Raw genomic sequence first — 144,179 nt, forward strand, 5'->3', positions numbered from 1 at the left:
TCGCACTACATCCATGCGCATCACACAGTACATGTGTTCATTGTGTGCTAACCCCCCTGCCTCCATCCTGCGTTCTGGCCGGTCTCATTGCCAGGGCTATCGCTGCTTTGTTGAGCTGTTTGTGTCCCCATCACCCGTCTTTCTCTCGCCTCACTCCATATCCTTCCCTGTAATAGATGCTGAGACCTATCGATTTTTATCCTTGCTGCTTTTCACTGGCTGTCTCTTATGCTGTGAGCAGCGCAACAAAATCCAGGTCAGTGAAGGATGATCAATTACACTGCCTATTGGATTTTAATTTCAAAAATGTTAATTTAGGAGGTGACATTGAAGCTCTTGCGCAGGTTGGTTGTTTTGTGAGGTGTAATATTAGCACCCCTGCTGAGGCACTTCAAGGACTAGCTCCCCACTCAACGATAGCATAGTTTGAAAATAACAGACCGTGTTGTCCCTAAAGCACCTCATAAAACGCCCCTAATGTTGTTTTTCCCCCATTAATCCAAAAGTAGTTTTAAATCACCACAAATTGACACCCTTGAGCGGAAAGGTCCTAGTTGCTCTTTACAAGACGACGCCTCGCCTCCTTTACTCGCTGCATGTGGTAATGAGGGGGAATTGGGTGAAATGTGGTTTTAATTAAAAACAATAAACAGCCATATTGCATAGCTAAAATGCACTCTGAGATCAACCAAGGTGATGGAGAGTGGGCAAGTCAACAAAGTCATAGATAAAGCAGGAAACAAAGAAAGTGGTGTGCCCAGACATTAATCAGGCTGTCGAACGGCCGTCCAGATAATAATCTGAGACGACGCGCATCGTGCCAGCGGGTAGCATCTAATTACTTGACAATCTTTCAAGTCCGGGACCCTGAGAGGCAAAGTGGATGAGCAGCACGCAACAGCCGCCCCGCTGTCTGACGCCTCTGGGCTCTACGTTTGAACAGTATGATCTTTGTGGTGTGCTGCAGCTCAGTGATCATTACTCAGAATGGGAACAGATACTGTAGGATGGCCATGGACTATTGACAAGCATTATTTTGACTGTGCAGTGGGCTTGGGGGAGAGGACAATGATTAAAATGCATGTAGAATTCTAAAAGGCTTTTCTTGTTTCCCTCTGCCCGGCACACACAGTGGGTCAGAGGCTGTTTTATGGCCTGTCTAATTCACCAAGTTACTCAGAGAAACATTTGCACTGCAAAAGCCAATTAGTTCAACGGCGAACAACAGCTTACTGATGGAGTATCTAACACTTGAACATTGGGTTAATATATTTTGATAAAGATTACAAAACATAATTAAATAAAAAACATGTTTTACAGTTTGCATTGTCCATGGAAAATAACATGCTAATTAAAGGATATCACTGTGATGTAATATTAACAGTCTGTGCACCAAAGCATACCCATTCCTTTTGTAAAATAAATTCTACTGTTGTTTTTTTCCTCTCAGATAAGGAGGAGATAACCATAACCTGAGTGGTAGTGTGTTGCCAAACAAAGTGAAATTCAGTTTCAGGATATATGAAGTAAGAGCACTAATATACTCCCTGGTTTCCTCATTTCTTCTTCCTTCCAGCTACAATATAAATGGGATGATTACAGTATGGAATGCATCGAATGATTTACTGCGATCCGAAGTTGCAGAAATTGGGAGCTGTGTCCTCTGGCAAAACACTTTGCCTATAAGTGATGATCTTCACATTTATAATTCCAAATATAAGTGAAGGTCAGTAACTCGTTGGAGCAGGACCAACTTTACAATTTGAATTTCTGTGGCATTTAAAGTGAGAAAACTATCCAAGAAATAAATATATAATGGAAGAGTTATATCCACTATAAACAACAGTTATCTTTACCACCAGTTGTTCTCAATAAAATGCAGTGTGAGTCCTTTAGGGCTAACAGGTGTGCTGAGTGGATACTCTTTATAACAGTTAGCAAAACCATTGTGTTGGGAAACCATCATTGCTTAGTTCTAGTATGTTTACATGAATTGGGTCGTGGTACTTGTCTTCCTCAACTATTGTTGTTAAACTACTGTGTTTTCTTGGCGTCTAAACACCATTCAAAGTCTTCAAACCCGTAAACCACCAAGTGTGTATAGCCAGTCCTAATGGACAAAGAGTCAAAGCTGGCGGTTATAGGGGGAGTGGAGATACAGTAATCGTGTAAATATGGACATAAAGGCACACATTTGACTCTTTATTCAAACCTTCTATTCCAACCATGCAAAGATGGAGATGGAGGTGGTTTCCACAGGCGTCCGATCACTATACCAGCCATGACATATGGGTCAAGAATAAAAACTTTGATTAGAAGACAGGACTAAATAACTTCTTAAAACAGGTGGTTCCATGTGGGACGTGCTATGTTTAGCAAACACACTACGCTAGATGAGTTCACAGTTATAAAAACAGCAGAAAGTTCAATAACCCGCAAGCAACCGGTGTTTAGGATTTAGAGGGTTTTAATGGCAGTTATAAAATATAATGGTCTTTATTATGTTTTCAGGAGTCACCTAAAACTATGTTGCACCACAGTCTTCCTACTGACTCAAAGGGAGGGCTTTCTTTTTCCTCAAACCTGATGGCCACAGTAGTTCTCCAATATGCTTTGAAGGGAGGGGTATTCAGTTGGATGCAATCTGCAACTTCAACACTAGATGGCCATAAATCCAAAACACTGCTCATTTAAACTACACATATCATCAATCTTTCCGAGTCGAACATTTTACACCAGTGAACCCGCTCAAGACCAAAGTCATAAAACATATTCCTGTCTGCTCTCTGTTTATATTTTGTGAGGATACACAAGGACACAAGCACACACACATACCCTTCTTGTTATCAAGATATACTACAGCTGTACGGAGAATGAGTGATGTGTGTGTGTGTGTGTGTGTGTGTGTGTGTGTGTGTGTGTGTGTGTGTGTGTGTGTGTTTGTGTGTATGTGTGCTTTTTAGCTCCATGTCTCTTGCTCAGGCAGTTGGCCAGAGCAATTTTGCAGGAGTGAACAGTGACCTTTGACTCCATTACAGCTGATTGGATTGGTTCTCCCCCCGCCGCTGGCTGGCTGCCCAGCACTACACCCTGCAGTGACGCAGTCAGGGCCACACAGCGCTTTCAGTCCCTTATGCTCCCCTCCCTCAATCACTGTATCCATCTACCTTACCTGTCCTACTGTAGCTCCTTGCTGCTCCCATTCATCCATCTCTACCTGTGTCCTTTTCCTCCCCAGCTACTCTGTCATACCTCCTTACAAATCATACTGGACGACTCTAACATTTACTCTTTGTCTCTCCATCCATCTATCTATATCTTAACCCGCCCTCCTTTCCCACCTTTAGTACGCTCTGTTCCTGCCTTTCACTACTTTTCTACTTTTTTAGACACACTTCTAAACAGCCCTCTGTGAAGGTTTTCCACAATATATTTGCCACTTGGATGCAGAGAGTTGTCCACAACACCATTAGTGAGGTTGAACACTGATGTCGGGCGATAAGACCTGGCTTGCTGTCCCTTTTTCCAATTCATTCCAGAGGGGTCTGATGGGGTTGAGATCAGGGCTCTGTGCAGGCTATAAATCGGTAGTTAGAGCGAGTGGAAGGATTTGTAGTTTGATCTCTGGCTCCTTATGTTGAATGTCTTCAAGAAGATTAGTTAATCATAAAGTGTGTATTTTGTCATTTAAAAAGGGAAATCAAAGGGATGTGGATATACACACATGAAACAGCAGATCTTGCCAACAATTTTCACACAACTTTGCACTGATTTGCTTAAGTTGAACTGCCAATCAGTGTGGTTTCACTGATGCGGAGTTACATCACAAAAACCACAGATGCTCACTGACGGTCCGACATTGGCCGACAGCCGACCATTGGCTGTGTATCAGGGCGTTTAATGGGAACTATAAGGTTGAACCCCAATCATGAACAAACAGATGTGTCCATACTTTCAAGCCTATTACCCTCTTGCCTTCCTTCCTGTTACCATCATCCCTTACTTTTCCTCTTTCCTCCCACTATTTCTCTTTATCCTTCTCCACTTCCCGTCTTCCCCTTTCCATCTCTGTCTTTATCTCTCTGTTCCTGCTTGTAGCCCAGAGCTTTGCTTCCTGGTTAAGGTCACTGTCAGCTTACATTAGCTGCGGTTCAGTAAATCCATCACTCGATCCGTGTCCACGTATTTCATGTCCATGTGCTCTCTTCAGGTGTGTTGTGTAACAGTCTGTGTCCAAAATGCCAACATTTCAGGTTATCAGATACAAATCATCTTGGATGCCAATTCCTCTTTTCCTCTCTCTCTTCCATACATCTCCCCTCCTCACCCATCCATCTTTATCTGTTTCTAATTGTATCAAACAGAAATAGGACAACATGAATGTCATGTCAGAATGAATGGAGTGAAGGGTACACATTGGCACAATGAAAGGCAAGGTCACGTGGGCCAAACAACCACAGCAACATGATGTGGATGTTGTATACAGTGGCGACTCTTCATTAAGATCATGTTAAGTCGGCTCTACATCGTTGCTTCGGACTACGTTCTTCTGATTAGTGTCCACAGTGTGCCTATTGAGCCGCGCTGAGCGATGTGGGGCAATCTCCGGGCTGCCCCTTCCTCACTTTGAAAATGAATGTGTGCTGTGAAAACTACACTGCGCATGCTCAGAGTAGTTTTCTAATCAATGTGTGCGGAAAAAATAAATCACAAGTGGGGCAAGGCGCCCGCAGCCCCACTAAAACGTCATCTCATAAGTAAGAGCTGGTTGGCTGTAAGTCTGTGTGCTGCGAAAAGTGTAGTTATGAAGAGGAGACGAGCTTAGATTAAAAACAGAAAATGAAAGAAGTTGACCCTCTACTGGAGCTTTGGTGAGCACAAGTCAAAAAAACTAAAGATGCACAGTCGGAGGACACCTTACGTCTAGTGGAAAAACAGATTCAGCAGATGGCGGACAACATGGCGCTGGACATTGACAAACAGCTTGCAGCCAAGACCAAGGAGCTGATAGGCTGACTGTGAAAATTAAAAGGTCTTATTTTGGTCAAACTGTATAGTTTATGTTGATGTCTAGCCTTCAGGCTATCCATCTGCTGGATCGATTGCTTTTGTAACCACTACAGTCTGGTGTTTTCATACTGAGGTATTACGGTTGTTGTTATTGTTAAGTTTTGCTCTGTGATAGCGCTCTTTAGTCCAGTGAATTAAGGTACAAAAGCCTATATATAAATATCTAAGTTGTTCGTGCCCCGCCAGTTTCTTACATATAAAAACACCAGTGGTTGTATAGTACTGTAAATGCTGCAATAGAGACATACAGGTTATTCAATCAAAGTCAAAACATCTGAAAATATAGCTATTTAAATCAGACTTAGAAACTTGATTACCTAAATTCTTTTTGACTAACTTGCCTCTCAGGGCTTCCGTAGCAACACCCTCCAAAGGCGAGTTATGAAGTTATTATTTGTCAGATGCTTCTCCGAAAATGTGGAGTTCACCTGTTTGTTAAAGCACTCGTTTTATTTCCAAATTCCACACCAACATTTCCTTCATTTAATTACTGAAGCCTTTAAAATATTTGATTAGTTTAGCTTGTGTGGACCCATGTATAAATGCAGGGGTTGAGTTCACTTCACATTTAATAACGTCAGTTTGAGTATTTTCTCCAATGTAAGCCTAAAAGGAAATGGAAATCTTTCTTAAGAAATTGTAGTTTAACACTCTCTAAATAAATTATGGAGACGGCTCTGTGATTATTGTGTGGAATGCATTTTAAGTTTGGTTGACCCTGACCGTATTAAAAAATAAAAACAAACACACACACAGAAAACACACTATCGCATAAAATTTGCCGGATTAATTCAACCCTGCACACACGGGTTGGTGACTTTCAGCGGCATGTTTGTGGCGGTTTAGAGGCTGTGTGAAAATGTGATTGAAAGCTTACAGCATAGTAAACCGTGTTGGCCTTAGTTCCGGGGTTCGCTTTGTTTTCAGTGTGTGCAGGTTACAGTATAAAATAAGGCTGTACAGAATTTAATGTTTGTTTTTATTGGCTGGACAGGCATTGAGGCTGAAATTGCAATGTGCGTCGTTATGACCTTAAACCAAGTTTCTGATGTTTGATTCTACTCTGGGTGCCTCTACATGTGTGTGTGTGAATTCTGATGAAGTTTTTCATAATATGTACACACATGCATGCTTGTGTGTCCTTGCATGAATATGTGTTGTTGTTATTTCATCAATCCTTTAGCTTGGCCCCCGAGGGTGCTGTTATTGAACAAAGAACTTTGCAGCTATTACTGAAATTAAAAACTTGTTGTGATTTACATTGTAATGAAGCTGTCATCTTGTCTTTGAAATAGCCTCACATGTAGAGAAAGCAAACACCATCTAGGCACTTTAAAATATTCTGTTTTATTTTCTGTGTTGGGAAGGAAGAGGCTTTTCCCACGCAGACATTACAAACATTTTTGTGGGAATGAATTGCAATAATTACAAATCCCTCGTACAAAAACTAATGCATTTGCAGATAGCCGTCTAGTAAATTTGTGGGGTTTTTTTTACTGAGGATATTCACTGGTGAAGTTATGTGGCCATAAGAAGCCCTCACAGTAAAGAAAATGTAAAGAAGTAACCTCTAGGGTCCTCTTAAACCAAGACAACATGATACTGGACCCTAGGGTACCCTACTTATGGAGAAAGCATTTCCTTACCTTACATTTGAAACAAACACAATGACGTGCCATATACCCTATCCCCAATGCAACTGGTTATTATATATCTCATTATTTTCCGCCCTGACTCTCAGACTGCCTAAGTCTACCAGCGTGTTTGCATGCATTTAAAAGAAGAACTAATTCATCAGTGCAATCCTATATCATTCAACCAGAGATATCACCTTTTTTATTCAAAGCTTTCTTCTTCCTTTGACAAAACTGCTTCCTCCTTCCAACTCAACACCCTTAGATTTGTTCATTATCAAACTTAAAGTCTTCAGACCCAACAGATGTGAGCTCATCAGATGTTTGAGCAGCACTCTCTGGAGTCACAAAAGGCTTATTAAAACTACTTTTTTCCAAATACGCAGCAGTACTCCCCATGTCCTATAAACAGACTTTGATTTGTGAAATAGAGTTAACCTTTAAGTAACCAGAATACAAAGACCAGGTTGCTGGAGACTGGGTTAACATGCGCTATATAACCTGGTTACTGTAAGTATAGAAGCAGACAGTGGATCAGCAATACATTTTTCTCCGGAATTTCTTCCTCATTTCATTTCACATTCTTGTTGTTGTGTGAGGCTCTGTGTTTCGTTTTTAGCAGACACTTTTTTTCACAACAGAATGCCTTCAAACTCTTCTCTCTCCATCATCTAGACAATTTTCTGCTCACTCACTCTTAACCTGGGTATGTGTGTTTGCTGTAGCTGGTAACCCGTTTCTCTAATCTGTTTACAGGGATTACAAAAAGCAGGATTCTTGGTTCATTCAATGGCATGATGTTCAAGAAATCAGATTTCTCAAGGAAACTGCTGGTTCCTTAGGTGCTTCTAAGCACTGTGTCTGACACTCTTTTTTATCAAGATAGCAGCTCAATCTGAAGCAGATCATGACAGTAAAAGAAGGTGCTCTTCAGAGTATACCGTATAAGACTGTAAAAGCAGAAAGTAGCCAGAAGCCTTCGATTAGCCCTGAAAAACGACAATGTGTGGGGGTGTCCGATTGTTTTTAGTTGGGACCGACACAAACCCACTGAACTTTTGACACTTTTCTTTGAAAGCCTTTGTTTGTATTTTCACACAGTGTGCGCTCTCTGTCGAGTGCAGAGTGTTTGTGGAGGTTATCTCCAGCTTCCTTTGAGTTTGCCCTACAGTCTTTCACAATACCGTGACTGCACTTTGATCACTTTCCTTTCTCTCCCGTCTCTGTACACCCTGCCATCAGCTCTGTCTTTCTCCTTTTTCCACCCCCATCTACATCCTGCCTCCCCCCTTTCCCTCCCTTCAGGTCTATCAGCCCCTCCTGAACCTTTTTGCTACCTCGTGCTTCTTTGACTCTCTTTTTGAAACTTATTCTCCCCGGTGGATGAGCGAGACGGCGAGAGAAAGAGAGAGACATCTGTCTAGAAACCAGAAGGGTAGGGCGTTGCGTCTCCACATGAATTCCTACACACCTTGTAATTGCAGCCAGCGAGTCTTCAGACATCTCACTTAATTGCCTGCCATCCAATTTATGGCGAGATTGGGAGCACGATGGGAGTCTCTCAGCTAAAGAAAAGAGGAGAAATAGAGACCACTGAAAAAGAAAAAGAGGGCAGGGACGGTGGGAACCAAGTCCAAAAAGACATGCTTTTTTTTGCACTGAAAGAAAGAGGTGTGGGTCCGTTGTGTTCCCGTGCAGATGAACAGAAACAGTGAATCATGCTTTATAAAAAATAGTTTTTTATGTCAAAGTGCTCAGTTATTGGATTCCCCCCAGCACTCAGAAAGGAGAGTCTCAGTATGGACCCGCAATTAGACCCATTAGTGACTTGAGGTAATGATTTGATGTGGGAGGATTGCACAGAAGTTGTCATTGTTTCTCACAGACGCTCTGCTTCAGTGTACGCCTAATTGGTGTAAGTGCTGCCATCAATGCTACATTATTGAGCTAAATACAGTATACCGTGGCTTTGTGCAAGAGTGTTTCGAGAACCTTTTTTCCGCAACACATACAGATAATGCTATGTAGCAGAATAACACAAGGATGTATCTGTAGTTGGCACTGCAGTTGACTGCCAGGTCTTGTATTACATCTGCAGGTAACTCTAACTACAAGGCTTGAAATTCTACGGGTCAGATTAGAAGGAGGAAGTGAGATAGAGAGGGAGACCTTTGTACTGGTACTGATGTGCCTGTTGGAATGGAAGATAAATAAACCCAGCAGTGATCAAAAGCTGGTGCCAAACTCATATATCAGCCCACATAGAGGATCACGCCTGACAAATACACAGTGCAAATAAAAGAAATCATTACAAAAAAAATACTGAATTCTTCTCACAGTTCGAGGAATTCTCCTACTTAGCCGTGCGTTATTATTTATTAAAACATAAAAACATTTATTTTGATATTTGGTCTTTTTATTCTCTGCCTGTCAACACCAAGTTAACCTTTACATATTATTGTCCAGTGTCAATAGTCTAGAGAAGAGATAACTTTGCAATGCTTAAAAGTTTAAATCCAGACTGCTAGCAGCAACAGTGAGATGAAAGCAGCAAAAGTGATCCGGATGCACCCATGAGGGTATAGAATCTGTGAAGAAACAGGTAATTATTCTTTCTCGCAAGCTCCTTTTCGCCTGATTACTGGCATATTGTGCCTCCACACAAAGAGTGCAGTTTAAATATTTTCCATCCACAGAAACTGAAAAAATAAATACAGTAATTATATTACCTCTTAGAGTTAAATACTATAATATTCTCTGTTATACTCCTATTCCAATTTGCTATTTACGCAGTTTTTTGTTTGTGTTTACTACCTTAAAAAGAAACTCGGAGCGTAAGACTAGTGATGAGGATATATATCATTACCACAGTAGATGCATTTATTGGCTGGTGGGATGAAATTACATTCTAAACCTAAATACCTTAAAGGTGCCTTGTTTTTTTGCAATTTCCAGTTTGATATTTGTATTTTGTGCCTCTCCTGGGACATGTCTCCATGCTTTAATGTTCAGAAAGCTCTTTATTTTTCTCATACTGCCTGTGTTGCAGCACCTCTTTTCACCCTCTGTCTGAAACCAGAGCCCAGTCTGCTCTGATTGGTTAGCTGGCCGGCTCTGTTGTGATTGATCAACCACTTAGAGATGTCCCGCCCCTTAGCCTATCACGTACAATGTGTTGGTGCGCTAGCCATTACACACGTGAGTGCTACATAGCGATGTGTGGGAGAGAAACTCCCTCTGGAGGGAACTTTGGGATTTTAGCCTTTGCAGACCATTGACATGCACACACATCTATAAAACTCACTGGAAAGACAAAACCCCAAAATGCGTAATAGCGCCCCTTTAACGGTCTTCCTGCAGTAACAACCTTTAATACTAGTCCAGCAGTGGCTCAGTCAGTAGGGGCTTGGACTGGGAATCGTAGGGTCACCGGTTCAAGTCCCCAAACAGACTTGAAATATGGAAAGTGGACTGCTACTTGGAGAGGTCCCAGTTCACATCCTAGGCCCTTGAGCAAGGCACCGGACACCTCCAATCCCCCCTCCCCATTGCTCCCCGGGCGCTGCACAATAGCTGCCCACTGCTCCTAGTACTAGGATGGGTTAAATGCAGAGGACCAATTTCACTGTGTGCTCTGCTGTGTGCATGTAAAATGCACACAGCAAATAAAGAGGGTTTCATCCTCCGATTCTATCTATACTAGAATATATACAGCCTGTTATCTGAAGAAGCCCAGCTCTGCTCCCTCAAAGATATTTTTTGTATGTCGTTACCCTTGAACACCCGACAGGGTTCCTCATCTGGTCGTTAGACTCATTATCACAACTGCCATGAAGTCGTGTTTTAGGAGGTTGGCAGCTAATCAGGGTGAAAAATAATCATGTTAATCAGTGCAGTAAACTCTGCTCCTGGATTTAGTTGAATAATCAATGGAGTGCTGTGTTTGTATGCACAGCAACAATAGCAGAGGTTGTTTTGCCCTACAAAAGAATTGTGTGGAAATCAAACATTATGCACTTATAAATATTAAAGATCTACTGTAAAATGTATAACACTAAGATGAAATCATGTTATGTTGTTACCACTCGGCCTGAGCAGAGCTGCCATGCTGTTACACCTCATGTTTCTTTAACTTTGAGAGTTTTTTAAATCAAATATAGTATTATCAGACTGCACCATGTAATCTTTCTCTGTTGCTTTTGCAGCATTTTGTCTCTTTATGTGCTTGGGTAGCACTGCACTGCTGTTTCTCTCTGACAGATGAGCTTAATACATGACTTACAGTAAACAGATATGTAACCACAATCGACCCGCAGGCTCAGACATAGGAACAGAAACTGCACCGCGTGTACAAACATTTACACTTTGTTCCTATGCACACATATGGAACGTATAAACAAATACATCCTGACTGACAACAACATGCACACCCACACACTGCAGTGAATCACTCTTGTAATGCAAGTTTATCGCCAGAGGGAGAAAAACAAACCTAAACAAACCGAGTGTGGTTGCTGAAGAAGAAGTGGCCAATCCCCGCAGTCCACAAGATGAGTCTCCCCTCTGGCTGCATGTTTGATGAATATTCATGACTACGTCCCCAGTTTGAGGGTCGGGGTGGGGAGGGGGGTGTTTACTTCGGCGAGGAGTTCGAAGAGTGGGCTCTACTGTATCAGATGGCTGGATGTTGCGGAGGTGGTTGCCGTAGTGTGTTTGTCTTTCTTCCTGTGGGCAGTGTGAGAGGAGAGACTGATGAAGAGGTTGTGAGGACAGGTGAGATATAGATCCAGAATCTATGGGTCAGAGGTCACATATATAGAGTTTAAACATGACGGTGACGGTGTTTGTGTGTGATCTAGTAAATTTGACATGCTGTTGCTTGTGATACTCCTCAGGCTAACATCAATACCTGTCCAGGGGGGAAAAGCAGGAATCAATGTCACGCTGGTGTATATATTAAGGAGCAGATTTTTACAGCTGCACAAGGTGAGATAATCTTTATGGTGTGGTTCGACGTTTAAGAGTAGCGAGGGACAAGAAATGAATTGAAAAGGGTAAAGACACTATAAAGGCTCTGTGATGGACTTCAGTAGAGGAATAATGGTTTGTGTCTTAAAGGCATCACACACTGGGGGTGCTACGGTGTGTAACAACATCCCCATCTTTTATTTTCTATGTAGGTCCACACAAAAGCATGGTCAAAAACAGCTTTCTTCCTTTAATGACATCAAATTACACAACACAAGACTTATATCTGCAGAGACACCAGAACACTAACAGAAGGGGAAGTTCTGAAAAAATTCAACTAACACAATCAAAATGATGTGATGGAAACTCAGTGAGACACAGGGAGAGCTGGAACTTGATGGCAAACACTGGAGGTTTATTGTGAAGTTACGGCCGGGGAATTGAAAAGACACAGCGGTTTCCCTGACCAATTTTGCAGATCTCTTCCGTAGTCTGAGGTTTTAACCAGTTCAGAGTGTATACTCAACAAGACGAAACAAACAGGGCATTAAATCTAACTAAAACTGTTGCTAATGGCCGAAGAATTTACGCCAACGGGACCTACGCACCCAATTAGAAGGACTCCCAGAGGTACACAAACAATTAACTGTTTAATGAACTGGCAACAACAAGGAGCCAGAGCAGCTCCTCCTTAAGAGAGACAGCAGCAATACCCCAAGGCCGTAGACTTATGCCATGGGAAAGGAGACAGTGTCGGACTGGGTTAGATACCTAAGCAAAATATTCCCCAACAACTGACACATCCAAATATTCCCATAGTCACGCCTTATCAGCAGGGTGTGGGTGCAACAGTCTGTGAGTGAAGGCCTTTCACATGTTATGGTAACTTTACTCAATCAGGTAACACTTTGAAAACAGATTAAATGTCTTGGCGAGTAAAGACTTCAGAAATGTAGACCCTTGTTTGTGGCTTTTTTAATCTTTCTTTGCTGACTGAAGGGCTTGAACTTGTGTTATGACTATCAAGAATAAAAAACCATGAACATGAGAATGAAAATCCAGATGCTCTGTCTCGCATCGCTCAATTCTGTTCTTACACTTGCTGTTTTGAGTGCATAAGTGCGTTCAAATGCAATCACACGTAACGATCACCATCTTGGCAAAGTAACAGAAGTCGTAGCATTGCGGTTGCTCTAGTAAACAAGGCACCATTCGAATAATAGCTTTATTTTTTTCAATTATTTCAGGAGCGAACAAACCACTATTCTTTTTTTAAGAAAAGCCCTATTGTAATAGGTTTGAGAAGTTGGAAGATGTTTGGTACCGCAAACGATAACATTACCAGCTAGCAACAGCGGCAATTGTCACTCCCAGTGAGGGCGCAGCAGCTGCGTGTTTTTTGAGACATTACAACCTGCTGAAATTCACACAGTGCGCATTAGTTCAAAGTATAAACCACTGCGGTGTACTAAGGAAAGTATCCAAATTGAGAAACAGCATGCCAAGATTTAAATGTATGCTATTTTAAAGATTTATGATTGACTGCTCAAAAATATCTTTTATGATTGCCTCAATATATAACAAAGTTAGTTTAATGTAAACCCATCGCTGCTTTTAACTTCTACAACACTGGGAGGAAGGGAGAGCATAAATGGAGGCAGCTATAGGGATAGAAAGAAAGGAATGTGGGGGATGGATGGATGGAGAAGGTAGAGTTTGAACGGTGGATCAAAGAATAATGTTCTAGGCAAAACAAAGAACCACACCGTTGGGACAAAGACAGAGACTCCAAAAGACCTTCAAAACCTCAACACCAGGGAAACAAGTTTCTATGATATATTCAGCAGAACATTTATTAAACCACAGCAGGTGCAAGGCATTGTTAAAATAAACTTTAGTGCTAATAGTTAAAGTGTGTGTGGTTTTGGCAGGGGAAGGATGTTACTACAGAGGTTTGAATGCAGATGCTACCAGCTGCAGTGCGGGGATAGAAGCCTCTATCCCCAGAAAAGCAACGGAGAGAAAAGAAGCTTTAACGGATGGAGGGTAAAAATAGTAATGGCACTGTAACAGAGACGCTGTATCCACGCTGCCAATATCAGCATGTAGTCCTGCGGATGGAAACAGAAAACCAAGCTTGCTTAACTGCCAGCACTGCCTCGCGCCCCGTGAGTCAACATTACCGTAGCTTCACAATCAAGAGGGAAAGGTTATTCAATTTGTTTAGTCAATGCTTTAATTAAGTGTGCTGTTCAGAAGTGTGCCGGTGTACAGTTTCTCTAGTTGTTTATCTATCGATCCACCACTTAAGTCCAAATTGAGGAATATCTATCTCTAAATATCGATTGGTTTTACATTAAATTGTTGAACACATTTCTAAGAATTCCTGTACAGACTTTCACGAAGCCTGGGGTCTTGCGGGTTATGCTCTGACTTCTCCTTGAGGAGTTATTTTTGTTTTTTACTCAAACATCTCAGCTGTCTCATTATCTCCAATATCTGCCTCAGCTTCTTTTGCTCTTTCTGCCTCTCTGACTTCCCTGAAAGCCCCATTCCCACTGCGTTGTTATTCTCTACCTGTCCACCAGATGCTCTCAGACATGTTGAACTCTACCCTGACTCTCTTTTTCTACAACCTCACCACTCACACTCTCACACGAACCTGTACCAAATCGGTCTGATGTTGGTGATGTTCCAATACTTAAAAATGAATGACATTGCCGTCTACAATGTGCCATGGCTTTTGGGGATGCTCACTGTTTTAACTTGGGTTTGTGGGGGGGGGGGGGGGGGGTTGCAACAGTGATGCATTTCTTTGAACACTTCCCACTTAGCAGACAGCCAATTAGAGAGCGTCGAGCCAACGCTGATTTGAATCTAATCTGCCAGTGGAAGAATACGTTTAAAGTTGTGTGCTATGAACTAGACATAAAACTGTTTTTTTCTTATCTCCAAGTTACTCTTAGTTTTTAAAGTTGTAATCTCAAGCTTTGATGAGTCTGAGAGCACTAGCATACATGCTGCACTCTTTGAAGTGAATAAGGGATGATTACCCTCTTGCATGACTCATACATCAGTTAAAGTCTGCAGGTTGGTCCATGATAAAAAAAAAAAGATACAGAAAAATAGAAATACACTGCAAAAAAAGCCTTTATTAATATTTTACAGACCCCCAAAACTTCCCAGGCTCCCCTGTAGTGTGCACCCCGCCGTTAGCCCCAGCTGTGGTTTAATTGTGCTTTACAATAATTAGCTGCGTTTTGTCATGTTAATACGCTCAATTAAGACGATAACAGTGGGAAACATTCACAACAAAACTCATTTTCACACTGAACCCTACTTAAAAAGTATTGTAGTACTTGCACGTTATTATATGGTGTTCAAAAACTATTTTACATGGGATACAATCATGTGAAACATAGGTAAACAGAGGCAGAACAAGCTTCTTGACCGTGTGAAATATTATAATTCAGATATGACATTTAAGATTTCACATTACTGAACACGTTTTAACCTTTTCACAGAGAAAACGGTATTGCAACAGCTGATCACAGGTAATAAGGAATTTCATTCGAGTGGATTCTTTATCTTTACATGCTGCTGGTGACACGTCTCAAGACAGAGCTCAGCGTGAATGGAAAAGCTTGACCTACAAAGGACCCACCTGAAAAAATAAAGGTTACAGTGGTGGAATCAGAACTAACAGGATTAAAGACTCCCACTGGAAATCCCTCTTTGTTCTTGTAGCCTGATGTAAAACATAAAAGAGCCTGTCTTACACATTTTCTTCTTCTTTTTTCGAGAAGAGACAGCCAAGATGTTAAGGCTGTACACGGCATCATGACGAAGTGTGAATTTCTGCCTCTGGCTGAGAGTGCAGGGTGAGGTCAGGGCGTCGTTGTCATAGCTCTGACTTCTTAGTTTGATTACCATTGGCCTGAATGACTGGAGGGTGTATTGACTGAGAGTGTGAATGGACTATCTTAGATATTTATGACCACTCTTCGCTCATGCATCCCTGATGATGTGAGAAAGGCCAGAGACTGTTCAGTGAATTGTCTTCAGGTGAAAATGATTCTGGATGTGAATTACATTTTGAATGTGAAGGCAAGAGCGTTACTGTATGTTTGGGCGGTGTATTTCTGTATGGATGGATGTGATAGCTGCCTAGACTTGACTGAGTTCACTGGTAACACTTTTACCACACCAGGAAGCTCAATTTTGGTTGGTGGAAGTGAAAATGTTGGAGTTTTAAATCAGAAACACGGTCTTAAATTCTGCATTATAACTATATTCTACTTCAGGTCAGAATTTTCCAAAATCGTACAAAACCAACAATCTTTGCCTTTTACCAATTACTTTGATTTGCCCAAATTTGACCATACAACTCTGAACCCTGCTTGATGCCAGGAGCAGAAATTGCACAGCTAAAACTAAATAATGCTGTGTTAGTAACAGTAATCATTTCTAATAATAATAATAATCACATGAAACCACACTTCATATATTCCTGGGCTGGGGAGTTAAGTTCATACGAGGAAGCATTGATCAGTGTGAGTGTTAGCTAAATAAATTGGTGTATCAATAATAAGCATGTGGTCCCTATAAATATCCTGAGTAAAAAGAAAAAACATAATTACTACTATATTAGATATTTCAAATTGCTTTTATATGAAAGTCATTTTCATGGAGTTTTTCAGGCCTTGTGCTTATATTCATTATCTAAGGGTAAGTGGTTTGTCCCGGGGCATGATTCTTGTGTTAATATGTGTGTGTTGGCCTGGTTTGTGTGTATAGAATTATGTGTGTGTGTCTGAACAAGGAACCCCTGTTCGTGCTACATCCACTTTACCAGCCACTGCCATTCATAACTCAAAGTCATGTAGCGTGCCTTTGAAAATAGCTTTTGAAAACAGAGGGTGGAAACGCGTACCCCTGTTATTTTGTCACTGTCAGTTGTTTGGTGCGGTGACAAGGATAGGTTGGGTGAGTTGAGGGGGAGGAGGCGGCGGCGGGTGGGTAGTTAGACCTTGAATTGGAGCAAGCAAGAGACCGGACCCAGCCGAGCATCGTGCTGGAGAGGCAGGCAAAAATAAACAGCGCGTCTGAAGAATCAATTCAGTGTGCCTGTCAGAGGACTGTCAAACTCCCCTCCATGATGGACAGTCTGGATGTTCACAGTCTATTTGCCGCCAGGCTGTGGAGCGGTGAGTAAGTGAACCGTGCCGGGCCGAGCACAGACAATATGAAGAGGGAGTGCAGAGCAATATCTGCTTTTGCCATGCTATATCAGCATAAACGTCAAGGCCACTCTGGCATGGCCTCAGGGGTCTTCTGGGGAGAACTACATGTGTCTGTGTCTGTAGGTGGGTGTGTGTTTAGGGTGTCAGTCTGTGTTGTTGTGAGTGTAAACTGTTAACATAAATCAAGCTTGAAATCTTAATTAACTCGTTCTATTTCCCTCTGATTGAAGTGTGCATTTACGTACGTGAGCAGCTGCGATTCACTCAGTGAACATAGTGACATTGAAGTAAGTAATTAATTCTGTTGGTGTCTCTACGCAGAACAACCCCAAAACACACAGTATCGTCTCTAATTACTCCTACTTATCACCCATGTGGTAGCCTTGCTGTACCACCCACAACAACCCGTTTTTAAAAACTCTGTGTGCAGTTTCACGATGGACTTCATCCATGAGCTGCTGCCAGACGGATCATATCATGCCTCCAGTTCTGCATTACTGTTTTATCCACCAAGCTTGCCATCACTGCTCAGTGGTGAGGATTTCAATTTAAACAGATTATTAGCAAACTGGTTGAAGATGAAACCTATGTGTGTTCATCTTAGCTTTGTTCACTGCGTTTCCAAAATAAAAGGCTTCACAACGGCTAATTTATGCCAGCAACCTGCCAATGTTCCATCTTCATCCCATTATCAATATTGACTGCCGGATTTGTTAAATGATAATACCTGTTTGTATCTTTAATTATGCAAATTGAATGATAATTAAAGCAGTTATTCTCAGTCCAAGAAAATCTATGCACGCAAGCAACAACTTTGAATACAATTCACTTACTGCAGGATCTTCATCACTAAGAGCAGCTTCTCCTAAAATATAAAATACTGAGAAAAGTCTTGATGGTGTAACACTAGAATCCTAACATTATGAGCCTGTAAATCACTTTCTCCTATATGGGATATTGGAAACAAAACATCCCTTCCCAAAGACTGCTTAATATTTAAACTTAAATACCTACACAAAATGTTTCATGTGTAAAGTTGTCTGTTTTAGGGTGAACAATACTATGTATACAAAATAAAGCTCCATATGCATGAAATAGGGTTAAATAATTGCATAAAGTTTGTATTTTGCTAATAATTTAAGTTTTGAACAACTTCTCACACCATACAGTGTTGTACTTTTGATTTAGCTCCTCGCGTTTTTGCCTTCATGCAATAAGTACCACACTGTGACAAACTGTTTACTGAATAATGCTGCCAGTGTTTGGCAGGCAGATCACTGATCTGATCACACATAATCCACACTGTAGCTCTGCAGCGCTGCTAAAGTCTTATGTATTCCACTTAGATTTACTTAGGCTTGTACAAATACATCTGTGTCCTACAGACAGCCCAAAATAATCATAATGCTACAAAGGCTGATACTCAATTTTTAAGGCCAATCAAGAAATCAACATTTGCAAAGTTATTTATATTCAGTCAACATATTTAGTATTAGTATAGTATTGTTTCAGATTAAAGGTGCCTGTGAAGTTTCTTTTTTAAATTGTAAACAATGTTCTGTTTTCATTCAGCATGAGATACTACAGTAGGCTAATAATCAAAAACACCATATTTCTTTCAAAAGTACTACCTCACAAAGTGGAGTTCGGTCAGTTTCCAAAAAATGAAGGACGGTGGTTGCAATTCTAAAAATGTTCAGCTGTATTCAGCACGACAATACTGTCTGGGTGCAGTTTTAGAAAAGAAAAGGGGGCTTATTGTCCTAGCGGTCCCCTGTAGACCGTCTTCCATATTTGCTATACGGTGGCACTCTGTGCCCGAGTGTTCATGCTCCATTGCTCTGGTCTGATCGCTCTGCTTGCTTGGTGGTGTCTGGGTCCTGCAGCACAAGGCAGTAAATCCTCCTCCTGGTGGCTATTGATTAGGTATTCACATCCTGCCTCCTGCCCAGGAGAAAAGCAGCCCAGGCCTCCACTCCCTCTCCCTCATCATCCCCCTCTCCATATTCACAGTTGCACTCCTACCAGCGGGCCCTCGCACATATATGACAGCGTACAGTATATAATGCAGGAAACCGGCACAGCTTCTGCCTGTTTACCCAGCATTCCCTCAGCTCAAATACCTCGCCTCCGCCTTTGTTTATATAGCAGTATGACTCCCCTCGCTCCTCTCTCTGACACCGCGTCTCTCTCACTTCCTCTCGTCTGTCATTTTCTCTTTGTTGCACTGCCTCATTTCATCCCTCTCTCATTCTCTAAGCTGTCACTCCTGTCCGGTCTCTGTGGGACCTGACAAGCGCTGTGGCCGTAATGACCGCCCGCCGAGGGAGTGCGGAAGCACGCTCTGGTTGTGTGTCATCCCTGATCATGATAATGTATGCAGATCAGCCTGCGAATACAATTCATGTGTTTCCCCTCGGTGGAAAGCCTAAACTTAGCTGACCAGGCGTTCACCTCAATCGCTCAGTGATACAATTGCAAAATGCTGAGTGAGCAGCGAGGGCGTTAAAAACAAACAAACAGGTAACCCTCAGTGGAATCCGAGGGTAGGTGTGTAACACAAAAACACTCTGAATACTTCAAACACAGACAACAAAGGATCAGCTCGGGATGATTAGTGCATTCATGGAAAAACCGGTGCTCATTCTGCCCAGAATCTCACTTCCTCAAACACTTGAGCGCGTGGCAGTAAAGGTAATTTAGGGGGGAGAAATTGCAGCTTAGCTATTTATAACTTTGATGTGGGTAAACAGTACACAAGTGCAAGTTACAATCCAAACTTGAATAAATCATTTTTATTTGCTCAGTATATCTCCATGCTGCAGTTTATTGTGTATTTACAACCCCTCCCCCATGTCATATTTCAGCACGCAGCTTTTACCTAAAAATACGAGCGTAATATAGTTTCCCGGCGAAAGTAGATTCCTTTTTTTTTGCTGCATTGACTCAATCTCAGCAGGGTTTTGTGTTTGTGCCGGAATTGGAATGTGTGTGTGTGTGTGTGTGTGTGTGTGTGTGTGTGTGTGTGTGTGTGTGTGTGTGTGTGTGTGTGTGTGTGTGTGTGTGTGTGTGTGTGTGTGTGAGAGAGAGACAAGAAAAAAGTTTTGCGTTCATGAATTTGTGTAGTTGAGTATGAGACTTTCTGCCTGACTGTGAGTGAAAGTGAGCAGAACTGTGCAGGTGATTGTGTGTGTGTGTGTGTGTGTGTGTGTGTGTGTGTGTGTGTGTGTGTGTGTGTGTGTGTGTGTGTGTGTGTGTGTGTGTGTGTGTGTGTGTGTGTGTGTGTGTGTGTGTGTGTGTGTGTGTGATAGAGACGTGCTTTTAAGATTTTGTTCAGGGATTGTTGCCACTGCGGATGTCAGGGTGTGTGCATGTGTGATATAAAGGGGGATTACTGTATCTGTGTGGGTGTACGCTTCTCTCTGTATGTGATTGTAAGTGAGGGAGAAGAATAGCTATGCATTTCTAGTTTTTTATGTAGGTGTGTGTTTACTTGAGTGACACAGGAAGGTGTGTGTGTGTGTGTGTGTGTGTGTGTGTGTGTGTGTGTGTGTGTGTGTGTGTGTGTGTGTGTGTGTGTGTGTGTGTGTGTGTGTGTGTGTGTGTGTGTGTGTGTGTGTGAGACAAGAAAAAAGTTTTGCGTTCATGAATTTGTGTAGTTGAGTATGAGACTTTCTGCCTGACTGTGAGTGAAAGTGAGCAGAACTGTGCAGGTGATTGCCTGCATTCCGTGTGTGTGTGTGTGTGTGTGTGTGTGTGTGTGTGTGTGTGTGTGTGTGTGTGTGTGTGTGTGTGTGTGTGTGTGTGTGTGTGTGTGTGTGTGTGTGTGTGTGATTGAGACGTGCTTTTAAGATTTTGTTCAGGGATTGTTGCCACTGCGGATGTCAGGGTGTGTGCATTTGTGATATAAAGGGGGATTACTGTATCTGTGTGGGTGTACGCTTCTCTCTGTATGTGATTGTAAGTGAGGGAGAAGAATAGCTATGCATTTCTAGTTTTTTATGTAGGTGTCTGTTTACTTGAGTGACACGGGAAGGTGTGTGTGTGTGTGTGTGTGTGTGTGTGTGTGTGTGTGTGTGTGTGTGTGTGTGTGTGTGTGTGTGTGTGTGTGTGTGTGTGTGTGTGTGTGTGTGTGTGTGTGTGTGTGTGTGTGTGTGTGTGTGTGTGTGTGTGTGTGCATGTGCAATGGAGGATCCATAAACTGCCAGGCCCTGAGCTGGAGGGCTGCCCGGGAGTCTCTGCTCACCCTCTCTTAGGTGATTTAGGAAGCTATCGATTTCATAGCCCTGTTTTGTTTTTCCGCTTTCTCATAAATAGCAGATCAAACTCGCCTATCGCCCGTTGTTTGTTTTGTTCTCTTTCTCCTGCAGGCTATTTACTCTGACATTTCCAGCACTATCCTTGTTACATGGTGCAGGAAAATCATTTCATTTTTCTGCGCCTCTGCAGAGCCAATGCCGATGATAATGATGCCGATGATGGAGAGCCTCGAGGACACAATGAACAGCTTGTGATGAGCACAAAGTGATGATAATGATCAAGTTAATGGAAACAGGAACAATGTTGCTGACAACTTTAATGGAGGGTGATTTAATATTCTGTTCTTTTACTTGATAAAGGGTCAGTTCTCCCTGTAAAACATATTTTGTCGCTTACCTCTTGTCATGAAGATAATGTTGGTTTTATTTTCCCCAATTCTGACATATTGACTTCTTAGATTACTGCTTTCCTCTCAATGGAAGTGAATCGTATTTGTTTTGGTGCTCACTGCATTGAAATGTGTCCACTAATCATGTTGGAAAAACAGTGTCACTGTGACTCAACAGCAACCTAAGAGTGAGACGTCTTAAAACCTGGACAAATATCTGCATGGCAACAGAGTTACCACAACACATAAGTGTAAACAATATGTTTTTGAGTTTGTTGATATCTGGGCAAACTAACCCCTTTGAATTTGTTTGTATTATAGCATTTGGATGTATCCAATAAAGTATTCAGTCCAATAAATTGAATATAGATCTAATTTGATGATGATGATGATGATGAAGACTTTAACAAAGTACTGGTTAACGTCAGTAATTGCGACACAGCGTTAGTTCTAGCAGAGTTCCTGCATTAGCTAATTGCTTCATTCATGCTGACCAGTCTCGTCCAATCACATTCATGCATGTGTACAGCACAGCCATTTTTTACATGACACTCCCCACTATCACTCTGCAGATACGCTTATGCCAGCATGCCTCAGGGTCCCTCCATCACCACCCAGTTATGATGACGATGATAATGGTGATGATCTTTATGAGATCGATGAAGATGATGATGATGACATGCTGTCTTTGGTAATGATGACAAAAAAGTTGAAGAAGACAGAGGAAGGAGGTAATAAGGTTTTTGAAAATAACACATCATATTCAGTTATTTTAAGGGCTCAAATATTTGTCTTGCTCGTCCAAGTTTACACCTCTCCTGCACTCTTTCATATTTTGGGGACTTGACACGACTTCAGTGAAAGTATCCTGTTTTTATTTTGCTGTTTCTTTAAGTCTGAGCAATAATATTATATTGCTAAAAAAAACTATTTAATATATGGGCCTATTAAAATACCCTGACATTTCCAGTCACGACACATATCACAGCATGATACTGTTTTTTTGCGAGTGAATGAAAGTACTAATATCTCGCTTGTTTGAACTGTATTCCAATCTCCTGGCAGATTTCTGTGAAAGAGCCCTCTGGTGACGCCAACATTACAGCAAACTGAGCATCATTTAACTTGCACAGATGCTTGGCTTAATCATAGTTGGCAGTCCCCCCCGCTGTCAGATCCAGGGAACCAACTGTATGTGGACGTTGTTCAGTCATAAATAATACATGAGTCCAAAGTCGTTTTGGTTGTCAGGGGAAAAATATCAACCTGCCACTTTCCTCTCACTGCTACAGGAGGATTGTTCCAGTGCTGCCCAGTAATTAAGCTCCAGCCAGTATTACACAGCAGCACAAAGTTTAATAAAAAACGACTGACACGTTAGAGTTCTCCACCTCTCATCTGTGGTTAATGAAAAACTGGTTAGCTCTCTAGAGCCGAACTTATAGAATATAAACAGACTTGTTGTGATTTGGTTGGAAATGTAGTAGCAAATAAACTGTGAAATAAAATTGGAATTTAATAGTTTCAAAATAAAAAAGTACCTATATGAGGTTTATTTATGTGAAATGTGTTTAATAACTCAAAAGGTTATAAATCATTTAGCAGCATTGCAGCTCCAGATAGTAACCATTCTTAAACATTGTTTTGCAATAAAATATGGAACAAAGATTAGTTGTATATGCTTGCCAGCCCTTGATTGATATGAGGGATGAAGGGTGAATCATATAGTAATATAGATCCACCTCTTGACAACTTGTGTGCTTTTGTTATGTGCTATTTTTTTTAAAATAAACATCAATAATTACACCTAGGAATTGTTTATTCACGTGCAGTATTTGAGGGAGTTAGAGTGGCCCAAGGATGATCTGATAGGGTTGCATTTCTTATAAGCACTCTGTGTACCCTTGAAAGATAAAGTTAACCCTTGAAATGCAGTAGAGTCGCTATACAAGTTCACAAGTCAGATAAAACCAGTGGTGGAGGAAGAATTCCTATGTTTTGATTCTACAGTGATTCCATTTCCAGTAAACGCACTTCCTTGAGAATGGTGCAATTAAGTATGATTAAAAGATGTACTAAAAGTATGAGGAGTAAAAGCAATCGTAAAAAACTAAATTAGTCATATTTAAAAGGAAAAGCAGTCTTGACATTTGAAAAGCTGGAATTAAAAATGTTCTCAAGCCACTAATTGTTTTAAGAAGACATAAAAAAGGTTGAATAGTCTGACCTCAAGGGAAAAAATCCTCACTAGTTTTATGTGTTAAAATCTGAATCTATAAAATAAGTACTCACTAAAGTTTTAAAATAACTTTAAGTAGTGGAGTACAAAGTGGCACAGAAAGAAATTACTCAAGTAAAATCCAAGTACTTTAATTTTGTACTTGAGATAATATACTTTATTACTTTTCCCCACTGCAATAATGTTGACGGTCTATGTTTAACTAGTAGGGATTAGCTTTCAATATGGCTCCATGTTGGTTCTGTACTGTTTAACACCTTCACCCCGTGTCCTTTGCTAAATAGTTTTGACAGAAGGGCTGGAAAGTCTCATTTACAAATAAGTCCGTTATATCAGCACTGCGGACAGCGCCATGGATTAATCACTGCACAGCCCAGTTAGGTTACTGATTTTAGAGCCCTAGTTGGGCCATAGATTCCTGCACACACTTCAGTCAGATACAGGATTAATGAGCCAGACAGACTAAAATATTCAACTTAACAAACCCCTCTGCTCCTGCACTACCCTATGCTGCTGGGGGAGTCTATAAACAACACATTACTTAGGATTGTTTCTCAACATTTTCTATAAATATATCTTCTGAAATAACCCCATGAATTGGGATATCTGGCCCAAAATATTGTGATGAGTTTCATTACCCCTGCAAACTTTTCTGTATGATAATGATGAAAAATGTGCTTCTGCTTATTGGCTGACGTAATGGAGAACAGGATGATGATTCATTTGAAAATGACATAATGAATGAAACAATGAAGAGTACAAATACTGACAGTAATTATGTGTAAATCAAAGAGAACAGAGAAGCTAGTGACATGCTAAGACTAATGGAGGCCATTTTGTGTTTAAGTAATCCTTGCAAGACAACAGCTCATTTCCATGTCGGAGCAACAGCACATAAAGCCTCAGGATGAAACAAACAATATGGAAAGCTGCAAAGCAACCATAGCAACCATTTATCTCAGTATACTATAACTGATGGTCCAAATTAGTTACAAAGCTTCAATTCATGCTTCTGTTTAGCCAATTTCCCAGTTAATTATCATTCCAATTTACTCTATAAATGGCATTCCAATTTGTCTCTCCTTTTAGGGGATTTATTTGGGATTTTTTTGAAACAGGCCCCTTCTCGTTGCGGATATGCATCTCGAAGAGCACAGATGCTGCTCTGTTTGCCGAGAGCCTTAAACCCCCCCTCCCCACAGATGAGCTCTTCTCCCTAGGCAAGGGGTATTCCTCTGTGCAGAATCTGGACATCTTCCCCCACTAATGATATAGAAAACACACCACTAAGCAATTCTGCTGGGGACGGATTGTGTCTCATTTGGAAAGAATTTGTTTATATGTATGCAGCGCTATGAGTCTAACCGTGTTCGTATGTCACTTTAAAGTTCCAGTGATAATGAGGCTGGAATCGGAGGAAAACACCCCAATGCTGTGGGGGGGGGGGGGGGGGGGGGGTTAATGAATGTGCAAAATGTGAGCCCATGGCCTCATAAAAGCACAGAAGTGAGTCAAATTGAAAGAATAACCAAGTCTAATGCACCTCATCTGCCTTTGATTGTGGTTCCTCTGTTTGGCCGTTGTAATTATTTTGTTGAAGCACCGTAGAGAGCCGGCTGACCACAACCTTGCCTTGGGGACACGCCGGCAGAATAATAATAAAGAACAGGAGGAACATTGAGGCCAGTCTCTCCTGTCTCAAGGCTTTCATTCGACATGAGGCAGACAGCAGTATGCATTTGTATCCTTCAGTGAAACCTAAATTAAAAGTAAGTAGATGAGAGCAGAGCCCCATTACTCTGAGGAATTTATTTCAGAACGAACGCAGGAAGGAGGAGAATTTAATATGGCTGAAAGTAGCGTTTGTGTTGGCACTGTTGAATGTCTCTATGAGAGTTTAGAGGAAGCTAGGCCAAACTGAAGCAGTGGAGTGAGCTCTGGGGATAAGATGAAGGATTGAGGGGAATGGGAGAGAAGTTTTGCAAAGGGAGAGAGACTCTACAGAGAAGGAGGTGAGTAGGAAATGAAGATGAAGCGAGGCAGAAAGGAAAAGGGAAACTGTCTAGTTTGTGTGGAAACGGAGGATGAATGTTTGAGGCTATAGCTTTTAAAAACTCAAGTAAAGCCAGCTGGCTCCTGACTGCAATGGAAAATGGAAAAGGAGAGTTTGAGTGGCGAGTCCAGGGGCCAGTGGAGCGAGGCAGGGCCCGGTGAGGCCAAGCAGCGGGGCAGCCTTCCTTCGTGAGCGAGAACTCATTTACAATGGTTAAGGCAGGGTGAGCTTAGCCAGGCCAATACTGAACCGCAGCTTTTATCTGCAGTCTTAAAGGGGACTCCAATCCATCATTTGCCTGTAATTAAACACTGGGTGTTCACAATGCGCAATTATTAACAATTTCCTACATGAATAAAGCCACACTTTTTGCCAGCATTTTCCTTTCACCAGCTCAATGCATGCTTTATGTATAGCACAACGCTTTGCCTTAAAGCTGCAGGGGGTGAAGTTGCAGAGGAAATGATCCTGCTGGGCAACCAGATGAGTAAGAAGATGCTCCGCTCACAGTAAACAACAATCCTGTGTGCAATAATGGCTGAAGAATCCTGCTGTGGCCTTCATGCCCACTCATCTCCACCTTCAATGTTAACATCTTTGTTCAAAGTCGGGCAGAGACAGGAGATGCATCTGCCTGTGAGATTAAGCTGTTGACTCTAAGCCAGTGCTCGCCAACCTTTCTGGCATGTGATCCCTTATATAATTAGATCAGCGTTTATTGGAAAAACGCTTATCGTTTTCTTCTCTGACAGTAAAGTTAGCATAGCTTAGCATGGGAAGGGGGGAAACAGTTGCTTGGTTCTGTCTAAAGTCTTGTCATTACATTGACATTCCCATGGTGCCTTCGTTCCTGTGCGGAGACACACAAACTCCAATCATGTCTGGAAACTTAATATTTAGCCTTAGATGATTGGTCAAATAATTGGTCGGATCGATGAAACATTTCCTCTTAAAATAGATGACATTTAAAACTGGATTGATTGCAAAATGACCATGAAAACAGTTTTGATTCATACTTCCGTGTCTTATATCTCCATCACACAACTAGACGGATGTTTCACAAGTGATCAAACTTTGATTATATTCCCCACAGCAAATGTGTTAGTTTCTTTTTATTTAATTGAAATAAAGAGTTATGTGAACAACATACCAAAGTGCCATCATGCAGAAGTTCTTTCACTCACTGAGAGCAGAAAGCTTGCCGTGGAAACAGCCTTACTATATATAGCTAGCTGAAAAGGAAAAGACATATGAACCGTACTTCACCTTGTTTAACGTTGTCTTCACTCTAAACAATCTCTCCAAGCATCAGGAACTTGTAAGCGAAAACCCCAAGCAGCATTTCACAGCTCTTAAAGCCTCAACTTGGTACAATACTGTTTTTCAAGAGGTGAGAGTCCCTGTAGCTTAGGGCTGTAACCACTTAACGACAATCCATCACTTTAGGAACTCTAAACTCTATAAAACAGAGCACCATTTGTGGAAACCGGGAACTATTCCATTAAAATAAAGCAATTCCTACTTGTGACCCAATGTCAGACTATGTGTTATCCAAAGGTCAATTCAAGAGATTTTCCATTTTGGTTTTATCTTTTAGAGACCTTTGTAGGTAACGTTATGCAGTGATAGACAAGGAAACAAGCAAAAGATGCACATTTAATAAATGTTGTGTAGCTTAAACATTTTTTGAGATTCCTGTGCTATTAATCATGTCGCTTTACCCCTCAGTTTTATATTGCGGTTCCTTGGGGCATCCCGACCACCTGGCAGGGAAACACTGCTTCACAGCATAAACCTGTCAGGAATCTGCTCTTAAAATTGTTCGCCATAATGAGAAATCACTCCCTTAGGAGGAAAAACTGTTTATTCTTGGGGCACGAACACAGCATAATCCAGGCCAAAAGCCCCTCCTTGGCATATAATCAATGTTTGAATATATTTGGCAAATGTCTATTCTAAATATCCAACTTCATTGATAGCTGAGAAGAAAAGTTTTGCAAGTTGAAACAGAAGCGAGGCATTTCTCTCAGTGCCGTCCAAGTATTTCGTACGTTTTTTGGACTCTTCTCACTGTGGTCTGCAAATATAGAGCAGGACAGGCTTCATGGGATGGACTGGTGATGAGCAGAGTTAAAGGAGCTGCATGTATGAATGCAAACATCCACAGGGAGTGCGGAATCAGTGGGTTTGGCTGGAATTAAGATCCCGTTCAAGTTGAGCGATGGGGCTCACCTCACCGTTACCCATAAATCCCAAAAGCTCTCATTATTAAGTGAATTCATCTTGTCAGAGACCGGGACGTGACTCAATTTCCTCTCCAGATTGCCATCCAGTTTTATTGAGTGTTCTCCCTCCTCAGTCTGAGAGAGGAGACGCCCTTGCCAAAAAGAGGCTGGCGAGTTGACGGCCGCCATTGACATCTTTACAGCTTCATCCTCCACTGACTTTGCATACGCTCACACAACATAAACTCTCACGTTGTGCTGAGTCACGGTGATCACCAGGGATTCCTTTTGTTATGGGGGAGAGGATGTGTCAGATATGTGTGTACATCATCTTAAGTAATGGTTCCTTGTACTAAAAACACAACGAGATGACCGACTGCAAGTTGTTTGATCATTTAAATGTCACGCTGTCGTTAGTTTTCCTTGCTCACACCCTGAAATGATTGTCCAGACACACAATCGCCTCTGTATCTCTGTGTTGCTGTGGGGGGCTTGTCATTATTCTGCTTCGAGGCCGTTTTAACATAGCTAACCGTGGGAGGGGAGCGCTGTCTTCAATCTTGCTAGTTAGCCGACTGAAGCCAGCATGGCCACCGTTGCATCCATGCTTGTCACTCTGGGTGTGTTATCATTAACGGAAGGCAGATAGCAGGGAGGAACCAAACAGGAAGTCACTCAGCCGTCCATCTGGCATCTGTCCTCTCTTCTTTTCTCCCCTCCCTCTCCCTCTGAAACTATTAGGCATGTTTGTCTTTAATGGTGTGGATTTTGTGTGTGTTAAGGTTGCTGAATGGTCCGTGTGATAAGCTGGGGGAGGATTTATTCATTAATGGGTTTATCCTTGGGCCTGTGTACTCTGCTAGAAGAAAATTGAATGCAGTTGAGTTGATTTTCTATTCAGACCCAGCTGGCCATTGGGCTAACTGATTTGGTGTGATGAATGCTGTGGCCAGCTTAAAGGAAGCTTTTTGTCGAGATAATGTGAGTAAATGACATGGAGTTTTAACATTTCTTTTTCAAACCTTTCCAGATACTGATTAGTAAAAAAGTGTGAGAGCAAGGATGTTGATTTCTATTGTTTATTTATTGGCCATACACCAGTGGTGGAAGAAGTACTCAGATCTTATGCTTAATTAAAAGTACTAATACCACAGTGTAGAAATACTCTGTTACAACCAAACATCCTGCATTCAAAATTGTACTTACAAAAGTCTGAGCATCACAAAATACTTAGGTACCAAATCTAAAAGTACTCTATTGGATTTGGAATGATGTATATTATACACATTGGTTTATAATCATTGTTGCTTTAACGTGTCCATCATTTTAATTTTGCAGCTGGTAAAGGATGAGATAACACCAATAACTTTTTATACTGCCAGGTATCTCCATCCATAATAGACAATCATCATGTATAAGTTGATTCATTTTGTGTATTAATAATATAAACCTGCAAAGGTAACTAGCCACTAATGTCAAATAAATGTAGGGAGTAAAACGTACTCACTATTTGCTGCCAAAATGTAGTGGAGTAAAAGTATAAAGTAGCATGACAGAGGAATACTCGTAAGTAGGTACCTCACAAATGTACTTAAGTAGAGTACATGAGTACATTTACTTACTAGTTACTTTCCACCACTGACCCTTAACTGAGATTTCTTACTTATAATCAGGAAGTTATACAGCCTGGCAGGAAACTCCGCGTTGGTGAAGTCATCCTGCATCGTGAGCACATCAAAAGGACCAGAGTGGGAAATCAGTTTCGGGTGACTAACAGCGGGTCAGGTGATGTGAGAGTAATGACTCACAGCTAGAGACAGGAACAGGCATCTTGTATGTAGGTTATTTTCTGTGAGTGTCACACAGTTTTTAATGGACTGACTAAGAGAGGAAAACACTCACAACAGATTACTGCTTTGGCCGTGTGATTGGTCCGGGAAAATCCCCACGCTCACTTGCAGATACACATACTCTACTGTGTTGACCAAGTGATTTATACAAATGCACGGCGTAGCTTATACAGAACAATTATTAAATCGCTTCTTTAACAGATCTTGGCCAACAGATGGATGGATATGAATTTGGGCTTTTGAAATCATGTAAACACAATCACACAAACTAGACGTTGATCTATTTTCTTTCAGAGCAAAAACAAAACACAGCACAGTCTTGGAAACGATCTGAGACCTTCCTTTTCAAGTGGCCCAGTTCATTGGTCGACATCAGGTTTACATCAACAGCTTTTGCACAATCCCAAACTAACCTCACTAACCAAACGCTAGTTCCATTTTTAAGTTTCTTATTCATACTTCAGTTCCTCAAAGTAGTTGCTGGAAGGTGCTACTGGCTTGTCTTTCTGCACTACAAACAGCTCTTCTGTTGTCAAAGTGGGGAAGATGTATCCCTCACTTGCTAGTGTTTTATGTCTATTTTTGTATTGTAAAACCATATGGGTGTGGCAATACTTTTAGGGGGAGGTTTGCTTCTCTTTATGTTACTGCAGAATGTTCAAATAATTTTTGGGAGATTAAAAGTTATCTCCTTAATCCCTCCCCACATTCTTTACCCAAACACAGGGCATTTTAAAGTTATTGAAAATAGAATCGTACCCTCTGTTTGCTTTGTATTTGCTCATACAGTGTACAACCTGCAGTAAAAAGCTGATACCTGCCACACACACAGTGCACACAATATGAACGATATCTCTCCAAACATTCACTGTCGCTGCACCTCCCATTTACAGGAAGAGATCTCCCAGATAACCCACTATCTCACAAATTAGAATAGTCACTCAGCCGGCTCCTCTTCAGCACATTTTTTAACAGCTGCAGATTTGTGACAGTGGCAACCACCAGGATTCAATTTAAATCTCTACTTGACATGCTGAGTGTGAGATGGTGCTTTAGTACAATATTTTTTACAGAGGTGACACCGAATTTTACACCATGGCAAGTGTTTAGTAGAGTACCTGAGAGTCCCTACAGTGTCCCTGTACAGAGCTTGACCTTGTGTGCTTGTTTTATAAGGCAGTAAAAGAGGTGGCATTTTAAAACTGATCGCAGCTGATGAGTTTCATAGTTGCACATCTTTATATTCTTACTCAGCCTAAATGTCAGACACTGCCACCGATGGAAGAGTTTCTGACAGTAAACACAGGTACTGCCATCAACCGTAAAGTAGTACAGGTAGATTGATTTTGAAAGACTGCCAATGGAGAGCTCTTGAAATCATTGATATCATAAACCTTGAAATCGCTCGACTTAGTTCAGTAATACTGAACGTTGTTTACCTTGAGGTGTGATGCAGTGTGCAACACAGTCATACACTATATTTACTCTGCAGTACCGGAACAGCCATGTGACTCAGTGGCTTTTATGGGAAATAGAGGTGCGAATGACACACGATATGAGATCGGAAAAGCTGTGAAGTGTGGATTGAAAATGAACCAATGGGAACTGGGCACTCGCCACAAGTCAGTAAATTAAATGAACCCTCATAAATGTTTGACAGACTACACAGCAAGCGTATACAGCTTTTCACTTACTAAATTCTTCAAAGGGGGAGGCGATTGTGTGATCGTGACATTTTTAAAGAGGCTCTTTTAGACTTTTTAAGGTGTGTTATATAGGTTGGATAAGCCTGAAACACCTCCATTATACTCCTCTGTTTCCCTCCGTAAATATAGCACTATGTAGCACTCATGCTTCAGTTGGCTAGCAACACATTGTTAGCCAAAGCGGTTGACCAATCACAAAAGAGCCGGCCAGTTAACCAATCAGAGTAGACTGGACTCTGGTTTCAGACAGAGGGTGAAAAGAGGAGCTGCAGCACAGGCAGTATGAGGGAAAATACAATTATGAACCTGAAAATTAGCACATTATGGCCTTTAACTGACACATGGTGTATTGTTAATTTTATAACCTTAATCAAACTGTCCGTCTTTAAAAAGATCATCAAAATCTCTCTAGGGCGAAATTGTCTCTCTTAATTGCTTGTTTTTTCTCAACCCAACTGCCAAAAGCTAATGATAATAAAATGACTGTTTTATCTTCTCAATGTGAACATTTGCTGCTTTTTCTATATTAAATATGAGTCCAAACTAAATGTCTTTTGGCTCCAGAATGTGTAAGGTGAACAAATCAAGCAATTTGATGATGTCATCTTGGCCTTTGGAAACAATAATGGGTATTTTTCAATATTTCCCTTGCCATTTACAGAAAAATGTTTCCAATTGAATGTGAAAATAGTGGTTGGTTGGATAGTTCAGTATTCATGGTGACATTTGTGACACATTCCTACATGATTGGAAGGATGGTGGTGAAGCTGATAATAATGACAGTGGACTCAGAGGAAGGCATGGACACAGAGGTGTGCTGGAGACTGCAGTGAGAGCTATGTTGATGCTTTAGTGACACCTGCTGGAGGAACAAACACCACCAGACTGAGCTTCCTGTCACTAAATCTAATTTGACCAACAGTAAGGTGTCAGTCAATTTAAACACGAGGACATTTTCATATGCCAGCAGCAGTGATGGGCACATTACATAAACACAACAAGGTTAACAGGGGTCACAGAGTGCACATCATAAAACATCAGAGTGTAATCCATGCACAAAGTAATGCAAAACATGCAATATAAATATAAAGACCTACATATATAGATGCTGATGTGGCATTTTAGTGATACAGATGCTGCTGTGGCATTTTAGTGATACAGAGCTGTGAGTGAGACGCCTGACTGTGCAGATACGATGTAACACTGCCATCTACTGTTGGAATGATAACATACTTACTCTTCTGGAGGCTGCTTACACATATAAAAGCAGTTGGTTGTACATTTTAGGTGATTCTACAGCTTTAATACGAATGAATGGATAATGTGACCTAATGTGATTTTGCCATGGTGTGATGTGAGGCAACTGGCATGTGATTTAAAAAGCCTGATTCAGACAGCCCTGCAGCATGATGCTTTAGATATTTATTACGTCCAGGTTTTATGTTTTACTACAACAGAACCAAATGAGAAGATATATCTTTATCAAGATTAAGAAGATTGGCTTCTGGGTTTGAAAGGTAACCAAAGACGTTGGACTTGTCTTCCCATATCGCATTAACATTGCAAATAAAAACCAAACTGATTTCTTATATAAAGAATGAGAAACTGTTTTATGACCAGTAGTGTTTGCGAATACAAGGAATTTGTTACGATGCATGATATAAAATACAGTGTAAAAGTCAAGATACGCATACTAAAATAGAAAAGGTTTAAAGAGTGACAGTGAAAATTACAAGTAACACATAAGAAATCTGATTTTAGGGTGGGACTTTTCACAGTCAAACCATACTCATTGCAACAAGTAATATCTGATCCAGACAGATGACAGATAAATAAGCTCCTGACGTCCTCAGGTTAGGATCCAGCAGCATAAAGAGGATGGGAGATTCTCCTTTGAGACAAAAGGTTTCTGACTCAATCTTAACCAACCATCCCTGAACAGAATGACAAACTGTGACACCAATTACCAGCTCGTTACAGAGCTATCCTAACATGATCTTCACGGGCAATTCACACCTTAATGCATAGGACCCCAATGACTTCCACCGAACGATTCTCATGTGTCAGTAATAAGATGCAGACCGAGCCCAGAGGAGGAGATCCCTGGGACAGCCATTATGAAAAAAAGTATACGGAAAAGCTTCTCACCGGCAGTAGCACAGAATTCCAATGTGTTTCATACATATTATCTTTTTAAAATGTGTCCTTCCCTCTACTTTATCTTAAATGAATTGCATTTTTACTCAATGGATTGTTGAATAATACACCTACTGTGCTTCTTTCAATTATTAATATTTGTAATAGCATTTTCCAAACTTGTGTTTATCTTGGTCTCGAGCACTTTGTCCTTTCTTTTCTAATTAAACACAGAATTTGGTTGCATTGGCGCAGCAAAACAGAAAATTAGACTCACAGGGATTTTTCATAATTCAAACACTTTGCACGGCATCATGAAAATAACTGCTATACAAGTCTGAAATGGTCCGTAATCATTTCATATTTTCTTTCTATCAAATTTAATCAGAGTTAGGATTTATGGAATTATATTTAGCAGATAATCATGTTGGTTATTATTTTTTAAAAAGTGCTTTAAAGAATTGATTTAAGACCCTTTACCAAATACGTTTTCCTACTAAACTGTTAGCTCCCCAAGGATCACATGCTACTTTTACATGCCTTCATACCATGAAATGTGGCATGAAATTCTTAACTTGCACAAAATGTACCCTTTGAACCCAAATACCATGGAAAAATAATACGAGATAATTGCCATATCGATAACAGAGTGATCTTAATGCCTGGGAAAATGCACTTTTTACCCACTGGAAATATGTTGTGTATTATTGTAGTTAATGGCACGACATCGGTCACAGTCATTTACCATTGTGGTACTGCTAGATAAATAGAAAAAAATAAATGTCAAATACAATCACAGACGGGTACATGATATGGAAACTCTACTTATGGAAATGTGCAATGAATGAGCTCCACTGCTATTGAAGGCATTGCATCAGACAAATCATATTAGACAAATCAAACATGTTATGAATATTTTCCATAAACTTGTAAGACATGCATTGTAATCATATCATGATAATACAGAGTTAATGTAAAGTAACATTGAGGTGTTTGCCATGCCCTAGATGGCCGATTTTACGCAGGCAGAGCTTTAATAAGCCCCTGAATGTCAATACAGGATTTAATCAGCCGCAATGAAACATCAAAGTGGAAACAGCCTCACGCAATGCACTCCAGTGAATCAATCACCATACATCTGCTTCTGATAAATCAGAACAAATGCTCCATTTTCCATCCAAATCCATCAGCTTCACACTTTTATAAAAGCTGAATTATACAACCTGGCAGCTGCAATCATTCACAAACTGAAACTAAATAAAAACAACTGCTTGCTAACTGACTGGCAAAGCGTTGATGACACACACTCAGCAACTGTTGCACTGCTCATTAAACCAGCAGTACACTTTGAATATGTATTTACAAACCAAGCAAGCTGTGTTACCTTCAAGCAGCTGTTCTGATGTATTGAGTAGATTTAGTTTACTCTCGAGGCAAACTGTCCCAACTTTCTCCCTAAGCCTCCTTAAAAACCTGTTTTCCCCGTATTTCTCAGTGTTTTTGTTCTTCTGTTTTTAATTTTAACACGTCAGTCCACCTCCCTTTTGGTTATTCTGTAATTTAATTGCGCCGTTTGCCTTCCGTCAGAAATGTGTGGTACAAATGAAACAACCTCCATGCTCATTATCTGTCTCTGTGGGCTTCAGTGCTGCCCTGTGGCACTAATAGGAAACACACAGTGGTGTTTAAAAAACATTCATCCTCTCATGAATGCTGCTACTTTAAGACATGCAGAGATGTAGCCACCCTTGATGCTTACACTTTACGTTCCCTATTGAAACCTCACTTCATCATACCCAGATTTACACCATTAACAGCAGACATGACTATTTTCTACGCACATAATCAGTCAAGTCATATTATAAATCCTCAAGCCTAAACTAATCAGTCAATATCACATGTGGAATTGATTTTTATTGGTCCTAAGCTCATGCCGAAGTGAATTCAATTAAGTTAAATAAGCAACATCTGCAAATAGATCCTTATATTTTAAATGAAAGACTTTTGGATTGTGTATTCCAGTTTATGCTTTTATTTTCACATTTGTCACACACCAGTGTCTCATTCAGATAAGCTCAGTTTGGCTGGCATCATTTATTTACGGTGTTGCTACTGAGGCCAGACCAGCCAGATTTCCACTGCTGAGATTGTTCTCTAAATAATGCAAGCAAGGCTGAATCATTCACTATCATTGCAACAGCATTATGGTTTCTAGTATCCATCATGTCATGCTGTAATTCTCTATTAAATAGTGCAATGACAGAAGTTAATTACACTATCCCTCTTTACTGCGTAATACTATTTACATGTATCAATTCAATACTTGACTGAAAAACAATCGAAGCCAGGAAGTGGTCCTAATTTTGATACGATTCAAAACTCATGTAGATATTAAAAGTACATTATTACAGATTTGACAGTTCATCTCAGTGCAGGTGACCCACTAACAACCAATCTTACAATATTAACATTCAAACTTAATATTCTAATCTTCCACCTTGGAGTAATTCCCATACTCCATGAGCAGATTTTTTTTTCAAGAGTTGAAGCTAACGAGAGCCTGGGTCGCTAACCATGTTTCTGGAATTCATAAGATTTTCCTATCCCCAAAATGCTCTAGCACAAAGCTCACATTGTGGAATTTAAATAGAGATGTTGCAGTCATGAATGTGAGATCTAAGACTGCATTAAACTGCCTATTTCTTCATTAAAATGTTTAAAGCGTCTCACATTTCATGATATTTTGTAGCACAGAATACATTTTAACAAGTGCCATGATGATACATTCCTTCTCAAGTGTTACAAATTAATATGCTAATGATATTCTAATGATACTCTAATGAGATTTTAATTATTCTGTTCCATTTCATTTCTGTCAAAGCATGAGATGCATTCTTTGAGGCATGAAAAGTGACTCTTGCCCCTTAAATGCATCGGTGTGCGCCTGCTTACAATCTCTGCCTACATCTCTGATTTTTATTCCAAAACAAAAGTCCAATTCAATCCGACTAGTATACATAATGTAGCATCAGTGACTTGGTGCTGCATATCCTCCATGCTGCTTCTGTTTCATGCCACTCTCCTTCAGGTGAATACAGTTTGCAGGTTCTCCTTTTGGAAACTCTTCCTCAGTGACTCAATCTCAAAAGGTCAGCATAGACAGAAAGGTCGGCAGAGATCGACCTGCCGTCCTCCATACCGAAAACAGCGCTGATGAGACTTTCACAGCTGAGTGATAACATTCAAACGTGCTCGTGAGGGTTGAGAGCGCACGTGTTTCTCTGCAGCAGTGCATGTACAGTTGGCGTTCTGCATGCACTTGTGCCAGCAGCGACAAATATAAATGAACTCTTGAACCATGTTTCATTTATGTAAGGGGTTAAACCTGCTTGATGAAACCAAACTGAAAGGTCTTCTGAGTCATATGTTTAACTGATTCTTACCAAGAAAATGATTCAGGCTGATTCATCACCTCTCAGAAACACTGCACTGTGGCCTCTGCACCACATGAAGGCGCTACTGCATCAGCCTTAGGAGGCTAGACTGCTACGTGAGGTGGAAAATATGTGTGTACCAAATGTAGGTGGTGGTTGTTATTGTGATTCAGTTCCTTGCCACCGGAGTGAGACCTCTCAGAGGCATGCTGGATATGTTTTTCAAAGATGGATGGAGAAATTACAACAAATGAAAAGCCTTTGGGTATTATGAATTTGATTTAGTGGTTTAATTCTCAAGTGTGTTTGAAAAATGGGGGTGGAAAAACATCCACATGCAGTAGTTCACAGAGTGGTACAGTTAATTGCATGTTCAAGGGCAACACATTACTACCTAAAAGCCTGTTTACTGTTTCACAGCACACACACACACACACACACACACACACACACACACACACACACACACACACACACACACACACACACACACACACACACACACACACACACTCGTACACGCTGTCCTTGGCTTCCCTTTGTGTAGTGCTTGAAAACATACTTGGCCCTACCTGGGGTCAATTTATGAGGTTTAAAAGGGTTTTTGGTCATGAAAAGAAAGCTACTGCAACACAATTCCTTCAACTAGAGTCAAAAGACACTAAAAAACAATAGATGAACATCTTTGTTGAGTCAGTTTGAAGTTCATAAACATTTCTGCTGTATTAAGTAGAGTACATTAACTGACTGTCATCTAGTCTGAACCATGACTGCGTATAACTGAAAAAGCAGGTCTGTACAGGAAGACTGCTGAGCTTGATTACGACCGGCGTTTACCGCAGTGATTTATCCTGTCCACTCAGGTATGTTATTTACAAACGTAAATAGGATGAGTTTTGCAACTAAATCTTTTACAGAATATTAATAAATAATACAAAAAGCTGACATCTGCAGAGCTGTAAATTGCATTCTGTAAACATAAAAGAATGACTGGTATTCATCCTTTAAGTTATATTTTAATTCTGCTTGAAACAGCAATTCACTGCTATAGTTACAAATACAGAGCAGTTGACATCTGCAATAAGTGTTTCAAATCTTCTAACGCTGTAAATGATCTTACAACAAGTATCTAACGTGGCAGGAAAGTTTTATTTTTTACTTTTAGTTCTTGGAACTGTGTTACTGAGTTTTTCTTTTGTCTTTGGTGTCCACATTTCAAGAAATGGCATTTGAAAAAACAGCTTTCTTTGAAATGAGAGACACACTCATTATGAAAGTGCTTTCACTTTCAGTCTGTTTTCACCTTACACACATTTTTCACTCGAAGAAGCTGGTGACTTGCCCCAACTGTTTTATCCCCAAGTCCACATAATGTGAATGTATGAGAACATTTTTGTCCAAACAATCAGATTACACCAAGATAGATGATGAAACCTTTTTGGCTGACAGCTCAATGTAAAATGTTGACATCATAATTGGGAAAATCTGAGCTTCTGAGCGATGACACAGCGTATTGTAAATCCCCAGTCTCATCAACCGCGGAAAAAAACCCTGTCTTCATCCGTATAACTATATTCCCAACTGCCCTGAGTTAACCAAAAACTATTAAGAAAACATTGGATTTCAAAGATATTTGGCTTCCCTTATCACTCAAGTGAGAAATAATCAATGTATGATTAATATGTTGATAAAAAGTGAATTAACAGCAAGAAATCTTGAGTGTTGGAGCTGAGTGCTGCTCTTGGGAAATGAAATGTAACAAAAAATGAGGACACAAGGCACTTCGGTGCATAAGATCTGAGAGACTCAACCATGCGATGCTGTGCCAGTCTGAAGGTCAAGCAGGGTGTCACCCTTCAGGGAGGGGGGCTGCAGGGGGGGGGGGCGGGGGGTTGTACCCTCGATCACCCTGGTGGCACCGGGTTTATCTGTCTATCAGCCGACTGCAGTACAGCAACCTGACACTGGTGTGCGCACTGCAGCTTCCACTCCATCCCACTCCCGCCAGGAATCAAGGCAGCCAGTGAGAGCCAGAAAAGAGCCAGGATATCAAACCACCGTGCCTTCAAAATAAATTACCCAATAATTAAACACTAAAAAAGCACGGAATTTTGTGAGGAACTACAGTCGATTTGTTTTGAAATATGGATGCATATTTATTTGTATATCCATGAAGACACACCATTTTAATATGTTTGTTATTTAAAGGAAAAACACATGAATTTAAGTAGAAAATTACCCAAAATAATTGGGTATCCAAGCATAAGAAGAAAGATACGATATAAATGACATATGACTTATTATTTAGTCGTTATTAAATAACTTCACTAAACACAAAGGTGGAAGTTGTCAAATATACATTACAACTATTATTAAAACAGCTCAATACAGCTACATTAAGCTCAACCCCAAAAAATACAAACATGTAATATTAAGTTTGAATTCAGTTGGATTGATTAAAAGTATATATATTTTTTAATGCGACTAAAAGACAAACCAAATTAGTTATTGACACCAGACACATTGTAGCGAGTTGCACACAGACTATTAGTTTGAAAAAGTATAACCGGATATGAAGTTTCCCCCCTCTCTGGTCTGCGTTGACACCGGCCGTCCAGCAGATCCCCACAGAGCAGCCTGCCTTATTCACAGATCCCAGCTCTCCCAGTTCCTGTTTCCGCCTCAGCCTTTTACCCAATTTTCTGGAGCAACACATCTGTGCTGCCACTGCGTCAGACCCGGTGTCCTTAGCCCCGGTCGGATGCCGCTGGAAGCCAGTGTATCATGTCAAGGTAGGTGATGATAACCCTGCTGCATGGCGGAAATGTAGGAGCTACGGAGGCTCAGATTCCCCCGCTACATCCCGGCCTGTTGACTGCGTCGCTGCTGAGATGACGGTGACCAAATAGCGGTCACGGTAGGTAGGAATTTCTAGTCCCGTTATCTTAGCGCTGTTACTCGGATGTTATTGCTGTGCACCAAGGGGTGTTCTGTTGTGTTCTTCGGTACATTATATCCACTTAAACCACCCCGCGTTTCTCCTTTGTTGCTTTATTCGCGTTGGAAAATAAGCAAGTGTGCATGTTCAAAACAATGTACAATGTATCCGCGTAAAGACAACGGCAGTCAGCTGGAAAGGTCTTCTAAGACCGCAGCATTACCCGAACCGTGCGCGGTGAATGCATCTAATGTTGGTTTAATTTGGCGGCCGTTATTTAAAGGCTAAATGCATCAACAGTGCTAGAGGCGTGTAGCCTGTAAGCTAACTGTCTGACTGTGTGCGTTTGTTTGTCATGGGCACATATGAGTTTCTCACCGTTAAATGAAAAGCGAATGTGTCCTCCACCCTTGCACACAATGTAAAAATAAAGACACTTGGCATGGGGAAGTATTCATGACAAGTGTGTGTATCCTGTAATGTGTTTCATTTGAGCTGAGCAGACAAAACAGATGCCTGTGTGTCAGCTTCGGTGCACTGTTAGTATCAGAAATGCTTTGTAATAATGACCACAGCCAGGCGTGTGTTTGTTTTCACTATCTGGAGGTGTGGTTAGTTTGTAATAAAGGCCTTCTGATGTGTGATTATGGTGTTAAAACGGAAGTCCAAGCTTCAGCTCGATCACATCAGGGCAGTCCGAAGGAGCAGGGAGTTGGATCTCTGCTTTCCATCCCCTCCTCACACACACACACACACACACACACACACACACACACACACACACACACACACACACACACTTTACAAAGCTTATGACAAAATACACGGCAGCATAACAGGCGGTGTGTGTGCTCCTGTGTTCAATGTAGCTCAACTGATGAAGTCTGGCATCAGTGCTGGTAAAGCTAGAGGTTCAACTCCCAGTAGGAGTCCCATTAGATTAAAGATGTATGCCTTCCTAGTGATGTACAAGTGCCACCAAAAACTCACATTGTGAACTCTCAGTATTGAAGCATGTATGTTGGTTTTATGATGGATTAAATGGAAAAAAACAAGTGAAATTATATTGTTTTCGCTTGAAATCGAATTTGCAATATGGATGACAAATGGCTTTGTTAATCTCTTATCTGTAGTATTCCATATCTCTTAATGTCTGCAGGTGATATTACAGGACATATTTCAACTTTTATTTTCTTGAAAGCATATTATTGTCTGACGATAAATTATGAGCTCATAGGGTTGCAACTATCCTCGACTTTCGATCCATTTACAACCAATATGCATTGTGTTCTCATTTGAATTGTAGTTGCTGACAAGGGAGAAACCCAACACCCATGGACACCCAATGCATCATTAATGTTATCTAATAAAGTCAGCCTGTGTAACTGGAAGCAGATTGATTGAGTTAGTAGCCCTTACCCATTCATGAATAAGTAAACAGCCATATATATTGCTGTGACATCGGTCTGTGCCATGACAGGGGAGTCTTGGATTCCGAGGACTGTGCTGCTTTAGATACACGCCTGTTTGAATACGTACTGTTTCAAACTGTCAGAGACTAATTATTCTACATTAAGCAGAGTGACTCATGCTTTGGCAACAATTTGCTTTCATCTGGGCTCTGCCAGTTTGGGAATGAATGGACATAGCCATGGGTGGACGCATTCATATCATCCAAGTGCAAAAAATGACATTAGAGCAGTTCATTCCAAGCTGTGCAATTTTGATAAAGCACTTAAATTAAATAGTAGGGATACGACTCAAACTCACCCCAGAAATGTACTTGGCAGGTTTGGAGGTTTTTTTTCAGAAGGACCAGATTGTGTTGTTTCTGCTTGGTGAGATGATTGCATTGGACAAATGTGGTATTTGCTACCATGTAGCTACTGAAACACATGATACTGCACCTATAATAAAGGACATGTGCTTCATAGGGAGGTAGACCCCCACTTTCTCTCTTGAGCTGCTTTCTCACTCCTTCTTACCTCCTCTCTCTGCCCTTTGTGCTCCCACCTTCCATGCCTCATGCCACTGTCTGTCTTCATTTTTGACTAATGAGTTCATTAAACATATTAGTGTTGCTCTGCCAAAGAGGTTAGATGCGGTGCAGTGAGCAAAACTGGGTGGTGACTCATTTCATAGTTTTATCTGTATTTAACTGTGCACATGTGTCACATGGCAAGCTCCATTTCTCTGTTTGGTTTAGCGCAGCAAGCCACTGCCAAGAGGAGTTTTATTTAAAATAGCACTTGGATTTGTTTTTCATTTAAATTCTGTCTGCAATACCAGCCTGTCACCTGCACAGCAAGTGCCTCTGTTTGCATGAAAAGCCATTCTAATTTCAAGCATCACAGTGTTTTGGCTCACTGTAAAGTGTGTGTATAATGCTTGATATTGGCTTCAGTGTGCTGTTCATACATCCCCTTTTTGCACCCTGTTGTCCCAGATATATCTTTTTTTTTTTCTGCAAAGTCAAAGGAATAAGAAGAGAAGGCTGAATAGAGCTATGAAGGAAACAAACAACATATTTTGAAGACATGTTCCCAGAATGGGGGCCTCATGCTGCAAACACAAAGAGCATTGAAGTGAAGAGGCTATGCAAGACATGGCAATGCTTGTAGCAAGCTGCAGTAACCATGCTCAGAAAAAGAGGGGCTCATCTGGAAGCATTGTTTTGTTAGTTGTTAATCTCTGTGCAGCGTTTTTCTGCATCCTTATTCAAGACAATGTAGTGTAAATAGCGCACAAGCTGTTGAATAGAAACCTTTGCCATCTGCTTTGAGGAAGATTGAAATGATTATATATTGATGGATGCAAACCCATTTTTTTAATTATTAAAGACTTGCTCTGCCAAGACGAGAAATATAAACAGTGGCATTTGGATGGCATTTTTCATGTGAGAGTCTTGCATATTGTCTGTTTTTCTCCACTAACCTCTAGGCTTTGAAGGCATCAATAAAGAGATGAAAAATAATCATTAACCTCTTAAGATGTTAATGCCCTTTTGGAGAATCTTAGTGACTTTGTGCATCAGGGTAGGTACTGTGGAGCTAACCTACTGCTGAAATGAGTGTGAACATACCTGTAGTCAATGGTCTCTCGTAAGCTTGCAGAATGCTGTCTCTCTAAAGGGCACACTCTGTAGGAAAAAGGCCTTTCTGCCATCACTCTCCTGCTCTCATCCTTCCGCAGGGCCATTATTATCTGTATTGTAAGACAGAGTGTCTGTCTAGTGATCGTAGGAGCCAATCACAGGGCGAGTGTGGGGCAGGTTTCCATGGAGAAAGGTGAGCTGGGCTGTGAAGCTGCTGAAGCTCAGCTTGAGCTGCATAGCCTGATCCAGGCTGATAGCATTCTCCGGCAGCAGAAAAAGAAAAGGCCCCAGCAGGCCTGCCCTGCCGTCTGTCTGTCCAAATGTCTCGCTGCTTGTCTACCTGTCTATGGGATCTAGATACTCTGCTGAATGTTTAAAGGCAGTTTGGAAGAAGGCGAGTTCTGAGAAGGAATACAGTCAGGCAGGCACAATAGGAGCTTGGCCCGATAGCCATGTGACATCAGATTGGATTTGTGTAGACACTGGATCTAGATCACATAATGCCTTAGTCTCAGCTGTCTGGGTGGTTGGAGGATGTGTGAGTATAAATTGGGTTTGGGTTGAGGGGAATACCAGTCAAAGATCCTGACCTGAACTCCCCCTCAAAGAGCTCTGCTTGGCCCTGCAGGGAGGCTGCCCAGCCGGCAATGCACTCACAGAAAGGATGTGTGTGTGTGTGTGTGTGTGTGTGTGTGTGTGTGTGTGTGTGTGTGTGTGTGTGTGTGTGTGTGTGTGTGTGTGTGTGTGTGTGTGTGTGTGTGTGTGTGTGTGTGTGTGTGTGTGTGTGTGTGTGTGTGTGTGTGTGTGTGTGTGTGTGTGTGTGTGTGTGTGTGTGTGTGTGTGCTTATGTGTGTGCTTATGTGTGTGTGTGTGTGCTTATGTGTGCTTGCTTTTGGTGTATCTCGAGGAGTTATTGCTGCTGCAGCCTGAGCTGAGAAGTGGGTCTTACGACATTTCTTTTCGGTTCATTGGAACCGTCCAGAAATAGGCATGTACCCATCCACATGCAGCGCTCAAATTTTCCTCCCCCTTTTTCCTCATTTCCACTTGATAGCACTTAACTGTCCCTTGTTGCACAACCGCCTGTGTTTCTTTGTCTATATATGTGCATGTATATATCTTTGTGTCTTTATATATTTTATTTATTTTCTGTATCTCTGGGAATGCTCAGCACCAGAACAAGGAGAGTGCTTTACAGTTTGTGGTGCCTCCTCTGTGTGAGGAACTTTATTCACTTGGGTATGACACACACTGAGAATTTTTAGCTCATCAGAAGCTGTTGAAGGACTCACTGTGAGACACAAACCCCCCTCTTCCTTCCTTCCAACCACCTACCCACAAAATCCCCTGATGCTCAGTGCCTATGGCCCATCAAACAGCCCTGTCAGCCCCTCTGAGTCCCGACTCAGGCCAGGATCAGAGCAGGCGTGGAGGGCTGGAGGGATTCAGGGATGCTGCTAAAAATGCTCAGCCACATGACAAGATCCCGCACTGTCGAGGTCTTACACACCCCACAGCATCAAACTTAAAACAGGATCTTAACCTACTTCAGTCTCTTAAGGGCTCTTTCTAGCATTGGAGCCTGGTGCAAGTACAAACCGTCACTAGTGGCGACTACGGATGGAAGGAACAGAGAGTTGGAGGGTAGAAGAGGCAGATGGGTACGGAAGGGGAAATTAGGAGAGAAGAGAGAGGTAGTAATTGGGACAGCTGCGCAGCTTGAGGCGTAAGCAGTCAGATCACCCACCTCACTCCGAGCCCCTCTAGCCCCACACACACACTCTTCACATTCCAAAAAATAAGAAAAAAAGTTAGCCAAAGAGCCAGATGCTGGCCATTAGGTTCACAGTGACAATAGCCCAAATTCATTCTGCATCCAGAACACAGGACGACACACACACGCACACGCACGCGCACACAGGCACGCACACACACACACACTCACACAGGAATAGATACAAGACTATGAGCTCATCTGACAGAATGGGTGCATTTCCCACACACAGGTAGAAAGGTTGTGTGACAGATTTGCCTCTGCATGGGGGTTTGTGGATATTATTATGTTTTCAACAGGAAGCCCAAATTCCCACTCCACCTCTACCCATACACAAGGACTATTGAAAGGCCTCCATTTAGCCTGTGATATTCTTAAATCCATCAGTACCAGCCAGTAATCGGTGGCCTGTGTGTGACCTCCACACAGGTCCAGAGAGGGTTTAACCCGGCCCTTGGAAAGTGGGACCTGGAGCACGATGAAAGGCTTGCATTATCTTTTTCCCAGGCAGGGGGCTGTTCATGTCACCAGTGCCAGTCCTGCTTCCTGGAATGTTTGTTTGTATTACAGGGAGGGGAGGGTTGATGATTTTGGCATTACACCTTTGATCCCTAAGTGACACATTTATCTCTGCGAACTCCCTGCCGAGGTCAGAATGTGAGGTCGGCTACACCAGGTAGTCCTGGAAGCTGAAAGGGGTTTATATGTTTTTTTTTGCTTAGCACTAAGTCCTCCAATGTCTGTGCCAAGTTCAGAGGAGGTGAGATGGTGAATGTGCATGTGTCCATCTCCGTAGCTATCAAAGAGTTCATTGTGTGTGTGTGTGTGTGTGTGTGTGTGTTACCGATTGTTGGCGGTGTACGGCGGCGGCTGAGAGGATTGTGAGGGATCGTGGAGGATTGGCCTGATTGGATTTCCGTTGCAGGAGTCCTGTCACCTGGCTCAGCATGGCCCTCTGCAGCCCAGCAGGGAAGCAATCAGACACCGTGCATTTACAGAACCATCTGCATTTAAGCACAGCAGACACGAACGCGAAGTCAATTTTGTTCATATAAGCGCAGCCCAAAATCACCAATATATTCTCCAGTTTTTCTAAGAGTTGTTGAAAAGCACTCTGGGAAATATAGGAAATCACTAACCAAAGTCAAATTAGAGGAGGAAGGTTGAAAGAAAGTGGGTACAACAAAACCGTAATTAGAACAATCACAGAATATCTCCTGGAATGCATTGTTCATCCCATATCGATGCTTTTTCAAAAAGTAGTCAGAGGGTGGATTATTCTTTTGAATATGTTTCTCACAACTCATTTTCAGGCCGAGTTGGATTTAATTGAGCACATCAGCAAAGGATCAGTGTGGTATTTTACCCAGATAACTGAATGGTGTGCATTAGTAATCATTTAACATTAAAACACACCTTTGAGTTTAATGTATCCCGTCTTTGCATGTATACAGAATTGATTTGGGGGAAAATCATGGTGCGTCTTCTTTATAATCCTCAAATAATGAGAAGAAATACAATGGTGGCATGCAGGTTTTTCAAACTGAGGGATGCCATAAGTGGTTGAACCGTGATCCTTTCCCAATGACTCGACATTTTTCTATATCGGTGCAGTTGCAAAAGACAGACGAGGTGTAACACAGAAAGCTAGATCTGCAAAATGTGGGCAACGCATCACATCAGCATTATTTTGGCAGTGCATTTGAAGTTTAGATTTAAGGATATATTAACTTAATAGATGTGACTTGAAACCATTCCGGGAATATCTCCCACTGGACCACTCAGTGATGTTCAATCGGGTGTTGCTTAATGACATTTCTTATTCTATTAAGCAGTCCCCTGTGCCAGAGAAGTCTCAATCCCTATGTTTCAGTTATTGATTGAGTTATAAAACAACTGTATAATTCTAACGCTGCAGGCTCTGCATTATAGATATTGTCTGTACTGTAGTATCAATACATATTTTCAGTCTTTGCACCATGCAGACGGAAGGTGTTTGTGGATGAAATGCACATAAACGATATGCTTCTGTTGTAAAAAGATTCATGTTTTTGCTTTCAAGATAACACACACCTCATTGGCTGCAAGGGATTTCCATCAAACATGGGCTGATTGATTTTTCCGTTCCATATCACAAAATAAGTAATAGCAGAAGTGGAAAGGCCTGTTGCTCTCTTGTGTTAACAGTAACTATAGAGTTGAGTGTACATTGAACTATACATTTGCTAGAGATCTGTGTGTAACATTGTGTTGCAGAACAATTGTTTCACAAATCATTTCTGACGTCTTCCTGTGTTTTATCAGCTTTTGAGGGTCTGATCAACACCCTTCACCATCTGTCGACAGGATACAATCTCTCTCAGCAACGAGCTAGTGACTGATACAGGAGAGGGTTAAGAGTTCTCTATTGTCTCTGAAGCATCAGTCAGAGAAAGTCTATCTATAGTTTAGCTGGTTGCATGTGGGGAGGTGTGTGATTGTACCAGCATGGGCCTGATCCTCAAGATTCTGAAGAATCAGACCGAGGGGAAGGAAGGGGATAGTGTGGTCTCTTATCAGTTTGGGATTTGGGAGTTTGTTTGGGAGACAGTTGCTGCTTCTCTTTGATGCTTGTTGAGGCTTCATGGTCCACAGAAAGTGGATATGAACAAAAGGCTCTCTAATAACTATATAACGCAAAACTGTGAACACTTCAAGACTGTTGTTCAAGCCCAAAACCTGCGCTTAGTTCTCAGTAGGGCTGGACTCGAAAATACGACTTTCAATTATAAATGTGTTGCGTGGGTTACAAGTTACAATTCTCCTCTGATCCTTTGGTTTTAAAACTTACATAAAACATTCAAACCTGTTTTGACAATGTTATTAATTCAATCAAATAAAGAGCAGAATAACAGAATCCCTAAAAATGAACACATTTGAATAAACAGGAGGACACGTATTGCAGCACTATGCTGTTCATCTCAGCCAAGAACAGAGACATTTCTGGCTGAGTCCTTCTCACATCTTTTCATGGAGACAAGCCAAGCCAGAGCCCCAGCCATAGCTCCCAGTAAGAGTAATAAACAAGCTTCATCAGCACAATGGTTGGGGTTCATTAGCATTTTATTGAATCGGGATTCAGTATCCAATCCACTTATCAAATCGGAACTCTTCCAAATCCCCCATCATTTAACTAAACTAATAAAAAAACGAGGAGCAACAAATGGTTCATTTGAGATCTTTTAGCGTTGGAGTCAACTGGCAACCAGATCCAACATTCAACCAGCTAAAGGACCTCAAACCTAATCAACAGTTTCCCATTGTGCATCCTGCTGCCTCTACAATCACTTTGACGTCCCTCAATCCCCCTATAGTATGTATCAGAGTGGCAGCACTGGCATTCACCAATGACAAAGCCCTTGGCAAACCAGCATGAGACCATTTGCATCTGACATGCCTGTCATGTAGCCCCAGGGGTTTTGGATCACACGGTGTCACCACCCCTCATTCCTCTCTTTTCATGTTGTCGTGGTACAACCCTCCACCACTAGCCCAATGCTCCTCATTGCCAGGGCCATCAATGCAGAGGGGACTTTAATGGGCCTGCTTGGCAGATCCATTCCTCAGTTTTAGCTGTGGTCTGGGAAAGCAATAACAGCATGCCAGTCAGATATAAGAGCCCCTAATAGGACTCATTGAGATGACACGGCAGTCCAAGATCTATTATGCTGTTGGAAATGCGCACAAAAGGGAAGAGGAGGGGAGGAAGAGAGCAAGTGGCTGACCACATGCCAAAAATCATGAAACATTCCTCAAGGAAACAGCGGGGAAGTGTGCCGAAAAACTAGATTGACAGGATGTAGGTAGTCTGAACCAAAGGCATATATACTTTCTGTCTGTCTGTGACCCAGAGCTAGTTTTGAAGAAGATGAAGGAGACACTCGTGTGATGCCAGCCGCACTACCAGCTTTTCAAATATGCATCTGTGAAATAGCTGTGTGACAAGCTACTCCAGAAGCAGAAAACAGCCTCCCCTAGCCTGGTTTTTACTTTTCTTTGATCTTCTGACAACGGCAAGGAATTGAAGTTGGCACATCAACTCATCGAAGAGCTTTCGTTGAGGGCTCTGGCTTCCTGCTTCCATTTATGGAGTAAATGAGGAATTATTATAGATGAATCCAGTGTTATGGTTGTCCTCCAACTCTTGATGTTTGAACAAAACTAAAAAGTGCAACCACCTGAACTGCTGTGCTGTCACATTAGAGGATGAGTGAGGCAAACACCAACCCTGTATGGCATACGTGCTCATCATTATACTACAGTCACAGCATGTTGTTACAGTCATAATTACTGCATTTGACAGCTTTTTACATTAACTTGTTCTTGTACTTTGGCCATAAAGTGGTGAAGTCTTTCGAGTGTGGAGTTGGACAAGCTCGGCTAAGGTCAAGTTGTGAGGGTCCCGCTTCATCTGTAAGCTTACCCTTCTCTTTGAAAACAGACCCATCACTTGGTTGAAATAACAGAAAGCCTTCTGCACTGTTTTTCTCTTTTTCCTTCATGGCAGACTCATCGCCCTCTTTGCTCCCCTCTGGCAATTGGCGCCCTAATTGACGTACTCTTTAGCCATGTTTATCACCGTGGCAACGTTGCCCTGCAGATAATCATTGTCTTGTGGATTAGCATAACAACAGAGGAAAGGCTTTGCTTTAATTCCACTAACACTGGACCAAGCTCCTTTGTGGCGGCTCGCCTGCCGGGCTTGTCTTAACTGGGATTAGAAGCGCTGGCTGCTAGCGCCCACCAGGCCCCCACACGGCGCTCCCAGTGCCCCGGTCTGTGTACTTGGGTGAACCCTCTTCATGTCGTTGGATGTTTTTTACAGGCAAAGTAAGAAAATCGTTATGTTCACCTCAACATTTACTTTTGAACCCCTTCATGTTTAACTTTAACACTAAACAAAACTTAACTTGAAACCGTAGTTTATTAACTGCTCCTCTCAGCCAAAAGGATTCACCCTCTAGGTGCCATCTTGGCCTGCTGTCAAGGAAAGACAATCACAAGACTATCCTTTAATAGCTAAAATAAAAACATCTGCCAACTCTGTCCAAGCAGCCTGTACAGAACTCTTGTACCAAATCGTTTTACTATTCTACATTTTCAAGCTCATTATCCACCTGATTGCTTTCTTTACCATAAAGTGACTTTGTCCTTGAATATGTGCAGAAATCCTGGATACTTTCCCAGCTTCCCACACCTGACCAATCGCTGCTTGAAGAGAGCGTATTTTTGGGGGATTGTCAGATTGAGTTCCATCTCATTCAAATTTTGGAAAGGTATCCGGGAGGGGATTTTTGAAGCTGTTCAATGATCCTGCAATATATTTTTGGAAGCATTTTAACAACTTCTTCTTTATTAGTCATAAACTATTAGACACACAACGTTTACCCTTGAACCTTAAAAACACTGAAAAACAATTACCGTAGAACTGCCATGCATATTTTCAAATTCAGAAACAGAAACTCTTTATTCTACCCAAAGCAAAGGTACAGTGCATATAAATTGCAAAAGGGAAAACTATTAGATTTACATCTTCAATATAAAGGCAAACAAGTAATAAAATAAATGCGTATATTGGCACAGAAGCCGTGGTATTGCACAATAAATGTGTTGCAGTCTGTACTGTATGTGTGTGGAGGTCTACCAGGGGCAGTTGTGGTTGTACAGTCTAACTGCTGCAGGAAGAGAGGACCTTTTCTGAGATGCAGGTCACAGTTGGTTGGAGGGGAATTTGGTAAGTGCATGAGAAGCCTTTAGCAGGAGCCTGCTATGCTGTCCTGTCCTGATCTGTGGGTGCAGTGCAGGAGGGGCCTCCACAGGAGACCGGGTGCAACCACTTGTCTCTTTCTGCTGGAGAGAGGCAGAGATTTGAAGTGGGGGGGGGGGGGGTGGCAAGGGTGGAAGCTGCTGACCCCGTAAACATATGAGATTAAGAGGAATAATAAAAAGGGGTCACGGCACAATATGCGTGGTAATTTAAAGACGCTCCGAAAAAGGTGGGTGTGTGTGTGTGTGTGGGGGGGGGGGGGGGCGGGGGAGGGAGGGAGAGAGGGAGAGAAAGATACACACATCAACAATCTCCATGGAGGATTCCTGCGGTAAAGCATGCTCGGCTTCTCAAGCAAACAAGTGGTAAACCATGCAAAAGGAATTTCAGGCCCTCTCAAGAAGATGACCACACAAATGAAAGGAGGCTCCTTTGAAAGATTAGCAGAGTCTATATGCTCTTGACACAGACACCAACAAGACACACAAACACCTCTTTGTCTCGTAGTGGATTTATTTGGTGGGATGGTGATTTCACACTTTTATCGTGGCTGACGTTATCTAAGTACGTTTTTTTCCTTCTTTTCGCCGGGCTTCTTTCCAGGCTAATGTGCCGTGTTTAAAGCCACCAACCCAGCAGCCAGCAGTGTTTAATTCAGTTTAACTTTGCAGTGTCCGTTCTTGGCAAAGGTCATTTCAGCGTAACATAGCCAGTAGCTGTGGATAACATTTCTCCAGTTTCATCGAGGACGCTTGTGATTATTCTTCGACCCACAGTTCAATCAGGAAACAATGTGATGCAATCCAAACGGCTAACAACACTGTGGGCTGCTTGTGTCCCCTTCCGGTGTAGTGTTGTTTACAAGTGGTGGGGGAGGGCAAGTGGTGCGAGGCAGGCTGCTGGAGCAGGTGACATCTGTGACCCAACACAACAGCGGTGGATGCTGGACACATGCTCCTTTACTCAAAGGCTACTGGCACCCTTTCTGCCTCATTGGGCTCATGCCCACACACACACACCCTCAAACACACACATTTTAAGTACTGCATCTAAATGAAAACACTGTACATAAGGTTATCTTGACACTACCATGATTCACCATACCTTTAGGATATAAAGGCTGTGAACGATGTTGTTTCCTTACTTTATTCCTTTGTAAAGAGGAGATTTGATATTTAATTTTATACAGTTGACCTGCACTCTACTTTCTGGCAGCTACCTTGTGAACATGTCAGACTCCCACACATCAGCCTCATTGTCTTACAGAAAACAACCTCCACATATGTACAGCAAAGAGCTGATATTAGGAACGTTTTTACACATTTTTTCATTATAAATGCCGAATAAATAACTGATTTTGCTCAGGGCTGCTGCTCTGTACGTTTTGCACACACATGCAAACATTTTTTACAGTTCAACCAAATGACAATCAGATGATTGATCTTGCTTGCTTAGTTATTAACCCATTTATTTACCAAGCCATTAGCTGCCTTAATTGAACAGCTAATCCAAACAAAGGCCCCGGCTTCCCCCATTCAAGTCAGAATTCCACTCCCTGAGCTGAAGATCTATATTAAAAAGCAGAGTTATACAGTGAGAATATTACCTCATCCTTTTTTACTCCATTTCCAAAGGATTGTCAGATAAACTGCGCTTCAGATATTCAAAATGTCATTGCTAGTATTAAAATCTTGCAATAAGTCAAATGTGTTATTGTTAATTTTCTTTTTAGTGGATCTCTACATAATTCATACCACAATTTTACATCAGCTCTCCTTCTCCATATTGCCCATCCTGTCTCCCCCGTCTCCCTGGAGGGAGTGCGTTTCTGATCCTGGTTTCTCGTTGCATTCTGATAAAGCATCCATTGATGTCTTTTATCTCTGCTCGTCTCCTGCAGTTAAAAAAAAGGGTTCTTTTCCGCTTCCTGCCAGTTTCTCCACTTTCCATTCTTTCTGAGGTGACGCCCAGTGCCTTGTCCCAGTACTGGGTGCAATGGATCAAAAATGTCACAATGACTTAATGGTGTTCTGACCTGCATCCTGACCCTTGCGGTTTATCACTTCATATCATATATTGTAGCTAGATACCACCTTGCACACTCTCCCGTTCTGTGAGGGGTGTCGATTTGTTGCTCCATATCTCTGGCGGTGCAGTAGTCGTGCTCGGTTACTGCCGTTGACAGAGTGTGTGTCCAGGCAGGCTACGCTTGGCTGCATCAGGGTAATGCTGTTGGTCTGCTCAGATCCAGCAAACAAACAACATATATTATATTGGAGGCTAGTAGAGTGGCTATATAGCCATGGGGCCTCACTTTGTGTTTGTTTGTATGTACTTTTGTGTGATCGTGTTAGTGTGCACATTGACCTACAATGTAGGCAACAAGCTATAGACCCAGTCTGTGTAGGACCGGCTCTGAGCAGGCTGATGGCAGTGGTGTAATTCTAGCGAAGAGGAAGTATGAACAGTCAACCTCAAGGCATACCTTGTGTGTTCACCGTCCACTGGTGCACAAATAAAGACGTAACCACAACACATACAAACAAGGAAATAAGCAGAATTATTTTTCCGACCAAAATAAATAGTTTAAAACTCTGTGAAGATGCTTTTCTCTGTTGCATGGCAGCACATTAACTGATTCAATAAGTATCTGACATAAGTAATGAAAGTAATTGCTAGTTGTAGCCCTGACTTGAACGTGTTTGTGTTTAAGAATGGGGCTGAGATGAGAATAAGCCATTTGAATGTGTCACCTTGGACTCTGAAATATGCTATTTAATTTTACTTTTGGTGGCATTTCATAGACTAAACAATTAATTAATAGATGGAAAGAGTAGCTGATAAGTATAATAATATTCAGCTCTATTGAAAGGGCTCAAACCTCTTTGCAGCCAAACAATTATACAAATACCTTAATAAAAACACCAGCTTTGGTGGAATAGCACACGGGCAGTTGAGGGAATAAAGGCGAGGGTATCATTTGTAATAAGCTAAACAAATAATGCTTCAAAATGGTTATTATAAAAAAGCTGACTGCAGCACGTTGGTAAGGAAAAAGAGAAGAGTAGTGAACCTGGCAGAGGAATTAGAAAGCAAAGCAAAATGTTTGATGGAGGTGCATATAAACTACTACAAGAGGAATTTGAACAGTATTGCAGCGTTCTGTTTACGTCGGAGGTCGGAACTGGGAGTGACGTCACATCCGAGTTGACTGCGTTCCAGTAACACGGAAAAGATGGACGCTCGCCAGAATGCTGTTGTTGTATTCGCTCTTGCCCAATACCAAAAACTACAGAACAAATATGCAGTCCACTTGAAAAACTTTAAAAAGTCCACATAAATAGAAAACTACAGACCTAACTCACTTTTTTGAAACGTGTATACCAAAGTTTAAGGCCGAATCTAGTCAAAATATGTCTGTAATATTTTGTCCGGTATCATATAGCAAACTATTTGGAACATCCTTACAGTATTTTACACTAGGCTATTTTAAGTATTCCAACAAAGCAAGCCATGAACGTTCGCTTTGTTTACAGATTTAGCAATTACCTCGGGTTAGCCATTGTTAGCAATACGGGTTGATAACAGCGCTCTGTCATATTTTGTGCATACAACTATCGTAGCAACATATCTTCAGATAGAAGATGAGCGGTACTTAATGTACAGGTGACAAATAATACTGAAGAGCTAAAAATGTGTTGTGATCAACATGTTTACTTAGTGTTTACGCGCTGGGCAGCCATGTTGTTGTGTAAATTGAAAGTTGAACTGGGTTATGGCGAGGTATCTCCAAGTTTCCGAGTAGGAAGTCCAACCTGAGGGGGCGTTCCAGTTGAAATTTCCGACTGGGAAGCCCTAACTCGTATATTTAGTTTCACACCATGTTTTGAGTACTGTGTGTGTTCCAAGACATATCAAAGGGACAAAACACAATGATTATCAGTCAAGATATCTGAAACCCAATGATTAATTTTCTTATGTAGACCATGAGTAAAAGGTGCCTTTCAGCAGCAGTCCTGCTGCTACTGATACTGTCTGTGATGTTTCAGTCCATTTCCACAATGGCATGCGGGGGGAAGCTTACCTCCCTGCGTACCCACACTGTGGAGTCTAACACAACACACCGCTTAGTTTTCTTTCACTTCTACTTAGCCAAATGCCTCCTTCTGGCCGCTGAAATTGCAGCAAGTTAACCATTGGCTTTGGTAGGACTCAACTCTGTCAGAGGAATCCATGCTCTAAGGTGAAGATGCTAAACGATTAAAGCTAGTTGGTCATTTTCTCCTTTTGTCCTCGATTATTCGCTTTCCTTATAGGCTTTCTGAGCCATATGCACACAAATGGCTCATGGCCCTGTGATTAATATCAAAGGAACAGTGGTATTGTTTAGAGACACCCCTGTCAATACGATCTGACACACTTGTGATGTCTCATTTTCTCTCCATCTGTCAACGTTCCTCAGGCGTTCTTTATTTCAACCAATTTTCCAGGCGGCTGACAGATACGTGTTTTAAATAGCCATACACACCCCTCTTGATATCCGTAATATGAGTAGTACTCAATCCCTCTTTGTCTCTCTCTCTCCATGCGAACACACTCTCATACAGACGGACCCTGGCCTGATATCAGGTGTGTGTATGAGGTGGCAGTCTGCTCTCACTGTTAGGTCCTCGGCTCCCAACCGGTTTTCCAGATGGCCATGCTGTCGGCACCACACCTTACCCACATGACGTTCCCTTCAGTACATCTTCCCGACCCCCGCCCACACCCCCTCCATGTTAGAAAGGAATATGGATGGTCATTTTTATGTTTCCTTATTTGAGTACCAATATTTAATTGCTAGAGTCCTAGCTAAATAATCAGCGTGTTTCCACACACTAACCTTCTCTGTAGGACAGCGATGTCAGATCAGATCATTTTTAAAAGATAAATTGCGGGTGACAACTATTGTCATTTCTTTTCCATATTTAAATAAAGTGGAAAAATAAATATACATATATCCTGTGAAACACCTACAGGCACTTAATTATATAACATGAGAAGATGAAGAAGCTTTCACCAACTGCTTAAAGACTGAATTTCCGTGGCGTCAGAAAACAGAAAAATAGCAAACACCGACTTTGATTTCTTAAAACACAGATCATTAAATTATTCAATGAAAGTTTGCAGAGGATATGCACTCTTGTTCAGCAATGCCCTGTTTCGCATTCATGCAGCAACTCGCGATCGCTTGGGGAGTTCTGCAGGAGAACCTCACATTTGTTTTCTTCCTGGGCTACCGAGCAGCGAGTGCTAAACTGCAGCAGGCTGGACAGTGTGTGTGCCCTGCTTGTGGGTATATGTGGGTGTTGAAGGAGGCTTTTGGATCCTTTTCTGTTCACAATATTATCTCTTGTTGATTTCTCTTTTCGAACTATGATTCAGTCCACCTGTTCCTCTTGTAATTCTGCTCCCGTCGTCATGCCTTTTAGTCATTATTTGCTGCAAGGTTCAGCCCTTCAAAAGCTTTATTCCCACTCGCTCAGCAGCACCCCTTTTCATTAACGTGCTTCATTCACTCCATGCTGTTCTCTATTAATACACTCCTCCCTTGCCTCGGTGAATCCATCTTAAGTGTATTTTTAAAGTCCAAATGTGTTGTCCCTATCATGGTCACCCCTCCCGCTGCCCTCTCTCTTTCTATTTCCTCTCCTTTTAGTCTTCTCTTCGCCATGTGTTCTCTGTATCCTTCCTCCCCCTCTTCTTACATTTGTGTCCCTCCCTGCCTGCCTCCTTCCTTGCGGGGTTGAATCATCCCCGTTTCTGCTTGCCTTGTCACGTTTGCCCCCTTTGCGCGTCTGTCCAGGCCTCATCACACGGCGATGGCGCGAGCCGGGTTGACATCTCGCCACAGCGCTACTGGCTTCTGATGTCCATGACGCTAGCAGTGACCTGTCCCTCACTCCTCAAAGCACTGACATCATCAAAGTGGGACACATTTCTGCCCCAAGGCTATTAATCGCCAAGTATGGTATGAGCCACATTTTCATGCAAGCCATTTCCAGATTAGAAGTGGAAAGAGAAGAAGGAGTTTTGCATCTTTTATCTTTTCTTTTGTCTGTCATCTAAGATAGATTCTAGCTAGCTGCAGGTTTTTAGGCCTTTTCATTTAGTTCGTCTCCTGCTGTGTCCTCACTTGCTGCTATCCGGCTGCTTTCACAGAGAGGGACCACATCAGCACTATTCTCCTCACAGCTTTCCCTCACAGGGGAGCCACTTCTTCCCCACACCCACAGCTTCAAACGACACACCTCGGATCACACGGGTGCATATGCTCACATGCCCATACGCTTCCAAAAAGCAGAACCGGCCGACCTTGATGAAAAAATGGTACACAAACACAAGCCCCAAATCCTCCTTCGGTGGAAAATTGAGTCATGGTCCTTCTGCCCGCGTAAACAGACAGACAAGGGAAGCGAAAAATGGAATCAAAATGTCCCTATGTTAGGGAGTGTGTGGGCAATGTGTGGTTCTGTAACAAGCACATGCAAATCAAGTCAAACCAACCCCAGGCTCATTAAATAAAACATGGGCGTAAAGACAAAAGGTTGCTCCTGCTGCAACCTTGCATATTCATAATGAGCGCTCTTTCTGAGTGTGGGGTGGAAGGATGTTACGCAAGCTGACATTATGTGACTGGGTGCTTCCTGTTTGTGTATGTGTGTGCAGACTCAGAACAGGGCTGTATACGAAGGTGTTTCTGTCACTTAATTTCTGCGAAGGGAGGAAGTTTTTTGTCTCGCTAATTGTTATGATGAGTCGAGTTTACCGAGTGTTGATCGTCTGACCTGAAACAACAAGGACCATGCAGAATGACGCAGGATTGACTTTTCCTGCACCTTCTTCTGTTCAGAACATCTGGTTGCAGCCAAAAGCGTTCTATGTTGTGAGACAAAAATCTATTTACAATGACTGATCAGTCAGAACAGATCAATGAAAATGGAAGAAGAATTTGACTTTTGAAATGCACTTCTAGTAGAGGTCGGTTTGTATTTGGGCACTCAATATGGCACTTGAGTGCTTTATTTATTTTGTATCTGACATCCTAATTTTATTTGCAAGCAACAGGCATCTCCATAGTACTATTAGAGAGAAAGGATTTAAAAATATATATAATTTTCTGTATTGTAGTATTCCTTTCAAAATGTTAAGAAATAGATCTCGTACATAAATAGCCTCTACAAATTCGAGATCTGTTTATTGTTGCCAACAGAAATGAACACGGGACAATTACTGCCCGAAGTATACCGATTTTCATACACCATCGATATTCGTTGACTTTGTGTGCTTCTAAATCTTGAATCCGATACCCACTGTAGCAGAATGAAGGTAACAAATAGCAGAAACAATGCATGTTGTTCTGAAACGTACAAAGAAAGTGTACTTGGTTTAGTTGCAACTAATCCGCTAAATCAGGTCAGTATCTGTGCTGATGGCAATCCGGGTTGTTGTAATCCTTGTTTTCCTTTTATTAATATTGCCAAAAGAAATGTGTTGCATGTTTTTTTCATCAGATAACATTTTCCTTGTCCCTGCACTGACATTTAAAAGAATGCAAATGATATCAGTGGAGGATTAAAATAAAGTACATTTGACGAGCCAGTGTCATTTTCAGAACTGAAAAACGGTACTTTACTGCGGTGTATCTTTCCCAGAAGTTTGGTCAAATTCTCACAGAATGAACCAAGTATCTGCCTCAGTTATTTTTCAGTCCTGTTTTGGACTTGAACACTACTATTTGAACAAACACTTGAGGGAGGTGTGCAGAGAGAGGCCCCGATTAGAGGCCTCCACTGATCTGTGCGATCTCCAGCCAGCAGAGCAGGCAGCGGGGAGAGGAAAGCAAAAAGAGAGCCCATTTAGATCCGGCTACGCTGATCCATCGCCCAGAAGGATGGGTGAGAGATCAGCAGAGAGGACTGTGACTGTGACAGGCAGTGTTCATTAATGTTCCAGCCTCTGCTGTAGAGTCCAATCAAGGGGCTCTGCACACAAGCACCCTCAAACGCAAAAGCTCTCACACACACACACGGCTATCCAAGCAATGAGACAGGCGGGCTAAGCGTGGGCACTGATGGCTTCACTGCCTCAATTGATGGGTGCTTAGAGGGGAGTGAGAAAGGGGAGCTGGAGATATGGCGCCAGAGAAGGAGCCTGAGAGAGATGGAGTGGCGGGTCTGCTCCGTCGATGACTCTCTGATAGCTTAGCACCACTTCTGCTCAACATGCAAAGCCATTCCATTAACCCACATGCTGCCCAGCTGTTTCCATTAAACGCGGTGCTGAAAATCTCTTGAGCTGTCACCAGACACACTACAACCCCAATAAAGTGTCCCCACTTCCAGGTGCTGAGGTATACTTGTTAAAAGCTGTGTAACATTTTACAGATATTAAGCTTTCATCCAATGCTTTAATTCCAATAAGTCACAGAGAGGGCAACAATGGAATCAGTTTATAATCGTAAATTGCCAACATACAAGGGAAGCAATACTGCATAAATATCAGTCTTTACAAGGAAGTGGCGTAGCTGCGCGGCGGTCGTGAATGTGTGAATCTACACTTGCTGTTGTGTGACAGACTTGGCAAGGCACAGAGCGGTGTCTGTCACAGCACTGTCTGTTTGTACTGTCATTCAAATGTTTACCTCCCAAATACCCATCTGAAATGTAATCTGCATTGTGTGCATTGATTGTGAGCCTGTTTGGGGGTGTGATTGACTCAAACACAGGACAAACAGGCTGAGTGCCTGCAAGCGTTTTCCTTAGATAAAAGGGACGAATGCTGACTGGGAGTGTGTTGCCCCTGATCTGTCCTTGACCCAGCCGGTAGGGAAGACAGTGAGAAAAACTAGACTGAAAAGCAGAAAAGTGCACGAGTGCTTTAAGAGCAGGTAATAAGACAGGATAAACTTTTGAGTAGTTCAGTAGATTTGTCCAAAAGTGCAGTGTGTTAGATATGGATCTCAGGTTCAAGTTTATACTTGGTAGAGTGTAGACATCATCTATTGATTGTATTGCAAACATACTGAAATTAGCATTCTAACTGACTAGCCTCAGCCCGTCATGTCTTCTAATAGCATTTGATCCCTGAGATGCAAACGTGAGTAACTGTAGCATCCATCTTAGCGTACGCTTGCTTGCTTTCAGTTATAACAATTTTTCTTGAATAATTAATGACTTGGATTCCTATATTTTATGGACCCAGTAGGATATCTGGAATCGTGCCTCCTATTTCATTGGAGCAGGTTGCCGGGTGTTACGCATTGCTCCATTTCTCGCATTTTCTGTCGTATAGAGTTGTTTGCTACTTACTGATGTTTTTTTTACTGTCAATATGTAGCATCAAATGCTGTATAAATATACCCCCCATTGTAGAGCCACTGCGGCTGGTTATTATTAAGCCTGAGATATGTAAATTCAGTTTAAAAACATGTGAAAAGCTCGCCTGTTTGTCTGTTGGCCTTAACAGAAGGTTGATTCATAACCACAAGAACATCTGTTTGTAAAAAAAAATTGAAAGGGGAAGAAAGACACTTCTTCGAGTCTCATATCAGCTCCTGTATTGTTCTCAAATGTGAGCAATAATATGACACGGAAGCTTGAGCTTAAATAGCCTGATGGGATTTTACAATTTGCGTTTCTGAAATGCAAAGTTGCATGCATGGAAAATATTTTAAACTTGATGTTACATTGACAAAACATCTATAATATGAGCAAAGCCTTGCGTAATCTGGAAGTTTCCTTGAAGGCAAATCTCCAGAGAGCTCCTAACTATTTCGAAAATAGTTCCTATGCTTGTGACATTGCTGATTTCCCATCACTTGATAAAAAGAAAGGACTTGTTGTTTCTAATTTGTGACATTGGTGTGTACAGTTGGTTTGAAACTGTCACACACTCACATTCTTTCAAATAACTGAGTAAAAGGCACCAGTCAAGATTTTCCTGCGCCGCCTTCCTACGATTTGCGCTGATCATGATTTTCTACATGTGCGATCACATGACACAGTATGAAGCGGAGACAGGACCGTTAGATGAGCATTTACATGTGTCGACTGCACATGTGCTAGTACTTGCGGGACATGTCACAAGCAACATGGCTGTTTGATTCAGAGTACGTCGCAGAGTGTGTCCCAGTTGAGCAGTCGGGAATGAAGACAGAGCAGGTTTTGCTCCATCAGGAGAGCGGGGTAATGAATTCCAGGAGGCTGAGCATGCTAACGAGTTCATTATTCCAGCACAGTTTAGGAGTAATTACCATTTTGCATCCAAAGCCATTCAAGACTGACTTGCTCTTGTCAAATTAAGCCAAGTGTGAATTCAGATAAATATTTGCATTAGCGCAAATGCACAAGGTGTGCCGCTGTGACAGCCGGAGATTGGTGTGACCATTTTGGATTTCTTTCCCGCCCTCAATGGTGGTGGGTTGCTGATATTCGCATATATTTGGGAGCTAAGGAGCGTTGAGATTATGTCTCTGATGGGACAATGGGTTTAGGATCTGATGAGAAAATCATTCCCGAAGAAGCCCCACATGAACTTGTGACTCCAAACCTGCTCTATAGTAGGTCATCTTCATATTTTTGCATGAGATTGATACGCCATGACCCTAGTAAGCGGCCTTGCAAAGGGCCTTCATCAGATAAGCAGACTCATTTAGTTCCAAAAGAACATCATTAATTATAAAAAAGAACAGGCCCTCTAGTTCTCTGTGTTGGTACACTTATTCCCTGACTGCCCCGAGTACAAAGTCAAAATATGTAAATGTAGCCAAGCTTCAGAACTCTTCATTAACCTTTTTTACAGAAGTTGCGAAATCAGTGTTACTCAAGAGTACATCAAATTTACATAATTCCTTTTACCAGCATACCATCTTCATTTTAGAAAGCCCAGCAGCTGTTGCCAAAGATATAAATAGTTCTTCCTAGAAATGTGCAATTCCTAACCTCAAATAAAAATGTGAATGTATTAACTACTTTTTATTTCCTGATTGTGAAATGTTTGTGCTTTTCTTCTCGTGTTACCTTGAACATGTGCATTATGTAAAGGATAACCTTCAACTGAACTTGCACAGGTGACTGTCTCAAGCTAAACATAGAAAATATTATTCTTCATTATTCCTAATGGTACATTATGCACAATAGTTTTTCCATAACTTTTACAGTTTCAAGCCTCACTACTGTTGAAACCACCATTAAAGTAAATGATGTCTCAGCAGAACAGATAGAAACATGCTGTTAGGTAAAGTAAAACAAATATCAAAGGTGAGCCTTCAGAGCAGAACTGCTTTTCTTCAAAAAGCTACGACTTATCAATTAGCATGAAAATGTACTTTCACAAATAAACTGATCACACTGCTGTCTGTGGCAGGAGATGCCTTCTGCAGCGGTAGGATACATTCAGACTGGATAGGATACATCACTACAATGTTGTGCATTGTGAATCTCCACCGAATGGTATTTATCAGAGGGCCTTTGTTGTCTGGAATAAATAGACGTGTTACTGGGAGTGCAGAGTTCAGCCCACACTGCCGGCACGTCAAAGGCACACGTTCAGTCTTTAAGGGCTCAATAAGTTCAGCGCTGGAGCCTTTGGACGGGAACACGGGATAATCAGTTGAAATATGGCAGCAGAAGAAACACAGCAGAAATCACTATATGGGACTTAACTTATTTCAATACTGACACTTGATCACCAAAAGTAAAATATTAGATCAAATCAAGTGAGGGTTCTTTTTATGGATTGCTTGTATCAAGAACAATTTTGGAAATATTGCCTGTGTACAGTCTGGCTTGTGCATCTCAAAGGTCAATAAAACATTTGTATTCACATAACATTCTCAGCAGATTATCTGTTGTGTTTCTACAACTGATATATTAGGTTGGTTTCAGGGTGGTTATGAACCCTGTCTAATTAGTACATCCGCCCTGAAATACTTCTCTGTTTCCCCCTGTAGATGTGACGCAGGGTTTGCATTTAATTTGACGAGCATACCACTGCTTGGGCACCGCTGGGATTTGTAAACTTGAAATCACAAAGATTTCTCTCTCTCTCTCTCAGAAATGTGAAACTTGGAGAGAAATAATAATCGAGTGGATTTCTGCAGGGTGAATATTTAGTTGCTATGCAACAGTTGTTGGCATTCTACAGAAACCCTTAAGTAAAGGAAACGGTGAAAGAGGCGACGGGGCTGGGGTGCTTTTGTGGCAAAAACGGAAACATGAGTGGATCAAAATAGGTTTTATGGACAAAATGGCAATTTCCCCAGGCCTGAAGTCACAATGCTGTTTTGACAAATTGGCCCCCATGCAGAACAGTTGTGTACTAAACCAAGGCCATCGAACAATGTTGGCCAGTGTTATCGCTGCCATTTGGGAAGCACTTATTCGCTGCTTACAACTTTCAAATTCTTATTCATATTCTTATTCTTTATTAGGATCCCCATTAGCACTAGCATAAGCGTTGGCTATTCTTCCTGGGGTCCTCACACACACACACACAGAACAAACATTAAACAAAACTAAAAGCAAAATAGAACAACTCATTTCATCATATGAACAATGATATATGAAGTGAAACAAAAATGGTCATCACAATTTAGCCATCATCACAAGGCCAAACCACAGGCACAGTTACATTTGACTCTGTAATGCTCATATAATGTTTTAGCAACCTTTTAAAATGTACTTGAGAATTTTCCTGAATTATGTGGACTGGTAACGAGTTCCAGCTGACCATGGCTCTGTACATGACTGTTTTCTGTCTGATATTTGATTTAGATGTGGGTAACACGAACCTTCTTTCTATTGCATGTCTTGTTTGATAGTTATGTTGAGTGTACTGCGATATAAACCTTTGTGATAATATATGTGGTAAGTGTGTCACTGTAATATTCCTAACAAAATTGAACAAAGTATAAGTGGACTAATGAGGTTTATAACAGTGATAACAATGAGTGTAAAAGTGATGTAAAGCTGGGCTGCATATAACTGCTTTGATTGCTTAAATGAAGGGGGGGGGGTTTCTGCTAAAATCAAAGTTGAATTAGTTTTTTCGTCTTTAAAACTATAGCCATCGATGTAACCCTCTCCCACCGAGGTTGTTTTTCTTTGTTCCTTCATCTTTCGGCTGGTTGTAGCCATTACCCGCCGCGCTCTGCCTTCTGGCTATCAGTGAAGAAGTCCATGACATTGATGCAGGATTTTCTAAACACGGATTCCCATTTTAGCTCATTTTCTTCGTCAGATTGAGAGTTCGGATATTTATAATCTTGGGGCACCATCTAATGGTATTTGCAGAGCAAAATCAGTTTAGCCCGTGTTTCCTGTAATGGCTCTGACTGCATGGCGTCGCCAGCGGCCCTGTCTTGAATGGTGGAAGGATGGCTCTAATTTGGGCTAATGGGTGACTCAGCCCTCATCATCATGTGTCCTTCAGTGTGCTGCAGATGGCTGGTGAGCCATGGGTGCAGCGGAGCCACTGTTAATACACACAGCACAACACAATGCATCAAGTCAGTGACACATGCAGGCAACACTGACATTTGTAGAGCCACATAGGGAGGGAGGGAGGGAGGGAGGGCCGGGGGTGATGGAAATTAGACTTGCTCAGCTATAGGTGTACAAAACAAAGAGGAGGAGGTTAATCAGTGGCCAAGCTAATCGAATCATTTGTCATCAGATTAGATTAAAGCTCTGAACCTTCCCTGGGGCAATCAACGATGGAGATGGCTGCGGCTGTGCAAGGTGCAGGTATCAAAGATAATGCACGGTAAGAGACTGCTCGGTTTTGTTAAACTCTCCGCACGTGCTTGAAAATAGAGACAAGGAGAGCGAATCACCGTGGCAACTGGAATGCAAGGTGGGTGCTAGGCAGGCAGTTTTAGCAGCGACGGCAGCCCTATGTGCTGGATGCCTGTCTGCGTGAGGAGGAAGGGTGGAGGGGCATGGAAACAACACGCTGGATCCCCGGTGGGGGGGCGTCTGACTGAGGCCAGGCAGGACTGCTGCAGTGGCTAGTTTACATTCCACAGTCGGCTAAGCCTCCCCAACCTCTGCCCTGCTTAGACATTCACACACACACACACACACACACACACACACACACACACATGATGATATTTTTGCAATTTCTCAGAAACGTACATATTTACTCCCACCAGTAATACATTCTTATACCTCCATCAGCCCATCACTTCCGATACCACCAGGACACAATCATATTTCGTCTCACATCAACCATGCAGGCAGATAACAAACCAACTCGTCTATACAACACAACCCCCCCACCCCCACCCCCCACACCCTTTTTTAGCCCCATGTAACCTTGGCAACAGCGTCACTTTGCTTCAATGCGGTAGAGGAGGAAGGGAAGGTGAACGGAGGTTGCAGCTTGTAGGAGTCAGTCCCAGAGGGAGGGTCTAGCCGGTTTACAACTGTACACAGCAGAATAGGCTTGGCTCCCCCACCCCAGAGACCCATTACCAGGGGTCAGAGCTCTGGTCTTAGGGCGGCTGTCTTTGCAGGCCTCAGTTTGCAACCTGGCAAAGATTAACTGCGTGACTTGAGTACATATAGGGATGGGGGGTGCACTCCTGGATTGTGGTGGGGTTACTGTTGCTGTGTTATACTGGTGTATGAGCTATGAACGAGGAGAGAGGCGCCAGCTGTTTGCAGATTCTGCATTTGTACACAAACTGATATGAACTGCGCAGCTGGTCGGAGTAAATTAATGGCCCCTCAAGTAAATTTGGGTTTTATATATTTAATTTGGCTGCTGTTATCCTGTAAACAGGTATTTATCCTTGGTAGCTTCAATTACATTTTCACGCTTTTTTTTGGCAACGCTGCACATGGACGCCTCTGTGGCTAAATGTTGTGTAGTGAACACAATGAAGTAAAATACTTCAAGCACCTGTCCTTGTCTATGATAATTGGAAATAGATTTTTTTAACACAGAGAAGCTACTGCCATATCATTATTGTAGTCAATATGACAAAAATGAAATGCAAACTGTTCAAGATAAAAAAGCAAATCATACAAAACAACACATAAGAAACTTAATCATGTAAAACCAAACTAAAATCAGCATACTGCACCCACATTTAAACTAGTGGCCAGTGATAAAGCATAGTGGTTTCACAGTAACCTGACGAGCAAGCATCAGCTGGCTCACGCAGCGACTGTCTGTGGATATCATCTGATAAGATCAAAAACTGTTCCGTTCATTTTATTCTAGCAAAAATAGCTTAATCTAATACCCGTCCCGTATGGGGTATTTTAATTTATTTTTCATGCTTTGCTTTGGCTTTGACGTGAACATGCAGAATCAAAGCTTAAAGGTTCCATAGAATGGAAAACTGTATTTACCTTGGCATAGTTGAATAAGGAGAGTTCAGTACATTGAACTGACATACCGTGAACCTCAAACACCATTGTTTCCTCCTTCAATTGCTAATCATGAATATGCATATCACAGCTGTAAAACGGGCGAATTACAACACTCCCTGTGTGTGATGTCACAAACGGTAGTCCAGCCCCAACATTTGCATACACCAGCTGCTGGAAACACCAACGCTAACCCTGACCACTCCGTAACGTTGCTCTCCAATCTCCGACCAACTGGCTGTTCTTCAAATTCATCGGTTTCCTCCTCCGATAAAGGCTCAAACATGTAAGGTTGGATGCCAATAGCCTTCGTGGTTCCTCCTCTCGCAGTTTCGCGAACTTCACTTCTGTGGGCTCTGAGGCAGCCATGGATTGCTCCTTGTAAACCAGCCAATCAGAGCAGAGCTCGTCATCATTATTTAAATGAGCCCCCAAATAAGGATTCATTCTAGGACCAAATCAAAGGGTTGTAAATGGGTTTGTAAAACCTCATCTGGACATGTTTTGGATCAACCAAAGTTAAATACCTTCTTTGTAGACATCAGAGAACAATTCAAAATACCAGATAGATGGACACTTTAAAGCAGTCAAAGTCACTTATTAAAACACAGGAATCATAATACATTGCAGTTATGATGCAAGATGCAGGGGGTGGACACAATGTACCAATAATCAGTTTTTTTAATAATCTTTTCTTAGTAACTTCTGCTTTAATCTGATAGTGATAGCTTGGAGAGAGAGTGGGGATAACATGCTGGAAAGACCCCGGGTTGGAATCTAACCCTACTGCAGTCCGTTTTCAGGGTGCAGTTGGTTATAATAGATGGTGCTTCATTCATTTTGTCAAATGGATAAAGAAAAGATATTTCTGCAAAACAATACTGTTGTTTCCGAAGTAATAAAAACCCTGACAACATAATGCAATCCAGTACAGCCCCAGCACAAACTGCAGCCTCAAAAATACCTCCAGAGTTGAGGCGACAGCACCCTGACACAGTGTCAAATGAAAATATATTATATCCTTTACAAAAATAGTATATATAGGGCTATTGGAAGCTACAGATAGTGTGATATTTTCTCCCGTATGTAGACGGACTACTCTCTGCCATTCACTCAGTACAGTTAACATTGGACTCATAGCTACAGGGTATTGAGATAATTTGTGGTATATTTGTTTTAAAAAACTGGTGATTAGTTGGACCTACCGTATAATATGGCAGTAAATCTGCTTGTTGATAAAGTTGATAAAGCTATTGTCAGTAGCATATAATAGACTGATCGTTTTGTGACTGAGCAAAGATGAGATATTGAGCTGACTAGATGAAATGTCAACAAATATGCTGCCAAAAATACAGCCCACTACAATATGGATACACAACATACAATTTATTGTAAACACTGTCAAACAAGTAGTAAGCAAAGAGTATTTTACAAGTCCTTAATAAACACACAATATCATCGCCTCCCTCCGTCCCCTTTACTGAAATTGACTGCCAACTGTTGGGAAACGCTGCATGTACCACACACTTGTGGGTCTTGAAATAAGCAGAATGTGTCTGTGTGTTTCCGCGTTTGAGGTGATGTATATTTTTTGTGATCATGTACGCCTGTGCTTTGGTTTGAGCCACGCACGCTTGAGTACACATAAGCTATGTAAGTCTTGCCTCCCTCCCATGTCGCTCCCGGCTCCAATAGAGCCACCGGAATCAAATCAAATCAAGTCCAACCTCATTTCATGTCCCCCTCCTCCCTTTGAGGAATCCCTCTGACGTCCCCGGCACCAACAAAAAGACAACATGGCATTAAGGAATCTTGCAAACATCCAGCTGAGCACATGTAGCCTGGACATCACACAGAAAATATGCACACACACACACACACACACACACACACACACATACACACACACACACGCATCATTACATTAAAATAATTCAAAGCAGAGGCATGCGTCAGGTCGTGCACATAATGTTCCTTCCTCTCTACCCCTGTAGTCTCACAATGTCTAGTTGAAAGAACCTGTAGCCCAGCGTGGACATCTTTCCCCCCCCAGGAGACAGCATATAATGAGAAAGCACCATTATGGGTCCAGCAGGAGCCTGTGCCTCTGTGCAGCTGCTGCTGCTGCTACCACAGTAACTCGTGCGGTCTTTTTCTTTGTTAGTTAAAGGGAAGAGCAGCCGCAGACGTCCCTCGCTCTCTGCTTGTTAGCCAGCAGTAATGACTAGGCTGTGGGGAGCCAGGCTACCAGGCCAAGATGCTGGGAGCCAGTTCCCCTCTGCTGACCCTCAGCTCACCGACAGGAAGGGGAACAGAAGCAGACGCCACAGAGGACTCACTGGGAGGATCAGATCCGACAGACTGAGGAGGCAGGAGAAGAAGTAGTGGGGAGAAGATTTCCACCCCAGGACAGGCAAAATCCAAGCTAGACCATTACCGGCTCACACCCAAGCACACAGGAGCCAGCTAGCAGCCTGCCTGTTCACAGACCTGGCATTAGATCAATGTTAGCTGAGCAGCACTAAGATCAATGCGTACTTTGTACAAATTGTGCCTCGTAGGTTTCTCCAGGATCGTGTATTCTCAGGGATGTGATAAGAATTTCTAAAAGAAGCGGTTCTTTGAATTGGAGAACTTCTTAATAAGCAATGTTTTGGCTGAGGAGTCTCCCAACACATTAAAAAAAGGGATTGCTTTTATCTCAAGGTACATCATTTGAAAAAAGATACCATTGTTTGTGATTTAGTACATAGACGTTTTTTCTATGAGCTTGCATGTTTACTAGTTTCCAGATGGTCTGTGTTTACAGAAGGTGAGCGCTCTATACGCATATCCTGTGTGCTTTGACATAAAGATATGATCCTGTCAGTTTATTTTGTTTACATGATCAATAATTCATTGGAAGTCACACACAAGCCATCTGCATTACAAGGCAATGTACCAGCAATAACACAGAAGGGCCCATTTGTCTCCAAGCCCATTGAATGGTCACAAGACAAAGCATTCGAAATAACTCTATTGTATGTGATGTAGTGATAAATCTGCTGTATGGATAGTTCATTTTAATGCACTCCAAGGCCGATAAACAATGATCAGCATGAAAGATAGAATCCCGAAGACACAAATGCCGACTACTGCAATTTTGTCTGCCAGTGTTTTGGTTTGCAGATTTGAAGATGAGACCATCGATGTTGCTTGAGGGCTGGATTAGCCCTTAGGAAGTATTTCTTTGCTCGGCTTTGCTTGTATTGATAAGATGCGGCAGTGAAGCAGAAGCAGGGCAGGAGAACTGGGAAAGGAGTGCAAAAAGGGGCACAAGTAATACTTATTTAAATATATCAGATGAAGTATTTACCACGCCGAGAGTGTACTAGGAAAGATGGTGTTTTTATCTTTATTATTATCATCACTATTTGACTATCTAGTGCCTCAGCCCAGGGCCATAGCCTTATCCTCTTTTGGTGGATTGCGGATTGAGTGCAACATTGTGTGAAGATTCACAAACAACATCTGCAGCAGTGGCAACCAGGCACTCCCTCTGTGCCTCGTTCTCCTGCCAAGTCCGCCCACGTTCCCTCTTATCTACTCGGGCCATCTTCCCTTCTCCCTCTTCCTTGCAGTTTCCACTGTCGTCGAACTGGAAAAGACCCATCTTTCATCCTGACTGTTGACTTAGCACAGGCCGGCCCTGCCCTGTGGAGCGGAGCGGAGCTGAGCCGACTGCAGCGCTGAACACAATAGGCGGTGCATTATTGATTGTGTGTGTGATCTCACCTTGGTACTCAGGACTACCCCCTTCCTTTTCCCTCCCCCATCCCTGTGCCCATGCATAATTTCAGCAGAAATCAGTGAATATTGTCCACCCCTTAATGGCAGTGTGGGTGAACTGTAAGAGATTTTCAATTTCAGCTCTCCTCTGTTTACCCAGTGTTAGATTCTAGTTCTGGTCCTTTCAAAGATCAGCATGGAAAAATGGAGAGAAAGACTGTACAAGAGCAAAGAGAGACAAAGAGAGACATCTATTATAAATAGTTTCCATCAATCAGGGGAATGTCCTTCATTTGGCATGCGTCAGTCCTGGAGGGAGTAATGCATATTCAATCTTGAACAATGAATGTCTGACACCCTGCTTCCACCAGACACATGACAGCTGTGCGCAGTGACTGGTTACACACATTTAGAGAATGCGAGCTGCAAGCCAGTGAGAGGGTAAAATCCCAATTGTGGCACAGGGGAACTGAATAAGCAACAAACTGCTGCCCTCCCGAGGGGAAGATTAATGGACTGCACCGGGCAGTATAGTCTTGTGTCAGGACTGATGTATAAAACAACTGACAAGACGCACATCTAAAATAACATACATGTGACATTGATATCATTGATGATGTGCAACATGGCTAAGTGTTTGAGATCAGGGTTTCCCAACGGATCATCGCAGCCGGAAGGGGCCAGTTTGTTGTCGATGTGTTATTGGAACAAGGATGCAGCTGCTCACAGCTGGATCACTAGGTCCTGCCAAAAGTTAAATCGTTTAGTGCAGGGGTGTCCAAACTTTTTTCAACGAGGGCCACAATCAGAAAAACATACGAAGGGCTGGGCTACTCACTAGAGGTGAGGTGTGTTGCCTCATAAGTTAGCTAAATCAATCAAATGAAGGTAAGTTATTGTTGATACTTGAAAATCCTTTAAGAAAACCAACAGCCTACCACATAGCTCTCCATATTGTTTTGTTTATTTTGTGAGCAGCTTAACCCCTGAAACAGAATCTTCAGATTGCTTATAATAAGAGGAATTAAGAAGGGTGTTTTTGAAGCTTGTTACGAGCTGCTTAGATTTGTTAGAATCATTTGTTTTTGACTTTTTTTTTTCAACTTTTGACACTGAAAAGTGGGCTTATTAAAACACACAATACTACTGTGAAATGTATTTTTGACATATAGGTTCAAGAAGTACACTATAAGATAACACAAGTTTCAGGTTGGGGCCATATTCCATTATACTTTGGAATTTGCTGAGGGCCGATAAAAAATGCCCCGCGGGCTGAACTGGCCCCCGGTCCACCCCTGGTTTAGCATCTTCCTTCACTTTCAGGTTTTACAAAGTCAATTTGTGTAAACCCTTGCTCTGGCTTTCCCAAGTCTTAAGAAGGTCTGACTGGATAGAAGGAAGGACTAGAAAAAAAGTGCTCACTTTTGCAGAAACCAGGTTTTTTTTATTTTCCTGTTTTCCTCAGTGAGAGACGCAATCAAAGGAGAGATAGTGTTTGTAGGTGTGTTTGCATCAGCTCAGCGTTACTACAGCCTGGCATGCAGTGTATTGAGTTCTTTCATCTGCTGTTAGTTGTGGTTTGAGCAACAGGTTCTGCTTAGTGGCAGGGTGTGTGGAGAGGAGAGATCCCGTGGCTGTTTTCTCAGGCTCCGTTAATAGGGGTCAGGGAAGACAGTGTGCTAGTGTTTTTCTTTAATTGCATTTAGAAGACTCCGTACCCTTGAGGTGAGACGGTTATGTCTTTTTTATTGTCCTCTGGAGGAATGCAGAGTTGAACCATTTAGGGCCAGGCCCGAGTGACTACACTAAAAAAGCCTCTGGTTATGAAAAAGCCACAGAGGGAATGTGTAGCCTGTAATTGTCAGTTTCGTTAAACTAACAACCAATGGTATATCCGAGTCAAGGCCGAATGTAGTGGATGTGATTAGTGTCTCCGGCAAAGCAGAAACCCCTTGGATTGATGGCAGGATTGTTTTCTTACAACACTAAAATAACTCTTGTCAAACTGGTCAAATGAAGTCACGCCACAGATGCAATTTTACATCTCAGAAAAAAGAAAACGATTCTTCCACACAAGGGGTTACGCATGGGACTGTAACAAAATCCATACATTAACTGCAAAGGACTTGCAAACCGGTCCCATCAAGTGGAAGGAGCAACCAAGCAGAAACTGAAGGGCTGAGCAGACACAGAATGCCAGACGTAGAGCTGGAGTGGAAGAGACGGAGGAGAAGTCGGGCACACGAAGGAGTACGGACTCCAAGCAGAAAACACAACCTGACGGGGACGAGGACTTCTGTCAATAAGCCTTGGGTTGTGACGCATGCAGGCTGCTGTGGTGGAGGGACAGGGCAGAGACCAGGCTGTTTGAATAAAGAGAGGGAGTAAAGCGTATTTTAGGAGGTGCAAAAACATTTTTCTAAACTCTTAAATTCTGCCTAATCTACAACTGAATGTCAAGCCCCTGAGTCCCAATTTTGCCGGTATTTTCCCATCATTTAGCGATGGTAAGAGTATTTTAACATTGTCAAACAATTCTGACCCAGAGCAAAGCAATTAAATAGAAACTTTAAAGCAAACTTGCCCAAGTCTGTTATGGGCGGGTCACAGTGGGTTTGGGTTTTTATATCAAGCTCTAACACAAATCAGCAAAGATGAGGAAGAGGAAATGGAGTTAAGAGGTAGTCAGCATCCAGAATAGGGCAATAGGGAGGCAGAGAGTTGAGAGGAGGACAGCAGTCGGTGGGGGCGCGGCACAAAACAGCCATCTCGACTTGTCAATTATTAATTTCGTAGCCGCTTTAACATTTATTCATGCCAGTCGGCAGTCCATCACAGGGCCAATGCAGACAGACCAATGCATGCAGCTGTGGGCAATTTCGAGTTTTCATTTCATCTCGCATGCACGTCTTCGGAGTGTGGGAGGAAGCTGGAGCACCTGGAGGAAACTCAAAGGGAAGAGCAAATGTGGAGGGTGAAGTCGACACATAAAAGCCTAGGAGTCAGGGATGGTGGAATTTGGAGGTGATCTAAACTATCGCTGAACAACCAGGCAAATTCCAATATCTGCAGAACCGTCCTAAAATGAATTATAAAGTGCAAATAATCATTCAAAACATTTGAATGTGTCCCGCTCACTAATATAGGCAATGGGTTGTAACTTCAAGATGAAGGCCTTTGTTTAGACAGACTTGTAATCCACTGTCTGCTGCAGTTGTGAGGCGGAACAGGGTATAAATAGATATGTCATTTGTCACCGCTGACGTGTTTTCACAGTGCCAGGATTTAAGGTCACGGAGCAAAGGAGCTAAGGGTTGAAGATAAGAGAAGCGAGGTAATGTAGCAGAGAGCAGTGAATGGGTGGGAGCTGTGTGTTACTGCTGTTTATAGAACTCCTTCTCTGTATTAGTCAGGACTCTGGACCTTCGGGGAACACTTGTCATCTCCCTTTCTGTCATTGTGTCTACAGCCGCCATCTTTCTTCCCATTACCACCTCCCTGGCTCCCACTGTTCCTACCGCACTGCTGTTTTTATTCTTCCCTTCTGTCTTCTTGTATTTTATTTTCTTGGTGTTTTTGCTGTCTGTGCTGTTTAAGTTTTGCTCTTCAGAGTCTTCCTCCTTTACTGCTACTCTCTGAATGTCCTCTGCCACTTCACTCTATCCCTTTTTTTGTTTCTTTTCCCAAGTTGTAGTGTTATCATTCAAGCCTCAGCCTTGGAGAGGGCACTGACTTGTGGTGAGTGGGAGGGCGCTGGGGTGGACTTTTGCCCTGAGCCAGGATATAATTTGAGTTAACCGCTGACGGTAAAATTGTGTTGCAGAAGATTAGCGAGGAAGTTCAGGGGTGTGGTGCACAGATTATTGTGTTGGAATTGTAACTTATTGCTTAAGAGACCACAAAGCCCCCTGTCCTAGTCAATCTTGGCTTTTATGGTGCGATTGAGATATGAGTTGAGGACACTTTTTTTGCCGTCTTTCTCTGGGACTGTGCCGACTAATTGCAGAGACATTGCTTCTCCGTAAACCCCAAAAAGCTCAATACATTTTATTATGATTTAATTCGCTGGTTTGGATATTTTCAATAAAACTATAGCATTACGTGATCATTAAAAACTAAAGGACACACATTGCAGCATTATGCCATCAATCACAGTTGAGAAAGTGTCTTTTCCAAGTCGTGTCATGGAGTCTGTTGTTACTTGTTACAGATCACCCCACCCCACCCCACCCACCCAATCCCCGCTGTCTGTTCTCAATGCTGTGCCATTTCTGATATCTGCCCTTCACTTTCCTGCCAACTCTCTCAGTCCAACTGGGGTTACACTGTTTCAGTGTGAGTTTTGATACCTGCCCACATTAAATGATCACAATGGTTCACATAGCTGCTAATCCACACCTGGAAATATATCTTCCTCAGGGGTGTTAACTGAAAGATGTTTAGAACCCCTTTATCTTCATCTTTGCATCATGTTGCTCTCACTGTGGATATCAGCCAAATGACAAAGACTTGTTATCACTGTGTGAGCCTGGCCACTTCCAACTCCTGTTTCAAAGGTCTGATTGTAATCCGAGCAGAATTCATATTCAGTGGATCCTGGCATATCACATTATGCGTCACCACATATTCAGATGATAAAATCACACAATTTAGCACAGTGTAACCGTAGCCGTGTTCTCTGCCACTCCTCTTTATTCCTCCCCCTCTCTCTCCCTAAATCTTTTCTATTATCCCTTCCTTTTTGCTCTCTCTATTCTCTTGTGTATTTAGTCTCTCATTAGGCCACTTTAAAGTAACTGGACCCTCTGTATGGGGTCATCAAATGCCCATCCGCTTTCCCTCCCTACCCCCACCTCTCTAGCTCATCCCTTGCACCCCAGGCCGTAAAAGGTCAGCCGTCATTGGGACTCATTAAGAGGAACAGAAACCAGAACTGACAGGAAGTGAGTGTCTGTGTGTGTGTAGATTCAGACAGAACTACAGCTCAAGGTAGATGATACCGCAGATAGTGGACTTCCCTCTTTCTGTTTCTTGCAAATAGTGCAGGTCAAGGTTCTTCGTAGCCCCTCCTGGTTTTCACAGAGCTTTGTGTTTCGCCACACTGCTGATCAGTTCGAAGATTAATATGTAATGACACTTATTTCCACAATTCCTCTGCAGACCTTTCAAATAAACAGTCGTGCAGACACTTTTCAATGTCCTCTTTGTTCCGGGAATGATGCATGAAGCTGCTTGAGTGGCGTTGACTTTAGCCCTTTTTCCTTCTATCTCAAACACACACACCATTGCAGAGCCAGTTCATCACCCTCACTGACACTCTGAATTTACAATGGTGTCCTTGACCACGTCTGAGCTCCGAGATCCACCTTCACTCGTCCGGAGACAGATTGGGTTGGCAGGTGGGCCCCCCCCCCCCCGCCCATGTCCACGTTTTTATTTGAGCATAAAAACTAATAAAACAGAGGAGAGATTCCCCACTTTTTGTTTCTTTACTGCTAATCACATGTCCCTCCATCCCAATTAAAAACTTGTTTGCATAAACCGTCAGCACACACATACACCTCCCCCCCAGAGGCGCAATGAGGTGTCTGTGTGTGTCGCTGCACATTTGTGTGAATGGCTACCTATCTCTGTGTCACTATGTGAGCGCACGTGCTTGTGTAAATGCGTGTGCACGTGTATCCTGCTGTCAGCGAATTCTCCACAGAGATAACCTTGAAGGAGCGGCTGTGTGCTTAGCTCTGATACTGAATGCCAAGCTGCAGCGGGCTCAGCGGTGGCGTGGCGAGAACTTCTCCGAGACCTTTTAGACACTTCTGCAACGCTTAATCCCAAAGTTGTGACGAGACGGGCTGCTTTCAGAGCCCTACAGTGGAGGCCCTGCTCAGATAGCCAGTGCAAGAGCAGGAATTTAGAAATAAGGAGTAAAAAATAAATGTCATTACAGCAAATTCCAACAGTACCACCTCAATTGATTGTTCAACCTCGAAAATCTTTCCAAAAAAAGATTTCTCTTTCTAGTTATCAACTTTCTTGCTTCTTTTTCTGTTCTTTTACAACATAATTGTCTGAATGAAGTTTTAAAGTATCCTCCAATAAACACAAACAGTAACTTTAACTTTATTCATTGGTTTGCCCAAAAACAGTCACATGTACAGAGATTGATTTCTTTAATCTCACCATATGTAATTTGTCTAATTGTTAGAGCTATTTTCCCTAGCAAGTTGTTAAAACCCTCACATTCCCATAAACATTTCTGAGTACATGGCTTCTGTGTTAGCTTTGGGCCTCTCCATGCGCATTAAAACCCAGGGCTGTTACTCTGGGCGTCTTTCCTCTTCCAGCTCGCCATCTATCTGTGTTGGTCCCATTCCCCTCGCCATGCTTTCTCACTGCCATTTGGCCTAAGTTAATGGGCTCCTCCACATTCAGCTTAGAAATGCTGTGAAGTAAACAGCAGCTCATGAAATATTCACCACTCTGCTGTAGTTGTGTGCGAGTCTATGTATGTGTGTGCAGTCAGGCATACCCGACTTGGCTGGGTGACTCCAGCACACCCACTCATGGGCACACACATGCATATGAAATGCCCCAAAAAAAGCTAAGGGTGTCTCCGCAGCTCGGCTCCAAGCCAACCGAGAAGAGAAAAGGAGCGCCGGGAGAGAGAGAGAGCACTCTGCTGCTGAATGAGTCACACGGTCGCTGATATTCATATTGATGAAGGGAAAAAAAAATCCCACTCCAAATTTAATCGGAATGTTTTTGTTGCAAATGGCAGGAAACAAGAGAGCAAACATTTCAGGTTACAACCCTCCAGGAAACGTTTGCGTTTGTTTGTTCCTGTTGCTGCAGCATTTTTGGAATAAATAGATTATGATCCACTTTTATGTGCTATTCCCTGATCCATTTATTTGCAGACTGGTACTTCTATTTGGAATGTGTCAGCCCCCTGTCACTAATGCGATCCAATACTTTGTAACTGGGTTAGAGGCTAAAAGGTCGCTGGATTGACCCTCCGGACCAGCTGAGAAAATAGCAGGAGAAGCTGCTCTGTGGCCATTTATAGGAAAATGTGTGTGTGCACCAAACAGCTTTCAGTTGGAAATGAGGCAAGCTTTATGGCTATAAAGACGACTTTCACCATCCCTGGATAAATAGTGGTTAGAGATTGCTGCCAGAATCTAAGTTAATTCTTTTTCTGTTGTCCAAAACACCTGCAAGCTGCTTCCTCTGTTGTGCTCATTAGCTAAAATTAGCTGTACGACATTGCAACTCAAATGAGTCTTATGCTGGGATAGAAGATGTATTTTAAACATGTTTTCTTTAGTTAAGGCAAAAAATAATAGCTGCCGTCCAATCGTTAAGCTATGGATGCTTTTGATGCCACTATGCATTTATTCCTGATGTTTTCCACACAAACACATGTCCTGTCTCGTCCAGCGCGCGACATGCCTTTACATGTAATACATCTTGCTGCATATTCCCCTTAGGGTCGCCCAAAGCCACACACGGAAACACACTCACCTGCACCAATATGGATGAGTAGCGAACAAGCTTGAGTAGTGTTGGTGTAATAGAAGCCGTTCTCAACCAAGCCACATGTATTATTCAACGGTGGACCTCATGCCGGTGCTCATTGCCCCAGAGAGCGGAGCCTTGATGGATGACCTCTGCTGCGGCCTGAGTCACGTTGAAGATTAACCAGCAGGACTGAAAGCAGGTCATCTCTGCTGACCCCTCAGGCTCCGGCCTGTTGCTGCAGCACAGGGGCCGATTCGTGACAGCAGTGACAGTCCGCCCCGCAGAGCCTCATGCACCACGCCAGCCTTTACCGTGAGAAGCAACCCTCTGTTGCCGTGGCAGCAAGGTGAAGGGCATTGTGGGGAAAGGATGATTTTTTAAATACAAGGTTGAGAGGAAGATTTGGGGCGTGTGTGTAACTGGAGCAGACCATTTATGATCAGGGTAGGCCAATTTGTTCCTTCTATTTCTAGAGTTGGACTTGAGCACAGAAGGAAAGAAAGCGGTAACATATTTAATATCGTCCAGAGTGGCTTAGAACTCACGGTCAGATTCAATTTTACTTGGACAGGGATGTTGGAGGAAGAAAGTTGAAAAAGTTGAGGCACTATATGGGCAATTTCTCTAAAATCCCTCTGTCAGCATATCTGTCACACAGTCCAATTTAGAAATGATTGTGCCCCAGTAGGGAACTTTTACTTATTTATTTAACTGACATTATTATAATTTTCATTATTGATGCCCCCTGTTCGTGGCGACTCGAGGGCAAATGTGAGAGGTTTGATAAAATGCAAAAATCTGCAGCGGTAATATCTCTCTGGTGGAATATTACACTGCAAGATCTTCATCAGTAGAATACATTGCAGAAGAGTATCCTTTTCTCTTTTAACAAGGCGTTCTATCAAAAGAAAGATCATGAATGTGTTTCTTCTCACCTTTGCCATTTAGTCACAGCCAAGGCTGAGCTGAAAGACTTGCTGAAAAGAAACTGGAAAACCTTCTGCCGTTTTCTGAAGCTATTCACTGGTTTTGATAATTGTCATAATATGCAGATAGTTAATTTCTGTTTGATTTTAATGCATAATTAACCTACATACTTGCAAGTCCTGTGAGGTAGAGCACATCTCTTTAATTATGATTATTGGGTCCTTCCAGTATTTAATAGCAAGCAGTTGATCTCAGGATCTGTTAGCTAACCTCTGAACAGAGCTCACATTCTGCTCTGCCATCTAGATTTAACATTGTGCAGATTTGCTGTATTTAATTGTACTTCACTGTACAGTATTTTAATCTTAGCTCCTGTTATTGTATATTTAATTGTATTTACATGTACATAGAATCCTGCATATGCTTTATCACTTAGCTTATTTTGTTTGTTTATTTTTCTGACCTGTATATACTTCATCTGCACTACTTCTAGACTGGTCTAACATAATACCTGCAATACCTTTACTCTAATTTAAACTACTCTGCACAATTTTTTATGTTATTATCTTTATTGTATTATTGTCCTAGGTCCTTTTATAGTATGCTGCATTGTCGGAGGAGCTCGGGATCTAAGATGTTCAGTGCCATAACTACACTGTAGCTGTCGTGCGTCTGACAATAAAAACCCTTGAACCTTGATGTGAGGGAAGCAGACTCTGAGGCCATTTTCACCAATCAAAAAACAATAGCTATGACCTTTAGTGGAAGCATGTGTTTTTGCTCCTTATTATTTGTGTTTTAACTTTGTAAAAGGATGTTCGCCTTTTTTATTTTAGGGATACTAAAGGGGCGCTCGAGCACATTAACAGTACACTAACATAATGTGCAATCACAACAGAACAGTTAAAAGTTAAAGATGATATACCCTGATTGTAGACACCAGTATGAATGCAGCTGTATTTCAGTTCCCATTAGACCTCTATAGCCTGGAGAAGGCCTTTGTTTTTATTATTTCATGCCATTTGTTTGGGTTTCTGCCCCAAAAATGCACTAAAAGAAGTCACAGTACAAAATAATACTGCCTGCATTTGTTCTATTTGTTATAGTCAGTTGTGTACAGCAATTTAAGCTTTTACCTCTCTCTTATCTGCTTTGATATCAGCCTCAGTATCCCATAAATGCCATTAACTGCATCACATTTTCAGTTCCTCAAAGTTCTGTTAGTATGCCAGAAAGACATTACTAGCTAAGCTTGACTTTCCAGTATAAGCCGAACAACTAGCTGGAAGTGTTATCTCAAATGTTTCCCCATATCTCCAGTTGCCTGCCACATCCAACAGTTTTATATTTATCAGTTTTAGTCCACTGAGCACAAACCTCATTATGGCTCCTCAAACACAGTGACAAGGGTTTTTGCAGCCTGCCTTTTAGTAAAGTCCCAGTCGTGCATTAGCTGGTGGAGTGCTACCCTCTCGCAGCTCTTATTTTCCATAATAAAACCCAGCTCAGCACATCTTTTGCTGCATACATAAAGAGGAGCCACCCTTGTGTCAGCCTAGGTTAGTCACAACAGGAGCACCAGCAAGGAAGGAACGTCTGCCCACACTTCAATAATCCCACATCAGTCAAAATTAAATAGAATAGATTGCACCTCATTGTTTCACTGATCTCAGCTGCTCAATCCTGGGCAGTCTCTATGGTATTACAGGGTGGCATGGCACCATTTATGTCCTACATATCCCTTATGCCGCCATGGTAAACATTGAGTGCCACTGTTAACCTAATTGTGTGCTGCCAGGCGAACCCCAGCAGGAACGCTTTCCTCTGTCTTGACTGTCACCAGCTGAGGCTCCAGAGATACTGCGACGTGTCAATCATCTTCACCCCACCACCAATCACATGCAGTCTAAAATGCTTGGCATTACTCCTGCGTTTCTGTGATGGTAGCACACATACACACAGACTCAGATTTTGTGCACTAAGACACACCTGCCAGTCTTCATCCCATCACACGACTAGTCTCAGTTGCGTGGCAGGGCTTTGTTGGGGGGGGTTGACAGCGAAGGTTGCTTCATAAACCCGCCACGCGTCCATCTCATCTCCCCCGCTGCTTTGGGATGAAGGGAAGTGATGATCCAGGGATTTTTCCGTTCCCTCTGCTCCATTAAGCTCACCATATCACCTTGACAATGTTGCAGTCTGTCACGGAGGCTACGGGCATGGCAGCGGGCTTTTGGGGAGGAGGAAAATGCTCGGGGAGAACTTTGTGGGATTTATCCGTTTCCAAACAAATCCATTAACCGCTGGGCTTAGTCGTGCTTTAACTCACAGTGAGGGAGAGAGTGTTGAATGTGGGTTGTGGTGGGCTGTGGTTGACGGTGCAGTATAGGGTGTTTAGAAAAAGAAAGCGATGTAATCTTGGCTGTGTGATAGCCTGTCTCGGAGTGCATGTAAGTGAGACTTTGGAAAGACTGCATGAATTTGTTTATGATGTGCAGGGCGTGGATAGTGGAACATCCCTGTCCTGCCTCGACAGCAATGCAGCATAGCTCAGGGACTGCACATCACTATGTAGATGCAAATTGCAATGTCATGCTGATGAATCCTGTAGGCTGCTGAGACAGGGTTATGCCGGGTCTGCAGCATCTTGGCTTCAACTGTCGCTCTGTCTGCCCTGCTCGCTGCTCTCTGTGTCTGTGTGGCGTTATGAGGCATGTCTAATGCTTTGCTCTTCAGGAGTATATCTGTCAAGCTGGATTGCTGCCCTCGCTTTTCCATGACTCTAATTTGCTTCTATTACAAACACAAGCACATAAAGTATTTGCAAGACAAAACTCTTTACAATAAACTCAACTAACCCCATGTCTTTATTTTATTTTTTTACAGGACACAACCCCAATAGAAGAAACCTGTGGGACTGGAGAGAAACTGCAAAGCGTTGTGGGACTAGCTGGTCAACACGGAGTTGGGTGGAGGGAAGGAGACATCAATCGGGCAGTGACATCAGAGCATGCTAGCCATGCTTTAGCACACGCCAGAAAGGCTGGTTGATTACTGGAGAAACACCTGCTGGCTTTTCTTACACGCTCCTGAGGCATAACACAACGCAGCTCCCTCACGTCTGTCATTTACTGTACGCCATCCCTGCAACCATGCAGATGCCAAGGTTGGCGCTGTGGCACTTGTGGTGACGGGGCACAGAGTGTGTGCGCACATCCGGCAGGCAGCCCAGTGGGTCGTGGGTGTACAGGCACACCAAGACGCATTTTTGGGTGGGCGAGGCTGCACCATGCGGCCCTGGGCGGGTTCATGGCGTTGGATTACCCTGGTGCTGTTGGCCTGGGGCACGCTCCTCTTCTACATTGGTGGTCACTTGGTGAGGGACAGCGAGCACCCGGAGCGCTCCAGCAGGGAGCTCTCCAAGATCCTGGCCAAGCTAGAGCGGCTCAAGCAGCAGAATGAAGACCTGCGGCGCATGGCCGAATCGCTCAGGTAACAACCTCCATGTTTTAGACCTAAGTTGATTTACTGGAACGGCACCAAACCTTTTTCTTATTTAAGTGTGTTGACACAAGTATCCTCCTTATTTGGTTGAACAATTCATATTATGTTTAATATACCTGAATAGCTCAGAGACACCTGAATATTCTGTCTGACTGCGCTGGAAACCAGTATACATGTGAACGCAGCAGTAACATTAGTCCATTTTTACTTCTATTTGCAAAAAAAACGTGGACTGAAGTTAATTGTGAGGTTTTATCTTTAGTGAAGTTAATGAATATTGCGTTTAACCCACATCCTCTAATGCCATCCAACTGAACTGTTTCCAGGATAATTCAAAAGCCCAAAAATTCTTTTTGGGATTCTTTTTTTTATGATCTGGCTGCCGTACAGGTAGTGTGGGTAGTATACAAATATTATATTAAACACTAATAATGGATAAATGATTCAAAAGAAGTCCAGGCATGCAGAAATGGAATAGGGTTCATTATTAACCATTGACTCTGAATAATAATAATAATGTGGCCTGGTTGTTAGTGAGTGAAAATATATACAACCCCAGCATATAAGGAAATGAATTGCCAGGATTTTCCTTTTCATATAAACATCATATCCTAAATGTCATTAAAACTCAGATAAAACAAAAAACAGATGTACTATTGTTTGAGTTACCTTACTTAATAAAAGGTAAGTGAGATCTTTTCATAAACCAACAGGAATAATCACCCCCTTCTTTGTGTATCAAACAGGAGCTTTAGAGTAGAGTTTCGATCTGTATTTGCAGTTCCAGCTTCAGCCAGTCAGTGAGACATCACTTTTTGAGGATTCCCAGGATTGAGCCATTACTGGACTTGTGGATCTGAGCAAACAAATGTTATGCGGCCCTTTTTGCTTTCCTGGTCAATGTGCTTTTGTTTGTGAAGTAAAAACTATGGTGCAATGCATCATCCTCCAAAGTTCCTGCAAAGTCCAGCAATTAAGAACAGCCTCTAGCTCACTAGTAGTCCAATCAGCATAATCTTACAAACCCCACAAAGTGGAAATGGGATGATTGTTTCTTTAGTTTTTGCTAATCAGCATATCATTAAATCAACATCTCGTGGCGTGTACAGTTTGGACCAAATGCCGCTTCAAAGTTTCATCAAAAGCTGATCAGTGGTGCCGGAGATGCTTTGTTTGACAGACAGATGGATGGACTGTCACACACCTCACCAGATTTCTCATTGTGTTATTTTGGCAGACAATAGCACATTGCACGAGCCCATTAACCACACAGCATCCGTCACACATTCGAGCTATGTGTTAGAGAGAGACAGATGGTTCTGCTCTTATCTCTGCATGCTGACAATGTTCCTCTTTGCACATAAATAATATGTGTACATCGGTGTTTGCTACTGAGCACATGCATGTGCAGGGAATGCAGCAGAGCTACATTAACAGGGAACTGGAGCTTCAGATGTTGCCTCTTCTGTGATATTCTGATTCACTTTGATGCTGGGCCCTCATCTGTGCACACAAACAGAAAAACACACGCGCACTCGTTGCTTCAAACAGCTGGTCCCTGATTAAATCCCTTGCTTTTGTAATTATTTAAAATTGGCTCAAAAACAAAGGTAGAATTCATGGCACAAAAACAAGTGCAGCTTTCAGTCGACCAGTGTCCAGATGGGTCCCCGACACACTGCGCGCTTGTTGCTTGTTATTGAGTTGGGTTGTTGATCTGGGACCGAGGCCTCCACAGTTGTTTACTGGGGCAGCGCTACATTGCCTTCTCAAGTCCCTCTGAGCTTCAGCCTCAGCTAAGTATCTGGCACAGGAAGCTGAAAGAAGGCAACTGGCTGACTGAGGTTAAGCTTTATGAGCTATCGACGGAAATTGCTTGGTTTGTGCTCTGTTTAACTTTGTGTCTTTCTTCCGCATGTGTGTGTCAGTGGCCTAGAAGAGAACTGCACCACCCTGTAGTCTCTTTTATCCTTATATTAGAGCCCTAATAGACGCAAAGAGGCTGTTAGCAAGCTGCCCATCAGAGCTGCCCATCATCCCTGTCACAGCCCCTCCCTTCTCATTTCATTGCCCCGTCCTGTTTCTGTCTTCTTCACCTTCCTCCTACTCATTCCCCTACCAAACTGCTGACAGAGGCATGGCGCCAAGCCAGACTCCGGCTCGCAGGATGTCACAGACTGACTGACTGACTATGTAACAACTCACTAGCTCGCTGATAGAATAGCTGACGGCATGCCTAACCCAATTCACTGACTTACTTTCTGAAGATTGGTACTACGAGTGTGAATCTCCGAGTGTTGCACAAGTAGCACGAGTCCTCTGCAAGCATCACGCTGTAATCCAACAATAAAGAGGGTTTCACCCAAAGCACCTAACCTTCACATTACTGCATTCATTCTTTATGAGAGGCCTCGGAGAGATTTGAACCCATAAAACTGACATTATAACACCTTTGTGTTGAGTTGTAGCGCAGAAGAAGCCCACTGCATTGAGATTGATTTATAGCTGAGAGTAGGATTAAACTTGGTTAGTGTCATCACAGCGGAGCAGTGCTGTGATGTGTAATACATTATTGGGCAGTGTTGTTCCATTCATCATGTACCTGAAGGCCTCTTGTTTACATTGTCTCATTTGCTTTACGATAGAGGGTAGTGTGCAGAGGCAGTTTGCACGGGATATTGATTTTTTGTATCGTAAATTGCATATTTGTGAAGCATCCAAGAGAGCATGAGGATACTTATTCAACCTGCTAAACGGATTCTTCGCACACTACCGATCATGGTTCACCTGCGTTTTGCTGACCGATCTATATTTTTTAGGATGTAATTGTGTGAAATGAATCAATCTATCAATCGCAGTTCAGATTATATTTTGCCTCACCTGGCTGGCCTACAGATCCACTCTGGTGAGTCGGTTATTCAGGCCGTTCCTGAGTGGTCTGAGTGACAGGCAGCAGGCCAACCTACCAATCACCCAGCAGCATTAATGAGAGGTGAGCACGGGGTCGACTTGCTCAGTCTGTCTGGCTCCGCCCTCTCTGCAGCTGTCAGTCACCTCGGGCAGGATGCCACGGCTCCTGCGGAGACAATGACACGCGCCGGCCTGATGGTGGGACATCGGAGTGAACGAGGGGGGAGAGTGACAGCTGGGCTGAGCGATGAGGACCTGATCGATCCCCCAGGCATGCCAACAGAGGGATGAAGGGAGGGCGGGGACGATGCAGAGGAGGGAAGCATGATGGATGGCATGAGGGCCGCACTAAGCAAAGAGCAGCAGGGAGGAAATGAGGACTAAGGGGATGAGAAGAGTCCACAGTGAACTGAAATCTTGTACGGTTTGCATATATCTGCCTCATTTGGGTCCCTATCGTTCAAGAAAAATGCAAATTCAAACTGTACAAACAGACATGCTTTAGTTTAGGGAGGTGAGGCCACTGTCCACCAACGTACCAGCAGACTGTAAGAGCACGCATTCGCTCTGTACTGGTTTTAACCCACTGCAGCCACACCAACCACATGCTGCCTCCGCTTCAAGACCTGAACTCCCATCGACCCCCGTCCGTCGCTCGGGCCCGGCGAGGGAAGAGCTACTACCACACATACACTGACTCCATTGTGGGAGCTGTCTGTGGTCAGGACATCTCTGTCAAGTAGGGCTCGGAGCTGAGCTGGCTCGCTCCGGGTGTACTGAGGCGATGAAGCATGTAGGGCAAGAATGCACCATTCAGAATCAGTTTAGTTGGGAGCAATAATGTTCGAGTCAGTGGAAATAACATGGGAACAGCAGAGGAAGGAGACGTCGAGGCAAGATTAACTGATTCGACACAATGCAGAAGTATTCTCACAAAGACTGGCATGTACTGTAGTGAAAACACAAAGAGGTATTCTGCAGTCTTACAATATATATGTGGAAAGCACTATTGCTATTATTATCCCTACAAGGATTCCGAGCAGTGGTAGTGGGTTTTTCATGGTAATGACAAGACTTTTCCGCCTATTTATAGTGTTTACTTGCCTTTTTCCCACTGGCACATTCCTGTGGTTTATTAGCTTGACTTATTGAAGTCAAGCGGTTTGTTTAACACAAAGTGAGTTTGCACGAAAGGCTGGAACAAGACAGTCCAGACGCTGGCGCATCACGGTGTGGTGATTCACACATGAGCATATACAAATGCAGAGTATGGGAACATCAAATGTTCTTTTATAATGTGAGGGCAAATAGCATTCATGTAGCCTGCTTTCATCTACACCTTCCAGAACACATCACCTCCCAGGTCAGCGCATATGTTTCCTTTTGAAGTCAAGCAGATTATATTCAATCTAGCCACAGAAATATGTATGCGCAGCAGTGCCACCCGGGCCTCCCCCGTTCAAACTGCGCTGCCCCGCCTTGCTCACCCCGTGAACTCCACGGTTACCGGGTGCGGGGGCAGGAGCCAATGGAGCAACAGCTGGGGTGCATTTCAGAGGAAACTGGGTTACATGCTGAACCTCACCTGCTCTCCGCCTAGGTGCTTAGTGCCAGTGGGTCTCATCACCCCCTGCTTTCATTGCTTGTCTTTCGCTCCACAGTATTCCCTGCCTCCCCCCTAGTCAGAGTTTTTCTAACATGTTACCTCTTCTGTAACATTTGATTAAGACGCTGTTGAATCCGGCTGCCTTGTCTAGTCTCCGCTTCAGGTCCTCTAGAGATACCGTCAGTAATCATTTGCGTATTTGTGCACGGTGTTTGCCTCCTTCCTGTTTGGGTGTGGGTTTTGATACCACTGAGTGTTTGGATGTATTTTATATCTTCATATCTTTGTTGGGGGAGCTTGTGCTTTCCCTGCACCAGCATTGTTGTCTCAGCAGTTTATGTCTCTTTGGAGCATGTTGAATAACCTCTGTGTCACGTCTCTACTCATTAGCTTCTGCCGGTGTGACCTATTTCCTCTGCCTTGTTCAGGAGATATCGTGTTGCTTTATGCTACAGTTTTAGCATAGCTTAAAGCCTCTGGGACATGATGTCACTTAGGAAATTGTCCTACTTCCTGTACAAGGGTGTTACCAGCAGGTTAGGGTGTGGCCTTTAGGAGAACCTGTTGAATAGTGTTTGAACAGAATTAGAAAAAAAAAGAGTAGGGTTCGAGTTAGGGTTATTGGAAAGAAATGCACCTGGGTCTTATTTCCAGAGATCTGTGTCAGGCAGCTGGCATGGGCTTTCACAGATTGTACAGAGAAAGAAAGCGTGACGTTAAGATATACATATAAATACCCATGATGCAAAGGAATTGAAAGGTTGATCCTCGCATAACGTAGGAGTTAACATAGCCTCCCTTCTTATCCTCCGTTATTTCCATGGCTTTGAAGCACAACGCTCAGTTAGTGCTCAGTGAAGTGGGAGGCCAGGGACCGAGGCTTGAACAGTCGGGGGGGGGGGGGGGTATAGCAGCGAGGAGGGCTGTGCAACTTTAAAAGTCTCATCTTTATGCCTGCCAGCGATTGATGTTCCTCACTCAGGGAGCAAATTGAGTTTGCATGGCTTGATGACTCATTAACATGGTCGCTGCAGCACTTGGCCAATGCCCCTGTGCATTCCAACATATTCCTTTTTAATAGTTTCATGTAGGGGAAGTGATTTGGTATAATGTTAGTGGCAACTCCTTTTTTCTCCTTGACTGATTTGATCTTTTTGTTCCGAGCATGTCGGAGTGCTCGTTTTGTGTTTTCATTACATGCTGTAGTTATTCATAGTTCATCGGCACAGAGCTGCAAAAATGTTTATTTATATCTGTGTATTTATTGGTGAGCCATAATTTACACTGAAAACACAGTTTTAACACAGATCAGTAAACATATGTGCACTTAAAGATGACTTATCACATTCATTTGAAAGGCATTTAATGAACTGAAAAGATTCCCAAACATCATTTAGACGATAATGAGCAACTTGGGCTGTTAATTTACTAAATCCTTTAATTATGATGCTTTTTGGGGGCCAAGCAGCGAAGCTGCAAGGCACCCCGAGTGTTTCTACCTTTTCTTATTATTCCCCTTCTTCTTCTTCTTCTTCTTCTGGCTAGGTTCTCTATGACAGCCCTTAGAACCATATGGTAAAAAGTTATTTGATTTGGCACACTGATTGGGGACAGTCCCATGATGCTTTTCACCAAGTTTCATGTCAGTGCTTTGGACGCTCTAGCGCCACCAACGGGGCAAAGTTGGAGTTGCATTTACGCACGTAACTTTTGAACTGTATGCCTGATTCTCAAAAATGATCCAGACGAGTTCAACGCACCCGATGATGTCAATTTCCGCCATAGTGGATTTTGCGCTATATGCGATTTTGTCAAAAACTTTAACAAGTTTTCACAGGCCACACATTTTGTCCAATGTTCATGAAAATTGGCACAGGTGATCTTCAGACCAGGCCTCACAAATCTATCTATATGGCGGTTTGATTTGCGAAAGCGTTTGCCCGTCACAGCCAATCGAAATCGGCGGCAAAGCCGCCAAACAGGAAGTGTTCAAATATCTCAGCAGCGCTTTGATGTATCTAAACCAAACTTGGTACATTAACTGGTCACCCAGTTCTTGGTAACTCCAAACATTTGTGCATCATTTGACCGCTTAGAGGCGCTGCAATAAGCAAAAATATGTTCTGCCTGATAATTCTTAATAAGTTTGCCTTAAACAAAAAATCATATGTCTGTTTATAGCCTACTGTGGGAGGTCCTAAGGCCGACGCATGGCAACTTGTCATGTCAGCCTAATTGATGCGGCCGCCATATTGGATTTAATTGAAAGGCTTTACATTTTTCCACAGTCCACAAATTTTGTCCAATTTACACCACATTTGCTTTTATATTTTCGTAACTGTTTGTCCGTCACGGCCTATGAAATTCAACACCAAAGCCGCCAAGACAGGAAGTCAAATCATTTTTCAGCCAATCTCTCATCAATTGACTTGAAACTTGCTGTGAGTGCTTACGGCCATGCCCTTGACATGATAACATCAAGTTGCCATGGCAATCTGGCCTTCTGGACTACTTGACCCCCTCATCTAGTTGTGCCAAGGGAATAATAGTTTTTATTTGCGACATATGCACATCATTTTTTACATTTATTTAGTATAATGTTATTAGTCCTACTTCACACTTATAAGAAACACTAGGACCATCATGGCTGGTGCAACACTATCAGAAAACAGTTTGAAAAATAATGAAAGGGGATTTCCAGTTTGGCTGCTGATCATTTTTCTGAGTAAAAAACAACACATTATGTTTAATCTTTTTACTGCCCTTGAACAGCTTTGATTAGTTGCATTTTTTATTTGCTAAAAGTTATTTTTAATCTCCTTTTCTTTTGACTAATGTAATTAACCAACTAAATTGAATAGCCATTACAGAGTAAAAATGGTGCAGCAATACATTACAACAGTCATTTTTAGAGCCATCAACCAAAGTCAAGAGAAAAACGAGTAATTTCCCTCTTTTTGTATCGTTGTTCAATCAAAGTCACAAAGAAACGGCGTTAAAAAACCACTTGTCTCCTTAATGTGACAGTTGGTAAATAGAATAGTCATTGGATAATGATCAGGATATAAGGCTTGGATGTATTGTTCTGGATCTCACAAAGAGGAAAAATTATTCAGTACTTTGTACATAATGTTGAGCTTAAAATAAATAAACGGGGACAGGGCTCCAAGAGGCTCCGCAGTCTAAGAAAGTCAGGAAGATTTTTCACTTTTGCACATTAAAGATGTCAGCTCTCCCAGCTCAACGAACTGCAATTTCTATGTCCAGAAACATCCAACTGGGAAGATACACTACAGACTTAGACTAAGTAGTTTGGGTTGGGATGACAAATGTTTTCAGTGCTTCTTGGAACTTAGCACCTTGTTAGTGACAATTAATACTAGTAGTGAAAAACCCTGCACATTTTTGCACTGCGGCTTCGGCACGGGCACATGGTTATGTTCTAACACTGGGGAGCGAACAACATAATTGCTTAGTGGTCTTGGCTCCCTCCCCAGAAAAATCCTACATTTCACACCTAAACTCCTTTAGATGTGTTAGATAAGGGGCCTAAGGTAGTAAAATCAGCAGGACTTATGCCAAATATTGATTGCCAACATACAGTTAAAAGAGCCAACTGTGTTTTGGTTTCTTCATGAGCTAACCTTAGCTGCGCTGTTGGAAATTTGGCCTATGTTGATTCAAAAATGGACAATACTTCTACCTGTTAGCTAATTTTTACTTTGGTCCATGGGTCAAACTGGTTTTATCGACATGGACAAGTCTATCTTTTCCTGCTTTAAAAAAAAAAGGATTGCATTAAAGCTAAATGGCATGCTTCTTACCTCTGTACACACTCTTCTGTAAACCGTGGTGTTCTTGCACCACTGCAGTCTTAGTACAATGTATATGAATCATTTTTTCCATTGGATTTATTTATTTACCGGGATGTTGTTTTGCAATTTCAGCGGATTTGTTTTGCTATGTAAAACTTTTTTGCAGTTATTTCCTTCTCTAATATCCTTTATTTGGAGATTATATCAAACTAAATTACAAAATAGTAATATAGAAATAAACCGTTTTTTCCTTCTATCAGTGTACACATGCTCACCCATCACCTCCCCCTCCTTGTGTCTCCCTCCTCCAGGATACCAGAGGGTCAGGCAGAAGCCGGGTCCCTGGCTGCGGGGAGACTGCGCTCCCTGGAGGACCAGCTAACCAGAGCCAAACAGAAGATCCACAGCTTTCAGAAACTAACTGGAGATGGTAAGCATGACAGGGCTATGTTAAAAGGTTGCAGGGAAGGATTTGGCACAGAGCTTGGAAATATGAAAGGATTGATTTTGATGGTCCGGGGGTTGACTATTTATGGTGTAAACCAGTCGACGGCTCTTGTGAGCTTTCGCTTGCAGCTGGAATCTCAGTCTAGTCCGGCTTTAAACTCGCTGTCGCTGAGCGGTGATGGTGGCAGAGATATGTGTGTGTATTTACCACTCTAAGCAGCAGTCAGAGGGGCAAGAGAACTGTCAGGTGAGTGGGGAAATGTGTGAATGAAGTAGAAGCTGTGTGAATGCCCCAATGACAGCTTAAAGGAGAGAAAAGAGACGGACAGAGAGAAAATAAAGGACACACATGCGTGGAGGGCAGCACAGGGTCATCCTTTCCATCTTGCCGCAGGGGGAGAAAAAGCTAAAAATACCCTCCAGCTTTTTTCCACTCAGAGAGGAGAGAAGAAAGAGTGTAAGATAGGGACGGTAAAAACAGGCTTCCCCTCTACACCACTTCCTTCTCCAGCTTGAGGCTGTCCTACCCTTTCCCTCAATTTTTTTGGGTTCTTGCCGCAGAAACCAGAGCAGTCAGCTGTGTTACTCCACATTGTTTGTCGGGCGGGGTGTAGAGTTCCTTCCTGTTGTTAGAAGTGTGTGAGAAAAGACATGAGCGCCACAAGGCAGGGACAACAGTGAACCATATTGAGGTCAAAGCAACACCTGGGGACACAAATAAAGGACAACATTTTAATAGTTATAATCCAAAACTTTGCTTTGTGACGTTACCTCCAATGCTCCCAGAGCTCATGACATCCTTTCTACATTGTCCCTCCAGCCGTGTTACCATTGATGCTTTGAAGTTAACGTCATCGATTCATTGTTTTAGATCATACCGGTGCCAGCAGAGTATCTTTGTTACATTTTGTTGCGAGCATTTCTCACGCACCTCTTCTCTCCCCCCTTCCAACAGGCCCTGGGCCCACACAGGAGGAGCTGCGGAGGACGGTGGAGAACGGCGTTAAGGAGTTCTGGTACTTTGTTCGCAGCGAGGTGAAGAAATTGGCCAACGCTGAGCTCAGCGAGAGGCAGAAGTATGCCGACACGCTCCTGCAGGACCTGGGACACCAGGAGAGGTGCGCATGGGGATTATTGAAATCTCAAAATGTGTTAAAATGATTTTAACGAAACCCATTACATCTATGGGAAAAAAAACTGATGCATGTTGTTCTTATGTCTGTCAAGGTTAGCTCCCTCTAAAGTCATTGACAGTTGCCTTTTGCAAACTCACCATACAATGAGCTTGTTTGTTTTCTCTGTGTGCTGTTTTCTTCAACTTAACAGACTCTCATCAAGGACACAAATTCCTCAAGGATTTATTCTATTATTATTTATAAACCCTTATGCTGTAGTTGTCCTAAAGACTGGTGTTGAAACTGATGTTCTGAAAAATCACTTACAGAGCTTCTTACCTGCCCACTTGGTATGCGGTACTCAGGCCTTGTTATTTAACCTCAATACTGATTGGAAGTGATTAAAACCCAGAGTATCAGACTCTCAAGTACACATAAATTGCCATTGAATGCTACAGTGTTTGTGTTCCTGAGTACGTTAGATTTCAGAAACTGCAGAAGTAATGAAACATTTGGAACATGTATCCATTGCTTTTTACATGTTAGCTGTTCTAAGCTCTTTGTGATCATGAAATATATTGAAAGAATAGTTTTGACAAATCTATCATTATCAAAAATTACTTTCAACCAGTCTGTGTTTCTACCATATCACATTCATACATTTTTTTTCTCATCTTTAAGTTTAAAAACCTAATCAGTCCACCAAAGGTCGATGTTGGTGGTGATAATGGTCTTCTGTATGAGACAAACCGCAGAATACAGTGTTTTTATCTGACGTCATTCAGTGTTGATTAAAACCTCAGTCTCCTGTTTACCAGCTCAGCCTACTGATGGTAAAAGATGACACAGTTGAAAGGAGAACTTTCAACTGAAAAAAGCAGCATTGGTGGGGGTTGCTAAGAAACAAAGGGCAAAGGTCATGGATGCACTGTCTTTGTCTGTTTGGCCAGCTTCCACACGGCTGAATGAAGTAAGGCCTGATGTCACAGAGCCAAGTGGTTCATTGTAATCCTGCTGAAGTGGCTTACAGGCCCCATTGTCTTACTCATTGCTGCCTAAGCAGCTTTCCAAAGACTGATTCTTCACCCCGTACACACACACGTACAGTCACAGACCTTCACTTGCATTCACTCTCCATCTGAGCCCCCCAGCTTTCTGTCGGTGTGCTGCAGGCAAAGGCTGCGAGAACAGCACAGAAAGGGGCAGAGGTGGAAAAAGCAGTAAAATGTCTGACTGGAATAAATGCCCCACTCTCTCGTTTAAATTCTGCTCGGGAAAAGGGGTGACGTCCTTGTCACTAACATTTCTCAACTATTATAAAAAATAAAGCACATTGAAAATGCAAATACTAACCCGCTGCCTTTTCAACCACGATCAGTGCGTTATGAAAGCTCTCAGTTTCACCAACTTTCACACCTGGTATGAAATCATGTGGTTAGCAGAAAGGGAAAAGCTCACACTGCTCAAAGTTCAAATGTCAGCAACAGGAAGTGAACACATCTGCATCTACAAAACAGTGCATACCAAAACTATTGAAGGTGTTTCTGTTATGTACAGTATTTGTTTGTAAAACACCACATCACAATGTCTGTTGATACCAACTCCAAGCTCAATCTCTTAAATTAAACAAAAATAATCTAATCAGTTTGAAGTTTGAAGGTTCTCAAAGCACTCCGGAAACTATGTGAGTGTTCAACCTCTACATTTCCATGATTACTTTGCAGACTGCTGATGGAAATGTTATGATATGAGTATCACAGTTTCACAAAAGCTCATGAATGGAAGTTTTAGCTTGAACCTATATTCGCATTAAACATTCACACACTTTAAACCCACAAGTGAAACTACAAACATATGTGTAGTAAATCTTATGCTGTCCCTCAGGGCGTTAATGCACTGATCTGCCATTCATCCTCTGCAGTCAACATGTGGAGGTCTCCTTGGGCAAGGTACCTTACCCCATTGCTCCGGTAGGCATATCAACGGTTTTGAAGAGCATGTGTCCTTGGGATTCAAGTGTCAGCTAAATAATATTAAAAACAAAGAAAGAAAGATGGAGAAAACTAGTATTTAAGAGAGTATTTCCCCAAATGTAGAGCTATTCCATAAATCAATCAAAACTGTATATTTTGCAACATAACACATAAGCCAGGGGTTTGGTTTCAAAGTTGGTAAACTCATGGTGACTCACATCTAACAGTCTGTTATAGGCCTCCTTTCTGGCCTTCCTCTGCTTTACATTTCCTGGTAAAATTGTCGTTGTAATGTAAGTCTGAAACTAGCCTTAGCCAATCAGAATCACCGGGGAAACCCACCCTCTTCACATATGCCTGTACACATTTTAGATACACAGGAGACCATACACACCCGCCCAAAACATAAAGCCTGTGAGGTGTTCCCGTTTGCTGCTGCAAAATCCCTTGTCCCTGATCCCTTGTCTGTATTTTGGGGATTTTGCAGACAGTCAGGTTAGCTTTTACTCCCCACAAAGGGGTGGTGATTGTTCCCCCATGTGCTTCTGGTAGAGAGTTTGACACCCATTCACACATTGCGGTTCCAGCTTCAACAGTTGAACAATGAGTAGTGATTCTGTCCTGTTTCTAGAGAAAGGCCCTGTTCACACTGTGGAGACGGGCCGTTTATCTGCTGTGTGTTTGTTATCTTTGCCTGCGCTACTGAATATATGCATAAGAACTCTCAGTCACACAGGATTTGACTGATTTGGGTCAAAGAAGTGAGTAATAAATTAAGCTTGCTTAAGTGTGTGTGCGAGATGTGTTTGCATCTGCCCTTAGCTGCAAGTATCAGAACTCTTCAGCATGTTTGTAAGTGGATGGTCACGATATCTGGCAGTGTGTGACTAGACACAAATTCGCTGTCAGAGGCGTGCAGATGGCAGACTTAATCCAAAACAGAGCTAAACAACCAGAAAGACGCAGTCGTCAGTCAGCTTGACAAAAACAACTCTTTTTTATTTTTTATAAACATCCTGAAAGCATTATGAGCCCTGGTAATGCTAACTCACAGTATGCCGCTAGCATCTGCTGCTGGATGTTTTATATCTTAAGCCCTACAGTATGTCATGTTGTGGGAACCTCACAATCTACCTGCTGGAGGGTTGTTGAATCACAGAAGTGAGGATAATAAATGTCTGTATGTGTATCCTGATTCGAAAAAAGAAAAACGGGTCCCAGACAGGATAGATATGCAAGTATTTTATGCAAGATGAATAAAATATGTAAGTTCACTTGGTCAAGATCATGCCAGCATAACTTGTAGCCATATTAAAGTAGAGGGGTGTGATATGGTGGTGCATGTCCTTTCATATTTTGATATTGATATGCGATGATATAACCGGGTGGGATGTCTGATTTTGGATGATCATGTTGATGTAAAAATCCTGTTTGTTCAAAATGTCCTGCTGATGGATTTGTGATGTCAGAGCAGTCTTATAAGAAAAACTGAATGTAAAACATCCTCTTAAATCTGAAAAGAAAAACCCTGAACCTAACATGTATAATTTACTAAAGAGAGCAGTATGATCAAAATGCAGTAACTCCAAACCGCCCGAAATAAAGGAAGAAAACCAACAGCATGCTTTATGCTTCACATATCAATCATTAGCATCTGTAGTCAGAAAGGGAAGCGACTCATGTCCTATATGTGTGTTTATCACATTTTGAATCTCACATTTAAACACATTTGTATATGTTTATGTTTGTGATACATCACGTGATTAGAGCTGATGGCATGTGCTCTCTGCTCTATGCAACATATTGACACACAGATCTGATTAGTATTGCTGTTTTTATATCGAGTCCAAACGCAGCCTTTGAAATGTGTTTGTATACATTTCTGTGTGTGAACTGAAAACCTGCCGATCGATCGGTGCGGTGCGTTGAATACAAACGCCGTTGAGAAGTTTTCTCTCTGGTTTTCCTTCTAACTGCATCATGACCGTGAACTTGTTAATGAGTTCTTGCCACAAAACTTAAGTGGCTGCTATGCGATGAAGCGCTTTACAAAGCAAGGCTAGTAGAGTTATTGACGCGTTGTCATAAGGACATCAGGTCGTTTTTGAGAACGTAAATATTTTTTTATGTGGTGCAGTGCAATTTCTCTGGGAATGTCCAGATACTGTGAATTGTAAGGCGAGAAAAAGTGATATGTATGTCCTAACAATTGGGTCTTAAGTAACTTAGAGTTCGTTTCAAATGGTGTTGATTACCAACTTCTCAAAGATGCAGTTTTGCTGTTTGAATATGAAACAGAGGCTGCTTTTATTTCTCGTTGGCAGTCAGGGCAATGTTCATAGTTTTCATGAGGATTGGATTGTAGATAACACTGATTTATTACACAGTTTATTACAAAAATCTCAAAAACAGCTCCCAATAGATGGTGTAGGAAGCAGTGTCTCCTTTCAGCCTATTATTTTAAATACATTTATTATTTATTCATTCATTCCACACCTGGCAGTTATTTTAAAACAAAACATGTGCACTTAACACACATTTTACAGCACATGGTGGAGGGTATAAGCAACATCGTATATTACCTGCCCCTTCTTAAAACAAAATAACAACCAAAAATGAAATAACCATAAAAAAAGTCAAATAAAAAATCTATATTCTGTCAGTCCAAACTGCTTACAAATACCTACAGAAACACAAAACCAGAACACAATGAAAAGTCTACTGCATATTGTCTGATTACTTTTTCTTATACATTTTCTTTAACTTCAAAATGTAAATACAGCCCTTTAAATCGTTCGTCAATTCCAACTTTTTTCTCCTGCGATACTCATCCTCTGAGATTAAAACACGTATGTTTTTTATATTTTCTGGTAGTATTCTTGTTTTTGCTTTATGCATAACTAAAGCAGTCTGTAATTCTATTAAGTCGTTACATTTTAACAGCCTTGACTCAATAAATGATGTGCGTGTATGTTCTCTGGGTTGTACATTATGCAAAATCTCACAGCGTTTTTCTGTAGTATAATTTACTGATATAATAAAACGAAATAATAATATTTGAATCGTGTCTGTGTCTGCAGGTCCATCATGACAGACTTGTACTACCTCAGCCAGGCGGACGGAGTGGGCGAGTGGAGGATAAAGGAGGCTAAAGACCTGTCGGATCTGGTCCAGAACAGAATCACCTACCTACAGGTATCTACCTTCACACCTCTCTCAATCACACACACACACACCGACTTGCCGACGTGCAAACATTTACGCCAATGTTTCCCCTCACAGGTACAACTGTGCATATTCATTTCAACTTTCACTCTCCCTAGTCTCATTTGCATCATCGATAACTGTCAGCATGGCTTTCTAGAGGAGCAGGTGAGGGGTGTGATAGCAGACCGTCTGTCTCAGCAGTCGCATTTGACAAGTAGGGTTCTTGTTGCCTGTCAGCGGTTAGGTGACACACACACACACACACACACGACAGATCGACAGACATGCATATGCAGAAATGCAAAAACGTCTACGCTGCACAAAGACAGACACATTTATTTACTCTGATGCCCATATGTTTAAAGCTCCACACACAACCCTGGGAGCGACAACACACACACTCACCCGCAGCCGCCCCGCTCCACTCTACCGGCTCTGGTGCTGCCGGGTTTTGAAGGTGGGGCGGTTGGCCGCGGCACCGGGCCCCGCAGCATTAATGAGCCGGTATGTTTGATGAAGAGGACCCAGTCAGTCTGGCTGGGCGGAGACAGCACCACTAACAGCTGCTGTCACCACCGCTGAGGGATCACACCGCTCCACCAGCTGCCGCCACTAATTCATCACACACACCGCATCGCGCACAGATGGATTCACCCACACCTACGCAAGCAATCAGCACACACATACGCACAGCCACAAGATTGATGCTCATGCCGGTACACAAAGAGGTGCCCTGTGTTTGTGTGTGTCGGCTATCTCTGTCACACACATCTATATGTACACACGCTGACAGACTCCACCCTCCTCCCCTGCTGTTTCTCTCTCTCTCTCTGCCTTATGCACCAGCCTCTCCCTTCATTCTTGGTTTACCCAACTCCATCCCTGCGTCTGCTCCATCTGTCCCCTCCCGACAGTCACTGAACATAGCTGGCTTCTCCAGATTTCAGCCTTTACAGTACATGGTGGAATTAATTGGTAGTGAGCAAGATCATCTCTTTGATCCTTGGCATTTTTTCACCGCATAACCCAAAGCTCAACTGTCACTCAACAAACGTGCCCAGTTATAATCCCTGAAGCAGCAGCAGGTGAATGGGTTTGCTTGTAGTCAGGAAACCAAAAGAATGAACGCCTGACTCTGCAGTTCCCCTCAGCTCTGCAGTGCTTCTCCCAGATCATTGTTGAGGTTTTCTGGCCTAGACTTTACAGCTTTTGTTTTTGCAACAGGCAGCTGTCATAAATAATATGGTTAAAACCCAGCTGTAAACTAGCTGCAAGGATCCAAAAAGTAACCGACGATGATAGCAGCTTAAGGAGAGCTTTTAACCGTTTATGAGAAAGATGTTTCACCAAAAAGGAGGGTGCAGTTGGATGGCACAAACACATGTCTTTCAATTTTGTATCAATGTTCCTTCAGTTTATATGTCAGTGTTGACTTTACAGCTTTAAAAAAAGTGTTTATTGAAGCTTTACCACTGAGATACTCTGTGTGCTAATGCCTTTTCTTTAAATCCCCTGTGTGGATTAGCAATTTGTTTCCAGTAAAGGGAAAGGAAAGCTCAGCAAGCACTAATAAGAATGAAATCTGTTATACAAAGAGATACAGAATAATGCTTAATGAGAATCATTGCTGGTACTAAAAAGTACAAAAACTGGGGTACATATGATGCAGATCTTGATGAAATAATAAAAAGAATGACATGTTTTTCTGATAAAAATGTGTCTTTTCTCTGTCTGGAGCTCTTTGACAGTCCAGCTATTGTAGATGATAATGCTCTAGTAAACTACTCAGCCCCCTTTGATAACACCTTGTTGCTTTTCCATGCAACAAATGTGTCACAAATTGTGCTCTACAGGTGGCTTTCCCTCAAGGGGTCCAAGATTTTAATGAGCTCGATAGCGTTGGCAACAGAGAGCAGCAAAACAGACATTCTCTATACAAAATGTAATCCAGTTTTACTTCAGACATCTTCAAGTGTCCTTTAATTTTCCACTCTGTTTTTTGAATGTGGGCATTACAGTAGATAATTACCTGAGCTAGACTCTCTATTCCGCTTATCTATTCCTATTCTTCTTCACCGTATTCCTCTACATAAACAATATCACTGTGGTCTCTCTGAACTGAATCACTCCGCCACTGCCTATAGGTTTCACACTCAAAAAAGCACAGCATTTAAACAGGCACTTAACCTGCTGCACAGAGCGGTACTCAGAGGCTGCCTTTGAGCACGCATCCGCCGTCATTATCCTTGAACCGAGTCTCTCTGCGCGTCGGAGTCATTCCAGCCTCATCATTATCAGCCAGGGATCCGACGGGGGCCACGAGGCTCATACGACACGTTGATATCATGCAGGCAATGATGCAGAGCTCATCCAAAAGAAAAAGCTTAACACGAGTTCTCCTGTCAGGACGCCGTTGTACATTATTAGGGCAGTAAGTTAGCTTACACCTTTGGGGCTGGTCGTGAACCGGCAGCCTGTAACTCCGGGGAAATACCTGTGAGGCTTGTTCTGTCAGCTCCATGGCTGCTGTACTCATGATATTGAACAGCAGTTGTGGTAATCCGTTTCCTGCTCTCTTCTTCTCACTGCCCCTCTTTTCCTTTGCCTCTATTCTTTTTCTCATTTCATATTCTTTTTTTTCTATTCTCTCATTTATTTTCCTCTCCCCTGTCCTCCTCCTCCCTCTCTTCCTTTCCCTCTCCTGCGAGTGTGTGATAGGCAGCGTTAGCCGGTGGGTGCCGCGCGGCCTGATTACTGTGAACCATCCACAGCTGCAGCAGCCTAATGAGGAAAACACTCCCATCAGCCCGTAATTGCTGTTTAGGAAGCTGGGTGGCACGAGCGTTGCGGAGTCGCTCAGACCGGCTGCCGAGCAAATCACAAACCGCCCGGCAACCCATTGACAACCCAGCATGTGTCACTCTGTTGGGCTTCCATTTCTTATTTTTTGCGCAATAACAAGAAATCTTTGTTTTTTCCCCCCAGTGCCTCTCATTTGGTATTCTTCCCGTCAAGACTATGTATGATATCAAGCTAATTTATGATATGAGAGTGGAACGGGGAATTGGAGACAGAACAAAAAGAAAAGGCAGGGAGAGCTTCGGAGAGAAAAGATGGGAGAACATTGAAGGGAAAAAATAATAAGAGCAATGAAAAGAGCAGGGAGACAGAAGAGGAACTCAAACGAGATTAAGAAGGAAGACATATTAAAGGATAACTCTGGGGATTTCTTTAGTCTTCTAATTGTCAACAAACCCCAGGAAAACACCCAATAATTTATCCATCCATCAATAATCTCTAACTTCCCCCAGCAATGTCACTCGATTACTTTCTACTGACAAGTGATAACATCCTAAAAAAGCTTGTCGCAAATACATATTTGTAGATATCTTATTATGTTGCTGTGGCTCAGTAATCTTTAGCAAATGTAACTCAAACAGCAGTAAATTGTGCATTTTCCAGCTACCAATTCAGCCTCATACGCTTGTGAATATTTACAGCTCCAGCACAGTGTGTGTGTGCAGCACTTGAAATAAACCACAGCCCCCATATTCATAGCATTGAAGATAAATGCAATGGTGTGGCTGATTGATGTGTTTTTAACTGTGCACATAAATATCAGACTTGTGTTACATAAACCGTGCTTTCTACCATGAGAAATAGCCAGTTTTTAACTTTAAAAATATGCGGAAAAAAGAAGCCGAAAGAAGATGGTAAAGAAGACTTTCCAATGCCGTCATTGAGAGAGAAACGAAATGAAAAACTGGCAGGTAAAGAGAGAGGGACAAACCATGAAAAAGATTGAACAGGTATGAAATTAGAGCCAAGTGGAATATGAGACAGACAGGCAAAGGGAACAAAGAAAACAATATCAGCCATGTGTTATTACAAGTCAGAGAGCAGGGCTTTGAGAGATAGAAGAAGAAGGTCAAGCAATACAAAATGTTGATACATTCCTCCCTCTTTTCCCCCCAGAACCCTCCAGACTGCAGCAAGGCGAGAAAGCTGGTGTGTAACATCAATAAGGGCTGCGGTTACGGCTGCCAGCTCCACCACGTCGTCTACTGCTTCATGATCGCTTACGGCACGCAGCGCACGCTCATCCTGGAGTCCCACAACTGGCGCTACGCCCCCGGCGGCTGGGAGACCGTCTTCCTGCCCGTCAGTAACACCTGCACCGACCGCGCCGGGGCCACCACCGGACACTGGTCAGGTATGTACACACACACACAACCAGCCATGGCGTCAGTGCTGCCTGCAAAACGATCTCATTGGTTGCTTATTAATCAAATTACCCTTGAGTTTTTTGGTCCATCTTTTGTGCAGCTGCAGCGGAAAAAACAAAGTGTGAATTCCCTGGCTAAGCCCGACTGTGCAATTTCTGTTAAAGCACTTTGGCAGCAAATGTAGCAGCAGCAGGTTACTGTATAATGCTTTCATTGCCAAGAAATCCTGTGACTTGAGTTCAGTAAACAACGGCTCCTCTGACCTGCCGCAAGTTTTACTTTTACTGTCTGATAGAGACAAAGATTGCAGTCACCAACTCTTGCAGAAAAGTTGTTTATTTATTAAAACGGAAGATCTTAGCAATGTTTTGATTTCTATCTGTATTCTGAGTGTCTTTCATCATGGCCTATCTATAATTAATCCCAGTGATTATGGCTAATGTAAAGACTTGTAACTGTTTATCTGTTGTACACAAAGGTTTCTACACAAACTTACTTAAGGGTCTTATATTATCACAATTAAAACTTGCCTAGTGCAATGTAAACATTAGCATAGCAAAGACTCACTTGGACAACAATTTATAATCTAGTGTTGACTGGGAAAATTGTGTTTGCTCTAAAACATGAAAGTAAAAAAGTGCTTGAACCCCCTGAGCATAGGTCCACTGCTCTACTCTTGAAGTGTTGTGTATGAATCGATCGAAAACATCCCGTATTCAGCCATTCATTTATTTATTTTATTAAGAGGAAAGTGAAAATGTCTGCCAGTGAAAGGCATAAAGGATCATAAACATCTATTCAGAGGCTTGGCAGTAAATTAGCCTCTAAACGTTTTTTAAGGTTAACCCTGAGATGGGATCTCAAGTTGAGCTAGGCTACAAAGGGGATGTTGGATCCTTCTGGTTGTACTGACTCCCTAACCTCCTTTTTCAGCAATACTATGAAATATCTCAACTTGTACTGAATTGATCGGTACATTCATTCATAGTTCCCAGACAATTTATCCATTTAGCTTTGGTTGCAATGGTGGTTACACATTTACCACCAGCACCAACACGAGGTTCAACAGGTATATGGTGGATTGACTTTACATGGGGTACTGTCAAATCCCCCTTAGGATTAATTGTTTTATTTTGGTGAACCCCTTAAAACCTTAAGATGGTGAACATGGTAGACTTTATAAATCATCAGCATGTTAGCATTTTAATTTTCTAGCTTAACGATAGCATTTAGCTCGTAGCACAGCTGTGTCGCAGTACAGCCTAACAGAGCTGCTAGCCTCTCTGTAATCTTTGTATCTTGTTATTTAGGTGTGCTATTATTGATCCACAAGACATGGACTATCCATAACAAACACCATGTTCAGCTTAATGTAGTTTATATGTATGGTTGATTACACCAATGATCGATGTGCTTGTTTTGGGGGAAAGCACCTCCTTTCCAACCCTCTGGTACGAGTCGAAATTTGTATTTTGATTTGATTAATGGATAACTTACAGTATAGGTGTGTTAAGCTGACAAAACAAAAACGTGATGAGGATTTGTAGGTTTTAATATAGGACTATGCCTGTGTCCTCCTCTTTCTCTCTATCACTTCCCCCTCATTGCTTTCTTGTTCTCGTCACTGCATCCTTTCAGCTGTATATTTTTTCTCCTATCGCTTCATTTGACTTGAGCTCTCCTGGGTTCTCCCTTCTTATCTCGTGCTCTCCTAGCGTCTTCCCTTTTTCTTATTCTCCTGCCTTTCATGTGTCCTTTCCTGATATTTAATGTCTTTCTCCAGCGCCTGTCTCACAAACAGCCTCCTATAGATCCATATATGCCATCTGGCTTCTCACAGCCAGCAGCCAATTCACTACAAACGCCACTCCCTGGGCCGTTTAGCTTTCTGAAATCTCATTATTCTTAAGTCTTGTAATTTGCAGAGGCCGTCTTTTCTGTTGACCAGGCCAGGTAATTAGCTCGGCATAGTTAATGTAAACCTTTTGCATACTTGGCTACACACGTGCTCATCTTTTATTTAGCCTAGAAGGCCCCATTGAGCTACCAGATCTCTTCTGTTTTGTTAACAGTGCAGGCAAAAACACTCCTCGGGGGACTGGACCACACTGGGATAGTAAAACCTTGGATTAATAAATAGATATGCATTGAATATCTCACTAATTTAGCGGAGTGTTTGTCCATGCGAGTGCTATTACAGCGTTTGAATGTCCTGAATACTGATCTCCTTTAAAAAAAAAAGTGCAATAGCCACATGAATTTGCAAGTGTTGTTATACAGTGCACTGGCCTTTGATTCTGAGGTTTGTGTGTGTGTGTGTGTGTGAGCTCCCTTGCAAATGACTCGAGATGATAAAGGGCTCTGCATAGTGCCTGGATTGCAGAGAGCTTTGCACCTTAAGGACAGCGTCATTTTTCTAATTTTGTTTCTCATAAATCCTAGTCATCTGGTCTCTGCCGTATTATTTCGCGGTAAATGCCACCACTCCTTTGTAGTCACCTTCTATTAAAAATGTAATGAGCATACTGCTTTGGGTGTTCTATAGTTAGCATGTCTTTCTGTTCTTCGCTTTGTGGTTTTGTTGGAAATTGACATTGTTAGTATTTTATGTAGCAGCCCTATTTAATTCCATCCCTCCTCATTTATCTTTGCATGGTTTACCCACTTTCATTCAAGTGTTTTCCCTAGGATTTGAGTCATTTATAGACAGAGAGAGGATGTGCAGTATATTCATGTGTGACAAAAATCAAAGGTAATGATAGAGTCATTAGGGGACCTGCTGGTGTTCTTCCCTCCGATGGAAACCAAAAGAAACAAGAATATACACTTTAAAATAATCATAACATGCAGGGAAGCCCTGTATGATCTGCTGGTTGTCAGAAAATAGAACAATTGTGTGGAGCTTTATATTGATGCTACAGCCATTAACCATCAACAGGCTAATGGCTAATGACTGGTGACTGTTCAGTTTTAGCAAAATAAAATGTGTCCTTTTACCAGCAATTGAGCAAATGTACTACCCATTGCATATTTTACCAGCTAAAAGATGGTGGTAATTTGCATAACCTGTTTATGATTATTTAATGGGAAGACTAATAAAAGTTGAACCACCTTGTATATTTTATGACTGGCTACAAATATGAGTCCAAATCCAAACCCAGTTTTTAGTACTTGACCATTTTCAATTCTCATAGTAGCTTACATATTTCTGTCAGTACTAAAAGAAAGAAATATCTGTTAATCCCACCCCTCCGGTCTATGAATCCACTGGTGCGTGTTGCTGTTTTACTACAACTTTTTAAATTCAGTGGACGGCATGAGCGCTCTGAGCACCATTTTTTTTTTAAGGTAAATTCCGAGCACACAAAGGGGAAAACCAGACTTCTTGTGGAGCAATGGTTCGTTGATCAAAGAGCTAATTTGCCAAAGAGAGTGTTTTCCTTTGAGGTCCTCTGTCGAGATATTACTGCCTTATGAGCGAGTCTGAGAGCGGCCGCAGAAACATAATGTTCCCTGCCATGTTAGGACTGGAACAGGAGTTCTCCAAGTTCATAAATTTCATCTTAAATGCATTATGAATGGAGAGGCTTCGTATTTTGTGTCTGGATGACTGGTTCTCCAGTTTCATAGCTGTGTTAATCGCATGCAATATTTATTAGGCTCGGTATACACCATAGGCTTAAAATACAGTGTAGGAATTCTGTGTGAGTGCTGACTTTCATGCGTTAAGTCATGACACATACAGGAAATATATGCAGATGCTCTGGAGTTGAGAGGAAATTTAAAAGAGCTTTGTGATCTAATTAAGTATCTGTGGGAGGCAGACACACTGCATCTCTGTGCATTTGTGCCAAGAAGTGCAGGCCTCATAACATGCCCATTCCCCTTTATGTGGATCATGCCAATGCTGTTATATAAGCAAAGACAGGCCTGGGAATATTTCTTCTGCTCAATATTTAATGCTTCTACCAATTTATATTCAGTTCATGCTCAGACATACACACACATAAATCGAAGCCTCTGTTTCTGTCCTTGTTTTTCCCTTTCTGTGAAAGGCCATTTCTAATGACTCATTATGCCATTTACTTGGAAGTGTGTTTGCATCTGTATTAGGGACTGTCGGTGGCAGTTAGAGAACACACTCTAGCCTCGCAGAACGCAGGCCTCAAACTTGTTTTTGTGTAAATCGGGGGTTTACACAAACACACACACAGACAAAAAAAACTCTCCTTGGGTTTTAAGACTGAAAGAGAGTGAAGGTTTTGTCTGCCAGGCATATCCCTTCTGGTGCGATGAGATTAGCTGGGGCTCTTTGTGTGTGTGTGTGTGTGTGTGTGTTTGTGTGTGAATGCACATTTCTTTTTTATTGTTGTTTTTTTTGGATCCCCTTTAGTTGTCTGTGTTGGATCACCTTTATTCCATCTGATAACAAACCCCCTTACAAGCATGCATGTGTGTGTATTGTCATGTACATGTGTGTGGGTGGGGTACATGAGCATTGGCATGATCCTAAGTGCGTGTTCCTCCACCTTTGTTCACGCATGCAGGTGTGCAGCATGCACCTGTACGCATCTTTGTTTATGGACACTTGGCCTTGATGTGCATGGAGGTCTGGCCGTGCACGGGGCCTTATCCTGCCCAGAGAGGTGAGCTTCGCAATCAGCCCTGCTCAAGCCTCTGCCCAGGGCCAAGCAGAACTGAGCCTGAAGGGGCCAGTGGCAGATCACCAACCTCACCAATCCAGGTCCTTCCATCGGCCCCTGGCCCTACACAGCCGTGATGGAAAGGAGATTACCTTGGCCTTTAAGCAAGGACAGGCAAAGAGCAGCTGTCAATCACAGAAGCTGGACTCACTGGGGTGGGGGGGTTGGATTGATGCTGGAAATGGAATGCATATAATAGTGCTTAACAATAATTTTGAAATATATCAATGCATCACAACCCGATCATTCATTCTGACGGAGAAAAACTATGCTTTGTGACTTGCTGATTTATTTGAACTCGATGAACTAAAGTTGTCTAACCTGAACAGGAACATTCATGGGGATTTCCATCAGAAATGAAATGACTCAAGTCTTTGGCTTTCTTTATCCTACAGACAACCAGTTACTGATACGAGGTCTGAAGCAAAGTCAAGCAAGTCAATTTAATTCTTGTTGCCAAAAATCACAAATGACTTTTGATTTAAACACTGGTAGTGCTGATAGGTGTGTCCATTCTGCAGAAAATAAATCACTAATTTTGATAATCCATGAGTTTATTACATTGTTTTAAAACCCCAAGGATTTGCTGGTTCTCAGATGAATGCCTTTTTGCTCTGCTTTTTATTGTATCATTTGGTCTGCCAGAAAGCAACCGGCAATTTGATGACATTGCCTCGGGCTCTGGGAAACTGCACTGATTGTTTTTCTCTGTAGTAACTGATATTTTATAGATTAAACAATTGGTGAATGAACATTATCATTGGTTACAGCCCTTAACTCGAGCTCTGCTGTCTAAAAGGTTGAATCAGTTTTGAATATTGAGTGTCTTATACCCAACAGGAGAGGCCCACGATAAGGACGTCCAGGTTGTGGAGTTGCCCATCGTGGACAGCCTCCATCCTCGGCCCCCCTACCTGCCCCTGGCCATCCCTGAGGACCTGGCCCCACGCCTGCACCGTCTGCACGGCGACCCCTCCGTCTGGTGGGTGTCCCAGTTTGTCAAGTACCTGGTGCGGCCGCAGTCGTGGCTGGAAAAGGAGATCCAGCAGACCACGGCCAAGCTGGGCTTCAAACACCCCATCATCGGGTAAGGACACTCAGTGTGTGTGGCTCTGTTTTCTCTCTCTCATCTGTGGTTACAAACCCTTTAGAAATAAAAGCTTTGTCGCTATAGCATACCTCCACAATTATATTTACAAAGTGCTGCACAGTCAAAGCGAACAGAAGCCAGAGGAAGAAGAAAACAATGACATGGCCGTGAGAACACACACATTGCTTTGGGTGAGGTTAATATGAGGTTAATGCAATTGTAATAAAATCAACATAATTTGCCGTTTGTTTTTTCTCTAGTTAATGTTACATCTCTATCGTTCCTGTACAGTCCTTTGCTTGTCATAGTTGCGGCTCCCAGTTACACGAATCAACTTGAAATTTCATCACTCTCTACTTTATAAAATCGCTGTTATGATGGGTCTGATTCTGACTTTTTCTAATGTATTAATGTCCCCATGAGGGTCCTTATTCCCTAGTCCAAGACCTTCTGATCTGATATTGTTTCTAAAGCAATTAAATAGCTGTTAAGTAAAAGTATCTCAGACAACCAGACAAGACATGAGGAGCTTGTAATGCTGTTAATGGCCGCATTAAAGATGAAAAGCTGGAAGCCTTTCTTTTATCTTCAATAGTCTTTGTTGATTAAAGCATTAGCTGGGCCGCATTCTATATTTTTGTAATTGTCAACAAATCCCTTAAAAATACCCAAAACAACAATAAATAAATCCAACAAACAATTATTATCTTTGTTGCCAAAGCCTGATTTACTGAATGTCATTCCTCTCTGCCATAGAGCTCCAGAAACTATTCAAAGCACAAAACTGAGCCTCACTGCATTAATCCTCAGCTGAAAACAGTCCCATAATGCACAATTTACTCCTGTTGTATAATAGTTACTAAAATCCTAAGTGATTTAAGGTTTAATGTCAAATTGGAGGCCTGTGTTTACAGATTTAAAGTTTTTTTTAACCTTTTTTAGGACAATTCCCGTAATGTCTGGTTAGCTGTCAGTCATGGGAAAGTGTTTGAACTGAGATACTTTGCTGAGATTCTCTAAAGTTAGTCGCATGAGACTGAACCCCCTCAGCTGGCAAAGGAAGTGGTTTAAAACTAATTCTTAGAGTCATATTCAAATGGTTAGTGAAGTCAGCCTGGTTTACTCCTTTCACCCTCTTCAAAGGATTCTCACTTTTCATAACCCCCTCTTTTTCTCATCTTCTTCTATATGTTTTGCTGCAAATAATCATCCCTGCTCTTTCCATTTCTACCTCCCTCTCTCACTTTTCCCCGTCGCTCTCGCTATTACTCAGATGCTCTCCTCTTGGGGTTTTAGCTCTCGGCCTTTCATCAACCTGGCATCCTCCATCTCCGTCTCCCAGCCCTCTTTGACTCTCCTCCCCCTTTTTTTTCTGGGACTCCTCCAAAACTTTTCCTATCTCCCCATCTTCTCACATCCTCTCATTTGCTCTGTCTTCATTTGTTCACCCTGCTTCAAGACACTCACCTCTCACTCACATTCCCCAGGCGCAAATCCCGTACCACAATTCTCTTGCTCTCCTAGTTTTACACACATCTATATCAGTGTTCTTTGTGTCCCCCCCTGTACCCACCCTTTTCTCCAGCATATCACTGGGGAGAGGCTTATTGAAATGATGTGCTGGGAAGAACAAAGTTTTCATCCCTTTTTCTTTCCCGGTCCCTCCTCAGCTCTCAATACATCCACTCTACTGCGCACTGATGTTGCAACAAAGTGCCTGTGCGCCTCCATCAGCACTGTGGGGGAAGGCGATATGTGTGCGTAGGGAAAAGTGAGGGAAAGTGGGGGGGGGGGAGTTAATGTGAGATGCAGCAGTGGGGCTGAAAGAGATCTATAGTTTCAGTGCAAGAAAAAGGCGAGAGGGTGGCAGCAGTGGGGGGTGTAAGGGTTGATAGAGAGGGTACCAAGAGGGATAGAAAGGCAGCTTGTCCCCAGAGTACCCAGCAACCTCCAACCGACCCCCACCCCGCTCATTCAACACCACCACAACTCTCTCCCCGCCGCTCCCTCAGGACGCGAGCGGAAGGAAGGCTGGAAGCCGCCGACTAAAAGCAGCTATCAGCAGCGCGCCATACTGCCACCGGTTAATGCTTCCTGATGGCTGGTCGCAGGGAGGGAGGGAAAGTTGGGTTGCTGCTTCTATTGCAGATTCTAGAATAGCCTTATCGCCATGGCAATAAGGCTACCAAGTGATGGAATTATGCGTTTCATAATATGTGGTTTCAGCTGTTTATATGACTCACAGAATCTCTCAGATTAAAACGCGAATAAAATTCCTTTTGAAGGATCGATATCGTAAAAAACATGTTGTTATTATAGTATTACTTGTAAAAAACACACGTTGGGATTTAAAAGGGGCCCTATGTTGCTTATTTTCAGGTGTCATATTTGTATTTTGTTCATGTTTACATGCTTTAATGTTCATATAATGCTTGAAACTGTATTTTTACCTACACAAAATCAGCAGTTTATTTGCATTTGATTTAATTTTTTACTGCTCATTTCAAAATATCCCAGTTTACAATTAGGGTACATCATAATATTCTAGCATAATGTGGAACATGGGGATACAACTTTTTACGAATAAAACTGATTTTGAATCGGCTATGTCACGAAAAATCCAGCTATTAGTTAAACTCCCTTACACGGCAAATTAAAGGAAAGACTCCACAAGAGTTACAGACCTTTCCCTATCAGGGTATAATTGTGAATTTTGACCTGATTTGACGTCAAAGTGAACGTTGAATAAGCATTTATTCTACCGCAAGTAGAGATGTAATATGGTAATATCTTTTCATCCCATGCTGCTGATGGGCAACCAGAGGTCATTGTCAAACAAATCATTTATTCCGTCTACATGGTATTGTCAGGATCCAGCAGAATCAGCACTGGGTGTGTGTGTGTGTGTGTGTGGGTGTTTGGTCTCTTATGTATGCTTTTACGCCCACCGTGAGGATTGCCCTGCCTCGCCAGTGCTGTATGAGTAGAGACTAAATTAATTGAATTATTGTGGCAGTGGTGTGGGAGAGTCCCGGGGAGGCGGAGGAGGGAGGAGATGGCTAAGAGCTAAGCAATGCCTGTGCCGCTCTGACAGAGAGAGAAAGGACCACAACAAAAAGAGAGTTCACATGAACAAAAACCAGAAGACATGAAAGCCGCGAGGGAGTGGGAGAGAAAGACCCTGACAAAAGAGGGAAAAGCCTGGAGTCATGACCTCGGTCTGAGATGAGAGACAGCGAATGAAAGGATCCGACACCCCCGCTGACACCTCGCTCACCTGTTCTGACTCCATTCTTCCACGTAAAAAAAAAAGTCTATTCCTGATGCGACCAATCCCCAGTCACTGTCTGATCACCGGCCAGTGGTGGAGGCTTGTTTATTTCTTTAGACCTCTGACTCTCTCCTCTTTTTCCTCCCCTACCTCATTCTCACAAACAAGCTAGAGGCAGCCTTGAGGTTAGAGAAGCTGTTTGAATCCCTAAAGCGACCGAGGGAAAAGTTAAAGACTGATTTCTCCACCAAATGCTCTTGACCCTCCTATGTTCCAGTAGAGCTGCTCCTGGGTGGAACTCTGTATATGTTCGTGAAATATGTACATGTTCACTCCCCTGATAGGTGAAGGTTGAAAAATGGTCGTCTTATATTGGAAATTTAATTTGCTCCTCAGGCCAGAAGTCACAATGCAGATGTGGCTGGGTAGTTTTGTAATTGAATTTTGGATGGAATAAAATCGTTCATCCATCAGTTTGAGTGATGCTCCCACGTCAGGAGCAGCAACGTTTCCATTCTCGCTCGTCTTTTGTTCCGTCTTCAAGCTGTGCTCTTTCTCTCATATGTTCCACCGCTGACGGCGGAAACTCTGTGTCCTTGATTATTGCAAGCGATGACAGAAATATGAAAAACTACAGTCGAGTTAGTTATTTCCTGTCCGTCCATGTTTCTCAAACGTCGTATTTTTCTGTCACCGCTTGCCTTTTATTTTATTTCTTTGTGTTTCGTCCCACCAAAGATTTCAAAGGGATACAGTTAGAGTGCTGTTTCTATTTAGGATTTTATGAAACAAATCAAAAACACACTGTTCAGTTAAACTAGAATCTTTCACTAAGGATAAAACAACTTTATTCACAAGTGCATTCAGAGATTGAAAACCTCTGCCAAGGCCAAATGCCATACCTTGCATTGATAGCACATCAACTACTACTTCATGAAAAGAATGCATTCTCTTGAAATAGGTTTACATTTTTAAGAGTAAGTGCAATGTTGCTCTAAAAGAAACGTTATTGGGAGGACTATATTTATACTCCCTACTACTTTAGAGTGCAGTTGAACAAAACACCAACTTATCAATACAATATGAAACCAAACAAACAGCGTTGAGAAAGGAAGAAAAGCTTCTAGTTTACAGCAGTTATGATACGAGTGTGTGACCCTGTCTGTGTCACCCCTGTCTGTCTGCAGAGTCCACGTGAGGAGGACGGATAAAGTGGGGACGGAGGCCGCCTTTCACCCCATAGAGGAGTACATGCTGCATGTGGAGGAGCAGTTCCAACATCTGGCCAGACGTGTCCACATCGACAAGAAACGAGTTTACCTGGCAACCGATGATCCCTCCCTGCTGCAGGAAGCAAAGACCAAGTCAGTTTTGTGTGTGTGTGTGTGTGTGTGTGTGTGTGTGTGTGTGTGTGTGTGTGTGTGTGTGTGTGTGTGTGTGTGTGTGTGTATGACTGTCTGCCTAAGTGTTTCTCTCAGATTCTGAAAATACTTATTTAATCTCATCGTGTCTTGTGACTTTGTCCCCCCCCCCCCCCAGGTATCCAGAATATGAGTTCATCAGTGATAACTCCATCTCGTGGTCGGCAGGCCTTCACAACCGCTACACCGAGAACTCGCTGAGAGGAGTCATCCTGGACATCTACTTCCTGTCTCAGACCGACTTTCTGGTCTGCACCTTCTCCTCACAGGTCAGCCCACAGGCAACGTTTACAGACAGCTTGATACGGGGCATCCTTGCAGTGTGTTTTGATTAAATTGACTTTTTGGGATGGATTTGTTGGGATGAAAGCAGTCCAAACACACTTTGATGTGCGCTTGCCAGCAGACAAGGAAGCATGGAGGTGGAATAAAATAATAATGGTGGCATTTTATGTTGTTTCGGGTTATATGTTGTGACCCCATGTGTGCCAGCCTCCAGACTTATTTAGTATAATTAGAAGAAATGCTAATATGTGTTCCGATTTGCTTTGAAACCTGAACGGCCAAGTATCTAACAGCACTACTTTAAGTTCCCATTATAAAAATCACACTTGATCAGTGGTGGAAGTCAAAATTAATCAGATTTCTTAAGTCTGATATATTTTTCCACTGCATATGTGTGGATAGCTTTATTATTCAACTTGTAATGAGTGCTTACAGTAAATACGAAAAATTCTTGATTGTTTTATTTTAATCAGACTTTATTAGTCATAGGGCAGGAATGTAGTTTATTTTCATTAAATATACATATTTTTCAAACAGGAGTCCTATGTGCCTAAACCATAAAGTAGGATCAGGAGGCGTTTCCAGCAGGGTGGAGTGTGTGGGAGAAAAACTTTAGGATTTGAGCATTTGCAGTCCATTTATATGCACTGAAACCTTTAGAGCATATAACCTTGTACTTGTGACTGAATACATGTAAATTATAGTCAAAAGTTAATGATTTGTTTGGGAAAAAAACCCTCTTAACCCAAGGTTGACATTCTGGAAATCGTCTCGACCTTTCAGGCACATCTTATGACCTTCATCAGAGGAAAAAGCTCAGTTGTCATGGAGGTAATTCAGTTGTTATCATGTGACCTCAGTTGTCACATTACTGAATCTCCAGGCTGAGCCTTCTCTAGATCAGGTGAAAACAGTTTAACCGTTTGAAGGAAATCAGAGCTCAGACTAATCACAGTGGAAGGTAACCAGATGTGACTCAAAGCTCATGATTATTGCAGAAAGAGGATCTGTTTTTTTCAAACTGCTATTTTGGAAATAAATAATAGACTTTGAAGAGGAAAATGATTGCTTTTGGTCCTAAATTCACAATAACAAGTGAAAGAACAGAATTGCAGTTTAAAAAGAGGAATAAGAATAACCTTGGCACAGAGATGACCCTTCAATAAAAGCACAGAGGAGAACACAAATACCTTGATTATATTTTTAATTATGAACGCAGCTTTGGAAAAAAGATAATGTCAGACAAAAGGTTTTGTGCTAAAATAGCGTGTTAGAGCTGTCGAGAAGACAACAGTCACTTGATGTTTCCAGTTTGTCACAAGGCACACCAGAACCTGTTTGATAATCATAAGCATGTAATTGTCAACAACCTCATTGTCCCATTTTTACTCACATGATTCACAGCCCATTTATTACGGATGTGACTTTACAAAGGCATTTGTCATCCATTATTCTGATCATCTCAGCTTCTAAAGTGCTGTTTTATAGAGAGTTATAACCCCGGAGTGGACGGGCTTACTGCCAAGCCTAAAAATAATATGTGAGCCGCATACTTCCTATTCACACTCCGGCTTTAATAGTCCACTTCAAGGATCTGACTGGAATGAGTTGCTTAACACATTTTATCCCTCTTTTACCAGGGCTGAAACGCAAAGTATATGTCTTACAAAGAGAAATCCTTTTGAACCTCTAGCAGCATGTTCTCTTTCCTCCCCAGCCTTGTTGTCAAGACAAATACGCGCATGTGAATGTATAGATGTAAGAAAATAATCCCCCGTTTCTGTTTCTGTCTCAGGTCTGCCGTGTAGCCTATGAGATTATGCAGACACTGCATCCAGACGCTTCCTCCTTCTTCTATTCCCTGGACGATATCTACTACTTTGGAGGTCAAAACGCCCACAACCAGATCGCCATCTACCCACACCAGCCGCGCAACAGCGAGGACATTCCCCTGGAGCCCGGGGACGTGATCGGCGTGGCAGGAAACCACTGGGACGGATACTCCAAAGGCATCAACCGCAAAATGGGCCGCACTGGCCTCTACCCTTCCTACAAGGTCAAAGAGAAAATCGAGACGGTGAAGTACCCGACGTACCCCGAGGCTGACAAACTGCTCAACACTCAAAATAAGTAAAAGAAGAAATGAAGATAAAAGAAGCGAAGGTGTGAGGAGAAACACGCAGACTCCGATTCCAGGGAAGGAGGCTGCTTTTGTACAGAATAGAGAGGCGTACTCAGTGCGCTAAGCTGCGAAGAAAATAAAAAGCCTGCGCCCAGGGGTGAAAGGAGTGAGAATGCACTCTGTGTGTTTATTTGAGAGTGTGTGTGTGTGTGTGTGTGTATGTATGCGGGCGCGAACATGTGTGTGCACTTGTGTAAATGCCTGTGCATATGTCAGGTCATGGAAGACTTGCACCCTACCACTACTCCCCCTGCCCGATGCTCTGACGTCGGGTCTGTAGAGATGTAGACGTGAACATTGATTTTAAATAAAGCAAGAAAACAATTAAAATCTTCACAGCTGACCGAGCTCGCTCTCCTGAGACAGGAAAGGGACTACTGTAAGACTCGCACGCTGGAGTGAGCTTCAAATCAATGACTGAAAAAAAAAATGATGACAAACTGGAAAAAAAGTGTTTTGATTTTTATTTAATTGCTTTCAGTGGTTCTGATTCTAATCTTGCCTTTTTTCTTTCTCTCCTGTTTTTTTGTTTTTTGTTTACTGAATGTACTGTATCCCCTTCTTGCCATGCTCACCTCTGCCCCATCACCCCCCACTCACTGTACTTCATCCATCTCGTCTTTTCATGTGCAATTAATTTAAAATACCATATTGTGCTTTTATCAAGTGTTTTTAAACAGTTTTAATTTTGTGAGTACGGGGCTTGTGCATTGTATACTGTACAGTGTGTGTGCGTGTGAGGATGGAAGTGTGTGTGTGTGTGTGTGTGTGTGAGATCAAGTGTGCCTGTGTGTGATGTTTTAAGGGGCCATGTGACGACCTGGTGCCTGATTAATGGTGAGCAGTGTGTTTTTATCTATTCTGGCTGTCCTCCTGACTGAATAGTGTTTGTATGGCCAGCAGGGGACTGGCAGTGACAGTGGGGACTGTCCTCAGCCCCCACCCCCCCCCCCCCCCCCACCCCACCACAGCACTTGGAACAATGGTGATCTAGTCACTCGGCTGGTGAATGCTCTAGTGAACAATGGTAAGATTATGTGGAGATTGGTGAACTCATGGTGCACGCACACACACAGACACAGGAGCCGTCCCGAGGCTCACCAAAAGAAGCACTCCACTGAGATAATGTCCTTTTTTCAGCATCTCTGCTCTTTTCTGTCCATCTGTTCGTTTGTTTGTTTGTTTGTTTTTTTTACTTCTAACATTGCTGTTTTAAAATAAATGAGGAAGAATATGCCTATGTTTAAAAATGATAATGTCATATCAAACTCAGTCCCCCATCATGAAGGCTTTTTTATCATAACTTATGTTCTTGGGCATTGTCTTTGATAACCACAGATCGAATAAACTTGAGAAACCAACACAGCAGTTTTTTTATTTTTTCCCTTTTGGTCTGATTCTGTTCGCCATCTGCTCCTCCATCTCTCCGGTGACACCTGCTCGTTCAATCAGCCTGAACAAGCCTCTGCATTACACACATTCCAAACTGGGAATCCAGGCTTCGTGTATTTTTGAAGAGTTCATTTCCTGAAGGGTACCCATCTATTTTTGAAGAGTTACAGTCATTACCTGAAGTTCATCTTTTGATATTCCCATAAAAAGGAGGACCCTGCTTCTAAAATTGATATAATTTTGTCATCCCAGGATTAGAGTGTACACTCCCACCTTCAAAAGTACCAGTAGTTTGTTTTATAAATCATTCAGCAAATGTCTGAATCCATTTCCAAGTCGTTACAGAGCCCCAAATCTTCAATCTTTCTTTGATCTACGTTACGAACTAAAGATGGAGATCAGTACCTTCAACAGAGACATAAGCGTCCTTCGTTTAGATATTACTTGTGACAGCTACATGACGTTCTTCCCTGTGGAGCCAAAACGCAGCCGTAGACTTCCTGCTCCATTCTGGAGTCCTGATCGTTTATGATCTCGTTCTCTGTGTCTTATTTATGGGCTGTCTTGTTACTTTCTTACTGAGGGTGCTTTGGGAGTTTCATTACAAATCCCTCTTTAATTTCGACGCTGATCTGCATGCTTCATTGGACACCCATAAGGAAAGCAACAGCGGTAGCAGAGATGAGGTTTCTAGTGAATAGTAGTTTTATTGTTTTTTTTTCCCGGCCTGACAACAATCCGCAACCAATTTAGCAGTCGTTGACAAAGCTTTCACAATGCACATGCAGCGTACGGCAGTTCATTGAACATCTTTCTTCGCTGGGAAAGAGTCCCTTGTGGGCTTTATAAACGCACATGCTTCCTGGAGGGCACTTTAATTAAAATGCAATTGTTGCTGTCACAGTGGCCTGTAACAGTCGTTTAAGAGAGACGTTAGTTCAGTTAATTATTCTGTTAATTGGAGTCCGCTTCTGATAGAGAGCATTCAAGTTTTTAGCAGGCGGTTTTCCTTCTCTGTATTTCAGGTGTAATTGGGATTTAAAGGCCTTCCTCATTAAGTTGTGTGGTTTTGTGAGTTGAAAGGGAATCTGTCACATCTGAGTGCCTTATTTCTTTACAAACTCGTGGTTCAACAGGTTACTTTTCAGGTTTTTTTAATCTAGGCTTTTTGGCAGCGTCCTTTGAAAATATTCTATATAAATATAGTATTTCTTTGCAGAGGAAATACTGTGAGGGAATTTTGTATTAACAAGGCATAACTTCCAATCTGGCCCTTCCAACCACCACTCCTTTTTTTTTCATCCAAACCCTATTAGCAGAAGGTGGAAGTGGGTTATAAAACCCTGCAACAGGGAGTATACTCTGACGCTGATTAAAATCTGCTGCCCTTGCTCATTAGGTGGACCGCCATTTGTGTCCATCATGGAACCGGCTCTGTACAAATAGACGTTTAATATGGTCACACAGATGTATCAAGTAAAAGGTCACATTTAATGTAAAATCTAATTATGCCTGGCCTAGTCTAGAAAACAGTAGACATAATAATTTGATTTTAAAGTGTTTTATATTGAGGATTTATCCTGTGAGGAACATAAACATCTGTACAAGTGTTCAGAGTATCCTGGCAAAAGTGATGGACTGAAAAAAGCATCCCTGAAGCATTGCAGGTAGTGAGGGTAAAAGGACTAACTTTGAAACAAACTTGATTTGAAAGCTCAAACTGGCTGAAACCTGACTCTCAACTAAGCTTTGGGTCAATTTAACATTCTGCATAGATTAAAGGCGTTGGGTTGCTCCCTTATCTTGTACAGTGGGATTACCTGAGAATAGAATGGGCAGGTTGGTGTTGCTGCAAGACAAGTTCGAAAAAATGTTGAACCTGAACATGGACGACGATTTCAATGTGACCATGTAAGTGATGGAAATCACATTATATAGAGATAAGTGGGTACTCCATCGCCCTGTGGAACTCTAATCTTATAAAGGGCAGCTGAATTAATTCTGACTGACTCATGAAAAAGGGAGAGGAAATGGTTATTGTAGTCCTGGCCGTCTCCAATCAGTGCTCCGTTGGCGCTGCAGTAACAAGGGAAGTCTGCCCTACGGTACCTGGCCCACATCAAAGCTGAAACAGGAAGCAGAACAAGAAACTGTTGGGTTTTCCCAAGGCAAAGAAGATGGCAGGGTGTGAATCTTTGCCTTAAATCAACTCAACGATCGTCCACTTTCTGGCTTTTATCAGCTCAGTATTTTTAATCCCACCCGTTCTCTCCACTCACTATAAATCAGATTCCATAAACCTGATTCTTGGCACAGGGCAGGGCAAGCTTAATGCGCAGACAAGTTCATCATCACTCAGAGGAACAAAAGCATTTTGCTTGGCACAAGTACTCTCCTTTAACTGCTGAGCCCCTGCTGTGAATCCAATAAATCAGGGTTTTTAATGGAGAGCTGACACAGCAGAGGGCCTTATTGTAATTTGTAGAAAAAAGATACCTCTTTATAATATACACAAAACAGTTGCAACCACATCACGTTATGATTGAAATAAAGAATGTGCTTTTCTTATTTGATTCTTACAGCAGGTATAAGATTGTATACTCTCCTTTTGGGGTTGGAGGTCTCTGCGTTGAAAACAATTAGATTTTTTTCCTTTGTTCGACTCTTGCAGTGAATATAGATAAACAATGATTTATTAAATTTCTGAAATGCCAACCTGCTTTCATTGTACACAATATTTTCTAGCTTGTATGCATTTTAATGTGCCTATAATTGTATTTATCTGCACGTTGTGACCATCCAGTGAGCTAAGATGAGGGTGAGAATAAAGGTTGTATCACCATAAAAACCTCAATTTGGGTTGTGAGTAGCTGAGAAATATCAGCAGAACATACCTGGACAACCGTTTCATGATTTGTATGTACCAGCAGTGGAGTTGTTGACAGTTTTATGAAGAGCACGTTGCTGGCCTGAGCGCTCTGTGAGGTTACACAAATAATGGAACCGCAGCCAGTCGGCTCTCTGCAGCTTCCTTTGTTGTAAGTCAGACAAAACGCTTTGATAACCAGCCTGATGAAGTGTGTTATTAGCAGTCACAATAGTGCATATTAATACATGGTAATGATAGCCGTGAATGTAATATTGTGATAGCATTTGATGGTGTTTTAAAGAATAATGGTGGTTTGTTATAGGCCTAATGCCTTTTTTCTCACAATAATTGTTGAGCTCTCATAATGCGCTTTTGAGCTCTAAATCAAGCATTTCCTATAAAATATTTAATACTAGACTTATATGAAAGGAAATGGCACAATGAGTATGACCAGTGGTTGTGGTGGCTATTCAAAGGTTACACTGGTTGGCACTTTGTATGCTATGACGTCACTCTCTCACCTGAACACGCCCCCTTCTGTTGGACTGAGTGGCAAGACAACATCCTGCAACATGGCTGCCACAAGTGGGGGGAAACAAACAGACAGAAAGTCCACCATGCTCTTCTGTCGGTCACTGCAGTGAGTAAGAAACACAAAAACGATTGTCTGCTAAGCTACAAGTGGAGAATGAGTCAGCTAGCTGCTATGCTGTGTGCTAAGGGCCATAGGCTTATGCTAATATTGCTAGCATGCTCTTCATGTGGTAATATTTAACTAGCAAACAACAATAGTTTTGTCTCTGAACCTTGTGAGTTATAATTGTACTTTTGTTAAATGTTGTTGCTGTTAAGCCACATGTAATGTGTGTAAGTTGAATCAAATCATGATTGCATCCATTTGCTTATCTTCTCTTTAGCTTTCGGCTGTCTGTGAAAAGATAGGTCTGAGCTCTTGTTTAATATATTTCAACAGCTATTCAACATTCAAGACCATTTTTTTGTGTTCTAAAAAGCTGATTTAGGAAAAATTCAGTAAATTGTCAATTCCTAAAAAAAACAAAACCAGCTCCAACCTGTTTTGGAGACAAAATTGAGGCAAACTATGAAATGAGTCCCCAAACATTACATAATAAACAACCATTAAAGTTTACAGACCATCTGTAATTACCACTGTTGCTTGCACACATGGTTTTGCTGTGCCATGAGGGATAATTACAGTTAATGTTTGGTTTAACCATTAAATAGAGTGGTTTAGATTAGAGGGGTTATCAGTCCCTAGGCCACAGACCAGTAACTGACCATAGATCATATGATACTGGGCTGCAGGGAAACAAAATCATTTGGGAATAAAAGATGAATACCAGTTGTAAAATATTGATGCTATTCGGGAAAACATTTTTTCAGTGGTTAATAACTTTGTGCAGTATGTCGGTGCTGAATTTTACTTTTCACTAGCTGTAACACCACCACCAGTGATAGAGAGATGTTTAACTGCAGGATGAAATATGTGTATGCCCATCCGCTCTCTATCCCATGCGCACTATTTAGTTTTTGTCCCTTTCTGTTATTTTTGATATTAAGGTTGTTTGCTGGGAGGAAAAAACAGGGAATTAACACCTGATCCTAAACTGAAAAGATTGGGTGAAGTAATCCCTAAAAAACATACTTATTAGAGACCCTCTCTCTGATTTTATAACATTATGTGAAGTATCATAAAGTCTCGTGCGTTTTAACACCAGTTGCTGTCTTCCTTTATCTCAGCAATTACTTTAATGAGTACAGTGTCATCATAACAACAAGTTTTAGGAGCAGTCTTTGATACAATAATGATGATGTCACACACTACAGTAACGTAATGGGTTTTGTGTCGATGGCACGTCATCTCTACTGTACAGCACAAAGAATAATGTTGCTGCTGATACATCTACCATCCCTCTATGTGACGCCTGCTGCAGCAGCTGTAGGGAGCGAGTTCACAGCTCCAGCCGCCGCCCCGCCTCCCTCTGCTGCTGTTGCCTGCGGAGTTGAGCCCGCTGTGATGACCATTAGCGTCTGGCTGAGGCTGCAGGAGATAACAGGTGATTTAAGGCTCTGTACCCCAACACAGCCAGAGAGAAATGGCCGGCTGCTTCTTATCTCTCCCTCCGCCATACTCCACACACTTTTACATTAGGCTCCCCTATTCAAAGCCATCTGTCTTCCCAGTCAGGGTTTGATAAAACCGCCTGCGTACATCACAAAGGAGGAGGAGCGGGAGACTGAGGAGACACACCGCCACTCCGCCTGCATACTTATACAGCAATTCAGAGGATCATGGTGGAAGTCGACAACAGCACACTAGCTGAATACTTATCCACGCTGACTTAGAGCCTGGGGCTACACAGTGGGACTCGACAACAATAGTTGAGTGCAGCACACAAAACATACTGTACCTGGTTGTAAGAGAGAGGCCCGAGTTTGTATCATCACCCCTGGACTAATTGCAAATCAATGGTCTTGGTGAGATGAATGCGGTTGGGATAATAATCGCCGAGGGCTGCAGTACATCAACTATTCATGCACAGTGCCAAACACTAATCACAGAAAGTGGACCAATAAAGGTCTGGAGATGATATCATTTCTCAGAAGCAAAAAATATATGATATGGCTTTAAGGACGTTCTACCTCTGAGGAGGGCAATGACTATGACACATCAATTCAAGTGATTGCTCAGAGGTCTTCGGCTTGTCTATAGACTATTGCTATAACGTATTTGGCAGCCTCTAGCAGGAAAAGGGATTACTTCTCCCTTCTTGGATGTGCATATGTGAGGGAACAGCCTCCATCTTTAGGGCATGAGAGAAAACATTTCTCTTATCTTAAGGAAAACACGCTGAGGATTCAGAGGAGATTGTATGTAAAGGCGGACTGTTAAATTCAGACGTGGAGCAGGAGTTGTATAATTGCCCCTGCTTGCTGATTTTCCCACTGTGGAGGCTAAGTGGTCAGTGGCTGTCTTTCTTTAGTCCCTGCTCTGTAATTATGGTGTCATTGTGTGATAGCCTGAGCCGCAGCTAAAGAACAATAAGTTCTCTTGTGTGTGTCTGGACGTATGCCGAGAGAAAAGTGGGCTCTCGTTCTTTCTGTCCATCTGGCTTTACATCTTCATCTTTCCTGTCGCCCTCCATCTCCCTTTGTACCTCCAAACCTTGATGACACAAGTTAATAGCGACTATGTGCAATTAACTCTTATTGCACAGGTTAATCCATTCCCCTTGATGGCAGACTGTATGCTGTTATTGGCAGATCTGGTGTGAGGAATAGGTGATCACCTCTGTGGCTGCATTCAAGTCTAATTGACCCCTGGTCTTATGTCTGGATTGGTGCCAAGGTGGGTTTGTAGTATAAAAAACTCTGAGAAAGCTCTGAAACTCTCTGAGGCTATACAGTACTTTGTCCGCTAATGCTCTGGATGCTAACCATGTCTATGCTAAGGTGCTGATGTTTAGCACATGTTATATAATGCTAACTAGTTCAGTATGTCCTCATGCTAATATTTGAGAGCTGAGGCTGATGGTTTTGCAGGTATGTGGTCATTCACTGTTTTAGGCAGATTTTATTGTTTATCTGATGATGCAGCTCATAGAAAAGTTAAGGGATTACCAAACCTACACATATTCATGGGTACAACCTTGTTGTCTGTACCAAATTTCATGTCCACATATCCTATATTTTAAGACTTTTAAGCCACACATGTAAACCTCATCGTGAAAGTCACGAATCACTGAAGTCATTAGGATTCATCATCATGAAGGTCTGCAAATTTTTTGCTTCACTCCATCCAGAAGATGTCCATATAATTCAGAGGATAAGCGAACATTGTGTCTGTAAAGACTCTCATCAAGGCCATTATATATCTAGAAATTCAAATGTTGATCTGCTGGTGGTGCAAGATTGAAAGTCAGAGGATCAAAAAAAGTCATTCTTCCTCTGCAGACAATCAATATTTGCATCGAATTTCATGTAAGTCCATCCAATAGTTTTATACCTCATGGGAGCACGTAAGGGGATCACCTGAGGGCATCGTGATACTCGCTGTCATCCTCTGAATTGCATTGAAATCCTTTCAATAGTTTTATTCTCTCAGTCTGCAGCCAGGCTACCTCGTCTAGCTCTGCCTGTGCTCATGTTGCCTGCCCCTCTTTATGTCTACTGTACATTTGTCTCCGTCTCAAAGAATAATGCAGAAAAGCAAAATTCTAATTGCGCAGCATTGAATATGATAATTGAAGTGCTCGGGAAAAACGCCTAGCATTAACTCTGGGGAAATGATGGACTGTGCATGTGGCATTTCAATGTAAAGTAGCCACTTTTGCCAGTAGGCATCCAACCAGCGAAACACTTATTCAATCTTTTCCCCCGCTGTAATAAATTCACTGCCAGGCTTTTTTAATAGACCCCCTAAAAAAACCCATAACTGGCCTGAGTTCCCAAAAAAATAAAGTGTTTCAATGTCAGTTTGATTATGCTTAGTCTAATCATATGTTAATTTAGGCAGATGTTTCTGACATCGAACTACAATTATCCAGTTAATGTTAGAGGAAGCAGGTGTTTAAAGGAGGCTTGGATGAAAGGTATTACCCCTAAGCCTTATTATGAATAAGCCCTAATGTTCCCCTCTATGTTAGTCATCAGAGTAATTCTACAGAGGATATTCTCCATCGTTTAGTTTAGTTTCTCTTTTTTGAGGGGGATTAAAAAGAGTGCTTTTAGCTATTTACAGGATTGAACTCTTTGATGGCGGCAGATAAATAAAAAGATGATCTGAGTGTGCTTTGTCATCTTTCTTTTTCTCAAGCCTCTCCATCGCTCTAAAGTCAGTGAGTGATGTTGTCTTCTAAGACACAAGCATGTTGTTTTTGCTTTTAAGCTTGGACCTGTGAAGGTTTTTAAATCCAAGGCAAGTTTTTTTTTTCTTTCCCCCATGCAGATAGGTGAAGTCAGGGAGTCTGAAGTTCCGATTAGACACGCTGTTAGATTACTGCCTGGAGCCGCAGTCTCCCTGTGATGACAGTCCGCCCTTGACCCAACACTTACCTGCTTCCCTGCGATCCTGGCCACTGTCATCCCGGGTACGGAGCAGGCTGCCGGCTGTGAGTGTGTTTGTGCACACATGCGTAAGGATGGCCATGTCTGCTGGGCACAATTCATCTACACATGTTAACACATGACTGAGCTCTCAAACTATTTTCAGTTCCTTTTTTCTTTTTTGATGACCTGGAAAAATGTCATATCATGGCTGTCTTTCATCCTCCCTGCCTGAGCCCTCCAAGTTGTTTATTATTAGCCCTGCGGATAGAGCACAGGCTCGTATTTCACTGTGGCCTTGGTGACAATATTTTCAAGATCGATGGGTACTTTTGCTGCCTTTGTGGAACGCTGTTGAAAGGACATACAACAAATAACTTTCACTTTTATTCACAGTGTGGCGTAATTCCACTTTTGACACACATTATAGTCTGGGTCATACCACATTTTTCACACTTTTCAAACAAGTTCAATCAAATAATTAAACATAAAGCAATATTGCTCTGTTAACTGCAGATTAAGTCTGCTTTTAAAACCATAGACAGTAAATTAACCCAACGCTCACACAGGGCGTCCGTGGTGTTTTTATTCATCTGCCCCCGTCCAAAGCAGGAAGACCTCAGCAGCAGCCACTGTCGGCCTCTCTCAGCGTGAGAGCGGGTTGAAATTACGAGCAAGTATTTATTAGGATGCCTGAGCACGCTGTTCATCAGCTGCACAGTGGGGGTTATTTCATTTCCCAAGTTCAGTGGGAAATTCTGGTCATTCATATCATCCCAGATGTTTGCCAATTTACTTAACACCCATAACATATGCAGTACCCCAAAGCAAACAAGCTCCCCGGCTAAGAACAGGTTACTCACTGAGAGGATGGTGCTAACGCTGTCTGCCTCCATGCAATATGACATAACTCTAATGTCACCCAGCCAAAGGGGCGCACAGTTGAGGGTGGGTAATGAGTTTGAGTGTATCAAACCGCATGCTGCCAACACCTTTCTATTCAAAGCTCTTCAAAGGGTCGGTTTAACCAAATTAATAAATGGAAAAGGCTTCTTTTTTTTCTCACTTCCAGCAGTGTCTAGCCTCATGGAGGCTTGGGTTTTCTTTGTCATGGTTTCACTGCAATGTCTTCATCCAACCTGACACAATGGGGGGTCAATACAGTTTGGATTGTGGTGCTCGCAGCAGTGCAAAAATCAATGCAAACGTCTTTGTAGAATCAAAGGGCCGCATTCAATAACCGCTAATATGAACAGATTTGTTCTTACAGTCATTTACATGTACCAATGAAATGTTCTGCTATTTAGAATTTGTATTTAATTATTAATGTTAACCCCCTGATGGCGGAGCAGGGTTTTTCCTTTAAGGTTGAATTGTCGCAATACAGCTATGAGAAGTGTCACGCTCCAATATCTGCCTCAGGTCTTCATAAAAGAGAACTGTCAGGTCCTCTTGACCATCTCCCATCTAAGTTACAAACCACTTTGCTGTGGCAAGACATTTTATGTTATCTGACTTGATGTCAAAACGCTTCTTCTTTATTTCTGTCACCATACAGCTCTGCGGTAACACATTGATGGCAGCTTTTGTTATGTTTTCTTCTCCTTTGGCCCTCAAATATTAGGACTGTCAGTCTTGCATTTCTTAAAGGTGCCATAGAATGGAAAACTGTATTTACCTTGGCATAGTTGAATAAGGAGAGTTCAGTACATTGAACTGACATACCGTGAACCTCAAACACCATTGTTTTCTCCTTCACTTGCAAATCACGAATATGCAATCGAATATGCATATCACAGCGGTAAAACAGGCGAATTACAACAACCCCTGTGTGTTACGTCACACACGGTAGTCCAGCCCCAACATTTGCATACACCAGCTGCTGGAAACACCAACGCTAACACTCACCACTCCGTAACGTTGCTCTCCAATCTCCGACCAACTGGCTGTTCTTCAAATTCATCGGGTTTCCCCCTCCGATAAAGGCTCAAACATGTAAGGTTGGATGCCAATAGCCTCCATGATTCATCTCTCGCAGTTTCGCGAACTTCACTTCTGTGGGCTCTGAGGCAGCCATGGATTGCTCCTCGTAAACCAGCCAATCAGAGCAGAGCTCGTCTTCATTATTCAAATGAGCCGTACCGCCAGCAGCAGCCGCCGTTCACCGCCAGCAGCAGCCACCTTGGTTGATATGAGGCTGAATAAAGTGTTTATTTGGTTAAATTAAACTAGTATGTACATTACAATACACAGTTTCCTCACAATAAATGAGTATCTGAGATATATCATGGGAACCTGAGTGTTCACGCTTCGTTCATGAGTTGACATCCCTTACACTAATTCACCAATCAAGTTAACACGGAACAGTACGAAAAACGTAGTACTGTAAGTACAGTCAACAAAATGAAAAGTTAGTATATCCCAAAATTCAATGAAATATTAATCACAAACGCCACCTTATTTCTACTAGTGCTAGCAGTTAATCTTATACCATACACAAAGCCAACTAACGATGGCTGACACGGTCAGGTTCAGCAGATAAAAGCCAAAACCCAAAATAAATTAACCCCCCGATAATCAATCCAAATCCTGCTTGTTAGTTACCCAACATATCAACCGAAGTCTTAGCTTCACAGCTGGCGAAGTCGCGCTAGCTATAGCAGGCAATGCTTGCAAATTGGTTGTAACATCCAAGATAAAATATTGATAATTACGCTGTGCATATACAAATGAAGACCAGTAAGCATCAAAAAGGGCCTGTGATACAATATAAAGAGTTGATAATTCAAAAGAGGTCAATATTTCAGCAACTTCCCTCTGGAACTAATCGATGCGCCGCAATGTAAGTGAACCGGGTCCAACGCCCAAATGCCAATGTTTGGAACTATCTCGATTATTACAACGGAGGTCTATGGGAGTGTCACAACTCTTAGTATCTATATAGCTCGTGATTCTAGGACCAAATCATAGGGTTTTAAATGGGTCTGTAAAACTGCATCTGGACATTTTTTGGAATACCAAAGTTATTTACCTTCTTTGTAGACATCAGAGAACAATTCAAAATACCAGATAGGTGCATTCTATGGCACCGTTAAGTCCTAGCACTGCGTTGCGAGGGCTTCAAGCTTTCCTGTGTGGTGTTCTTCTTTTTACACTCGGGATACATTTTTAGTGATTGGAGCTTGGCCACAAATGGAGCAGAACGTTTAGCCTTATATAGCCATTCGGGGGGGGGGGGGGTCAATTATGCTAATGTGCACAAAGGTCCCACATGGGCACCTTCTCATGAACAGGTGGCATTCATCAGGTTGAAAGTGGCAATTTACAAGTTTGCTCTGAGGAGGTTTTGTGAATTCAACCTGAAGCACTTACTGAATCAAACTTGACAAAAAGAAAGAAGAAAGAGCCGTTTTAAGATAAGAAAAAGTCCTTGCTATATATATCCCGCATTGTGGAAAGTTTTCATGGAAAGCACTACTAAAGATGCAGGCTCTAAGGAAACAGTTGACAGCAAGCTGCGAGGCTGGTTGCATACCACAAGTGGAAAGTGAGAAAAATATTTTTGTTATTTAAGGGTTTTTCCTCTAATCCCCTCGTAACCACTGTATGAGATGTTTGACTGCGTGAAATATTCAATCATACATGATTTCTGCATCATTTTGAATGCTTTTCTCCGAACTACAACCAGACGCATTTGGTATATCTAAAAACAAACCTTGTGATGTCCTATTTCTGTGGGTTTTATAAATGTTTGGCTGCACAGCATGGGTTTGTTAGACTGACCCACCTGCAGGGGAGGATTTAGAGGTTATAATAACCACGAGTGTGCACCATTTTGTGCTTGTGACATGCTTCTTTAAAAACAGGACAATGTGTCATGGCTTCTCCTTGGCTTTGAATATGCGGTAACCCTGCTGCAGACTGTGATGGGTACACAGTGTATGTGAAAGCCCATAATGAGATGCAAAGCAGTAATGTGCAGTATGGTGTCTTCAGATTGTCACAAGGATGAACTTAGTAAAGCCTTTATATTCAGGGAGTGTTTTTGCTGAGCTGGCATGTTCTTTTGCATACTTGTTCTTTTTTAGTTCTGCTCCACTTCCCAGTACACCTCCTATAGTGTACAGTAGAGACCTACCTGGGAGCTGCCTAGTGCCACCTCAGTGTTCTCCTGTGGGATGCTGAGCAGTTTCACGTGGAAATTAGTTGCTCAAAAGCAGCTCGGCAGCAGATGGTGCAGGTGGAGATTGGTACGTTTTTTTTGCTTTATCCCAGCTGGTCTGAGGTACACAAAAATGATTTGTCTAGCCTGTGGGGTAGGACAAGACAGAAAGTGAGCCCCTGTGTAGATGAATAAGTCAGTGACACTGTTCAGAGTCTCCACCACTAATCCAAGCCCCCCAGAGTCTCTTAGCGCCTCCATGTAAAGGCTTTTCCTGCTTTGCCACCGAGGTCACCCGAGCTCATAACATGGAGAAGAAATCCCGGTCTTCCCAAAAGAGTCTCTGGTGTGTGCCGCAGCAGCAGAGAAGGCCTGCTGCCACAATAGGGTGTCATGATCAATATTCCTGAGAGTGCTCGCCAAGGCCTCTTTGAGATGAGGTAAAGACAGATCTTATCCACGGTGTGTGTCTGAAAGAAGGAGTGGGGGTTGTGAGACGGAGCGAGTGAGAAAGAGAAAGACAGATGGAGTAAGAGTTAGATGGAGAGAGTTCGACACAGACTGAACAGCCTCATCGGAGATAAATGTAGGGGGGATGCTCTCTGAATAATTTATACACGCCAAAAATAAAATCAAAAGCTTGTTCCTTGCTCCTTACAGATAGATGAGCTCCCTGGGATCCCGGGAGAGCTGCAGACAATGTAACGCGGCGGGGGGGGGCGGGAGACTGAGCTGACACGGCAGCGTGCAGGTCCTCTGTTTTATCCATTAATGCATGATTCATCACTGGTTAATTAACATTTATATTTCATCATGGATTTCATTGTGTTTCATTTGGACTAACTGGTATGGATTTTGAATTAAATAATACTGGAGCATGAGGGTAATCCACAGTGAGGTAAACCCTGCATCACCTGTATCGACAGAATATGCACAATGACATCGAGGTGTGTTTTAAATCTCCGGGCGCTGTGCAAGTGAAGTGTAACAATGTAAAAACTAGATTTACTTGTCAAAAACATGACTTTGTTGAGAGTCGGTGATTACTTTGGATTATCTCTTATGAGAAATACATGTTGTGTGACAGCAGCTAACTGAGTTCTACATTATTGAGTGCAAATGTAGAGTAAATGCAGCTCATAGAAACTCTTACAATGTGAAGAGAGGCTTACTTTATTTTATCAAAGTTTTATCTCATGTTGAGCAATGAAATTATCTACATGATATATTAAGCAGACAAGGTAAAATCCAATACAAACACAAAGGTCTGGTGGTACAGGGCAACACTTAATAACATTTTACATTATTAAAAATTCATGTTGCGTATATTTGCAAAGCCGATTAATATATCTTTTTACACTTGCATAAACCACTAGCTGAGATTATTTCCACAGACTTCCAATCTTGGGGGGGGGGGGGGGAGGGGGGGGGACAGCATGTATTATAGATATCCAGTGCACTTAAGACTCAAGGAGGCCCTTAGGCGACTGCAGGTCACTGACACACATCGGCCACGTGTAAATGGGGTTTCTTGGCCGACAACAAGCATGATAGTCTCATGCATTTCCAACAGGTTCTGACCCTCTGGGCATGCCTTAAGGAAACAGATCAGAGTGCTATGATTGTCCCCACACATCCAGCAGGATATTATTCTCACCTCAAGCAGGCAATAGGTCCAGAAAAGACGGTAGCAAAATGAAACTTTTTATGTCATAACGTTTCATGATCAGTTTAACAACCTAAAACAGTGTTTGTATCATCATGCATACATCATAAGGAAAGTAATGAGGCTGAACTTATGATGCTTTAACTTCGATTATTGACTATGCTACGCTAGCTGTTTCCCCCTGTTTCCAGGTGTTATGCTAAGCTAAGCTAACTCCCTGCTGGCTCTAGCTACATATTTGGTGTATAGACATGACAGTATTGCCAAACCTCTCTTATTACTTGTGCAAAACTGTAACCATATGTATTTCCTAAAAATATCAAACTATTCCTACATTATTTTAGGGATACTGTTGTCACACTAATGACGAAATAATACCAATTGTTCTTGAACTTAGTTAACATTGCAGTAATAAAAGTAAGAGTAAGAAAGAAGGAAGCCTTGTTGCTGGCTGACAAAATGCCAGAATTCTGTCTTTTTTTTAGAAATGTAAGATCCTCAGCTGAAGAAGCACCAAATTCAGGGATTGTCCCGCACCATACGGAGGTCCTGCCATCCAGCCTCAGGATTTCTCACTGTGCCTTTACGTTACTCTGTCCAAATTCTCAGGTCACACAATGTCTCTCACAGAAGAATCACAGCCCACACTACAGTCAGTTTGTTAGGGATATGACTGCTCTCATACCTACACTACACACACAGTGGAATTCCCCTGAATATCTGATAGATCGGATGGTGTCCTCCATAATGTCAAGCGAATGAGCCACTCTTCCTTTCTGAGAGTAGTATGTCACACAACCAATTTTCTTCTTGGGTTTATAAGATTCATTTTTGGAAAAATGCACACATTCACATGTATTTCTCTGTCATCAATACCTCCTAAAGAACCAGAATCAAAATGAGACAATTGAAACATTATAAAACTATCCGTCTTTCAGATGCATTATTTAAGACATGCTTAGATCATTTTTTAACCTAATACTAGTTTAAATGTGAGAGCATCATGTTTGGAACCACTTCCTCTTTAATGCAGAGTTGCTTTCTTCATCCACTAATCGTCTAATAGCTTTGAGGACATTAAGTTATTCTGTTTTATAATGTGTAGGAATATAATATGAATGTTTAAGTAAATTGTGTTCCGATTTCCTTACGGTGTCATTTATTTTTAGCCGGATAAGAAATATGGGACAATTATTTCATGGTACGGCAGCATATTTCAAAGAAGTGCTTTTTTCTAATTAATGAGAAATTGAAGTTGCTCCGTCTCTTCTGATTTAAATGTTTTTAAATTAATCTGAATTTTATAGTAATGTGTAACCCATCTTTTTCCCCACAGTGTTATTTATGTCAAATCAGTATTATACGAGAGAGTTATTTGGCAGCATATTATAGAGAAGAACCCTTTCTAATAAATGATACATCCCTTAACCATATTCTGAGAAATATATCAAAGCAATATGTAATATTTATAAGCAAAAGCAATAAAAGAGTGAATCAGAATTTGGTCACACAATATTTATACAATGAAGTTCCAAATAAATGTATTTTTATGAAAGAATGATCATTTACTCACACTGCAAATGTTTCAACTCTGGAGCAACTGCTCTACATGACAGAATATTGCTGGGACTTGAGTGTGTAGGAAACATGTTTGGTTTATTTGAATACATCTACAAAGAGACGAGAAAAAGATGCTCTAAGATATACAGGAGGAAATCTGAATCAGAAATCCTCTTATTTGTCCCAGATCAGCGAAATTCACATGCAGATGTGAAGATAAAGTAAGGATTTTATTTTTGAAATGGCTAAGTATGCACATGATATTAATATGTATGTATGTATGTGTATGTATGTATGTATGTATGTATGTATGCATGTATGTATGTATGTATGTATGTATGTATGTATGTATGTATGTATGTATGTATGTATGCTGTATGTATGTATGTATGATGTATGTATGTATGTATGTATGTATGCATGTATGCATGTATGCCAATTGTAAATAATCAGAGAGTTGAATTGCAGCAGGGTATATTGCACAAAGTTTTGGTGAGGAAAAGTTAATATATCCTTAATTGTGCAAAAATGTAACATCAAAAGAGTCATTAAAAAAACATCATTTTTGGCAATCCATCTAAAAGAGATCTTTCAAAATGTTTCACTTGGAATAAGCAACTTAATAAAACTTGGTTCCACAAAAATAATCAAATATGTTATATACAAAAAACAATATATATCTTAGAGCCTCTGCGCTGAGCTTGCCAGTGGTTTATATTTGAAGAAATCTGGATTGAAAACCATATCTGATATTATATTTATGAGCAATATTATCTGGGGTAAAAAGAAGAAAGTTTTTATTGAGCCACGGACAAATTGAGCTACTTGCACGTGACTCGCTCTGTAAACATTTAATAAACCATTTTAATGGAACAGAGGTAATGTCCGTATCTTGGTTGTGCACATTTATTATATTTTACTGCATAATTCTGCTGCCTGGAGATAAGTCACAATATAGATGAGGGCTAGTCCGGACAGAATTCCAATAACTAATGAGAAGATAAATAGTAGAACATAAAAAAAGTCTTAAGATTTCCAAATGATTTGGCCGCGGATCAATCCACAAACCAGACAGCACCTCGTAAACATCATCACTAATTCACAAGATCTAGGTAAAATAAATGGAGTTGTAGCAACTGAGAAAAGTGTAACGCCCGTTTCTGCCACATATAATAACCTTAAGGGGCCCCGTTATGCTCTTTTGGGATTTCCCTTCTTTGTCATGTGCTATTTAGATTTGTGTGCATGTAAATGGTCTTCAAAGGCTAAAATCCCAAAGTTCCATTGGACTTTGTTTACTTCTGAGACATACTGTAGAGACATCACTACGGAATACTTGTGTTTCTATTTGCTAGTGCTCCAACACATTGTACGTGATATGCTAAGGGCGGGACAGCAGGCTGGGCTCTGGTTTCAGACAGAGGGTGAAAACAGCTGTAGTACAGGCAGTATGAGAAAAAATAAAGACCTTTTTTGAACATTAAAGGATGTAAACATATCCCAGTAGAGACACAAAATACTATTATGAAACCTGAAAATGAGCAGAATAGGGCCCCTTTAACTCCCAATCACATCACACCACGTGAGGTCATTGGTGACACTTTGCCACGCAGGGTCAGAGTTCAAATTGGATGAACTTTTGTGTTTAACCTGCTGAGTGATGAACTAATGGAGAAATTCCTTTAGCTGCTGCTGGCCAACACAGACTGGCTTTAGCGGTGTCCCTAGAGCGAAAGGAAACAAAGAGAAACAGACAGCCAGTAGCAAGGTTTATCTCAGCGGCCACATTGTTTTAGAGATTTGCAAGTTACACAATTAACATTGCTAAATAATAATCAATCTTCCAATTAACCCTAGTGTAACACATTAGACTTGTTTTTAATATCACGATTTGGCACATTCACCAGAGAGGTCACGGAGCATATTGGATGCAAGCCGTGTTTCATTACTGAAGAAGCATTGAATGACTGGAGGTGGTTTAAAATGAAAATATTTAAAACATTACAACCAATACACACTGGTGACATTTTGTTTCACTTACATTGAGATGTGGGAATGTTTCCTGTAGGCTATCAGACAAACCTGATTATCAGATGTAACATGTGAATGTGTGTTATTAGGGATATTAGATTACCGAGAACAGGGTGAATGTTTTAATTGAGCTTTCTCCGTCAGTGTGATTATTCACAGATATCAGGCGCAGTTTTCCCTCTTGTCATGTGCTGGCTTTGTCTTCTTGACAGTATCTCTATCACATAAGATTACATTCTCCCATTTAGCCTTAAGGGGTCACTGAGTCATTTAAATTTTCAGATTTTCAATATTGGATTTTTGTCCCTGAGGGGGAAGCAAAGTAATGATTTATTGCATTGAGCGTCTTAACTGCTGCCTTTACTGTCATCCACTGAAAAAAGACCTGTGTCAGTGTCTCAGCGAGGCCCTGGAAGTCTCTGACAGTCTACTTTGAAATTGTCTTTTAAATCTTGTGTTTCAGTAATATTTCGGAGTGGGAAGTGTGTTCTTTAACCTTGAATAAAAAAATCTAGTGATAATATCTCGCCGTTTGGCAAATCGCTCTATAGGTAAAATAATTTGTCTAAATCCCCACTCACACGGAAGTCTTAATGATGCTCCCTCTTACCCTCAACCCCCTCCCAACTGTGGGATCTGCTGAGTATGGGTACACGTGTACTCTGCTGACAAATGGGAATCCAATTATTTGATCCGACAGTAAAGTGCTGACTTTACAGAGAACAGAGAGGCTAGCCGTCTGCTGTGTCCTCAGGCCTGAGGACACGAGGTAGTCCATCTGCTGGGGGCATGGCCCTGAGCTGTGGGTGTCCAAGTGAGAGAGCATACCTGTATCAATCATGTTGTAGGGACCAGTATCTATTCCCCCATCCAAGTGGACTGAATGTGGGGAAAAAAGCTTTCAGGTTACCTAGAAACTGTGCTCACCAGAGCAATACCAGCTTTTGGCTTTTGTTCAAATACTAAAATCAAGTTTCCTTTTGAAATGGCTCTTTCAGACACAAAGGTTAGGTAGCTTTGCATAGAAGGTGAGGGAGGTTAAACCAAAACAGTAAAGCTAGAGGAAAGAAAATGAATACAATGAGCTCAGGGACGCTAAAACACTCCGGAGAGCAGATTGAACTACAGAGTCTTGTAATGAAGTTGTAACTTTAGCTTGTTAGATATGTGGTTAAGAATAAAGATTAGTGTTGATGATATAGTTAAAGTTATTTTAGCCCTCCTTGAAACTAATATAGGTCAATAAAATGTCCCTGCAAAGGTGTTAGTATGTATATTAACTCTGTACATTTCTAAAGCATGTATTCTATTGGTTTGTTTAAAGAAATCATGAAATGTGTGTGAGACCTTCAGAGTGAGGGCATTTGTACTTTATTCATTTCATTTCAGTAGCCCCTTGTTGGCTGGACTGAAAGACTCAGAGAGCCCCCTCACCTTTCTGAGTGTGTGTTTCTGGCCTGCATGTGTTTAAGGGGTTACCGAAGGCACTCATGATGCGGAACTGATACAGCACATTAAATCTAACCTATAAAAGTCGATACTGAGGACGGCAAATGGATTCAAATCATATCTCTCAGATTCATACATCAACTTAAAGGTTATTGTATAGGTTATGCTACTATCAGCTAGATGCCTGTTAATGGCTCCCCACACAAGTGGGTGATAGGTTAAAGTTCAATGCTTGTGGTTATAAAAATGTAATGAAAAGTAGCTTTTCAAGAATATGTATTATCAAAGGAAATCTATAGAGGCCGATATGAAACACCATCTCTTTATCGGCTGGTTTAGTCTCTGTCCTTCAATATGATGCTCATTTTCAGGTTTGTGTCTGTATTGTGTGTCTCTACTGTCACATGTTTACAGCCTTTAATGTTCAGAAAAAGGTCTTTATTTCTTTCATACTGCCTGTGCTGCACAACCTGTTTTTACTTTGGAATTTTAGCCTTTGCAGACCATTTATATGCACAAAAACCGATATAACACACTACACTACAGGAAAGGGAAAACCAAGGAAGCATAATAGTGTTCATCAGTGTTTCTGTCTTTCTCTGATATCTGTCATTTTCATTTGCCTATTTTGACTCTGTGATCTTATTTCATTAAAAAAAAAAAGGCAAGCTCAAGCCAGGGATCGACTTCGAATCCACAGATGGGATCTTTGTGGCACATTCTGACATCCATGAAAGGTCAAGATTTATAGGTTTCCCTTCTTTTCAATCATGGTCCTAAAATGTTAAACCAAGTAAGCTGCCACAATGTCATGTGATCTGTTGCCCTGGTGCACCAACGCAGGTGCTTTCACTTATTGCGCCTGATTAGACCTTTTTTTCCTGACAGTGCAAGCGTGTCAACACTCTGCTTCATTGTCCTTTTTCAGACATTCTGTTAGCCTAGTTGCACCTGTCGGGTCAACTTACATCTTCCCCATTCTCACAGTGAAGCCAGTCCTTATTCATTTTCAGCAGGAATGTCTTAAGATACATGGTCTCTCTTTGAGGAAATATTGTTTGTTTTATATCATCATGGCAAAGCAAACCAAGCAGCAGAGGAGAGGGGATGCAGAGACAGTGACAGAGGTTAAAGTCAATAACGTTTTTGATTAAACACAGTAGTTTACTACTTTGATTGCAGTTGTAGGCCTGCTATGCTAGCCCCGAGAATGAAGTGTTAATCGACAGTGCGAGTAAATTTCACCAGGCAAATTTGGTGTGACTGCTGCTTTATTAACATCTACTGTAGATTAATGACTCCACATAAGTGCTCCTGACTGTAGCTCTGCACAACTTCAACAGCAGCAGAGCAATATAAGCAGTGAGGGAGAACACCTGTGTGGGTGTTGCTGTAGAACAGACTTATTACACTATAATATTGGATGTCGCACTGCCTTTGACTGTGTCACAGCAACTGGACTTCATTGGATTGCTGTGTGGCACAAAACACGAAGACGTGTCATAGTGGCAGAGATCGAGGTCAGTTAGTAATGAAAAAATCAATTCTAACCCAGAGGAAAAAAACAACATTATCAAAGTCCTTTTTGAAGCTGGAGAGGTGGAGGGTTGACAACACTGGACACACTTTAATTATGTATTGTTCTTGAAGGCTTTATCCTCTAGGATTTCGTTTGGTACAATACAACTATTTAAAATGAGTCATTAATAATAGGCTTAGAATTATGTTTCCGGTTTATCATCAAAAAATACTAAGAAATTCCCAGTAAATACTTAGTTATTAGAATGGCGCTTTATGTTCTTGATGTGGCACAACTACATTAGGCGTCGTATTGTAAAGTGTTCACAGTTTGATTCAATAACATTCTGAAGTTTGCTTATCCAGTTTTGAACAATTTGAAAGGTAGTTTAATTTGAGAAACACTAGCGCAGATGTTACAGGCTATATTTGTCTAATCATACCAAGCTTTAATGGTTGACAAAAAACACTTTTAATGAAAGGAGTTAATGAAGTCTTTTGAATTTCTCTTAGTCTTTATTTTGAATTATTAGTTTGAAACCACTGAAAATGTTAGAAAAAAGAATATGCTTGTAATTGTTAGATGTCCTCCACTTTGACCCCACTTAAGTCATTTTTATTTGATAACTTAAAGATTGGAGACACATTTGGTGGGCATTTTTGTTCTTTTATTTAATAGTGGACATTTGACAGGAATCAAACCAGTAAAGGGTATTTGATTAGATCAAAACGCCATTTGGGTATCCCAAGAGAGTCGACCAGCAGTTCCTTCATATTAGAAACATTGGATCAGCATGTGACGTGTAAAGGTTGTGCATGCAGCGTGTCTCTCTCTCCACCGTGTGTATATGTTGTTTGTGGAAGATGGCAGAACAATGGTAAAGGGTGCCCAGCAGGATATAAGATTTCACAGCCTCCAGAGGCTCCTCCGTCTCTCTGTTTAATGACGGCTGACGACAGTTGATGAGTGGGACCTGTCAGACATGCTGGTGGAGCCTGATGAAAAGTTCACTTGTCTCAGAGCAATTAAGCTCTTGGGAAGTTCGTGTCACACTAAAAGGTGAAGTAAAAAATGAACTGCTGGTTTGCTTTCAGAGTTTTTTGTCACAGAGGACTGCAGAGGTAGCAGGGTTGTTTGTGTTGAATCTGGATGGTGAGCGAGGAAGCCAGTGGAAGGCGGTTAGAGAAAGATGCACAGGACACAGCTTTGCTTGTGTGGGTGGAGGTCCCTCGGGTTTATAGTGATGATGATAAATGAAGGTCTGCTGCAACAAAGCCTGAACACCGGTGGGAACAAAAAGGGCGGAGGAGATCCTAGATAATTTCACTGTGTTGGACAAATTTATAAAAAGTATCCTGAGGAAAAAAGGAGTATTCAAGTGTTAAAGCCAGGCGTTTTAGGATTGTCCTGCAGAGCTAACTGGAAGATGACTATATACTGTATATTTATGTTTATGTAGATGTTTAGTCTTTTATCGCTTTAATGACTATATTTTATTATAGTGTCATGAACAGTATTTATTTAAGTGCAGTCCTCCCAACATAGAATTTGCCTTAAGGTCACATAACTATAACCTCAACCAACAGTGAGGCAATCCATATAAATAGATTTAGTTGATTTGTTTTCCCTTCTCTATATTCCACAGCTCAGTGCTGCATCTTTTTTGCTTCAGCCGCTGCCTGCTTCCCAGCAGTTTAAGTCTCTCAACCTCCTCCTGTATTAGGATTTAAATTTATGTGAATTCAGCATGTTTGTACACTCAATGAGTTTATATCCATTAAACTGTTGTGGATCTCTACCATGGGGTTTCAGCTTAGAGGGAAGAATGTGTGCAGGCTTGTGATGGAGTAACAAACAAATGTATGTTACTGCTGCGGAGAAATTGATGACAGTGTTTTGACTAAAATGTGAAAACACCCATGGCGCTGTTTCGTCTGAGCTTGATGGAGGTGTTTGTTCACTTTGCCTTAATTCAGTTCTTTTGCTGCCTTAATAAAAGAGGGGCTTTTTGTTCATTGTTCATGGATTTTTATAAAACCCTTAGAGGCTGCATTGAGACTCAGGGCTCCACAAATAAACTTAACTGACATAGTCTGTGCTTGTGTTTGCACACAGTCAAGCGTGCTTCATAAATAACAGGGTTTCACCTCAGAAAAAATAGGGTGCATCCGTACGATGTTTTACAGTACAAAAGTCAGAAGGCTTCCTACAGCTTTGCCAGTGTATGTGTCCATGCATTTATATCAGTAAACACATCATCTCCTGCTCCTCATGCCTGTCACTCACAGGAAGATTTCACCAGGCAAAATCCCTCCAAACATGTTGCCTTATCTTGTCACATATTTTTATATTCAGGGCATCTTTGTAGACAAGGCCGTAGTTATGTTTGACAGCGTGAATTCTGTATTTTGAAAAGCCCAACAAATAGAAATGCAATATACTGTAATGATTTGAAATTGGCTTGCAATGTACAAAGACCTTGATACTGTTTCAGAGTAACAAGTTGATATGAGCATCAGAGCAGACTGTAAATTGCTCTTCATCCTTCACCTAACAGTTGTTTTGAGGTCAGAAATGTGTATTTTTTGTATGTTTCTGAAAAGTGGGAGATTTGTCAAGACTTGCACAAAAAAAGGAGCAGTATTTGTGCAGTAGGTTTAAAAAAACAAAACATTTGTCTTGTGTTCTGGCTTATCCCACCAGGAGCTCCCTACACTGAGACACAAAGCCATTCTATCCTCCAGGAGATCCCACTGATCACTGAACACTGTGCAGGCTCTAGGACACATCCTGAGTGCAGATCAGAACCAGATTCTACAAAACTGCCTAAAAAACACTGACACTGGCCGAGAGTTGCCTGAGCAGTCACCCATTTGTTCTGTTTGTGTTAGCTGCCCCTCTGTAGAGTAACAGTTAAGCAGCTAAAGTTAAACACAATTAAATCACCATATAATTGAAACTTGTATTACTTTGTAATTAACAGTTTCAGTCATCTTTAAACAAGTGTTCCTTGTTTATATACATGACCACACTTTACACACTGTTCATGGGTTTGAATTAAAATGGCACATGCTTTTTCTACTTCTACTTCACCACTGTTAAAAGGGGAAACTGTACTTCTTACTTTTGATCTCACAGCTGTAACACTTAGGGATTAAACAGAGAACTTTAAACATTTGATTACCATTTATTTATTCATGAATCATCTGATAAGCAATTGAGCAATGAAAACTTGAGCATTGTGGGTAAAGCCACACCATTTTTTACAGTTATCATTGTTTCCTGTCAGGTTAGCCTTGTTTGTTCTTCATGTGCGCCATGCTTCCCAGTAGGCCAAGAGGAGGCAACCAAACACTTCCTGCTTTTGATGACATCAACGAACATGTCATGTGTTAAACCAAGAATGGGGGTGTTGTACTGAGTTAAATATTATGTTGATTAAGAATATATTTATCATTATAAGACTTTTCTTTGCAAAATGGTAAGAAAAGTCATTTTGTTTGTAAGTATAAAGTTGATTACCACAATAAGTATTATTTTGACTTTCCTGTTGTAGGTGTGAGATACTGAAACACCCCTGAGATAGATATGGTTCAGTCCAAACTGATTGTGGTGTAGCATATTTAAAGCAGATGATGTTTGCCAGTCAGATGAGAACGATGTCTGTGTGTTTGCTTGGATGGTTTGAGTTTTTGACAGTGAGGCTTTGTGAAGTCATATTTTGTTTTTGAGTTTTGTTACACATTTAAGTTGGATCCAAGGTGAAAGTAAAGAAATCACCCTTTTTTCAAGTCTTTGACAAAATATGAGTCACCTTTCTTAGGCCCTCTGGTAAGGACTTACTAAGAAGTATAAAGCATTACTCTTGACCTTTTTGAATAGCAGTTTGACAACAAAAAAGGAAACTTGGAAGTCTCCCTCACACTCCATCTGCTCAAAAAGGACTCACGGTATTTTAGGTATTTACCACACACTCACACAAAATGACTCATTGACAACTTACAGACTGAAAATCTGGTTTTATTTGTATGTATTTTCCTTAATACAGTCTTAATAGGCAGCAAAGTTCAAGTTTGAGTCAGCATAAGCGTGTGTGTGGTGTCCTTGGCAACACCACCCACAACTGTGGGAATCAGACTCACTGTTTGAGTTCTGATTGGTCCATGGAAAAACATGACATTATCTTTTCGCAATGAAGCCCCGCCCACTGCAAAACAGTTCTCAGAGACAACAGTACAGAACTCTGCCATGGGAAGCAGCAGTATGGCTTTAACTTGAGCTGATAATTATGTGTTTATGTAGCATACATTGCTTAGGGTATAAAACTGTGTGTGTTTACAGTGCCTTTAAGCTTAGCTCCACCTGGACCGAGTTCAAAAACAAGCTTTTGTTTATGTGTTAAAGCATCAATTATTTACCACTCTGATGGCAGCCATAGTGCCTCGTTTTACATTTTTACTGCAAATACTGTTCGGATTTTTTTTCCAAGGCTTGAACTTGAAAAGCAATTTTTACTCAAGGATCTGAATACTTTTCTCCCCATACAGGTTTGAAGGTGAACTCCGAGGGCAGAGGCTCCAGCTGCAGCTGCAGGAGCCGGAGCCGGGAGTGAGATGTTAGTGCTCACACTTATCAGGAGCTGAAAGGACTGCAATGCTTACTTCTCAGGTATATGCCTACACAGGTATTTCCACTTCACTGCTTTCCATCTATTGTATGTGACAGGTGCTCAGGCGCTGGCTTATGATGACATCGTTGTAGGGGCCTGAGCAGGTGACAGAGCTCCACGCCCAATCTATCACTCATCCATATCTGCTACATACACAAACTCACAAGCACACACCTCCACTTCCTTTTTTTCCCTCATCCAATCATTTGAAGTACATCACACTCTTACAGTTTTATCCCCAAATGGTGCTTCCTCCTCCTCCTCCTCCTCCTCCTCCTGTCACAAGCAACCAGGCTCCCAGGTGTCTGCTGGATTGGCCTCATGATGCATCTTTATGGCACATAAATCAGGGACAATATTACAATGAAATGCGTAGATTCTTGCAAGTCATTTCACATCAGAGTGATTTATAGTGCAGCGGTTGATTGAGAGTGATATCTGGAGATTTGCAGCTGAAGGTGTGTATACAGATAGTGACAAATTGGGAGAAGGAACTTGTCCCAGAAGTTTTCCTACTGTAAATTAACTTTTGGTCGAATCAGCGAAATGTCGTCATAATGTTTCCCAACATAACTTTATGGGACTCTCCAGGATGGTGTAACAATACCATAGTGTTATGTTATGGCCATCAGTTGTGAGTATAAGTCGTTTGGCATGGATTGAATCAGAGCTGCAGCAAATGAATATGACCTTTACCTTATACATCTAACAATGTTGCTACTGGATACAGCTCAGTTTCTTCGCATTTAATGAAGATCTCACTCCATGTGGGCGACTCTGATATTCTAATGTACAGGTTTTCTGTTTGATGGTCTTTGTGCGCATCCATGCTTGTTGGTGGGTGTTTAATCAGTGAAGAAAAATCAGCCTCAGATGAACTACCTGTATTGATCATTTACAGCCCCAGAAAATCCTGCATGAAGCTGCATAACACTTCCACATGAAGCTGGCTCACACCTACTTAAGGTACCAAGAAAGACAGATGACTCAGCCAGGCTTTGCTCCTACTGTACCATGTTTATGTGTTAAGCACTTTCCTGTCTGATTGTGAACACAGAGGTCAGAATTACATATCCCATTTGTATATTCCTGACACAGACATTAAAAACGTTGTTTGCTGTCAAACCTCGCTAAGTTATGGCTATAGGGGAGAATAAAAAGCCCTCATAAATTCCTAAATGAAAGGTAGGGCCCCATCAGAGATGACCGATGCCTGGGTGAATGGAGGGTTCCCTGCGCTTCGGAGCGTTTCATCCTGAGTAATGGAAATTAGGTCTCCCTACACAGAAATGACCCCAAAGATGAGACAACCCTTTATCTCCCTCTTTCATCCGACAAGGATTATTGATTCATGAATGTAAATGATCGTTCAGATTTCATGTGCCCTTGAAGGTACTACCTGTCTTTCTCTCCCTCTACTTTAAATCTTTCATCAAGTCAATGTTAGCTGCAGTTGGTTAAAAGTCTGTGTGACACTGGCGGTTGGTATCTGCAATATTGATAATCTTCTGTATTATTTTAGGGTTTTTTGCCTCAGTGAGACTTTCACATTTGTTGCTACAATGTTGAAAAATCAATGAATATGATTTCTTTTTTTGTGCAGCTGTGGACTAATCTCCTAATAATGAGGTCCATCTGCAGCAGTGACAATAACTACGGACCCTTCACTATAAATCCCAAATTTGTTCGACACCGACAACATCATATTGGTAAACTAATCCTCTGCCGTCCCATGTCACGCCACCCTAAATCTAATTTACCATTCCATCTGGGACTGATATTGTTTTTGCCAGTACACCTGTTGATTGCTAACACTGCTCTCCTCATGCACCTGCCTGGCTTTGCACACTCACATCCACACACTCCTGCCGCCCGCTCTCCCTAAAATGGTTTCTCCCACATAGTTTCCATAGCAACAGTCCAGTTTTAGTGTTCTGTTGTTTTTTCCACAGACGGAGAGTGGCTAATTTTTCAGAATGAGGCTCTTTGATGATAAAGAAAGCTAGGTTGTGTAATTTACATAATGAATGGATGCCACGCTAGATCAGTCACCACCTAGCACTGATGATTGCTTTTTGATGAATTTCTTCCCTCCATGTCCTTAGGAAGCTCAGCTGCGGCAGCCCTATGTGTCCAAAAAGAGCAATGCACACATCCATCTTTTTAAGTCAGTATTTGTCTTTTTGTGCGACCGTCGCATTAAAATTGCAGTCAAAGGGCAAAAACCCTGAGGGCAAATGTCAATATGTCACTTGACATCTTACACCGGTGCCTTTAGACGAGAAAAAAACCTGTTTCAATGTGAAGTTGTGCTTTTAAGGTCACACATAGAGACATTGTACCTCGAGGGAAACATAACACTTCCTGCTAACCAATTCTTAGGCCTTGAACTCCCTCCCTCATCTGCCCCCTGCAAAGCCCAAAGAGTGTGTTTGAGTGTGGGAATATATGTGTACATTTTATGTATGGGCTAGGTGTTGTCAAGGGAATGGGAGAATTTAATCACACCCTGACAGATGTGTGGGGTATTGATTTGTGGCTGTTTTGCGAGCACTGCTTCAGGCCCTTTGGGAGGGACATAAACCCCTCTATCAAAGCGACCTCCCCTCAGGGTTTGCACCACACTAACACACCACATCCCATTTGTGTGTGTTACTGATGTTGGTGTGTGTTTTTTGAGGAGTACAAGGGTGACCCAGAGGTACTCATTACACCACTCCAGCACACACAAGGGAAATGTATAGTTCTCTACAGATGGAAATGGTCGATTCCTCCCCTGGAGAAAGCTTCTGAATAAACAAAAATTGGGATTAGGTTCACGTTTCATGGCACAATATATTGCAGGAAGCATTGAAAGAGTGCCAAATTGTTGAGGAGTGGGTTTCCTCACAGGAAAGCATCCTGAGTATTTTGGCCTGGTGAGTGCTAGCTTTGATAAAAGGTTTTTACTTCCCCCCCCTCCCAAGTCAGATGACTGAGATTATATGGCCTCCAATGTTAACTCATGCAAGTGGGATCCGACGCCTTTTGTTTCTTCTACCTCTCTTTATACACCCCCTAACACACACACACACACACACACACCCACACACACACACACACACACACACACACACACACACACACACACACACACACACACACACACACACACACACACACACACACACACACACACACTCAATACTACTTTCTCTAGTGTGGCCTGCCTCACCAGTCAGAGGGTTTAGAAAAAAAAAAGTCAGTCCCGTCCTCCCTTTACTTCCTCGCTGCCAAATGGTTCGGAGAGAGGGACTGTGTTTACTGCCATGGCTAATATCCTCGTTAACACTAATCTGTTGGGAGTGTGGAAGATGGCCGAAAGAGAAAAAGAGAAGGAAGGTATAGCTTGAGCTTTGGGAAAGATTAAAGGAAGAAGCAGACAGAGTGAATGACCAGTGGACTCTTCTGTGCTCTTGATAGCTCCCCTGATGGACTGTGATTGGCTCATTAACCCCTCCTCTTCGGACTGGCTATACTGCTTCCCCCCCTGCTATATATTCCACACACACTACCAAGCAGATTCCCACATACATGCAAACAAA

The 144,179-nt window shown here is 42.0% G+C and overlaps 1 protein-coding gene across 3 annotated transcripts; it reads left to right on the forward strand.

Annotated features, from left to right (window-relative positions):
- Window positions 1-39,792: 39,792 nt before the first annotated feature.
- On the forward strand, window positions 39,793-115,572 carry fut8b (fucosyltransferase 8b (alpha (1,6) fucosyltransferase)). Of its 3 annotated transcripts, none has more exons than XM_063901367.1 (10): window positions 39,793-39,998; window positions 81,343-81,948; window positions 90,603-90,721; window positions 91,694-91,856; window positions 96,907-97,021; window positions 101,009-101,246; window positions 106,803-107,049; window positions 111,511-111,687; window positions 111,863-112,013; window positions 113,825-115,572. In XM_063901367.1, the coding sequence occupies exons 2-10, from the start codon at window positions 81,746-81,748 to the stop codon at window positions 114,161-114,163; spliced, it is 1,752 nt and encodes a 583-aa protein (XP_063757437.1). In that variant the 5' UTR covers window positions 39,793-39,998; window positions 81,343-81,745; the 3' UTR covers window positions 114,164-115,572. The 3 variants fall into 3 exon arrangements, with proteins under 3 accessions (XP_063757437.1, XP_063757438.1, XP_063757439.1); XM_063901368.1 differs by having other exon boundaries at window positions 39,807-40,123; XM_063901369.1 differs by lacking the exon at window positions 39,793-39,998 and adding an exon at window positions 40,025-40,127.
- Window positions 115,573-144,179: the final 28,607 nt, after the last annotated feature.

This window comes from Eleginops maclovinus, chromosome 15 (assembly GCF_036324505.1).
Source record: "Eleginops maclovinus isolate JMC-PN-2008 ecotype Puerto Natales chromosome 15, JC_Emac_rtc_rv5, whole genome shotgun sequence".
NCBI classification, from domain to species: domain Eukaryota; kingdom Metazoa; phylum Chordata; class Actinopteri; order Perciformes; family Eleginopidae; genus Eleginops; species Eleginops maclovinus.

Excerpts from the sequence above, each read along its gene's own strand:
- fut8b (XM_063901367.1), top strand. The coding sequence starts at position 81,746 with ATGCGGCCCTGGGCGGGTTCATGGCGTTGGATTACCCTGGTGCTGTTG. Across the intron at positions 81,949-90,602 it reads CGCATGGCCGAATCGCTCAG|GATACCAGAGGGTCAGGCAG; the intron begins GTAACAACCTCC and ends TCCCTCCTCCAG. Across the intron at positions 101,247-106,802 it reads CACCACCGGACACTGGTCAG|GAGAGGCCCACGATAAGGAC; the intron begins GTATGTACACAC and ends TATACCCAACAG.